This window comes from Pseudophryne corroboree, chromosome 4 (genome assembly GCF_028390025.1).
Source record: "Pseudophryne corroboree isolate aPseCor3 chromosome 4, aPseCor3.hap2, whole genome shotgun sequence".
In the NCBI taxonomy this organism is placed as follows: domain Eukaryota; kingdom Metazoa; phylum Chordata; class Amphibia; order Anura; family Myobatrachidae; genus Pseudophryne; species Pseudophryne corroboree.
In genome coordinates, this window is record NC_086447.1 from 449700026 (window position 1) to 449844204 (window position 144179).

General features: G+C 46.6%; 1 protein-coding gene across 3 annotated transcripts; it reads right to left on the reverse strand.

The window, feature by feature from the left end:
• Positions 1–15270: 15270 nt before the first annotated feature.
• On the reverse strand, positions 15271–61167 carry SRSF12 (serine and arginine rich splicing factor 12). Of its 3 annotated transcripts, none has more exons than XM_063916969.1 (6): positions 60919–61167; positions 60408–60446; positions 57376–57480; positions 45676–45779; positions 24075–24198; positions 15271–16282 (listed from the first exon to the last, which is right to left on the reverse strand). In XM_063916969.1, exons 1-6 carry the CDS (start codon positions 60981–60983, stop codon positions 15958–15960), a joined length of 762 nt encoding a protein of 253 aa, XP_063773039.1. In that variant the 5' UTR covers positions 60984–61167; the 3' UTR covers positions 15271–15957. The 3 variants fall into 3 exon arrangements, with proteins under 3 accessions (XP_063773039.1, XP_063773038.1, XP_063773040.1); XM_063916968.1 differs by having other exon boundaries at positions 24057–24198; positions 60919–61165; XM_063916970.1 differs by lacking the exon at positions 60919–61167 and adding an exon at positions 60846–60886 and having other exon boundaries at positions 24057–24198.
• Positions 61168–144179: the final 83012 nt, after the last annotated feature.

The window sequence follows — 144179 nt, forward strand, 5'->3', positions numbered from 1 at the left end:
GCGAGCCCACTGATTGCTGAAAATCTTGAGTCGACCCCCCACCGCTCCTGAGTCCGCTTGTAAAGCCCCAACGTCATGCTGATGGCTTTGTAGAACCCGGGGCGGGCTTCTGGTCCTGGGCAGGGGCTGCTTGCTGCCCTCTCTTACCTTTTCCTCTGCCTCGCGGCAGATAAGACTGTCCTTTTGGTCGCTTGTTTTTATAAGAGCGAAAGGACTGCGGCTGAAAAGACGGTGTCTTTTTCTGTTGGGAGGGGGTCTGAGGTAAAAAAGTGGATTTGCCGGCAGTTGCCGTGGCCACCAGGTCCGAAAGACCGACCCCAAATAATTCCTCTCCTTTATATGGCAATACTTCCATATGCCTTTTGGAATCCGCATCACCTGACCACTGTCGCGTCCATAAACTTCTTCTGGCAGATATGGACATCGCGCTTACTCTTGATGCTAGAGTACAAATATCCCTCTGAGCATCTCGCATATAAAGAAAAGCATCCTTTAATTGCTCTAGAGTCAATAAAATACTGTCCCTATCCAGGGTATCAATATTTTCAGTCAGAGAATCCAACCACACTACCCCAGCACTGCACATCCAGGCTGAGGCTATTGCCGGTCGCAGTATAACACCAGTATGTGTGTATATACTCTTCAGTGTAGTTTCCAGCCTTCTATCTGCTGGATCCTTGAGGGCGGCCGTATCAGGAGACGGCAACGCCACTTGCTTTGATAAACGTGTGAGCGCCTTATCCACCCTAGGGGGTGTTTCCCAGCGCGCCCTAACCTCTGGTGGGAAAGGGTATAATGCCAATAACTTCTTGGAAATTAGCAGTTTTCTATCTGGGTTAACCCATGCTTCGTCACACACGTTATTCAATTCCTCTGATTCTGGAAAAGCTACAGGTAGTTTTTTCACCCCCCACATAATACCCCTTTTTGAGGTACCAGCAGTATCAGAGATCTGCAAAGCCTCCTTCATTGCCGTGATCATATAACGTGTGGCCCTATTGGAAAATACGTTTGTTTCTTCACCGTCGACACTAGATTCATCTGTGTCGGTACCCGTGTCGACTGACTGAGGTAAGGGACGTTTTACAGCCCCTGACGGTGTCTGAGACGCCTGAGCCGGTACTAACTGGTTTTCCGGCCGTCTCATTTCGTCAACTGACTTTTGTAATGTGCTAACATTATCACGTAATTCCATAACTAAAGCCATCCATTCCGGTGTCGACTCCCTAGGGGGTGACATCACCATTACCGGCAATTGCTCTGCCTCCACACCAACATCGTCCTCATACATGTCGACACACACGTACCGACACACAGCAGCCACACAGGGAATGCTCTAATCGAAGACAGGACCCTCTTAGCCCTTTGGGGAGACAGAGGGAGAGTTTGCCAGCACACACCAAAAACGCTATAAATGTATATAAACAACCCTAGAAGGTGTTGTTTTTGATATAAGCGCTTTTAATATATCAATATCGCCAAATTATGCCCCCCTTCTCTTTGTTACCCTGTTTCTGTAGTGCAGTGCAGGGGAGAGTCCTGGGAGCCTTCCTCACCAGCGGAGCTGAGCAGGAAAATGGCGCTGAGTGCTGAGGAGAATAAGCTCCGCCCCTTTTTCGGCGGGCTTTTCTCCCGGGTTTTAAGAAAACTGGCCTGGGTTAAATACATACATATAGCCTTAATGGCTATATGTGATGTATTTATTTTGCCACTAAAGGTATTTAATATTGCTGCCCAGGGCGCCCCCAGCAGCGCCCTGCACCCTCCGTGACTGAATCAGTGAGACGTGTAGCAACAATGGCGCACAGCTGCAGTGCTGTGCGCTACCTTCATGAAGACTGAGGAGTCTTCTGCCGCCTGCTTTCCGGACCTCCGTCTTCAGCGTCTGTAAGGGGGATCGGCGGCGCGGCTCCGGGACGAACCCCAGGAGGACCTGTGTTCCGACTCCCTCTGGAGCTAAGTGTCCAGTAGCCTAAGACTCCAATCCATCCTGCACGCAGGTGAGTTGGAAATCTCTCCCCTAAGTCCCTCGATGCAGTGATCCTGTTGCCAGCAGGATTCACTGAGATTTAAACCTAAAAAAACTTTTTCTAAGCAGCTCTTTAGGAGAGCCACCTAGATTGCACCCTTCTCGGACGGGCACAAAAACCTAACTGAGGCTTGGAGGAGGGTCATAGGGGGAGGAGCCAGTACGCACCATGTGATCCTAAAAGCTTTATTTAGATGTGCCCTGTCTCCTGCGGAGCCCGCTATTCCCATGGTCCTGACGGAGTCCCAGCATCCACTAGGACGTTAGAGAAATGGGAATATACAGGTAAGCATCTTTTATGTCTGCAGACACCATGTAGTCCTCCCTCCTCCAGACTGGAAATCACTGCCCTCAGTGATTCCATTTTGAACTTGAATCATTTCAAGTAGAGATACAGATTTTTCAGGTTTAGGATCAGTCTGACTGAGCCGTCCGGCTTCGGAACTACAAAGGCCAGAACAAAACCCCTCCTCTTGATGTGACAAAGGTACCAGGACTATGACCTGATCCGGACAATTTTTGGATTGCCGCTGTTACTGCTTCTCTTTCTGGAAGAGAAGCTGGCAAGGTCGATTTGAAAAATTGGCACGTAGGAACGTCTTGAAACTCCAGCTTGTATCCCTGGGACACTATTTGCAACATCCAGGGATCCAGGCCAGACAGAATCCAACCTTGGCTGAACAGTGAGACGTTCCCCCACCCGAGCGGCCTCCAGCAAAAGGAGCCCCAGCGTCATGCTGAAGATTTGGCAGAAGTAGGGATAGACTTTTGCTCCTGGGAACCTGAAGCTGCTGTGGACTTCTTTCCCTTTCCCCTACCTGCAAAGAAGGGGGAACCTCTCACTTTTTTGTATTTATTGGGCCGAAAGGACTGCATGTGCGGGTGATATGTCTTTTTTGCGGGTGCAGGCGCAGAGGGCAAAAATGTCGACTTACCTGCGGTAGCCGCCGAGACTAACGCATCCAGTCCATCGCCAAATAAGGACTCACCTTTATACGGGAGAGCCTCCATATTTCTTTTGGAATCTGCATCCGCGTTCCACTGGCGAATCCACAACGCCCGCCGAGCCGATACTGCCATGCTAGCGACTTGTGAACTCAAGAGTCCAATATCTTTTATCGCTTCTAGCATGTATGCGGCAGCGTCTTTGATATTCCCTAACTTAAGGAGTATCTCATCTTTATCAATCGTGTCAATTTCTGATGACACACTTTCTGACCATTTTTCAATAGCGCGACTCACCCACGCGCAAGCAATTGTGGGCCTGAGCAGCGTACCACCGGCAACATAAATGGATTTCAATGTAGTTTCAATCTTTCGGTGTGTCGGCTCTTTTAGTGAAGCCGTGCCAGGTGCAGGGAGAATTACCTTCTTTGTCAACCTGGACAGTGCACTGTCTAACACAGGGGGTGACTCCCATTTTTTCCTGTCCTCCACCAGGAAAGGATAAGCTATCTGAATTCTCTTGGGAATACAAAATTTTCGGGATTCACCCACATCCCTTGAAAGAGTGTATTAAGCTCGTGGGAAGGAGGGAAAGTGATCTTAAGATTTATTTTCTTTATAGAAATAAGCCTTCTCCTGAGGTACAGGAGTGGCTTCCGTGACTTCCAGAACTTTCCTTATAGCCACAATCATATATTGTATATTTTTTGCCAATTTATGATCTATCGTCGACACAAGAATCAGTGTCCGTGTTGGTATATGTATTCACAATATTCGCAAATGGTCTCTTATGTGACCCAGAGGGGTCGCCTGCGGATGGAAGAACAGAGCCCTGAAAAATCACATCCTCCACAGATTTTCTCCAGCACTCAGCATGAGATTCAGACTTATCTAATCCCCTATTGATATGATGCATACTATCATGTATTTTTCACCCATGCAGGCTCTTGGTGTGCCGGCAGCGCCACCACATTACACTTGTGTGTCCCTAAAATGTTTTCCTCCGGGGAGGAACTCCCTGCCTCTGACATGTCTTACACACGTCTACAACACACACACTGGGACTTATAGGGGACAGACCCACAGTAAAATCTGTCAGAGGGACACAGTTTAGGAGTAGCCAGTTCACAACCCCAGCGCCAGTATCTAATGCATGTGAACACAGAATGCCCACTGACATGCAGCGCTTTTTACACAGTAAAAACACACTTTTAAAGCACCAAATTTGCTTGTCGCCCCGTTTTGCGCCCTGATACTTGTAGTCAGAAGTGAAGGAAGACCAGCGATGTCTCTGCAGCCTGAGGAGAAAATGGCACTGAGCAGTGTGCTGGCTGCCTGAGGAAGAAGCTCCGCCCTTTTTACCTCAGAAACTTTTCATAATATTTATACTGGCGGGGGTAGCGCTGTGCCTGGGCACCTTATGCCCCCTTTTTGCCAGTTTATAGAGGTGTTTTTGCTGCCCAGGACACCCCCCCCCCCCACACCCTGCAGCGCCTGTGTATGGGCAGCAATGGCGCGCTGCGCTCCCGCCAGCCGCGCTGTACCTCAGCTGTCACTTTTCTTGATAGAAGATCTGTCTTCCACTCACCTGTCTACTGACTTCTGGCTCTGTGAGGGGGGTGACGGGGTGCTGTGGGAGTGAGCATCTAGACACGGCTCGCGTTCAGTACCCTTCAGGAGCTAATGGTGTCCTGTCAGCCAGAAGCAGAGCCATGAAACTCTTCAGGAAGTTGGTTCCTACTTCTGCCCCCTCAGTCCCACAAAGCAGGGAGTCTGTTGCCAGCAGTTCTCCCTGAAAACAAAAAACCTAACATAAGTCTTTTCAGATAAACTCCGTAGAGCTCCTCAGAGTGCATCCAGTCTGCCTGGGCCAATTTCTAAAACTGAGATCTGGAGGAGGGGCATAGAGGGAGGCGCCAGTTCACCACCATTGAAAAGTCTTGAGTGCCCATGGCTCCTGCGGAACCATCTATACCCCATGGTCATGAAGTGGACCCCAGCATCCTCTAGGACGTATGAGAAAAATCAGGTGCTGGTTAATCAACATTTTGGGGTACAAGCCCCCATCTCCAGAGTGCCGCCATCTGCTGTAGGTACGTACGTACATACATGCTAGCTATATAATATATCCATCTATATCTATCACACGCACACACATACCACACACAGATATAACAATGCACAGTAAACACTGGATGCATATCACAATACTTGTACTATACATTCATATAGTAATGCACTTGTTCTTAACCAACGCACAGCGCTGATGAGGCAGGCGGCCTTACAGAGAAGACAACGCCCAGCAGTCCCAGGAGAGAGAGCTCCAGGGTCCCCGCACGGCCACAGTGTCCGCGCCAGCAGCGCGGTCCCAGGTGACTCCTGGGACCGCGATCTACCAGTGGGTCCCTCTTACCTCCTCCCTGAAGTGCAGCCATGCGATCCAGGAGAGCAGCAGCAATGTGTGCCTCATGACCGGAACGCCTCCACCGCGGGAGTATACAGCGCCGCTGACGTGGTGATGGAGCCGCTGCACAGAATGTCAATAGGACATATACTGCATCTAATGCTTGTGCTGCAGCCCTTGAAGTCCTCGAAAAAAAAAGCTCTTTTCAGGGCTGCCTAGCACAGCCCCCCCCGTTAGGGACCTGCACCAGGCACCAACTGTGCTCCAGTGCCTGGAGGCGGGGCTATAGAGGAGGTGGTGCATTCAAAGCTTTAGCCTGTTGGCACATCGGATCAAGATCCAACTCTACACCCCAATGTTATTTCCTGTGGAATACCAGTGTACCCCGCTGCAGAAATCAGTAGTAAGTTTACCCCTAAATATTCTTCTATGCTAAAGGAGAGTACTCTGCTTTTTTTGACCATTTACCCAATAGATCAGTCTGCCAGGTATTAGATATTACAATGTGGGTCGGAGAGGGTAGCGTTCTGTTCAGAGGAGAGGCTGTGATGTCCACATCACTGCCTGTAAGAGCTGTAATATGATGGAGGGGACAGAACCTCCTTCCAGCACTACTGTGCAGCGGTTAGACACATGATTAAGGGGTCTATGGACTAAGGGGTCTATTTACTAATACTTGGATGGAGATAAAGTACCAGCCAATCAACCCCTAACTGTCATGTTACAGGCTGGGTTTGAAAAGGACAGTTAGGAGCTGGTCGATTGGTACTTTATCTCAGTCCACACCATCTCTCTCCAAGGCTTAAGGTTTGTGTACACACGGTGCGATATTACGTTGCGATTTGGACTATAAAGTCAAAATAGCAAGGACAGTTAGTGCATATTCCAAGGAGTTAGCCAGCTTGCAATACAGATTCGATCCCGATGCGCACTCCCGCGGGGTCGGTATCGCAATGCTAAATAGTCAAAATGGACTTGCCTGCACAGTCTATCTAGTACAAAGTATACTCAAATTCGGCCATAGCCAAAATCGCAAGCAGTGTAGCCATTATCTCACTGTGTATGCACCTTATGTATATAGACCCCCTAAGCTCTTATTGTAAGAGATAAGTATTGACCTTGCTTTCTAAGGGAATAACTATCACACCACGCCAGGAAAGGGTCTCCAATATTACCAAACCAGCACTCAATGTTGTTAAACCTGCCACGCATCCAGTGGTAAGCAGTCCACTTCTGGTACATTGCATGCAAATATGTTGAGCAGTTCTCTGTGGCAGCCGATGTCACCACAGGAATAAGGTTGAAGTCAATGAATCTGTATTTGCTCACCTGTTTTATCTTGCACTTTGAAACCATGCATGGATATCACAATAAATGTCTACACACTGTTTAACTTTGTGATGGTTTTCTTTTGGAAATACATGCTGACAGCACCTTAGATATAAGATGTATAGCAGTCATGGGTACAGAAGATTTTGCCAGAAAGCCACTTCAAGTCACCAAAAGGTCTTTTTTTTTTTTTTTTTTTTTTTTTTTTAGAAAAGTGTAGCATTACAAATAGGACATCTGTGAAAGAGGGGCAAAACTATAGCCAAGGGCCTAATTCAGACCTGATCACAGCAGCAAAATTTTTCTCTAATGGGAAAAACCATGTGCAGTGCAGGGAGGGGCAGATATAACATGTGCAGAGATAAATTTGGGTGTGGAGTGTTCAAACTGAAATCTAAAAAATTGCACTGTAAAAATAAAGCAACCAGTGTCTACCCTGCACAGAAAATGTAACCCACCCAAATCTAATGGGCCCTACACACTTACCGATCCGCCGCCAAGCTGCTGGGGGGAGGGGTGAAGTTTCTACTCCCCCTGTCACCCGGCTCCATAGCACTGCATGCTAATATGGACATATTGGCATGCAAGCATAAGCGACGGGGCATCAACAATTAACGAGCGCGGGGCCGCGCATCGTTAGTGCCTACACACTGCACAATATGAACGAGTTCTCGTTCATTAATGAACGAGAATGTTCACATCGTGCATTTTATCTGCCAGTGTGTAGGGCAGGCCTGGCCAACCTGTGGCTCTCCAGCTGTTGTGAAACTACAAGTCCCATCATGCCTTGCCACAGTTTTGCTATTAGGGAATGATGAAACTGTGGCAGGGCATGCTGGGATGTGTAGTTTCACTACATCTGGAGAGCCACAGGTTGGCCAGGCCTGGTGTAGGGCCCTTAACTCTCTGCACATGTTATATCTGCCCAACCTGCAGTGCACATGGTTTTGCCCTATAGAGAAACATTTGCTATTGCGAACAGTTCTAAATTAGGCACCAAGGTACATAACTGATGCTTGGGACTGCTTGAAACTTCCCAAAAAAATTATTCCCAATTTAAATTATTGCATGAATACTCATAGCGATGGAGACTAAGGTCAATGGTTTTAAACCATAGGAAGAAAACCATTGATGGCTTAGCCATCAAGAGTGCTGCACATGCACACATTGACCTGAAACAGATATTTGCTCTACTATGCCAATTGTCTACAGCAGTGCCTTTCCATCAGCCATAGACCATTTATTGTTGACTGCCATCCCTAAATCAATTGTGCATCAATTGCTCCTACCGTCTCTCAATTCAGCCTCATTTTGGGATGTAAGCGCTCACAAGCAGGGTTCACTCTGCCTATGTCTTGTGTCCACCACTCTACTTTCTATTTGTCCAATTACTTTTTAAGATTAGTTGTGGCAATAAAAAATTACGCAGATAAATGTTTCACATGTTTTATAATCCTTTTGATATACAGGGTGATTCAAAAGACGCAGTACACCCTTTTGTTTACAAAAACTGCAGGAAACGGGAAAACTGAAAACTCCAGTAAGGTATGGGTGAGGTGGGCTATATTTTAGGTATGCTCCGAACATGGGCACCATCTTGAAAATCGGCCATCTTGAATCTAAGTCAGATTTTTTCAAATGGAAAGGGGGTCGTATAACATGTCAAACATCAGAATTTGCTGAAAAAGAGGATTTTGGTACTTACCGATAAATCCATTTCTCTGAAACCTCTAGGGGACACTGGAGTTCCATCTTAAACATTAGGGGTGTGAAGTCTGTGAACCGGAGGTGTGGCACAATCTTAAAAATTTGCATTGACTGCACAGCCGGCTCCTCCCCCTTCACGCCCCTCATGCCTCAGTTTTGGAAATTGGACCGAGAGATGAGGACACGTACGAGAGCCTATGGCGAAGAAACCGAACCGTGCAACATGCCAAACAGCATTCAAGAACATCTTTAACAGACAACCAACGCTGTTTGTACGAACTGTATAAACAAGAACTATTTACACCGCAGGACTGACAGCACAGAGGCGGGCGTCCAGTGTCCCCTAGAGGATTCAGAGAAATGGATTTATCGGTAAGTACCAAAATCCTCTTCTCTTTCATCCACTAGGGGACACTGGAGTTCCATCTTAAACATTAGGGGACGTCCCAAAGTTATCCCCCAGGGAGGGAGTGCTGTCTGTTGCCTGCAAAACCAAACGTCCAAGGTTAGCATCCTCAGACGCAAAGGTATCGAACTTATAAAATTTAGCGAACGTGTGGGCTGAGGACCACGTCGCCGCTCTGCAAAGTTGAGTAGTGGAGACCCTTCTGGCAGCTACCCAGGAGGCACCCACTGATCTAGTGGTATGCGCACTTGTCCGCAATGGAACCTGTTTACCACTGGAAATATACGCTTGCCTGATAGCCAGTCTAATCCATCTAGACAGGGACTGCTTAGAAGCCGGCCAACCCTTCTTTGGCCCATCATAAAGTACGAATAAATGATCTGACTTCCGAAAGGACGATGTAACCTGTACGTACACCTTTAAAGCTCGTACTACATCCAATGACACATCCCCATCTGCTATACTCTGGAAAGATGGGACCACAATAGGTTGGTTTACATGAAAACCCGAAACAACCTTAGGAAGGACATCTGCTCTTGTACGGAGTTCCACTCTATCCTCATGAAAAATCAAAAAGGGACTTTTACATGACAAGGCTCCCAACTCCGAGACCCGTCTAGCCGAAGCCAATGCTAGCAACAACGTTACCTTACAAGAAAGATATTTTAAATCTGTTCGTAATAATGGTTCAAACAAAGGTGATCTTAAAAAATCTAACACCAAATTCAGGTCCCAAGGTGCCGTGGGGGTACGAAAAGGTGGTTGTATCCGTAGCACCCCTTTCAAAAAAAAGTTTGAACCTCTGGCAAGGATGCCAACCGTTGTTGAAAAAGAATGGAAAGAGCAGACACCTGAACCTTCAGAGATCCCAGTCGCAGGCCTAATGTCAGGCCTGCTTGAAGGAACAGTAAAAGTCTAGATAAGTGGAATTTCGAATCCCATCCACGTTCCCGACACCAGTCTATCTATTTCTTCCGAAGTCTATAATAATGTCCCGCTGTAACCGGCTTTCTAGCTGCAATCATCGTAGGAATAGCCAATCTTGGCATTCCTCTGTTTCTTAAGATCCGGGTTTCAACAGCCACGCCGTCAAACGCAGTCTATTCAGATCTGGGTGAAGAAACGGTCCTTGAGATAGTAGGTCCTCTCTTTGAGGTAACCTCCACGGGTCTTCTGACAGTAATCCCTGCAGGTCCGAGTACCAACTCCTGCGTGGCCAATCTGGTGCGATTAGAATCGCCCACACTCGTTCTCGTTTTAACCGTTTCAGTATCCTTGGTATGAGAGGGAAAGGTGGAAATATGTACACCCTTTCGTATTCCCAAGGAAGTGTCAACGCATCTACTCCTTCTGCTGCAGTATCCCTTGTCCTGGACACATCTGGGCAGCTGATGATTCTGCCTCGATGCCATGAGGTCTATTTGTGGAAGACCCCATCTCCTCACTATCATCTTGAAAATCCGCAGATGAAGGCACCACTCTCCTGGATGCATGTCTTGTCGACTGAGATAGTCTGCTTCCCAGTTATCTACTCCTGGAATGAATATCGCCGAGAGTATGATGTTTCGCCTTTCCGCCCACAACAGGATCTTTGTTGATTCCTTCAACGCCATCTTGCTCTTCGTTCCCCCTTGACGGTTTATGTAAGCCGTCGTCGTGACATTGTCCGACTGTATCCGTACATACTGACCTATGACCAGCTTCTCGGCCAATAGGAGTGCGTTGTAAACAGCTCTTAGTTCGAGAATATTTATGGGTAAACTGCTCTCTTGAGGCGTCCACCTTCCTTGAAATTGATGGTCCTCCAGGACGGCTCCCCAACCTCTGAGACTGGCATCTGTTGTCAGAATCCTCCAGTCCCAAATGCCGAATCTCTTTCCTGTTGCGAGATTCTTGTGTATCAACCACAATGTCAGGGAGATACGTACCCGTGGATGAAGTTTTGATTTTCCGATGAAGTAGCCAATGTGAACCTGCTCCTTGAGCAATGAGATTCATTTGAAAGGGTCGGGAATGAAGTCTTCTGTACTGGATAGCTTTGAACGACGCTACCATCTTTCCTAGAAGTTGTACACAGAGATGTAGAGACACAGTCTGTGCCTCTAGTACCTGAGTCACCACTTCCGTATGTCCTGAATCTTGGATTGTGGCAGAAAAATCTTCAATTTCACCGTGTCCAATATAAGACCTAGGAACTGAATCCGTTGTGATGGAATGAGGTCGGATTTCTTGAAGTTCACAATCCAACAGTGTTGAATCAGAAATTGGTGAGATGTGTGAGCATCCTGTATCAGCTTCTCCTGAGAAGAGGCTTTGATTAGGAGATTGTCTAGATAAGGTATTATAGTGACTCCCCTTATTCTCAATTCTGCCACCATGATCTTCGTGAAGATCCTCGGGGCTGAAGATAGACCGAACGGTAGGGCTCTGAATTGATGATCTTTCACCAATGCGAACCGTAGGTAAGCTTGGTGGGGGAGACCAAATTGGGATATGCAGGTACGCATCCCTTATGTCCATGGATATCATGAACTCCCTGTGTTCTAGACCTGCAATGACCGACTGTATTGATTCCATCTTGAATTTGTAAATTCTTATAAATTGGTTTAAAACTTCTAAATTGAGAATCGGTCTGACTGTTCCATCTGGTTTTGGAACGACAAAAAGACTGGAATAAAACCCCGTTCCCTTCTGAGGGGTAGGAACTGGAACAATAACCTCAGACTGTAGCAATTTCTGAATTGCGGAAAGTAACGCCTTTGCTTTCTGAGGGCACTGAGGTAAGCCTGTTGTAAAAAATTGACTGAGGTCTCTCCTGAAAATCCATCTTGTACCCTTGAGAGATTATGCTGTTTATCCAGTTCTCTGGAGAGGTGTTGGCCCATGTGTCCTGAAACCCCTCCAGTCGTGCGCCCACCAGGGGAGACCCCAGGTGAGCTGGGAGACAGTCATGCCACGGTTTTTTCAGCAGGTTTATCCTGCTTTCTGTTCGTTGCCTGTGAGCGGCCTCTACCTCTGCCCCCACGTGCCTGTCCACCAAAACCTCTTCCTTGGCCTCGAAAGGACTGAGATCTGAAGAAATTAAACGTTGGTCCCGAATAACCCCTCTTAACCTGTGGAGTGGTTCTTGTATAAGGAGTGGGCAGGAATGTGGACTTCCCAGCAGTAGTTTGGGAAATCCACTTATCCAATTCTGGGCCGAAAAGCGTGTCACCTGCAAAGGGAATAGCTTCCACTGCCTATTTAGTGTCAGAATCTCCCTGCCATTCTCTAAGCCATAATATTCTCCTTGCTGAAATGGCCGATGCGGATATGCGTGATGCAATCCTACTGGCATCCTTAGATTGTTGACATAAATCTGATGCTGATTCTTGAATGTGTTCTGCCAGATGAGTAATCTCTTCCAAGCTATTTTCCTCTTCAAGAACTTGTATAATACGGCTGGCACATGCTCCCATGGCCATGTTGACCCAAGCACAGATGAGGGTAGGCCTCTGTGCTGCACCTGCTGCTACAAAAATCGACTTTAAAGCTGTGTCAACCTTACGATCTGCAACATCCTTTAAAGTCGTTACATTAGGTATCGGCAAGATTGTCTTTTTTTGATAATCTACCTAGGGAAACATCCACTACCGGTGGGTTTTCCCATCTATCCATCACTCCCTTAGGTAAAGGATACGTTACTTGAAACCGTTTTGGGAATTGGAAGCGTTTATCAGGTTGTTTCCAGGCTTCCTCCATTTGATTCTGGAGGGACTTAGGAATGGGAAACACTGCTGAACATGGTTTCTGGGATTCGAATAAGTCGAATTCCTAAGGTTCCTTAACCTCCTCACCTTTAAAATCCAGTATTTCCTTAACTGCATTAATTAAAGAATCAATACCTGAGATCGCTGAATCCTCTTCTGTGGAATCAGCATCCGGGTTAGGTTCAATTAACTCACCTTCCTCCGTATCCATAAGGAGGCCCTCCTCGTCATCCGTTACCCGAACAACAGGAAGGGGTCTTTTAACTGCCTTGCGCACAATCGTATCTGGTTGTGCGGGCGGCGTTAATCTAATGAGGAACTCTACCATTGTCTTTGAGAACCCCACAGCCCACTCTGATTGTTGTTTGCGTGATTCGGCCATTTCCCTGGATATTCTGTCCGTAAGAACATCCTCCCATCACCGTGATGGAGCACTGCTCCCCGGCTGTGTGCCCTTGTCTACACAGGATTCGCACACCCCCGAATTGCCAATCCTCGTGCTTTGGTTGCTGCCTTAGACATGATGAGCCCTTTAGTTGACAATTTAAACAAACCTTTCACCCTTTATTCAGGAAAAGAAAGTTTGTAGTATATGACGGGAGTGCCGTGTTTAGAACCAGCTGTATCAAGTCTTGTTTAAGATATGTAAATGGAAAAACTTACTTTACAAATCAAAAAATAAAATAAAAAATTAATCAAATATATAAAACACCAGCCGGTTAGTAGCCCTCACAGCCCCAGCTGTCAATCAGCTACAGTGATCAGGTTGTCCACGTACTCCCAGTATTTTCCTCAGGATCTTTGATCAGAAGTCCCTTGAAAATATAAACAATATAATTATTCCACAGGAGATCCTCATTTTAACTTATATAACTTTTCACCAGCAGGGGGAGTTTATATAACCTTATTATCATCTATACGTGGGGGAGGGATTACCGTTTCCCTCAGGATGGCGCCTAAATGTAAAAATAAAATGGCCACCACTGCATTCTTTAGTAAAGATCATTACTGTGTAATGTATTTCCTTCCCCCTCCTCTCCGACAACGCAGAGGTTACATATACATAATTGCTTCCTCCATACCTAACTGCTTCTAATGTATTTCCTTCCCGCTCCCCACTACCGGTGTGTCTGAGGGACACACGCGCCGCACCGGGAGCCCTGTCTCTTTCCCCGCGCGGCGTGTGCTTACCAGCCGTGCGGCTTCCGTTCAGCGCTAGTGTTTCCTTCTCTGTATATGCGCGCAGCCCAGCGGCGCCCGCCGTAGCCTTGGAGACCGGCTCTCCCTGCTGCTCGGCGCGTGTTACCAACAGTGGAGACCGGGGAATTACCTCGGTCTCCTGGGGGGGGGGGGGGGGGGGGGGAAGGAGAGGAAAATTATTTCCACCAGTACTCACTCAGTTTGTAGAGGATCTCCTGAGGAGAGATGCAGATCCCTTCAGAAGGGATCTTTGTCTCTCAGGTATCTTCAGGCCTTTTGTCCCCCTTTTATTAGGTTGACGCAGCCTGGCAGTATAATTGACCTTTTTTTTTTTAGTCAGGAGCTATCTGCTCCTACGTGCTTACACCTCAAGCACAATTTTCAAAACTGAGGCATGAGGGGCGTGAAGGGGGAGGAGCCGGCTGTGCAGTCAATGCAAATTTTTAAGATTGTGCCACACCTCCGGTTCACAGACTTCACACCCCTAATGTTTAAGATGGAACTCCAGTGTCCCCTAGTGGATGAAAGAGAAAGTTTATTGCTGCAAACAGATTTGAAATAGTTATGGTTCAAACGTTACAACACTTTATTGAAGTTTGACAAAAGGAGAAAAAAAAATAAAAATTGATGTCATTTTGATGTCTGGAGAACAAAGTTTCCGTGTCTTAGCTGCAGATTTTAACAACCGGCACCCAGAAAGACCTCCAATTACACCTAACACTGTCAGGTGCCTAATTTCCAAATTCTGAGAAATGGGGACTGTGGCTAACAAGTCACGGAGTGGTTGTCCAAAAAGTGCTACTGATGAGACAACCTCAATGGTTTTGGCATCCTTCATGGAGAGACAACGCAGCACAACTCTAACATATTAAATGACTGTCCTTTATGGAGAACAGTTCAGCCTGTAATTCCAACAAAACAAAAGTATTTTAACTTTAGAACCATAACTGCTATTTCAAATGTTTGCAGCAATAAACTTTCCAGCAAATTCTGATGTTTGACATGTTACACGACTCCCTTTTCCCCATTTGAAAAAAACTGACAGACTCAAGATGGCGCCCATGTTCGTAAAAGATAGCCCATCTCACCCATACTTTACTGGAGTATTCAGTTTTCCCATTTCCAGCAGCTTTTGAAACAAAAGGGCATACTGCGACTTTTGAATCACTGTAGTATTTGTATTATCATACTTTATTACACTTAATTGTTTTCATGCAATATTCTTCTGTTAATGTTAACGTTATATTGATTTTAACCTCAAGCTTATGTACTATTGGCTACACTATTTTACATTGGTGGCACTATAAAAAAAGATGATCAAATAAGCTATGCTATATAATTAACATGTGTGATCAACAACTGAATGGTAATACTGCAACAATAGAGAACTCAATTATCGCATCTACCATCAAGAATGATGGTAATCAAGTATTCACCAATTTCCAAATCTTAGATTTCATAGCAGATAGCCCAATTAAGTCTTCAAATTACAAGAGAAACATGTTGTGCAATTTTGATTTATTAAAACTGCTAGACAAAAATATGCAACTATGTCTAACAATACCATTTCAAAAAAACGTTCCAGAGGACAAAAACCAAAAATGAAGTACTATGAGAACCATACTACTGCTTTTAAAATACAACTAGAGAAATCACAATATAATGGTTTCTCCAACATAGCAAGCATAAAAACGAAAAGTCATGCACATCTTTAGTCAAACTTAGAATTTACCATAAATGTGGGAACAAATAGTTTACAGAACATTTAAAGACAAATTTGTTAAAGTTACCTTGTAGTTCTTAATTTATCAAAAGGGGGGTCTGTTACAAAATTATGGAGATAATAGAACTAGCCATAGATAAATTGGCCTAAGAAAAACATTGCATTACACACATTCATTAGCCTTTCAAATGCTCCATACATGAAAACAAAGCAAACTCCAATAGACCCAACCCCCCCCCCCCCCCAAAAAAAAACAGGCTTTTGGAATACTGCTTTTTTTAATATTTTTTTTAAAGGCAGAATATTGCCTTCACATCTTCTAGATCTACAGTATAGAGTTTTTATTTTCTCCACAGGAAGCCTAAGTGATATGAGCAACTCTTAAAAACTGATGAGGAAATTGCAAAGCATTGTGATTATATGAGCTGTATGTTCCTATGGCCTGTAATTGGTTATGAGAAGACACTAGTCTTCATCAGAACCAGATTGTCGGCTGTTTTTACCCCTGTAGCCCCCCCGTGATCTAGATCTGGATCGGGAGCTAGTGTGCCAGGCTATATCCTTTTGAGAAGTAGAGTTGGTATGTTTAGGACGTGGAGACTTTGAATGGGATCTAGCAGATCCAGAATGCCTCGGACCAGATCGTGATTTTGATCCAGAATGCCTTGGTGGTGGTGAACCCGATGGTGATTTTCCCACTGATCTAGATTTTCCTCTTGAGAAAGAATGTCTTTGCGGTGACTTTGAATGCGATTTTGAATGGCTATAAGAATGCCTCCTGTGTTTTGACCTGGAAGATTAAAGTAAAGAAAAAAAAATAAATATATAAGATTTGAAGTAGATTTTTCTTCTTAAACTGCATTATGAACATGCAATGGCTCTATTCCCATGAGCATCAGTGATCTCTTGTAGAGACTTTGGCTGGGTACACACTGGAGTGACAGGTATTCATTCAGATATTTGCAAAAATGTCCTTGAGCAGGGATTGCCCCTAAAACATTCGAACAAGTCTAATGAAGAATGGAACAATCAAGGTCTTCCTTTATTAGCATAAACAATGTCGCTAGGTTTGATGTGCAATTGTCACTCTGAGCGATGTAGGTGATTTGTCGAAATGGCAAATTGGCCCGACATCGCTCCTGTGTGTACCCTCCTTTTATATAGCTTTCAACCTCCTTGTACATTTGCATGTACTGTGAATTAAACGCATCAGACGAATTGCACAAATAAAAAAAATACATTACATATGCCATTTTTGTTATTGAGTTCCTTTTAAATAGAATACCCTAGACAACATTTTAGTATCTGTTTGGATGGTCGACCATGTTAAGGTCGACAGTCATCAGGTCGACCACCATTGGTCGACATTGCCATGGTCGACATGGCTTTTAAAAATATTTTTTTCTTAAGAGGTTTCACTTTTATACTTCACCATCCACGTGGACTACGATTGGGAATGGTAAGCTGTGCAGAGTGCAGCACCTTGCCCGCAGCATGGCGACGTGGTACACTAATTTGGGTACCCGGCCATGTTACGGAAAATGACACCAAAAACCGTTAAATCCACGTCGACCGTATGTGTCGACTATTAGTCCATGTCAACCAATAGTGGTCGACCTTTCATACCAGAACCCAACGTTTCAGATGGCTAACCACATTGAATAAATGTATATCACTGTAAAAATAAGAATTTACTTACCGATAATTCTATTTCTCATAGTCCGTAGTGGATGCTGGGGACTCCGTAAGGACCATGGGGGATAGCGGCTCCGCAGGAGACTGGGCACATCTAAAGAAAGCTTTAGGACTATCTGGTGTGCACTGGCTCCTCCCCCTATGACCCTCCTCCAAGCCTCAGTTAGGATACTGTGCCCGGACGAGCGTACACAATAAGGAAGGATTTTAAATCCCGGGTAAGACTCATACCAGCCACACCAATCACACCGTACAACTTGTGATCTGAACCCAGTTAACAGCATGATAACAGAGGAGCCTCTAGAAAAGATGGCTCACTACAGCAATAACCCGATTTTTTGGTAACAATAACTATGTACCAGTATTGCAGACAATCCGCACTTGGGATGGGCGCCCAGCATCCACTACGGACTATGAGAAATAGAATTATCGGTAAGTAAATTCTTATTTTCTCTAACGTCCTAAGTGGATGCTGGGGACTCCGTAAGGACCATGGGGATTATACCAAAGCTCCCAAACGGGCGGGAGAGTGCGGATGACTCTGCAGCACCAAATGAGAGAACTCCAGGTCCTCCTCAGCCAGGATATCAATTTTGTAGAATTTTACAAACGTATTTGCTCCTGACCAAGTAGCTGCTCGGCAAAGTTGTAAAGCCGAGACCCCTCGGGCAGCCGCCCAAGATGAGCCCACCTTCCTTGTGGAGTGGGCATTTACAGATTTTTGGCTGTGGCAGGCCTGCCACAGAATGTGCAAGCTGAATTGTACTACAAATCCAACGAGCAATAGTCTGCTTAGAAGCAGGAGCACCCAGCTTGTTGGGTGCATACAGGATAAACAGCGAGTCAGATTTCCTGACTCCAGCCGTCCTGGAAACATATATTTTCAGGGCCCTGACAACGTCTAGCAACTTGGAGTCCTCCAAGTCCCTAGTAGCCGCAGGCACCACAAATAGGTTGGTTCAGGTGAAACGCTGAAAACACCTTAGGGAGAAAATGAGGATGAGTCCTCAATTCCGCCCTGTCCGAATGGAAAATCAGATAAGGGCTTTTTCAGGATAAAGCCGCCAACACTGACACGCGCCTGGCCCAGGCCAGGGCCAACAGCATGACCACTTTCCATGTGAGATATTTTAACTCCACAGATTTAAGTGGTTCAAACCAATGTGACTTTTGGAACCCAAAACTACAGTGAGATCCCAAAGTGCCACTGGAGGCACAAAAGGAGGCTGTATATGCAGTACCCCTTTTACAAACGTCTGAACTTCAGGGACTGAAGCTAGTTCTTTTTGGAAGAAAATTGACAGGGCCGAAATTTGAACCTTAATGGACCCCAATTTCAGGCCCATAGACACTCCTGTTTGCAGGAAATGTAGGAATCGACCCAGTTGAATTTCCTCCGTCGGGCCTACTGGCCTCGCACCACGCAACATATTTTCGCCAAATGCGGTGATAATGTTTTTCGGTTACATTCTTCCTGGCTTTGATCAGGATAGGGATGACTTCATCCGGAATGCCGTTTTTCCTTCAGGATCCGGCGTTCAACCGTCATGCCGTCAAACGCAGCCGCGGTAAGTCTTGTAACAGACAGGGTCCTTGCTGGAGCAGGTCCCTTCTTAGAGGTAGAGGCCACGGATCCTCCGTGAGCATCTCTTGAAGTTCCGGTTACCAAGTCCTTTTTGGCCAATCCGGAGCCACGAATATAGTGCTTACTCCTCTCCATCTTATCAATCTCAGTACCTTGGGTATGAGAGGCAGAGGAGGGAACACATACACTGACTGGTACACCCACGGTGTTACCAGAGCGTCTACAGCTATTGCCTGAGGGTCCTTGACCTGGCGCAATACCTGTCGAGTTTTTCCCAACGGTTTATAAACAAGTGGAAGACTTCTGGGTGAAGTCCCCACTCTCCCGGGTGGAGGTCGTGCTGAGGAAGTCTGCTTCCCAGTTGTCCACTCCCGGAATGAATACTGCTGACAGTGCTATCACATGATTTTCCGCCCAGCGAAGAATCCTTGCAGCTTCTGCCATTGCCCTCCTGCTTCTTGTGCCACCCTGTCTGTTTACGTGGGTGACCGCCGTGATGTTGTCCGACTTGATCAACACCGGCTGACCTTGAAGCAGAGGTCTTGCTAAGCTTAGAGCATTGTAAATGTCCCTTAGCTTCAGGATATTTTTGTGAAGTGATGTCTCCAGGCTTGACCATAAGCACTGGATATTCCTTCCCTGTGTGACTGCTCCCCAGCCTCGCAGGCTGGCATCCGTGGTCACCAGGACCCAGTCCTGAATGCCGAATCTGCGGCCCTCTAGAAGATGAGCACTCTGCAACCACCACAGGAGGGACACCCTTGTCCTTGGTGACAGGGTTATCCGCTGATGCATCTGAAGATGCGACCCGGACCATTTGTCCAGCAGGTCCCACTGGAAAGTTCTTGCGTGGAATCTGCCGAATGGGATTGCTTCGTAGGAAGCCACCATTTTACCCAGAACCCTTGTGCATTGATGCACTGAGACTTGGCTCGGTTTTAGGAGGTTCCTGACTAGCTCGGATAACTCCCTGGCTTTCTCCTCCGGGAGAAACACCTTTTTCTGGACTGTGTCCAGGATCATCCCTAGGAACAGAAGACAAGTCGTCGGAACCAGCTGCGATTTTGGAATATTGAGAATCCAACCGTGCTGCCGCAACACTACCTGAGATAGTGCTACACCGACCTCCAACTGTTCCCTAGATCTTAGCCTTATCAGGGAATTGTCCAAGTAAGGGATAACTAAAATTCCCTTCCTTCGAAGGAATATCATTATTTCGGCCATTACCTTGGTAAAGACCCGGGGTGCCGTGGACCATCCATACGGCAGCGTCTGAACTGATAGTGACAGTTCTGTACCATTAACCTGAGGTACCCTTGGTGAGAAGGGTAAATTTTGACATGAAGGTAAGCATCCCTGATGTCCCGAGACATCATGTAGTCCCCTTCTTCCAGGTTCGCAATCACTGCTCTGAGTGACTCAATCTTGAATTTGAACCTCTGTATGTAAGTGTTCAAAGATTTTAGATTTAGAATCGGTCTCACCGAGCCGTCCGGCTTCGGTACCACAACAGTGTGGAATAATACCCCGTTCCCTGTTGCAGGAGGGGTATCTTGATTATCACCTGCTGGGAATACAGCTTGTGAATGGCTTCCAAAACTGTCTCCCTGTCAGAAGGAGACATCGGTAAAGCCGCCAGAAGGATCCAGGGGTCTACTTGCGAGTGAGCCCACTGCGCGCTGAAATTCATTGAGACGGGCCCCCCACCGTGCCTGATTCTGCTTGTAAAGCCCCAGCGTATACTGAGGGCTTGGCAGAGGCGGGAGAGGGTTTCTGTTCCTGGGAACTGGCTGATTTCTGCAGCCTTTTTCCTCTCCCTCTGTCACGGGGCAGAAATGAGGAACCTTTTGCCCGCTTGTCCATGAAAAGACTGCGCCTGATAATACGGCGTCTTCTCATGTTGAGAGGCGACCTGGGGTACAAACGTGGATTACCCAGCTGTTGCCGTGGCCACCAGGTCTGAAAGAGCGACCCCAAATAACTCCTCCCCTTAATAAGGCAATACTTCCAAATGCCGTTTGGAATACGCATCACCTGACCACTGACGTGTCCATAACCCTCTACTGGTAGAAATGGACAACGCACTTAGACTTGATGCCAGACGGCAAATATTCCGCTGTGCATCACGCATGTATAGAAATGCATCTTTTAAATGCTCTATAGGCAAAAATATACTGTCCCTATCTAGGGTATCAATATTTTCAGTCAGGGAATCCGACCACACCAACCCAGCACTGCACATCCAGGCTGAGGCGATTGCTGGTCGCAGTATAACACCAGTATGTGTGTAAATACATTTTAGGATACCCTCCTGCTTTCTATCAGCAGGATCCTTAAGGGCGGCCATCTCAGGAGAGGGTAGAGCCCTTACAAGCGTGTGAGCGCTTTATCCACCCTAGGGGGTGTTTCCCCAACGCACCCTAACCTCTGGCGGGAAAGGATATAATGCCAATAACATTATAGAAATTATCAGTTGTTATCGGGGGAAACCCACGCATCATCACACACCTCATTTAATTTCTCAGATTCAGGAAAACTACAGGTAGTTTTTCCTCACCGAACATAATACCCCTTTTTGGTGGTACTCGTATTATCAGAAATGTGTAAAACATTTTTCATTGCCTCAATCATGTAACGTGTGGCCCTACTGGAAGTCACATTGGTCTCTTCACCGTCGACACTGGAGTCAGTATCTGTGTCGGCGTCTATATCTGCCATCTGAGGTAACGGGCGCTTTAGAGCCCCTGACGGCCTATGAGACGTCTGGACAGGCACAAGCTGAGTAGCCGGCTGTCTCATGTCAACCACTGTCTTTTATACAGAGCTGACACTGTCACGTAATTTCCAACAGTTCATCCACTCAGGTGTCGACCCCCTAGGGGGTGACATCACTATTACAGGCAATCTGCTCCGTCTCCACATCATTTTTCTCCTCATACATGTCGACACAAAAGTACCGACATACAGCACACACACAGGGAATGCTCTGATAGAGGACAGGACCCCACTAGCCCTTTGGGGAGACAGAGGGAGAGTTTGCCAGCACACACCAGAGCGCTATATATATATACATACACAGGGATAACCTTATATAAGTGTTTTTCCCCTTATAGCTGCTGTATAGTTAATACTGCGCCTAATTAGTGCCCCCCCTCTCTTTTTTAACCCTTTCTGTAGTGTAGTGACTGCAGGAGAGAGCCAGGGAGCTTCCCTCCAACGGAGCTGTGAGGGAAAATGGCGCCAGTGTGCTGAGGAGATAGGCTCCGCCCCTTTTTCGCGGACTTTTCTCCTGCTTTTTTATGGATTCTGGCAGGGGTTAAATGCATCCATATAGCCCAGGAGCTATATGTGATTCATTTTTTGCCATCCAAGGTGTTTTTATTGCGTCTCAGGGCGCCCCCCCCAGCGCCCTGCACCCTCAGTGACCGGAGTGTGAAGTGTGCTGAGAGCAATGGCGCACAGCTGCAGTGCTGTGCGCTACCTTGTTGAAGACAGGACGTCTTCTGCCTTCTGGCTCTGTAAGGGGGCCGGCGGCGCGGCTCTGGGACCCATCCAAGCTGGGCCTGTGATCGTCCCTCTGGAGCTAATGTCCAGTAGCCTAAGAAGCCCAATCCACTCTGCACGCAGGTGAGTTCGCTTCTTCTCCCCTTAGTCCCTCGATGCAGTGAGCCTGTTGCCAGCAGGTCTCACTGAAAATAAAAAACCTAAACTAAAACTTTCACTAAGAAGCTCAGGAGAGCCCCTAGTGTGCACCCTTCTCATTCGGGCACAGAGATCTAACTGAGGCTTGGAGGAGGGTCATAGGGGGAGGAGCCAGTGCACACCAGATAGTCCTAAAGCTTTCTTTAGATGTGCCCAGTCTCCTGCGGAGCCGCTATCCCCCATGGTCCTTACGGAGTCCCCAGCATCCACTTAGGACGTTAGAGAAATGCCAATATTTCACACTGTTCAGATAGAAAGATTGGGTGGTGGCTGAAAGCAAAGCTGCATAAAAAGAAAAGAAGTGTGACCTTGGTGGTTATCAACAAAAATAAACCATAAATATTTAACCGTCAGGTCATTGCAACACATAGGTGTATATGCAATTGCGGTCGAATTGCTGCAAATGTCAAAAAACGGGGCATTTTTAACACAACAATAATTCGACCATGCAATACAGTACTTTGACATAAAAACGGCCGTTTCAGATTCGACTTTTTGAAATTCGACAGTTGTCAAATTCGACATTTCTGCAATGGTAAAAATGCGGCTTTTCGACAAAAGTATATTCAATTGAAGAATGTCGATTCGACAACAGTGCTTTTCGACAGTCATTTCGCACGGTGTGCGTGTACTGTTTTTATTTGGGTATATTTTTTGCAGTAGAACTACAGGTACCAGCGGGCCCGTTTCCCCCCCACATGCTGGTACTTGTGGTTCTCCAAGTACCAGCTTGCGGGGGAGGCTTGCTGGGACTTGTAGTTCTGCTACAAAAAACAATATTCTTTTATTTGACACAAGGCTATCAGCCCCCCATCCGCAGCCCTTGGATGGGGGGGGCGGGCGGGACACAGCCTCGGTCTGATTTAAGGGTCCCCACTCCTCCAGGGTATCCCGGCCAGAGGTGACTAGTTAGTGCTTTAATGCCAGGGCCACAGGGACCGATGTAAGAGTGTCCCCCGGCTGTGGCATTCTCTCTCTGACTAGTGGAGCCAGATGCTGGTGTTAAAAATACGGGGGACCCCTACGCTTTTTGTCCCCCGTATTTTTCGCACCGGGACCGAACGCAGAGCCCGGTGCTGGTTGTAAAAATACGGGGGATCCCCTGTCAATTTTTTATCCGTTTTTTTCCAACCAGGACCGGCTCAAAGAGCCCGAGGCTGGTTATGCTTAGGAGTGGGGACCCCAGGCAATTTTTTTCTGGGGTTTTTTTTATACACTTTTGTGCCATCCAAAAAGTTGAATTCAGGACGCACACTATCCGTCAATTGGTCCGTTTTTCGACAGCGGGACTGTCGAATCCAGTTTTTATTGAATGTGTCGAATTCGGGTCCCGGCGGCATGGTGTCTGTCGAACTGTGTCGAATTAAAAATTGCAATTGCATATACCCCATTCTGTTCAATAGCACACAAAACACAATTTGGCTAATGTTATGTGGTTACTTACAAGTGTATTTTAGCATAGGGAACATTGCACTTATGTGCTGTTCTCAAGCACATAGTGTTCCACTTACAGGAGGAGCACATGATCTTTATAAACATACCCTATTCTAAAATATATGGGCACATGTCTAAGTGACCTTACACTTTATTGTTGCCTGACCTCCTTCTACCACGGTTCCACGAGGAGCTTCGACTCCGTGTTCGCCTTCTGCTGCGGCTTCTAGACCTTCTGCGATCATCCGGGGAGCCGTCATGTCTCTCCTTGGACTTCATTTGTCCAGGTGCTGGAATTGAGAGAGTGTAAAAGCAGATAACAAACAGCAATAAGAACATTTAACAAACTGAAAGGAGCAGTTCAGAATTATTTAAAGTATTTGAATCCCCCAGTATGTGATTAATATATTCTTAAAGGAAAAATAAGATTTTACTTACCGGTAAATCTATTACTCGTAGTCCGTAGAGGATGCTGGGGACTCCGTAAGGACCATGGGGAATAGATGGGCTCCGCAGGAGATAGGGCACTTTTAGAAAGCTTTGGATTCTGGGTGTGCACTGGCTCCTCCCTCTATGTCCCTCCTCCAGACCTCAGTTAGAGAAACTGTGCCCAGAGGAGATGAACAGTACGAGGAAAGGATTTTTGTAAATCTAAGGGCAAGATGCATACCAGCCACACCAATCACACCGTACAACTTGAGATAAACTACCCAGTTAACAGTACAGGTTGAGTATCCCTTATCCAAAATGCTTGGGACCAGAAGTATTTTGGATATCGGATTTTTCCGTATTTTGGAATAATTGCATATCATAATGAGATATCATGGCGATGGGACCCAAGTCTAATCACAGAATAGATTAATGTTTTATATACACCTTATACACACAGTCTGAATGTAATTTTAGCCAATATTTTTAATAACTTTGCGCATTAAACAAAGTGTGTACACATTCAGAGAGTTCATTTATGTTTCATATACACCTTAAACACACAGTCTGAAGGTCATTTAATACAATATTTTTAATAACTTTGTGTATTAAACAAAGTTTGTGTGCATTGAGCCATCAGAAAACAAAGGTTTCACTATTTCACTCTCAATCCAAAAATTCCGTATTTCGGAATATTTGGATATGGGATACTCAACCTGTATGAATAATAACATAGCCTCGGTTCAAACCCGATCAACTATAACATAACCCTTATGTAAACAATAACTATATACAAGTCTTGCAGAAGAAGTCCGCACTTGGGACGGGCGCCCAGCATCCTCTACGGCAGTGATTTTCAACCTTTTTAAACCCGTGGCACACTGAATAAGATTTTAAAATTGCCAAGGCACACCATCAGTTTTTTTTTTTTTTAAATCAAATATAATAACAAATCTCAGCATATATTGGCCCACACTGTAATAAAACTAATGCTTGCACCCTCACTAATAAAAAAAAAATTGGTCCCTACATTAATAAAGAACTTTGGCCACCAGAAGTAAAAAAGCACATCAGTCCCTGCAGTAATAAAACACCTTGACCCCCACAGTAATGCCACACACTGCTCCCCATAGTAATTCCACTCATTGGCCTCACCCCCCCCCCAGTAATCCTGCAAACTGTCCCCCCATATTATTCCACATATATCCTCCTCCCCAGCAATTTCACACACAGCCTGCCCCCCCCCCCACTAGTAATTCCACACATACTGTAGCCTGCCTCCAACCCCCTCCCCCCATGTAATACCACACACAGCCTGCACCCCCCAGTAATAACACACACAGCCCCCACCCCCAGTAATAACACACACAGCCTGCCTCCCCTCTCTCCTTCCCAGTAATTGCACACATTTTCATTTAACCTGCTGCTGTACACAAAAATCTCTACCTCGTCTGTTGTGCGGGCAGCGAATAACGCTGAGCAGGGACTGAGACTCCGGCAGCAGCAGGCGGGCGGCAGGACTACGTGACGTGCGTGACCTATGAGTCACGCACGTCACCATAGGTCTGCCTGCGGAAGAGGACAGCCCTGCCCGAGACAGCAAGTGATGGCAGCGGCTGCCGGGCAGGTTCCTCTGACAGGCGGCGGGCATTTCCGGCGGGTGATGGCAGCGGTATCTCTGGTGGGCAGCGGCACACCTGGCAACCGCTCGCGGCACACTAGTGTGCCGCGGCACAGCGGTTGAAAAACGCTGCTCTACGGACTACGAGAAATAAATTTACCGGTAAGTAAAATCTTATTTTCTCTAACGTCCTAGAGGATGCTGGGGACTCCGTAAGGACCATGGGGATTATACCAAAGATCCCAAACGGGCGGGAGAGTGCGGATGACTGCAGCACCGATTGAGCAAACAGGAGGTCCTCCTCAGCCAGGGTATCAAACTTATAGAACTTTGCAAAGGTGTTCGACACCGACCAAGTAGCAGCTCGGCACAGTTGTAGTGTCGAGACCCCTCGGGCAGCCGCCCAAGAAGAGCCCACCTTCCTAGTGGAATGGACCTTAACCGATTTAGGCAATGGCAATCCTGCCGAAGAATGTGCCTGCTGAATCGTGTTACAGATCCAGCGAGCAATAGTCTGCTTTGAAGCAGGAGCGCCAACTTTGTTGGCCGCATACAGAATAAACATAGCTTCGGTCTTCCTGATCCTAGCCGTTCTGGTCACATAAATCTTCAAAGCCCTGACCACATCCAGGGATTCGGAATCCTCCAAGTCCCGTATAGCCACAGGCACGACAATAGGTTGGTTCATATGAAAAGATGAGACCACCTTGGGCAGAAATTGAGGACGAGTCCTCAACTCTGCCCTATCCACGTGAAAAATCAGGTATGGGCTTTTATATGATAAAGCCGCCAATTACGAAACCTGCCTTGCATAAGCTAAAGCCAACAACATGACCATATTCCAAGTGAGGTATTTCAACTCTACTGTTTTGAGTGGTTCAAACCAAGGTGACTTGAGGAAACTTAATACCACGTTAAGGTCCCAAGGCGCCACCGGAGGCACAAAGGGAGGCTGAATATGCAGCACGCCCTTCACAAAAGTCTGTACTTCAGGAAGAGAAGCCAATTCTCTTTGAAAGAAAATGGATAAAGCCGAAATTTGAACCTTTATGGACCCTAATTTTAGGCCCAAATTCACTCCCGTTTGAAGGAAGTGAAGCAGACGGCCCAACTGGAACTCCTCCGTAGGAGCAGTTCTGGCCTCACACCAAGAAACATTTTCGCCATATACGGTGACGTTTCGACGTCACGCCCTTCCTAGCCTTGATCAGGGTAGGAATGACCTCCTCCGGAATCCCTTTTTCCGCTAGGATCCGGCGTTCAACCGCCATGCCGTCAAACGCAGCCGAGGTAAGTCTTGGAACAGACAGGGCCCCTGCTGCAGCAGGTCCTGCCTTAGAGGAAGAGGCCACGGATCTTCTGTGAGCAACTCTTGCAGATCCGGATACCAAGTCCTCCTTGGCCAATCCGGAACAATGAGGATTGTTCTGACCCTTCTTATTCTTATTATCCTCAACCCCTTGGGTATGCGAGGTAGAGGAGGAAACACAGACCGATCTGAACACCCAAGGTGTCACCAGAGCATCTACCGCAACCGCCTGAGGGTCTCTTGACCTGGCGCAATACCTCTTTAGCTTTTTGTTGAGGCGGGACGCCATCATGTCTATCTGAGGCAGTCCCCACCGATCCGTGATCTGTGTGAAGACTTCTTGATGAAGTCCCCACTCTCCCGGATGAGGGTCGTGCCTGCTGAGAGCCCGCCTCCAGTTGTCCACCCCCGGGATGAACACTGCTGATAGTGCGTTTACATGGCCTTCCGCCCAGCGTAGAATCCTGGTCGCCTCTGCCATGGCCACTCGGCTCCTTGTGCCGCCTTGGCGGTTTACATGAGCCACTGCCGTGACATTGTCTGACTGAATCAGAACCGGTTTGCTCCGAAGCCATTCCTCCGCTTGGCGGAGGGCGTTATATATGGCCCTCAACTCCAGGACATTGATGTGGAGACCAGTCTCTAGGCTTGACCAGAGGCCCTGTAAATTTCTTCCTAGTGAGACAGCTCCCCAACCTCGGAGGCTCGCGCCCGTGGTCACCAGGACCCAGTCCTGAATGCCGAACCTGCGACCCTCCAGGAGGTGAGCACTGCGCAGCCACCACAGGAGAGACACCCTGGCCCTGGAAGACAGGGTGATCCGTTTTTGCATGTGTAGATGGGACCCGGACCATTTGTCCAATAGGTCCCATTGAAAGGTCCTTGCAAGGAACCTGCCGAAGGGGATGGCCTCGTATGAAGCCACCATCTTCCCCTGAACCCTCGTGCAATGATGCACTGAAACCTTTTTTGGCTTCAATAGGTTCCTGACCAGAGCTACGAGCTCCTGAGCCTTCTCCACCGGAAGAAAAACTATTTTTTGGTCTGTGTCTAGAATCAGGCCCAAAAAGGTCAGACGCGTTGCAGGGACTAGCTGGGATTTCAGTAAATTGAGAATCCAGCCGTGCCTCTGCAACGTCTTCACGGACAGACACGCTGTCCAGCAACTTCTCCCGAGATCTCGCCTTTATGAGGAGATCCTCCAAGTACAGGATAATTGTGACGCCCTGCCTGCGCAGGAGCACCATAATTTCCGCCATTACCTTGGTGAAAATTCTCGGGGCCGTGGAAAGACCAAACAGCAACGTCTGAAATTGGTAGTGACAGTCCTGTACTGCAAATCTCAGGAACGCCTGGTGAGGAGGGAAAATCGGAACATGAAGGTACGCATCCTTTATGTCCAGGGACACCATCCAATCCCCTCCCTCCAGGCTGGCGATGACCGCTCTGAGCGATTTCATTTTGAACTTTAACATCTTCAAGTACAGGTTCAGGGATTTCAGATTTAAAATGGGTCTGACCGAACCGTCCGGTTTCGGTACCACAAACAGGGATGAATAATAACCCTCTCCTTGCTAGAGATGAGGAACTTCGACTATCACCTGTTGAATGTACAATTTGTGAATTGCAGCTAACACCAGATCCCTCTCCGACGGGGAAGCCGGCAGAGCAGATTTGAAAAACCGTCGAGGAGGCATGTCTTCGAATTCCAGTCTGTATCCCTGGGAAACAATCTCTATTGCCCAGGGATCCACCTGTGAGAGAACCCAGACGTGGCTGAAAAGACGAAGACTTGCCCCCACTTGATCTGACCCCCCCCCTGGAAAGCCCCAGCATCATGCGGTGGACTTTGCGGAAGTAGGGGAGGACTTCTGCTCTTGGGAACTAGCAGAGTGCAGCTTTTTTCCCTTGCCTTTACCTCTGGCAACAAAGGACGATCCTCGTACCTTCTTGCTTTTATTGGAACGAAAGGACTGCATTTGATAATGCGGTACCTTCTTAGCATGCTGTGGGGGAACATAAGGTAAAAAAATAAGAATTTACTTACCGATAATTCTATTTCTCGGAGTCCGTAGTGGATGCTGGGGTTCCTGAAAGGACCATGGGGAATAGCGGCTCCGCAGGAGACAGGGCACAAAAGTAAAGCTTTCCGATCAGGTGGTGTGCACTGGCTCCTCCCCCTATGACCCTCCTCCAAGCCAGTTAGGTACTGTGCCCGGACGAGCGTACACAATAAGGGAGGAATTTTGAATCCCGGGTAAGACTCATACCAGCCACACCAATCACACCGTACAACTTGTGATCTAAACCCAGTTAACAGTATGATAACAGCGGAGCCTCTGAAAAGATGGCTCACAACAATAATAACCCGATTTTTGTAACTATGTACAAGTATTGCAGATAATCCGCACTTGGGATGGGCGCCCAGCATCCACTACGGACTCCGAGAAATAGAATTATCGGTAAGTAAATTCTTATTTTCTCTATCGTCCTAGTGGATGCTGGGGTTCCTGAAAGGACCATGGGGATTATACCAAAGCTCCCAAACGGGCGGGAGAGTGCGGATGACTCTGCAGCACCGAATGAGAGAACTCCAGGTCCTCCTTAGCCAGGGTATCAAATTTGTAGAATTTAGCAAACGTGTTTGCCCCTGACCAAGTAGCTGCTCGGCAAGGTTGTAAAGCCGAGACCCCTCGGGCAGCCGCCCAAGATGAGCCCACCTTCCTTGTGGAATGGGCATTTACATATTTTGGCTGTGGCAGGCCTGCCACAGAATGTGCAAACTAAATTGTATTACACATCCAACTAGCAATAGTCTGCTTAGAAGCAAGAGCACCCAGTTTGTTGGGTGCATACAGGATAACAGCAAGTCAGTTTTCCTGACTCCAGCCGTCCTGGAACATATTTTCAGGGCCCTGACAACATCTAGCAACTTGGAGTCCTCCAAGTCCCTAGTAGGTGCAAGGCACCACAATAAGCTGGTTCAGGTGAAACACTGACACCACCTTAGGGAGAGAACTGGGGACGAGTCCGCAGCTCTGCCCTGTCCGAATGGACAAACAGATATGGGCTTTTTTGAGAAAAAACCACCAATTTGACACTCGCCTGGTCCAGGCCAGGGCCAAGAGCATGGTCACTTTTCATGTGAGATGCTTCAAATCCACAGATTTGACTGGTTTTAAACCAATGTGATTTGAGGAATCCCAGAACTACGTTGAGATCCCACAGTGCTACTGGAGGCACAAAAGGGGGTTGTATATGCAATACTCCCTTGACAAACTTCTGGACTTCAGGAACTGAAGCCAATTCTTTCTGGAAGAAAATCGACAGGGCCGAAATTTGAACCTTAATGGACCCCAATTTGAGGCCCATAGACACTCCTGTTTGCAGGAAATGACCGAGTTGAAATTTCTTTGTGGGGCCTTCCTGGCCTCACACCACGCAACATATTTTCGCCACATGTGGTGATAATGTTGTGCGGTCACCTCCTTTCTGGCTTTGACCAGGGTAGGAATGACCTCTTCCGGAATGCCTTTTTCCCTTAGGATCCGGCTTTCCATCGCCATGCCGACAAACGCAGCTGCGGTAAGTCTTGGAATAGACATGGTACTTGCTGAAGCAAGTCCCTTCTTAGCGGCAGAGGCCATAAGACCTCTGTAAGCATCTCTTGAAGTTCCGGGTACCAAGTCCTTCTTGGCCAATCCGGAGCCATGAGTATAGTTCTTACTCCTCTACGTCTTATAATTCTCAGCACCTTAGGTATGAGAAGCAGAGGAGGGAACACATACACCGACTGGTACACCCACGGTGTTACCAGAACGTCCACAGCTATTGCCTGAGGGTCTCTTGACCTGGCGCAATACCTGTCCCGTTTTTTGTTCAGACGGGACGCCATCATGTCCACCTTTGGTATTTCCCAACGGTTTACAATCATGTGGAAAAAACTTCCCGATGAAGTTTCCACTCTCCCGGGTGGAGGTCGTGCCTGCTGAGGAAGTCTGCTTCCCAGTTTCCATTCCCGGGATGAAACACTGCTGACAGTGCTATCACATGATTTTCCGCCCAGCGAAAAGTCCTTGCAGTTTTTGCCATTGCCCTCCTGCTTCTTGTGTCGCCCTGTCTGTTTACGTGGGCGACTGCCGTGATGTTTTTCCCACTGGATCAATACCGGCTGACCTTGAAGCAGAGGTCTTGCTAAGCTTAGAGCATTATAAATTTACCCTTAGCTCCAGTATATTTATGTGGAGAAAAGTCTCCAGACTTGATCACACTCCCTGGAAATGTTTTCCTTGTGTGACTGCTCCCCAGCCTCTCGGGCTGGGCTCCGTGGTCACCAGCATCCAATCCTGAATGCCGAATCTGCGGCCCTCTAGAAGATGAGCACTCTATAACCACCACAGGAGAGACACCCTTGTCCTTGGATATAGGGTTATCCGCTGATGCATCTGAAGATGCGATCCGGACCATTTGTCCAGCAGATCCCACTGAAAAGTTCTTGCGTGAAATCTGCCGAATGGAATTGCTTCGTAGGAAGCCACCATTTTTACCAGGACCCTTGTGCAATGATGCACTGTTTTTAGGAGGTTCCTGACTAGCTCGGATAACTCCCTGGCTTTCTCTTCCGGGAGAAACACCTTTTTCTGGACTGTGTCCAGAATCATCCCTAGGCACAGCAGACGTGTCGTCGGGATCAGCTGCGATTTTGGAATATTTAGAATCCACCCGTGCTGTTGTAGCAGTATCCGAGATAGTGCTACTCCGACCTCCAACTGTTCCCTGGACTATGCCCTTATCAGGAGATCGTCCAAGTAAGGGATAATTAAGACGCCTTTTCTTCGAAGAAGAATCATCATTTCGGCCATTACCTTGGTAAAGACCCGGGGTGCCGTGGACAATCCAAACGGCAGCGTCTGAAACTGATAGTGACAGTTCTGCACCACGAACCTGAGGTACCCTTAGTGAGAAGGGCAAATTTGGGACATAGAGGTAAGCATCCCTGATGTCCCGGGACACTATATAGTCCCCTTCTTCCTGGTTCGTTATCACTGCTCTGAGTGACTCCATCTTGATTTGAACCTTTGTAAGTGTTCAAAAAAAAAATTTTTTTTTAGAATAAGTCTCACCTAGCCTTCTGGGTTCAGTACCACAATATAGTGTGGAATAATACCCCTTTTCTTGTAGTAGGAGGGGTAATTTAATTATCACCTGCTGGGAATACAGCTTGTGAATTTTTTCCCATACTGCCTCCTTGTCGGAGGGAGACCTTGGTAAAACAGACTTCAGGAGCCTGCGAAGGGGAAACGTCTCGACATTCCAATCTGTACCCCTGGGATACTACTTGTAGGATCCAGGGGTCCTGTACGGTCTCAGCGCCATGCTGAGAACTTGTCAGAAGCGGTGGAACGCTTCTGTTCCTGGGAATGGGCTGCCTGCTGCAGTCTTCTTCCCTTTCCTCTATCCCTGGGCAGATATGATCTTATAGGGACGAAAGGACTGAGGCTGAAAAGACGGTGTCTTTTTCTGCAGAGATGTGACTTAGGGTAAAAACGGCGGATTTTCCAGCAGTTGCCGTGGCCACCAGGTCCGATGGACCGACCCCAAATAACTCCTCTTCCTTTATACGGCAATACACCTTTGTGCCGTTTGGAATCTGCATCACCTGACCACTGTCGTGTCCATAACATCTTCTGGCAGATATGGACATCGCATTTACTCTTGATGCCAGAGTGCAAATATCCCTCTGTGCATCTCGCATATATAGAAATGCATCCTTTAAATGCTCTATAGTCAATAAAATACTGTCCCTGTCAAGGGTATCAATATTTTTAGTCAGGGAATCCGACCAAGCCACCCCAGCTCTGCACATCCAGGCTGAGGCGATCGCTGGTCGCAGTATAACACCAGTATGTGTGTATATACTTTTTATGATATTTTCCAGCCTCCTGTCAGCTGGTCCTTGAGGACGGCCCTATCTATAGACGGTACCGCCACTTGTTTTGATAAGCGTGTGAGCGCCTTATCCACCCTAAGGGGTGTTTCCCAACGCGCCCTAACTTCTGGCGGGAAAGGGTATACCGCCCATAATTTTCTATCGGGGGGAACCCACGCATCATCACACACTTTATTTAATTTATCTGATTCAGGAAAAACTACGGTAGTTTTTTCACATCCCACATAATACCCTCTTTTGTGGTACTTGTAGTATCAGAAATATGTAACACCTCCTTCATTGCCTTTAACGTGTGGCCCTAAGGAATACGTTTGTTTATTCACCGTCGACACTGGATTCAGTGTCCCTGTCTGTGTCTGTGTCGACCGACTAAAGTAAACGGGCGTTTTAAAACCCCTGACGGTGTTTTTGAGACGTCTGGACCGGTACTAATTGTTTGTCGGCCGTCTCATGTCGTCAACCGACCTTGCAGCGTGTTGACATTATCACGTAATTCCCTAAATAAGCCATCCATTCCGGTGTCGACTCCCTAGAGAGTGACATCACCATTACAGGCAATTGCTCCGCCTCCTCACCAACATCGTCCTCATACATGTCGACACACACGTACCGACACACAGCACACACACAGGGAATGCTCTGATAGAGGACAGGACCCACTAGCCCTTTGGAGAGACAGAGGGAGAGTTTACCAGCACACACCAAAAACGCTATAATTATATAGGGACAACCTTATATAAGTGTTTTCCCTTATAGCATCTTTTTTATATATTTCTAACGCCAAATTAGTGCCCCCCCTCTCTGTTTTAACCCTGTTTCTGTAGTGCAGTGCAGGGGAGAGCCTGGGAGCCTTCCCTCCAGCCTTTCTGTGAGGGAAAATGGCGCTGTGTGCTGAGGAGATAGGCCCCGCCCCTGTCTCCCGCTCTTAACGGATTCTGGCAGGGGTTAAATATCTCCATATAGCCTCCGGAGGCTATATGTGAGGTATTTTTAGCCAAAATAGGTATTCATTTGCCTCCCAGGGCGCCCCCCTCCCAGCGCCCTGCACCCTCAGTGACTGCCGTGTGAAGTGTGCTGAGAGGAAAATGGCGCACAGCTGCAGTGCTGTGCGCTACCTTTAGAAGACTGAGGAGTCTTCTGCCGCCGATTCTGGACCTCTTCTTACTTCAGCATCTGCAAGGGGGCCGGCGGCAAGGCTCCGGTGACCATCCAGGCTGTACCTGTGATCGTCCCTCTGGAGCTGATGTCCAGTAGCCAAGAAGCCAATCCATTCTGCACGCAGGTGAGTTCACTTCTTCTCCCCTAAGTCCCTCGTTGCAGTGATCCTGTTGCCAGCAGGACTCACTGTAAAATAAAAAACCTAAGCTAAACTTTTCTAAGCAGCTCTTTAGGAGAGCCACCTAGATTGCACCCTTCTCGGCCGGGCACAAAAATCTAACTGGCTTGGAGGAGGGTCATAGGGGGAGGAGCCAGTGCACACCACCTGATCGGAAAGCTTTACTTTTGTGCCCTGTCTCCTGCGGAGCCGCTATTCCCCATGGTCCTTTCAGGAACCCCAGCATCCACTAGGACGATAGAGAAATTTGATTTACCGGCCGTAGCAGTAGAGACTAGGTCCGAGAGGCCTTCTCCAAACAACTCCTCCCCCTGGTAAGGCAATGACTCCATATGCCGCTTTGAGTCGGCGTCTCCCGTCCACTGTCGGGTCCACAAGAGTCGCCTAGCAGAAATAGACAGCGTTTATTCTGGATCTTTGTAAACAAATGTCTCTCTGAGCATCCCTCATATACAAGGCAGCATCTCTGATATGCTCAATGGTCATTAGAATGGTATCCCTATCTAAGGTGTCAATCTCCGTAGATAAGGAGTCTGCCCATGCCACGACAGCACTACAAACCCAGGCAGACGCCATGGCCGGTCCAACGATAGTTCCTGAATGTGTGTAAATGTGCTTCATGGTAATTTCCTGCTTGCGATCAGCAGGATCCTTGAGGGAAGCAGTATCCAGAGAAGGCAGTGCCACCTTCTTGGATAAGCGTGTGTCAGTGCCTTGTCTACTTTAGGCGAAGATTCCCATCGTATCCCAGCCTTCTGTGGAAAAGGATACGCCATAAGAATCCTTTTGGGAACATGTAGTCTCCTACCCGGAGACTCCCAAGCCTTTTCGCACAATTCGCTTAGCTCAAATGAGGACGGAAACGTGACCTCAGGCCTTTTCCCTTTATACATGTGAACCCTCGTGTCAGGGACAGGGGGTTCCTCAGTGATATGCAAAACCTCTTTTATGGCAATAATCATGTGTCGAATACCCTTTGCCACCTTCGGCTGTAATATTGCATCCTCAGTCGACACTAGAGTCAGTATCTGTGTCAGCGACCTGGGATATGGGGCGCTTTTGAGACCCTGAAGGTCCTGGCGCCCCAGGGACAGGCACGGTCTGGCTATCTGACTGATCCCTAGCCTCAGCCTTGTCTAACCTTTTATGCAGGAGATTCACATTTGCATTTAAGACATTCAGCTTATCTACACAGTCCGGTGTCGGCGTTGCCGACGGCGACCTGACATTCAAACACTCCCCCTCCACATTAAGCGAGCCTTCCTCGTCAAACATGTCGACACACACGTACCGACACTTCGCACACACAGGGAAACTCCTTTCTGAAGACAGTATCCCCTTTAAGGCCCTTTGGAGAGACAGAGTATGCTAGCACACACCCCAGCGCAATGACCCTGGAGACCAACACAAAATTTTTCCCCCAGCAGCGCTGTATAATATCTTATCCGCCAATTATGTTCCCCCCCCCCCCCCCTCTCTTTTAAACACCCCTTCACAGTGTGTAAGCAGGGGAGAGTCCAGGGAGCTTCCTCTCAGCGTTCTGTGGAGAGAAAAATGGCGCTGGTGAGTGCTGAGGGAGAAGTCCCGCCGCCGGTCCCGCTCAAATGTGTGTAAAAATGGCGGGGGCTCTTTTATATACATGTACAGTGCCCAGCTGTACATGTATATATCTTTTTTGCCATGTTTTGAGGTGTTATTATTGCTGCCCAGGGCGCCCCCCCTGCGCCCTGCACCCATACAGTGACCGGAGTGTGTGAGGTGTGTGGAGCAATGACGCACAGCTGCGGTGCCGTGCATTACCTCAGTGAAGCCGCTGAAAGCTTCTGCCACCTGAGACGTCTTCTTGCTTCTGTTCTTCTCCTCACAGAGCCAGAACGGCGGCGTGGCTCCGGGGGTGGATGCCCAGGACGAACCTGTGTTCACCCCCTCTGGAGCTAATGGTGTCCAGTAGCCGAGGAAGCAGATCCTCTCTCCCCAGTCCCTCGATGCAGGGAGCCTGTTGCCAGCAGTGCTCCCTGTAAAAATAGAAAAATCCTAACAAAAATGCTTTCTAATGCAAAGAACTCAGGAGAGCTCCCTGCAGTGCACCCATCTTCCTCTGGGCATAGTGTAAAACTGAGGTCTGGAGGAGGGACAGAGGGAGGAGCCAGTGCACACCCAGAATCCAAAGCTTTCTAAAAGTGCCCTCTCATGCGGAGCCCGTCTATTCCCCATGGTCCTTACGGAATCCCCAGCATCCTCTAGGACGTTAGAGAAATATGCTTTCTGCATAAAGTGTATACAGCATTACTGATCAGAAAACATGGCAAGTCAGTCAAAAGCACCCTAAGCTTTTCTACGTTTCATCTTATAGGTCTGTGCCTTACACTGGGACATAGAGGAGACGGACAATGAGGTTTACACCTGATAGCATTTAGTGAAATAAGATACTAATGCATTCAGCATTTCTGCGGCTTGGAGACATTTTGTGCATTTTGCTTTGAGCTATAAAAAGGCAGATGAGTCATCACTTGGAGTTTGATAAAATGGACAGGAAAAGTAACAGCCAATCAGCTCCTAAATGTCATTTTTCAAACACAGCCTGTAACATTGCAGTTAGGAGTTGATTGGCTGGTACTTTTTCTCTCTCCAAGCAATGATGCATATAGCCCACAGTGTAAAGTTCCATATCGTTATGTAGTGAATTTCGTCCATTATTTTTTAGTTACAGACAGAAAATGGCAGTGAAACAGATGTACAATTTTATTGTGCTGGGCCTGCAATATCAGTCAAGTGTCACCATCAGTTGACCAGAGTGTCAGCAGACATATCTACTCTATGCAGACTGATATATTTGACATGCGTCCTCTCCACAAGTCGTAAGCAATGACTGACCTGCATCAGTAAAGAGCAGTGTTTGGGCGATTATGCTCGCTGCATAGGGGATTTTCTGGAAGACATATTGCCAGTCTTTCAAATCAAGTGTACAGGATCTAGTACTGATCTGTCAAGATCTGGGAGGCCAAGTAAGCTTTCCACCCAACAAGATTTCATTTTGAGGCACATTAGCCTAAACAAGTCACTTGAGTCTGTTTGCTGTTCAAATGGTTAGGCAAATTTTTTTTTTTATATTTTCAGTATGTTAACAGAGACAGTCCATCGAAGATTTCAGAAGCTTAGCCTCAAATGACAGAGCGTGATAAGAAAGCTGCTGCTGACCGTTTCAAAGGGGGTGCCGACTGGCCTGGACAAAAGCATAGATCCTTGGTAGGTGAACAATGGCAGATAGCGGAAAAGACTATGAAAGTTACTTTCACCTTGACAGCAAGCAAGACAATGATTTTCACACTAATAGCCATATCGTATTACCCACGGTAAAACAGAGTGCAAAATGTTTTTTTTTTTTCTTACAGGGTATCCTATTAGATCACCTGTAAAAAAAAAATAAAAAAAAAAATGCTTCAGTGAAACTTGTTTACGTGAGAAGTAGCCCCATTTTGGCTTGAATGCGGAGCGGTTTTCGGGGATTTAGTTTCGCCTGCATGAGGCAGGCGAAAAAAAATCCCAGAGAAGCCATGGCGACCTGCAGTGTCCCATGACCGCCACAGCAGCAGGCTAGGTCTGCAGTTAGGGTGCTGCGCCGCGGGAGCAGGCACTCAGTACCAAGACCCCTGGTGGGGAAACCCGAGCAGCCCCCTCTTTCACCGACTCCGGCAGCAGCCACATGATGGGGGAGCAGTCATGTGACCGGGGAGCTGGAGGTCAGTGCTGCACCGGGAGCAGCATCTGAAGCCCAGATAAGCAGCCGCTCGTGCCGGATTATCGGTGCTAATAAGATAGCCCCTGGCGGGACAGTTAGCCCCAGTTAATTACTGGGGCAAATTGGGTATCCCCCTAAGAATTTTGCCCTGAGTGCAAGTATGACTGAAGCATCTGGTAAAAGTGATGGTCTGGGGATGCATGTCAGCCGCTGGTGGTGGAGGTCTTCAAACTGTGGACAAAATAAAGAACACTGCGAAACAGCACAAATTGCTGGCGACTAAATAACATTAAGTTGCTGAATTGGCCTAGACAATCCCCTGATCTTAACCCAATGAAAAATTTGTGGCACAAGGTTTTGCATGTGATCTCACAGAAGCACACAAGAAAAAAAAAAAAAAGAAAAAAAAAAATTGATCCATTTGGAGATCTTGTAGCTGCCTGGAACAGAGTTCTCTTCAGCTCCTCTAGAGACATGGGGTTCACAGGTTGGCCAACTAAATATTAGTCACAATTGAGAAATCGCTTAGCCCTTCTTACATAAATTTGGTGAGAAAATAAATTCCATGCAGACAACCACATGTATTTCTGGGAATAGAGACATGAACAAATCCGTTTGTCCCCTTACAGCTCATTGAAACATTGCTTTATTCATCCTGAAAAGTGATGACTGTAAAGCTATTGTCTCATGTATACCTGCATGCCTTCTTTTGTGCTACAGTATGACATACCAAGGAAATTGGAGAAATTACAGCTTATTCAATATTTTAAAGTGGTCTGAACAGATTTGTTTGTACCCCTTAGAAAAGATAACTGGATTACAGTAATATTGCAAACTAACTGCTTCATGAATTAGCATTATATAGGTCTTCAACCTTAACAGTAATGCAGCATATGGTCTCTCTGCAGTTTAGGATCATATATGGAAAAAGCTAAAATATGCAGTCTGAAGAAGGCACAGCTGGAAGAGTTTGCTCAGGATTGGGCGAGGTACAGAAGTCTCACAAAGGCAGAGTCAATTCCGCAGGAGTGTAAAAAAGTGTGAATTAAATAAATGGTAGACTTTTACATATTTTAAAAATGGTAGAGAAATTATAGCCAGCAAGTGTTTGCCTGCAAATGAAAGTCTTAACAGTATTTTGGGTACAATAAAAATAGGATTTTGGTACTTACCAGGCAAATCCTTTTCTTTGAATCCATAGGGGGCACTGGAGTACTCTTGGGATATGGACGTCTTAGCAGAAACAAAGGCACTGAATATTTAAATTTAGAACTCTCCACCCCTCCATATCCCAGAGTACCTCAGTGTACGACCTCAGTGTTTTTTTACTGAGCGAACAGGAACTATAGAGAGGTTGACAATGGAGAATTCCTATAACATAACGGACAACAACAAAGTTGACACATAACGTTACTGTCAACTAAACAGCTGACACCATAACCGATAGAACTTTATAATTTGAACCAATCGGTGAAAATGTGGTACCATAAGCTCCTCTGAGCTTAATACAACCCAGGTAAAACTGCTCTGGGTGGGCGTCCAGTGCCCCCTATGGATTCAAAGAAAAGGATTTACCTGGTAAGTACCAAAATCCTATTTTCTTTTTCATCCACTAGGGGTCACTGGAGTACTCTTGGGACGTACCAAAGTTTCCCTTGTGGGCGGGAGAGCTGTTTGACACCTGTAACACTAGGCGGCCAAAGCTAGATGCTGATGCCGCAAACGTATCCAACTTGTAACAGCGCACAAACGTGTGCACCGATGACCATGTAGCCGCACGGCAAAGCTGCGTCGTAGAAGCTCCACGACCAGATGCCCATGAAGCTCCCACAGAACATGTGGAATGAGCTGTTACAGATGTAGGCGGCTGTAACCTTGAAGGTATAGTCAGTTTTATCCATCTGCATAAGGTCTGCTTAGAAGCTGGCCAACCTATCTTGGCAGCATCATAGAGAACAAACAACGTATCTGTTTTACGAACTGTAGACGTTCGGGATACATAAACGCGGAATGCGCGTACCACATCCAGAGTTCCAGAATGTCCGGTTAACACAGGAACTACTAATGGTTGATTGATGTGAAAAGATGACACTACCCTTTGGTAAGAAAGCGGGATTCGGTCAAAGTTCCGCTCTGTCATGAAACACCAAACACGGTGGCTTGTATGACAAGACACCCAAATCTGAAACACGCCTTGCCGAAGCTGAGGCTAGAAGAAAAATCATTTTCCAAGTAATATCCACTTTCAAAATGTGAAGACTGTAATAAATCTAAAACCCGATTCAAGTCCAATGGCGCTGTAGGTGGAATGAATGGAGGCTGTACTCTGAGGACACCTTGCAGAAAAGTGTGCCCCGACGGCAATAGAGCCAATAGTCTTTGAAAATAAATGGACAGCGCAGATACCTGCACCTTTAGTGTAGATAAACGCAGTCCTCCATCTAACCCGGCTGTAGACATAACAAAAGACGGGATAACCTGAAAGATGTCGGAAACTTCCGAGTTTCACACCAACCTATATAGGCACACCAAATTCTGTAATAATGAGCTGCCGTAACTGGCTTCCTAGCTCGTAACATGGTTGGTATAACAGATTCTGGAATGCCCGCTCTCCTCAAGAGTGCGTTCTCAATAGCCACCCCGTAAAACGCAGCCGCGCTAAATCGGGGTAAAGGAACGGGCCCTGTTGTAACAAGTCCGGACGTAGTGGCAGCGGCCAAGGATCGTCTGCGAGTAGTCCGCGGAGATCTGAGAACCAAGCTCTCCGAGGCCAATGAGGCGCCACTAGTATGACTGTGACGGACTCTCTTTTGATCCGTTTTAGCAACAGAAGGAGCAGCGGAAACGGTGGAAACCGATACACAAGGCTGTACGGCCACGCGACTGTGAGAGCATCCACCGCCACTGCCTTTGGATCTCTCATTCTGGACACATACTGGGGGCGTTTGGTGATTGTGGCGAGATGCCATCAGGTCCACTTGAGGGTAACCCCACCTCTGGACCAACATGTGAAACACTTCTGGATTTAATGCCCATTCTCCTGGATGAAAATCCCGACGGCTGAGATAATCCGCCTCCCAGTTGTCCACTCCCGGCATGAACACTGCCGACAATATCACCTGGTGGTATTCTGGCCAATTGAGGATTCGAGCTACTTCCCGCATTGCCATGCGGCTTCTCGTTCCTCCTTGTTTGTTGATGTATGCGACTGCCGTTGCGTTGTCTGACTGCACTTGGGACAGTCTGAGAGCGAAGCATGTGTACTGCTTGTCGTAGTGCATTGTAAATTGCGCGGAGTTCCAGGACATTAATAGACAGCAATCTTTCGTGATCCGCCCAGAGACCCTGGAGCTGACAATTTTGAACTACAGCTCCCCAACCTCAGAGACTTGCGTCCGTCGTTAGAATTATCCAATTCCAGCCGCCGCCTGCGGTTAAATTGTGAACCTTGAGCCACCAGACAGAGTAGAGACACCCTTGCCGACAACCTCACCCTGTGGTGAATCTGCAGATGCTAGGCCGACCACTGTGCGAGCACATCCAGTTGAAATGGACGTGAGTGAAATCTTCCGAACTGAAGCGCTTCGAAAGCCGCCACCATTGTTCCTAATAGGCGAATACACAAATGTACAGAGACTGTGCGTGGCTTGAGCACCAATTGTACCAGATGGCGAATAATCTGTACTTTGTTGTGGTATGTAAATTCTTTGATTTACCGTATCGAGAATCATACCTAGGAATTGAAGTAGTTGAGACGGAATTAGATAGGATTTCTTGAAATTGACACTCAAACCGTGGTGAACCAGTACATTGTACGTTAGCAGCGCATGTTGGAGGAGCATCTGTTGAGATGGAGCTTTTGAGCAGATCGTCTAAGTACGGAACGATTGTCACTCCCAGGGATCTGAGATGAGCTATCATCACAGACATCACTTTGGTGAATACCCGAGGCGCTGACGAGAGGCCAAACGGTAGAGCCTGAAACTGTTAATGGTTGTGGCGTATTGCAAAACGCAAGAACCTCTGATGAGGTGACCAAATCGGAATGTGTAAGTACGCATCCTTGAGATCTAGCGCATTCATGCAATCTTGTGGCTCTAAATCTGCAATTACTGACCGCAGAAATTCCATCTTTAATCTGTAGTAAGTGACTTACTGAGTGAGACTCTGACGGAGCCATCGGGTTTCGGTACCACAAACAGACTGGAATAATAACTCCGACTTTGTTGGTGTACCAGGCCTGGAATTAAAACTGCTGAATCCAGCAGAGACTGAATGGCAATTTGCCGAAGCACCTTCTTGTCGTCCGACAGAGGCAGTCCTGTCTTGAAAAAGCGCAGTGGCGGGAGACAGCTTTCTTTTAACACTAAATTGCAGATACATCCATCAGTGGATGTCTGGAATCCCGGCAAATGTAACGTCTGAAGGCGCGCACCCACAATAGGAAATCCGAGATGGCCCGGGAGCCCGTCAAGCCACTGGCTTGTCGGTGACCTTAGCGCCCTGACGTTACAAGGCGTGGCTGTCTCTCTACCACAGCCTTGAAAGGACTGAAGTCTAAAGGATTTGAACGCCGGGCCAGAGTATTTCCGTCTCAGTACCGGTGGAGGCAATGGCAGGAAACTAGACTCACAACCCCCCCCCCCCCCCCCCACCCCCCCGGCCTGAGAAATGCATTTGTCCAATTTAGGACCAAACAACTTCTGGCCACCGTATTCTTTTGACCTCTGACTCCGCTTGCCAAGAACGCAGCCAGAGTACTTGTCGTGCTGTAACTAGCGACGATGAAAAGCGAGAAGCGAGCTGACAGCAGAAGCTGTACATAGATACTCAGCAGCTTCTCAGATTTGATTAGCGATAAGTATAACATGATCGTCATGTAGAGCAGACTTGAGTTCTGTTATCCATACAAATAGCGCCTTAGTGACCCAAATGCCCTTCTATCTTACGTCTGAAGGGTCTTTATAAAGGTTTGACACAGACGAATCCACCAATGGCGGAATCTCCAATGTAGATGTCACTGTGTGGAAACGGGTAAGTAGACTTAAATCTGTGAGGTATAGAACCGGTTATTCGGTTCTTTCGTGTTTCTACTAACATCTTATTAAGATATTCCTAAATAAGAACCCCATTGGAGATCTGTCGTTTAGTAAATACGACTATTATATGTCAGAGGCTCCTTAGTCTCTGTAAACTTCAGAGACTGACGCACTGGCCTGATGAGATTATTAATGTCTGGGCTGTCAAAAGCTGCACTGACTGACTGCTGGTCTAATTTGCCCTCCTCACCCTTATTTAGCGCCGTGGAGGTCTGGCATAGAATTGTCAGACTGCAACATAGCAGAAACGGGTAAATTAAAAAACAAATTAAATTAATCCCTTGTACCCAAAGTGAAGTTGGACCTTTGCAAAGGCTGAGACTCCTCCGTTAGATCTGGCAGTCTCACCAGAGACTCCAATCTTGCCGCTCGTGTCGAGCGGCGGCCAATTCTAATTGCAACCCAGCCATTACATTTGCGTAACATAGGATCTGGGAATGAAACCGGGTTTCGGAGTGGAAACCTACAAAACATACTGAACATGTGGTAGATCCATGTACAGACATTGCAGTAAAACTTTTTTAGTCTTTGCTGGTGCCGTACTCATTATGCAGACAGACAACACAATAGAGAAAGACAGACACTTGCACGACTCAGTAAAAATTGTTACTTAAGAGAGAGGGGTGTATGTATATATATATATATATATATATATATATATATATATATATATATATATATATATATATATATATATATATATATATCTATCTATATCTATCTCCGAAGTGCAGTTCACATGGCCAGCCTATATAAAACCTGAACCAAAAATTCCCACTAACACCACTGCGCCTCCGGTTGAGTAGATATGTAGGACAGGAACTTTCTGGAATTACAAACAGGAAGAAACAGGAAGCATGGTTAAAATGGCCCCCATGCCATGCTTACAGTGATAATCACAGGTCAGGTTATAATACATGCCTCCTGTGTTTAATATAGGCTCAATAGGCTATTAATACAACCTATGGTGCATATGAAATCTGGCAGCCTGTCATGCAGCCTATTATAAGTTTTTCTCCCTTGCAGCAGCGCAGCCTGTGATCAAACTTGTGTCCCCCCCCCCCCCCCCGTGCTCTGTGTAGCACTGTGTCTCAGCGGGGAGCGGGTGCCGGGAAGCTGACCTTGGTGTCATTGCAGGGAGGCGGGGGACGCTTGTGAGGAGAGCGGCCGAGTGAACTGGTTTCTGCTGGCTGGAGCGGCGCATAGCAGCTTCCGGCGGCGCTAGTGTGAGCGCTGAGCTGCGGCGGTTCTCCCCCTCGTAGCGCTGGAGCAAACTTTGAGATCCTTCCAGCGCGGACGGAGCGGCTGTATTAGCGGCGGCTGTTAAACACGGACCCCACAGAGCGGGGCGGCAGCGTGCGCTGACCGCCCCATCCCCCCCAGCATACCTTGTCTCCTTGTAGGGAGGGCTGCGACGGGGCTTCTTTCTGTAAGCTCCGTCCAGCTCTTGCAGCAGGCAGTGAGCTGCGTGTGGCTGTGAGGGTGCTCTTTGTGAGGACCGACACGCCATGCGCTGCTCCGTGCAGCGGCACTATCCCGGACCCATGTTTTTAGTAGAAACTGGGAAGGGATGTGCTGAAGTAGTATAAAAAAAGTAAAAATTAAAATAAAAAAAATATTCAAAGAAAAGCGTGGGAACCCCACACAAGCCTTGTTAGTGCATGAGCACAGAAAAAACACTGAGGTACTCTGGGATATGGAGGGGTGGAGAGTTCTAAACTTATATATTCAGTGCCCTGTTTCCTGCGGAAGCCGTCCATATCCCAAGAGTACTCCAGTGACCCCTAGTGGATGAAAAGAAATAACTAATGTTGACCTTGTATACCAAAAACGCTTTTGTATTCTCACATTTTAGGTAAAAATCAAGAAACCCAAACATTAAGTCACCCAAATATAATCTGATAAATTCCCTAAACTAGTGGTTCTCAACCACAGTCTTCAAGTAGCCCCCAACAGGTCAAGTTTTCTGTAATTCTTTAATCATGCACAGATTCGTTCATCTTTTAACTGGGCCAATTATCCCACCTGTTTGCAGATAGAAATCCTGAAAACATGACCTGTGCTAGTGATACAAAACCAATGGCAGCCACTGTAAACAGTACTGTCATTTATATACACTTTAAGGTGGCAGCATAAGGACTACATAAGGCTTCAATGTTCTACAAGATGTCAAACATAAGTGGGTTTGATGCACCTTAAACACTGCAGTTAATATTGTGACTTTAGATTTTGTAGTAATCATTGGCCAATGTTTAACGTATGCTTAGAAATCCTAAGTACTTACTTTTTCGATCACCTTGAGCAAATTGAATCTCAATTTGACGTCCACAAACCCATTTTCTGTTGAGATTATAAAGGGCATCTTCAGCATCTCTGACATCTTCAAACCTGACCATCAGTTAAGGAGACTTTGTGGTATACTGTGTGTGGCACTATCTAAACCAGAGCTTTCTAGAGGAAACCAAAACTAAGTCTACAACATTTTAAAGCTAAGACATTTTACCAATTAGTAAAGCTTATTTAAAGCAGCAGTGACCACAAGCACACTTTGAAACACTGAAAATATCTAAAGGACTTAATAGACATGTACTTTTAGCTACATTTTGGTGCACATTAACAAAAAACACTGCTTGCAAGAATGTCAAAAGCCAGAATTGCTTACCACGTATAACAGGATGTAGATTTGTAAAAACAGGTTGGTATAGAACAAAAAAAAGATTTTACTTACCAGTAAATCTATTTCTCGTAGTCCGTAGAGGATGCTGGGGACTCCGTAAGGACCATGGGGAATAGACGGGCTCTGCAGGAGATAGGGCACTTTAAGACTTTGGATTCTGGGTGTGCACTGGATTCTGGGTGTGCACTGGCTCCTCCCTCTATGCCCCTCCTCCAGACCTCAGTTAGGGAAACTGTGCCCAGAGGAGACGGACAGTACGAGGAAAGGATTTTAGTTAATCTAAGGGCAAGATTCATACCAGCCACACCAATCACACCGTATAACTTGTGATACACTACCCAGTTAACAGTATGAAAATGACATAGCATCAGTCCCAGACCGATGAAACTATAACATAACCCTTATTTAAGCAATAACTATATACAAGTCTTGCAGAAGTCGTCCGCACTTGGGACGGGCGCCCAGCATCCTCTACGGACTACGAGAAATAGATTTACCGGTAAGTAAAATCTTATTTTCTCTAACGTCCTAGAGGATGCTGGGGACTCCGTAAGGACCATGGGGATTATACCAAAGCTCCCAAACGGGCGGGAGAGTGCGGATGACTGCAGCACCGATTGAGCAAACAGGAGGTCCTCCTCAGCCAGGGTAACAAACTTCTAGAACTTTGCAAAAGTGTTTGACCCCGACCAAGTAGCTGCTCGGCACAACTGTAATGCAGAGACCCCTTGGGCAGCCGCCCAAGACGAGCCCACCTTCCTAGTGAAATGGGCCTTAACCGATTTAGGCAACGGCTGGTAGAATACGCTTGCTGAATCATATTACAGATCCAGCGAGCAATAGTCTGCTTTGAAGCAGGAGCACCAACTTTGTTGTCCGCATACAGAACAAACAGAGCTTCAGTCTTCCTGATCCTAGCTGTTCTGGAGACATAATCTTCAAAGCCCTGACCACATCCAGGCACTCTGAATCCCCCAAGTCCCGTGTAGCCACAGGCACGACAATAGGTTGGTTTATATGAAAAGAGGAGACCACCTTTGGCAGAAATTGAGGACGAGTCCTCAATTCTGCCCTATCCACATGAAAAACCAGATAGGGGCTTTTATGTGATAAAGCCGCCAATTCCGAAACACGCCTTGCAGAAGCCAAGGCCAATAACATAACCACTTTCCAAGTGAGATATTTCAATTCCACCATCTTAAGTGGTTCAAACCAAGGTGACTTGAGGAAACTTAATATCACGTTAAGATCCCAAGGCGCCACCGGAGGTACAAAGGGAGGCTGAATATGCAGTACCCCCTTCACAAATGTCTGTACTTCAGGCAGAGAAGCAAATTCTTTTTGGAAGAAATTGGATAAGGCCGAAATTTGGACCTTTATGGACCCTAATTTCAAGCCCCAGCATCATGCGGTGGACTTTGCAGAGGTAGGGGAGGACTTCTGCTCCTGGTAACTAGCTGTATGCAGCTTTTTTCCCCTGCCTCTCCCTCTGGCAATGAAGGACGATCCCCGTACCTTCTTGTTTTTATTGTAACGAAAGGACTGCATCTGATAATGATTTGCCTTTTTTTGTATGCTGCTGGGGGACATAAGGTAAGAAATTCGATTTACCTGCCGTAGCAGTAGAGACCAGGTCCGAGAGGCCGTCTCCAAACAACTCCTCCCCCTTGTAAGGCAACGACTCCATATGCCGCTTTGAGTCGGCGTCCCCCGTCCACTGTCGGATCCACAGGAGTCGCCTAGCAGAAATAGACATAGCATTTATTCTGGAGCTTAGTAAACAAATGTCTCTTTGAACATCCCTCATATATAAGGCAGCATCTTTGATACGCTCTACGGACATTTGAATGGAATCCTTATCTAGGGTTTCAAGTTCCGTAGATAAGGAATCTGTCCATGCCGCGATAGCATTATCCACCCAGGCCGATGCCATAGCTGGCCTAACGATAGTACCGGAATATGTGTACATGTGCTTCATGGTAACCTCCTGCTTACGATCAGCAGGATCCTTGAGGGAAGCCGTATCCTGAGAAGGCAGTGCCACCTTCTTGGATAAGCGTGTCAGCGCCTTGTCTACCTTCGGCGACGATTCCCATCGTATCCTATCCTTTTGCCGAAAGGGATACGCCACAAGAATCCTTTTGGGAACTTGTAGTCTCCTATCTGGAGTCTCCCAAGCCTTCTCACATAATTCGCTTAGTTCAAATGACGGGAAAGTGACCTCAGGCTTCTTCCCTTTATACATATGTACCCTCGTGTCAGTGACAGGGGGTTCTTCAATGATATGCAAAACCTCTTTTATGGCCACAATCATGTAACGAATACCTTTTGCCACCTTCGGCTGTAATTTTGCATCCTCATAGTCGACACTAGAGTCAGTCTGTGTCGGTATCTGTCAGTGATCTGGGATATGGTGCGTTTTTGAGACCCCGGAGGTCCTGGTGCCACAGGGACAGGCATGGTCTGACTACCTGACTGATCCCTAGCTTCAGCCTTGTCTAATCGTTTATGCAGTAAATTCACATTATTATTCAAGACATTCCACATATCCATCCAGTCCGGTGTTGCCGACGGCGACCTGACCATCATGCCCTCCTCGTCAAACATGTCGACACACACGTACCGACACACTGCGCACACACACACACAGGGAATCTCTTTTCTGAAGACAGGTTCCCCAGAGGCCCTTTGGAGAGACAGAGAGAGAGAGTATGCCAGCACACCCCCCAGCGCTATATTACCCTGGAAAAAAAACAATGTTTTCCCCAGTAGCGCTGTTTGTAGTGTATAACGCCAATAATGTGCCCCCCCCCTCTATTTTAAAACCCCCTTTCACCGTGTGTCAAGCAGGGGAGAGTCCGGGGAGCTTCCTCTCAGCGGTGCTGTGTAGAGAAAATGGCGCTGGTGAGTGCTGTGGGAGAAGCCCTGCCCCCTCGGTGGCGGGCTTCTATCCCGCACAAACTTACTAAAAAATGGCAGGGGCTTTTATATACATGTACAGTGCCCACTCTTGCCATAGAAGAGGTTTTATATTGCTGCCCAGGGCGCCCCCCCCTGCGCCCATACTGTGACCGGAGTGTGTGAGGTGTAGTGGAGCAATGACGCACAGCTGCAGTGCTGTGCGTTACCTCTGTGAAGCACCGAAGGCTTCTGCCGCCTGAGACGTCTTCTGCCTTCGTTTCTTCTGGCTCTGTGAGGTGAACGCCCAGGACGAACCTGTGTTCAGTCCCTCTGGAGCTAATGGTGTCCAGTAGCCGAGGATGCAGAGCCTAACATTTAAGTAGGTCTGCTCCTCTCTCCTCAGTCCCTCGATGCAGGGAGCCTGTTGCCAGCAGTGCTCCCTGAAAAAAACCCTAACAAAAATGCTTTCTAAACAGGAAACTCAGGGGAGCTCCCTGCAGTGCACCCATTCTCCTCTGGGCACAGTCTAAAACTGAGGTCTGGAGGAGGGACATAGAGGGAGGAGCCAGTGCACACCCAGAATCCAAAGCTTTCTTAAAGTGCCCTATCTCCTGCGGAGCCCGTCTATTCCCCATGGTCCTTACGGAGTCCCCAGCATCCTCTAGGACGTTAGAGAAATAAAAATAAAGTTGAATCATCAAGTTAAGGCTTTAAAATACTAAGAACATGTAGTGTGCAAGTTAGGATGGCCGACCAGTGTGTTTTATAGCTCAGACAAATTACACATTAAAGCTACAGAAGTTCAGCTACACGCTTTTAACTTCTGCCTTGAACCCAAAGCTGGGATTTAATTGTTGTTGTTTTTTTTGTTTTTTGGGGGTGCGGGGAGTTTCTGGGCACCTGCCACCAGACCAAACAATTCAACTGTTCTGCTGTTTAGCTCCAAAACGAACACTTCTGCTCACAGCCTCCTGAGATGGCAAGCAGAAGTGTGAGAAAAGGGTCCCAAAAACTTTTTGCATTGCAGGCACTATTTGTTGTCTTTAGATGCTTTGCATAGCTAAACACAGTGCTTTGGGGTGCCTGATTAGAGCAACAATTGAATTGCTCCAACGTGTATCCAAAACATCTTTTGAATTGCCCCCTAATAGTTGTTCCCTCACTCCAGTTTGGACATCTGTATGGGAGTAGGGAATTAGAAGACAGCCACAACACTTAGTAATGACTGCAGGTTTGCACTAACTATGCTAGGAATTTAAGATTGACACTGTACAGCTTTTTTCTCATATCTATGCAATAGTATGAAAACACTGCAATTAAAGACTGATGACTTATGGGCCCTACACACTGGGCGATAATACTGAAAGATATGAACGATCTCGTTCATTAATGAATGATACCGTTCATATCTTTCAATGTGGAGGCACCAGCGAAGAGCGATGCGCGGCCCCGCGCTCATTCATCACTGGTGCCCCGTCGGCTGTGCATGCAGGTCAATATGGACGATCTCGTCCATATTTGCCTGCACTGCACTGCTATGGAGCCAGGTGACACCCCCGTCAATCTGTCAGTGTATAGACAGCAACAATCCCCCATGTCATCTGGCTACAATGAAGTTCATGTATGGAATGGTTGGCTCGGTCTAGTTTCTTTTGAACATTTTGCTCTGTACTTCTGCCAAGTGGCCAGTATGTAAAAAATGTATACCAATTTACTAAATTTAGCTATATTTCTCCAAGGAATTATTTATTATTAACCACCATTTAAAGCTAACCTGCAAAACAAGTTACTGAAGGAAAGCAGTTAAAATAAGAATTTACTTACCAATAATTCTATTTCTCGTAGTCCGTAGTGGATGCTGGGGACTCCGTCAGGACCATGGGGAATAGCGGCTCCGCAGGAGACAGGGCACAAAAGTAAAAGCTTTAGGACTAGGTGGTGTGCACTGGCTCCTCCCCCTATGACCCTCCTCCAAGCCTCAGTTAGGATACTGTGCCCGGACGAGCGTACACAATAAGGAAGGATTTTGAATCCCGGGTAAGACTCATACCAGCCACACCAATCACACTGTACAACCTGTGATCTGAACCCAGTTAACAGCATGATAACAGCAGAGCCTCTGAAAAGATGGCTCACAACAATAATAACCCGATTTTTGTAACAATAACTATGTACAAGTATTGCAGACAATCCGCACTTGGGATGGGCGCCCAGCATCCACTACGGACTACGAGAAATAGAATTATCGGTAAGTAAATTCTTATTTTCTCTGACGTCCTAAGTGGATGCTGGGAACTCCGTAAGGACCATGGGGATTATACCAAAGCTCCCAAACGGGCGGGAGAGTGCGGATGACTCTGCAGCACCAAATGTGAGAACTCCAGGTCCTCCTCAGCCAGGGTATCAAATTTGTAGAATTTAGCAAACGTGTTTGCCCCTGACCAAGTAGCTGCTCGGCAAACTTGTAAAGCCGAGACCCCTCGGGCAGCCGCCCAAGATGAGCCCACCTTCCTTGTGGAATGGGCATTTACAGATTTTGGCTGTGGCAGGCCTGCCACAGAATGTGCAAGCTGAATTGTACTACAAATCCAACGAGCAATCGTCTGCTTAGAAGCAGGAGCACCCAGCTTGTTGGGTGCAAACAGGATAAACAGCGAGTCAGTTTTCCTGACTCCAGCCGTCCTGGAAACCTATATTTTCAGGGCCCTGACAACATCTAGCAACCTGGAGTCCTCCAAGTCCCTAGTAGCCGCAAGTACCACAATAAGCTGGTTCAGGTGAAACGCTGACACCACCTTAGGGAGAAACTGGGGACGAGTCCGCAGCTCTGCCCTGTCCGAATGGACAATCAGATATGGGCTTTTGTGAGAAAGCCGCCAATTCTGACACTCGCCTGGCCGAGGCCAGGGCCAACATCATGGTCACTTTCCATGTGAGATATTTCAAATCCACAGATTTGAGCGGTTTAAACCAATGTGATTTGAGGAATCCCAGAACTACGTTGGAGATCCCACAGTGCCACTGGAGGCACAAAAGGGGGTTGTATATGCAGTACTCCCTTGACAAACTTCTGGACTTCAGGAACTGAAGCCAATTCTTTCTGGAAGAAAATCGACAGGGCCGAAATTTGAACCTTAATGGATCCCAATTTGAGGCCCATAGACACTCCTGTTTGCAGGAAATGCAGGAATCGACCGAGTTGAAATTTCTTCGTGGGGCCTTCCTGGCCTCACACCACGCAACATATTTTCGCCACATGTGGTGATAATGTTGTGCGGTCACCTCCTTCCTGGCTTTGACCAGGGTAGGAGTGACCTCTTCCGGAATGCCTTTTTCCCTTAGGATCCGGCGTTCAACCGCCATGCCGTCAAACGCAGCCGCGGTAAGTCTTGGAACAGACATGGTACTTGCTGAAGCAAGTCCCTTCTTAGCGGCAGAGGCCACGAGTCCTCTGTGAGCATCTCTTGAAGTTCCGGGTACCAAGTCCTTCTTGGCCAATCCGGAGCCACGAGTATAGTTCTTACTCCTCTACGTCTTATAATTCTCAGTACCTTAGGTATGAGAAGCAGAGGAGGGAACACATACACCGACTGGTACACCCACGGTGTTACCAGAACGTCCACAGCTATTGCCTGAGGGTCTCTTGACCTGGCGCAATACCTGTCCAGTTTTTTGTTCAGGCGGGACGCCATCATGTCCACCTTTGGTTTTTCCCAATGGTTCACAATCATGTGGAAGACTTCCGTGTGAAGTCCCCACTCTCCCGGGTGGAGGTCGTGCCTGCTGAGGAAGTCTGCTTCCCAGTTGTCCACTCCCGGAATGAACACTGCTGACAGTGCCATCACATGATTTTCCACCCAGCGAAGAATCCTTGCAGCTTCTGCCATTGCCCTCCTGCTTCTTGTGTCGCCCTGTCTGTTTACGTGGGCGACTGCCGTGATGTTGTCCGACTGGATCAGCACCGGTTGACTTTGAAGCAGAGGTCTTCCTAGGCTCAGAGCATTGTAAATTGCCCTTAGCTCCAGTATATTTATGTGGAGAGAAGTCTCCAGACTTGACCACACTCCTTGGAAATTTCTTCCCTGTGTGACTGCTCCCCAGCCTCTCAGGCTGGCATCCGTGGTCACCAGGACCCAGTCCTGAATGCCGAATCTGCTGCCCTCTAGTAGATGAGCACTCTGCAGCCACCACAGAAGAGACACCCTTGTCCTTGGAGACAGGATTATCCGCTGATGCATCTGAAGATGCGATCCGGACCATTCGTCCAGCAGATCCCACTGAAAAATTCTTTCGTGAAATCTGCCGAATGGAATCGCTTCGTAAGAAGCCACCATTTTTTCCAGGACTCTTGTGCATTGATGCACTGACACTTGGCCTGGTTCTAGGAGGTTCCTAACTAGCTCGGATAACTCCCAGGCTCTCTCCTCCGGGAGAAACACCTTTTTCTGGACTGTGTCCAGAATCATCCCTAGTAACAGCAGACGTGTCGTCGGAATCAGCTGCGATTTTGGAATATTTAGAATCCACCCGTGCTGTCGTAGAACTACTTGAGATAGTGCTACTCCGACCTCCAACTGTTCTCTGGACCTTGCCCTTATCAGGAGATCGTCCAAGTAAGGGATAATTAAGACGCCTTTTCTTTGAAGAAGAATCATCATTTCGGCCATTACCTTGGTAAAGACCCGGGGTGCCGTGGACAATCCAAACGGCAGCGTCTGAAACTGATAGTGACAGTTCTGTACCACGAACCTGAGGTACCCTTGGTGAGAAGGGCAATTTGGGACATGGAGGTAAGCATCCTTGATGTCCAGGGACACCATATAGTCCCCTTCTTCCTGGTTCGCTATCACTGCTCTGAGTGACTCCATCTTGATTTGAACCTTTGTATGTAAGTGTTCAAAGATTTCAGATTTAGAATAAATCTCACCGAGCCGTCTGGCTTCAGTACCACAAATAGTGTGGAATAATACCCCTTTCCTTGTTGTAGGAGGGGTACTTTGATTATCACCTGCTGGGAATACAGCTTGTGAATTGTTTCCAATACTGCCTCCCTGTCGGAGGGAGACGTTGGTAAAGCAGATTTCAGGAACCTGCGAGGGGGAGACGTCTCGAATTTCCAATCTGTACCCCTGGGATACTACTTGTAGGATCCAGGGGTCCACTTGCGAGTGAGCCCACTGCGCGCTGAAACTCTTGAGACGACCCCCCCCCACCGCACCTGAGTCCGCTTGTACGGCCCCAGCGTCATGCTGAGGACTTGGCAGAAGCGGTGGAGGGCTTCTGTTCCTGGGAAGGGGCTGCCTGCTGCAGTCTTCTTCCGTTCCTCTACCCCTGGGCAGATATGACTGGCCTTTTGCCCGCTTGCCCTTATGGGGACGAAAGGACTGAGGCTGAAAAGACGGTGTCTTTTTCTGCTGAGATGTGACTTGGGGTAAAAAGGTGGATTTTCCGGCTGTTGCCGTGGCCACCAGGTCCGATGGACCGACCCCAAATAACTCCTCCCCTTTATACGGCAATACTGCCGTTTGGAATCTGCATCACCTGACCACTGTCGTGTCCATAAACATCTTCTGGCAGACATGGACATCGCACTTACTCTTGATGCCAGAGTGCAAATATCCCTCTGTGCATCTCGCATATATAGAAATGCATCCTTTAAATGCTCTATAGTCAATAAAATACTGTCCCTGTCAAGGGCATCAATATTTTCAGTCAGGGAATCCGACCAAGCCACCCCAGCGCTGCACATCCAGGCTGAGGCGATCGCTGGTCGCAGTATAACACCAGTATGTGTGTGTATATACTTTTTAGGATATATTCCAGCCTCCTACTAGCTGGCTCCTTGAAGGCGGCCGTATCTGGAGACGGTAACGCCACTTGTTTTGATAAGCGTGTGAGCGCCTTTAATCATCACACACTTCATTTAATTTATCTGATTCAGGAAAAACTACAGGTAGTTTTTTCACACCCCACATAATACCCTTTTTTGTGGTACTTGTAGTATCAGAAATATGTAACACCTCCTTCATTGCCCTTAACATGTAACGTGTGGCCCTAATGGAAAATACGTTTGTTTCTTCACCGTCGACACTGGAGTCAGTGTCCGTGTCTGTGTCGACCGACTGAGGTAATGGGCGTTTTAAAGCCCCTGACGGTGTTTGAGACGCCTGGACAGGTACTAATTGGTTTGCCGGCCGTCTCATGTCGTCAACCGACCTTGCAGCTTGTTGACATTATCACGTAATTCCCTAAATAAGCCATCCATTCCGGTGTCGACTCCCTAGAGAGTGACATCACCATTACAGGCAATTGCTCCGCCTCCTCACCAACATCGTCCTCATACATGTCGACACACACACACACAGCACACACACAGGGAATGCTCTGATAGAGGACAGGACCCCACTAGCCCTTTGGGGAGACAGAGGGAGAGTTTGCCAGCACACACCAAAACGCTATAATTTTACAGGGACAACCTTATATAAGTGTTTTCCCTTATAGCATCTTAATATGTAATAATATCGCCACAAAAATGCCCCCCCTCTCTGTTTTAACCCTGTTTCTGTAGTGCAGTGCAGGGGAGAGCCTGGGAGCCTTCCCACCAGCAGTTCTGTGAGGGAAAATGGCGCTGTGTGCTGAGGAGAATAGGCCCCGCCCCCTTTTCGGCGGGCTTCTTCTCCCGTTTTTCTGACAACCTGGCAGGGGTTAAATACATCCATATAGCCCCAGGGGCTATATGTGATGTATTTTTAGCCAGCATAGGTACTTTCATTGCTGCTCAGGGCGCCCCCCCCAGCGCCCTGCACCCTCAGTGACCGTTGGTGTGAAGTGTGCTGAGAGCAATGGCGCACAGCTGCAGTGCGCTACCTTAAGAAGACTGGGAAGTCTTCAGCCGCCGATTTCTGGACCTCTTCTCTCTTCAGCATCTGCAAGGGGGTCGGCGGCGCGGCTCCGGTGACCCATCCAGGCTGTACCTGTGATCGTCCCTCTGGAGCTAGTGTCCAGTAGCCTAAGAAGCCAATCCATCCTGCACGCAGGTGAGTTCACTTCTTCTCCCCTAAGTCCCTCGATGCAGTGAGCCTGTTGCCAGCAGGACTCACTGAAAATAAAAAAACCTAACAAAACTTTTACTCTAAGCAGCTCTTTAGGAGAGCCACCTAGATTGCACCCTTCTCGGCCGGGCACAAAGATCTAACTGAGGCTTGGAGGAGGGTCATAGGGGGAGGAGCCAGTGCACACCACCTGATCCTAAAGCTTTTACTTTTGTGCCCTGTCTCCTGCGGAGCCGCTATTCCCCATGGTCCTGACGGAGTCCCCAGCATCCACTTAGGACGTCAGAGAAAGGATATTTCCCACTATAAACTTCTTACAGTACTTAGCAGCCTACAGAAGATGTTTAATTGCCTCATTCAGGGTTACCTCTTACATCACAGACACGTCTGCTTTTGCTTGGCTTTGCAATAGCTGAAGGGGGGGGGGGGAAATTGAGTTCCTGGAAGCTTCCTCTCCACATATTTAATTTTATATTGATTTCAGTTACAGTCACCTTTACTCAGATGGGTAATTCCAAAAATTCCATTCCAGGCAGTCACGTGACATGAATACTTATGCCTGTACTGCCACTGTGGTGGTCCCAATAATAATTATATCAGTCCCAATGTAGGCAGCTGGAGAGGACTACTAAGGCAGACTCCTTCATTTAAACGCAAAAAAGTAGTCTTTTGGAAATGCACTTTGAAAACTCAGTTCCACGAATACAAAGCATATGCTTGGTAGTATGCAAGCACACTAAGCACTGCAAGAGACTAGCACTTTATTTTTAAAGATGCTGAAGATTAAGGCAAATGTGATCAATGCAATGCCAACCCTAAAAACTTGTCATGACTGCTGCTTTAACTAGAACTTCCACAAATATTTCCATTAAGTGACATTTTGAAACAGCTTTTTAGTGATCAGACATATTTGAGAAGTAGGATACACAAAAGAATACTTTTTCGATTACCTCATATGACTTGATCTTGAACCTTGACCTTTACTCTTTGGGGCTTGCAAGGTGAACTTTGACAAAGACCAACCAAATCGAACTTGGCTTTGGATTTAAAGGTAGGAAATTTGAACCCTCAGCTTGGTGCAGGCTGTGTCTTTAGGGCTTGGCAAGAACTTTCCCTCTTCAAGCTTTCTTATCTGTTTCCACCCTCCCTCTTTATTCCTTGAAGCTGCAACTTCAAAGGTGTCTGTGGGCTTTATGCTTGGTTCTATCTAACCAGGCTCATTCAAACCTTGGGGTGCTTGCCAGCTACTGTGGACTGCTTTACATTTTCTGAGACAGAGAAATAAACACACATACAGTTAGGATGCAGGCATGTCCATGCTTCCTGAACATCAACACAAGCAAATAAAGGATATTGGATATATGCAAATCCTCTGGGCCGACGATTGTAGTAGTCAAGAGGAATGTAAACGTCTACTATTGGCCCGTACCGACCAAACTCACGCCGCAAATCCTCCGGCCTGAAGTGTGTAAGGCAGAGAGACAAGTTTCACGGTGTAATTTCATTGCTTTTGCAGATCAACATTTTCTACTACTTTGTACTCTGATATGTATCAGAAAGAGGTATTTAGGAACAAACAAGTCACATTTTTAGATATCGGAAACAGAGTCAGGAACATTAAGCTCTACACCACAGACTTACTGGGGGCGATTCAAATGTTTCTGGGCACCCATTGCTTTATATGCGCCCACGTAGACAGGATTTAGCAGTGAACAGCGGCTAATCCAGTATAAAGTCCGGTTGGGTCACCTAAACCACAGACATTTCTTCTCGCACCCGAGGAGGCAGCAAGAAAAAAATAATAATATGTCAACCCCCAAAGCTATAGGGAGGGAGAGCTAAATGTGGCAACAGTTGAATTGCTCCATTCCGCACTCCCTAGTGGTAGCAACGAGTGAAAAACTATTGAATCGTCCCCAAATGATTTATACCATTTCCCCAAAAACAATTTTCTTAGAACTCATTACAGCCATAAAGTAATTGTAAACCATACAACAAAGCAGAGCAATTGCTGGTGCTGCTGTAATCACTAATTTGTCTGGTAGTCTCCATCTTGGGTAGCAGCACATATTGCCACACTGGTAGTTTAAACAGAGTCCCTTAAGAAGCCACTGATAAGAGGACAGTACATTGTATACTGGCGTAACCTTGGGCTCAGAAAATGAATGGTTACTCATTGCTTAAAGAGGGGGTCGTCATCACTTATGGCTGATTTAATGTGCCTAGAGCAGGCCTGGCCAACCTGTGGCTCTCCAGCTGTTGTGAAACAAATTCCAAAATCCCCTGCCAGTTTTAGCATTCCCTAATAGCAAAATGGTAGAAGGGCATGCTGGGACTTGTAGTTTCACAACAGCTGGAGTAGCACAGGTGGGCCAAGCCTGGAATAGAGAATGTTGAGCAGCTCTCAAAAAATTAAATCAACAGAACATTCAAGACTTGTGGTATGGCACTTGCTATTCAATATAATATTCATCGAAAACAGCTGCTAACATGTCTAACATAGCACTTGCACAAGAGGACACCAATATGGTACCACCTGCTTACATTATAACATACAGTGGAGTTAAAAAAAAAAAAAAAAAAAAAAAAAAGGAACATAATTTGTAGTGATCTTCCCATGTGTGTTGCTTTGAAATATGAGACCCTTTTCTTATGTGAATGAATAAATATATATTAAGATGCAGACGAATAGGCACTCCCATACAAATGCAAAACGGGCACTGGTGCCTTCTCTAAACGAAGTGTTCACATAGGCAGGGAAGGAGGAGCGGCACGCGGCGACTTAGTCAAAAAATTGTATTTAAACAACACATGGACCTCTTGATGTGTTTAAATACAATTTTTTAACTTACCGAGTGCCGCTCCTTCATCCCTGCTAGCTATAGAATATATATATATATATATATATATATATATATATATATATATATATATATATATATATATATATATATTTTTTTTTTTTTTTTTTTTTTTTTTTATTTATGCGCACTCCCTGCTGGCTGTCTAAACAAATGGGCGTCTATAGGAGCTATTCAATTGGCTCTCCGATCAGAAATCCATTAGCATTTTACGAGTCTGATAGGTTCAGTCACACAAAGCGGCTGAGCCTGTCTAAAGTTCCTGTTTGGGCATCAAAGTCCAAGACTGTACACACTATAAAATGTGCACAATATTGTGACCAAATTTTTCCCACCTTTCAGGCATGCTTATTTATTGCAGACATATTTATCTGCAATAAATTGAGATACAAATTATACAATTTTATGATATACCAGATAATTGTGGTTCCAAAACTGGGAGCTTGAGGGAAATTCAATTGTATCTCCCGTCTAAAATGTCCTAAAGCTGTTCAATTGACTTGTATGAGCACCCCTGAGTCCACGCATATTGCAGATATCTGATCACAATCTAATGAGGTGCAAGCAAAAATCTGCATCAAGTAGGACTTTGGGACTTAATGCAATTGCGCTGCAACCACAGTGCTCCCAGCACTTAGAATGGGCGAAGCTGCGCAACACTGATAATGCCGTGCATTTGAACACGAAAAAGTGCCCATCATGGGAATTGAATAGCTACATTCAATTGAATCACCCCAAATACTTGTCTGCTGTGGATTAAACAATGCTGCAGCCAGCTAACCAGCTATAATTTCAATTGCTGGCTACACATAAAAGTTACATATGTAGCTGACAGAAAAAGTTAAACATGTGCTTACCCGAAATAAGGCAAATTAATGCTTACTGATACATACACAGTTATATTTAAAAAAAACGTGAGATTGCTCCTCCCACTTGGCACTAGACCAATGCTACAATGTAAAATGTACTTCAGTTTTCACTATGGATATGAAATACCAGTGTAATAGATAAAAGTAAACATAGGTTTAATACTGTACAAATTTAAAAAACAGGACAGAGAATGACCCCAAATGGGAAACAAATCCTACCAGGATGACAATAGGAGCAACAGGTGTGATATGCAAGGCAGCCTTGAAAAAGGGACCTTGACGTCCCGAAACGCGTCTGCTTTTGCCTTCTGGACTTTCAGGACATTCGGACTGGGGAAAGGACCAGTGGGAAACACCTGAAGGAGCCACATGCAGGGTATTTTTCCCGGGAATGCCTTGCATATCACACCTGATACTTGTCTATCATCCTCATTAGTTGGACCACTAGAAAGAATATGCTAATAGCAGCGCTCATTAGGGCTGTATATTTAGTCCAATAAAAAAAAGCTCATTCATTAAAAAACAAAAAACATAACTGGTGAACATCACATGAATTCAAACAGCAAGACAAGGCCAATGAGTAACTTTAACAGCAGTGATTACTACTTTCAATAACACTGCTTCCAAGACAAATTTACAATAGGAAATATAAACACCTTAGTTGTAGCTCTGGGTCAAACTGATCATCAGAAAGTCTGTGAAAAAGAAAGAAATGCAATGCACTTGGTTGTGTTACTAAAGACATTTCTATGCAGGTAACATTAATACAAACTGTACTTCTCACCACAAACTGCAATATATACCCATTATACATATATATATATCCTGACTGGATGTACTCGGGTCCAATAATCACACAGGACTGATCACCTTACATAAAGCAGCATGTGCTGCAGGCACAGGCCGGGGCCAGGACCCGTATATAGTACAGGGGCACATCATGTTATATGCACATATGGCGCAGACACCCATGTCACGCACATCACGCACTGCTAGCATGGCGGCGGCTGCTCCCGTCCGGGCGTGCGCGGCTGGTTGGGGCCCTGGGTGCCGGGGCTGCCCTTCCCAGCGTTATTACACTACCCCGCTCTCACCCAATATTAGCTCCCGCCCGGGCCATTGCACCGACATAATGGCGTAGTGTCTACAATGGCGGCTGCTCCATACCTGGTGCCATCTGCCACGTTCCGGACGAAGAGGGAGGTGTTGGGAGGCCTGGAGTAGCGGGACATGGTGGCTGTGGTGGCGTTGCTGCTGTAGGCCGGGAGGAGCGCACCGGCGTCACACACCGACAGGGGCAACGAAGTCGAACAGTGAGGAGACAGTACTTCCTAGCACTGGATGGGCGCGCGAATACGCAGAGTAGACCGTTGAGTAACTCGCGCTAACGTAGTTGCCAAGGAGGGAGGGATCGGTGTCTTCATCCTGGGCTGTGATAGGCGGGTATTCCTCAGGGGGCGGTGCCGGAAATAACTTTGGTTCCATTTTTGATTCAGGAAATTTTCGTTTACTCAACCTATGTGTACTAGTAGTGTCTGACTTGTGCCTTGATAACCATTGCAGCGTTCCCTTTTCAGTGTTACTGCCCTGCAATGAGGTGATCGTGTCATGGATCCAAAATACATTTTTGCTTAGTCTGGGTAACCTTGTAAAACCTCGTAGATCTCACTAAAAAAGACTCACTGGGCGAGAATCAAATGTGTGTCCCCCCTCGTTTCATCGTTTCAGCTCACTACCCCCGGGGTTGGTGGCAACAGGAAATGCGCGTAAAGAGAGTCACTTGGGCGCCCAAACTACTTTTCACACTTGTGCCCATTAGTTTAGTTTGGTTTTAGGTGCTTTGCATGCATAAACCTGACTAAGAGGGGATATGATCAACATCTACAAATATAAGGGGACAATACACAGAGCTTGCGCTGGACCTGTTTTTGGCCAGATCAACACATAGGACTCGTGGACATTCGCTCAGGTTAGGGGAGAGGAGATTCCGCACTGATAATGCCGATTTATAACCTTCACTATATACTGGTAAGAGATTCAGTACGCAATTGGCGTATGGGGTACCGTAAGGGTACGCACTTAGCGTAGCAGACGCTTATCCGTGGTCGAGACGCACATGCGGCACGCTCGCTCACAGCTTAACGCTTTGGTGTCGAGCACGCTATAGGCAGCCGACTACCGTAATGCTACGCTACTAGCGTAGCATATGCTCGTGACCACGAGGGGAACACGAGCGGCGCAGACGCTCACGGGATGACACTCAGTAAACCTTGTATGCAACACAGTGAAAGATTGAGTTTGTACTGTAAACCTTACTACTGAAATACTGTAGCGATATAACGCTGCTTAACCCTGTTAATGTGAAAGCTGTTTGAGCGATTGAGACGCTCCGATTACCCTCTGCAATGTAATAAACACACGATACCTTGCTAAGGTTCCAACACCTTTACTAACAATGTCTAGCTATGTAAAAAGGGGAAAACAGTTAACAATTCATACACTACAGTCTAACATCAATATCTAAGCAGAATAACTACACATAAATATACAATAGCGTCACAATCTTATACAATAACAGAGAGAGAGAATATGGCAAATACAAACAGGGAATAAGTTGGTTACAGAGAATAACTTACACACACTGGGGAATGATCGCAGCGCAGTCCTGGTACCAGCTCCGAGTTAGTCAATGGTGAAAACCGTTTGTGGAGAGAAGACTGAGCTGGCCAGGCTGGCTGTCCTTATATACACTGCGTATAGTATACTACAAAGGGACCTATAATCTCATTGTTCATTGGACACAGGAATGTCTCCTCGCATCATAACAAAAGGTCATAGGTTAGTTTGAACAGGTGGGCTGTGACTATATCAAACTGCTCAGGTGGGAGGGAATCTCAGAATTCCCGCCGCATGGATAATGAACCGCAAATATAGTAAATGTCCAGAAACTACTAATAGACATAACTATACGCAGGAGCGATTAATCTTTACCTAACCAGCACCGGATTGTTTCTAATAAAATGTTCTTTAGTTAGGTACCAAACACAACTGTTCAAACCCTGTCTGACCCTTCGTACCATGCAAAGAGGAATTCCTCTGTCCAGCGACCAGTTACATTAAACAAACTTACTGTTATTATTAAGGGGAACATTACCTATAAAACATACTATTTGAATTTATTATGTAACAATTGAGGCGCCCGCTAGACGCACACAAACTCTACCGTAAATGCACATACCACGCGCTCGAGCGCATGGCCGAGGAAGTGCCATCACGCAGCTGCGAGTATCCGCACGCACGGGAGAGAATGTGCACGTGCAGCGGGCAAGCGCATGGGGTGAATATATGGCAACGTGTAGCGTGATATTTTTCCGACTTTGACAGTCCACCCTTTGGCAGTCATCAATAACTGCCACTTCCTAAAACAGTTCAAAAAAGAAAAATATATGTCATCATGTAAATACCATTTTATGATTGGGTAAAGGGAGGAGAGGAGCAGGTGGGAAAAAGTATGACCTAGTGAGATAGTAGAAGCATGTATGTATGAATCCATGTTTGAGGGGTCATGTATCATCGTGCCGTACGTGTTTTAAATCAAGCTTCGAGGTATTGCGAAGTATACATTTGAATCCTTCTTATCCCGTATTACGGGTCTGTGGATGGGCTGTCAAACTTTACCGAGCTCTTTTCGGCTTTTGGTTGCAACAAATGGGGAGCACATTTTAGTTGATGATACATGAATGGGGGGAACATGTGAATGCTGATATATATGTGTCTATATTCCCTATCGACTATGTGGGTCATTACCTGAAGGTTGTAGAGATGAAGATAAGAAACAATCGTTATAAATGCAGTCGTAAACTATGTGAGTTTAAATAAACAGTCGCCGATTGAGGTCTTGTCTGATGTCTTGTCTTGATGTACATGTTGTCTGATGTCTCTCGGTGCTTTTGCTATAAATAGCGAGCAAAAGTTGTTCCATTGTCCATAAAATTACAGTCTCTAAAGTATTGGGCTATCGTAAAAGTTAAAGTCACTAGGGATATTGGGGGTCTGTGGCATAGTCCATCAATGGTCTGTATAAAAGAGGTTGTCAAATTCTTCTTCCAAGCGGATGTCTTTGTACCTTGGAGGAAAACAAAGGAGAAACGGGTGAAAGAAACGGACCGTGGAATCACATTTTCATCACAACATTGTCTCTATCGTTGGGTCATAAATCAAATTAGTTGTTGTTATTACAGTGTCCTCGCTCCTCAGGCTCATCACTCTAGTACTACCTTTACACTTCGTTAAAGCCCGAACGCATCTAAATATCAGTCCAACCAATATGACGACTCCTAGAATACACAAAAGAAATTTCCCTACATCCATAATAATACCTTGGGCCCATTCTCCTAAACCAGAGAACCAATTTCGTGGATTCAACCATGACACCCAACTGGTCAGCTCATTACCCACAGCGGTGAGAGTGAGATTATGTCTCCTTCGGAACTCCCATTTTAATTGTAAAATGTCATCCATCTTTTGGTCTATGACCTTGGTCGGGTCCTCCGTGCTGTTTGTGATATACGTGCAGCATTTTATTCCATATTGAGTCGCTAGGGTAACACAATACCCGCCTGTCACAGCTGTGAGGTAATTAAGAATCATTCTATGCTGAACCAGTTCTGTTTTGTAGGCTTGTAACTCTTTCCCAGTGTACCTGAATGTGTCGTCATACATTTCTCTATCGTCCTAGTGGATGCTGGGGTTCCTGAAAGGACCATGGGGAATAGCGGCTCCGCAGGAGACAGGGCACAAAAGTAAAGCTTTCCGATCAGGTGGTGTGCACTGGCTCCTCCCCCTATGACCCTCCTCCAAGCCAGTTAGATTTTTGTGCCCGGCCGAGAAGGGTGCAATCTAGGTGGCTCTCCTAAAGAGCTGCTTAGAAATGCTCATCTTCTAGAGGGCCGCAGATTCGGCATTCAGGATTGGATGCTGGTGACCACGGAGCCCAGCCCGAGAGGCTGGGGAGCAGTCACACAAGGAAAAAATTTCCAGGGAGTGTGATCAAGTCTGGAGACTTTTCTCCACATAAATATACTGGAGCTAAGGGTAAATTTATAATGCTCTAAGCTTAGCAAGACCTCTGCTTCAAGGTCAGCCGGTATTGATCCAGTGGGAAAAACATCACGGCAGTCGCCCACGTAAACAGACAGGGCGACACAAGAAGCAGGAGGGCAATGGCAAAAACTGCAAGGACTTTTCGCTGGGCGGAAATTCATGTGATAGCACTGTCAGCAGTGTTTCATCCCGGGAATGGAAACTGGGAAGCAGACTTCCTCAGCAGGCACGACCTCCACCCGGGAGAGTGGAAACTTCATCGGGAAGTTTTTTCCACATGATTGTAAACCGTTGGGAAATACCAAAGGTGGACATGATGGCGTCCCGTCTGAACAAAAAACGGGACAGGTATTGCGCCAGGTCAAGAGACCCTCAGGCAATAGCTGTGGACGTTCTGGTAACACCGTGGGTGTACCAGTCGGTGTATGTTCCCTCCTCTGCTTCTCATACCTAAGGTGCTGAGAATTATAAGACGTAGAGGAGTAAGAACTATACTCATGGCTCCGGATTGGCCAAGAAGGACTTGGTACCCGGAACTTCAAGAGATGCTTACAGAGGTCTTATGGCCTCTGCCGCTAAGAAGGGACTTGCTTCAGCAAGTACCATGTCTGTTCCAAGACTTACCGCAGCTGCGTTTGTCGGCATGGCGGTGGAAAGCCGGATCCTAAGGGAAAAAGGCATTCCGGAAGAGGTCATTCCTACCCTGGTCAAAGCCAGAAAGGAGGTGACCGCACAACATTATCACCACATGTGGCGAAAATATGTTGCGTGGTGTGAGGCCAGGAAGGCCCCACAAAGAAATTTCAACTCGGTCGTTTCCTGCATTTCCTGCAAACAGGAGTGTCTATGGGCCTCAAATTGGGGTCCATTAAGGTTCAAATTTCGGCCCTGTCGATTTTCTTCCAGAAAGAATTGGCTTCAGTTCCTGAAGTCCAGAAGTTTGTCAAGGGAGTATTGCATATACAACCCCCTTTTGTGCCTCCAGTGGCACTGTGGGATCTCAACGTAGTTCTGGGATTCCTCAAATCACATTGGTTTAAAACCAGTCAAATCTGTGGATTTGAAGCATCTCACATGAAAAGTGACCATGCTCTTGGCCCTGGCCTGGACCAGGCGAGTGTCAAATTGGTGGTTTTTTCTCAAAAAAGCCCATATCTGTTTGTCCATTCGGACAGGGCAGAGCTGCGGACTCGTCCCCAGTTCTCTCCCTAAGGTGGTGTCAGTGTTTCACCTGAACCAGCTTATTGTGGTGCCTTGCACCTACTAGGGACTTGGAGGACTCCAAGTTGCTAGATGTTGTCGGGGCCCTGAAAATATGTTCCAGGACGGCTGGAGTCAGGAAAACTGACTTGCTGTTATCCTGTATGCACCCAACAAACTGGGTGCTCTTGCTTCTAAGCAGACTATTGCTAGTTGGATGTGTAATACAATTCAGCTTGCACATTCTGTGGCAGGCCTGCCACAGCCAAAATATGTAAATGCCCATTCCACAAGGAAGGTGGGCTCATCTTGGGCGGCTGCCCGAGGGGTCTCGGCTTTACAACTTTGCCGAGCAGCTACTTGGTCAGGGGCAAACACGTTTGCTAAATTCTACAAATTTGATACCCTGGCTAAGGAGGACCTGGAGTTCTCTCATTCGGTGCTGCAGAGTCATCCGCACTCTCCCGCCCGTTTGGGAGCTTTGGTATAATCCCCATGGTCCTTTCAGGAACCCCAGCATCCACTAGGACGATAGAGAAAATAAGAATTTACTTACCGATAATTCTATTTCTCGGAGTCCGTAGTGGATGCTGGGCGCCCATCCCAAGTGCGGATTATCTGCAATACTTGTACATAGTTACAAAAATCGGGTTATTATTGTTGTGAGCCATCTTTTCAGAGGCTCCGCTGTTATCATACTGTTAACTGGGTTTAGATCACAAGTTGTACGGTGTGATTGGTGTGGCTGGTATGAGTCTTACCCGGGATTCAAAATTCCTCCCTTATTGTGTACGCTCGTCCGGGCACAGTACCTAACTGGCTTGGAGGAGGGTCATAGGGGGAGGAGCCAGTGCACACCACCTGATCGGAAAGCTTTACTTTTGTGCCCTGTCTCCTGCGGAGTCGCTATTCCCCATGGTCCTTTCAGGAACCCCAGCATCCACTACGGACTCCGAGAAATAGAATTATCGGTAAGTAAATTCTTATTTTCGGTGATATTGTCTAATAAATTTGCAAGCGCAGATATATATCTATAATTTATCACTCCTCTGGCGGTACGAGTGATATCTAACGCGAGTAGGAATTGAATCCCGGTGGATTCATGGATCAGATCAGAGGCTGGATGCTCTGTCCTCTCTATCAGGTGCCGTTTAACGACGTGCTCGTAATGAGTGTGAGTATAAGGAGCTTGGGCACTGCGGTGAATATCTTTCATTTTGTTATGGGATACAGTCATTACTTCAGGCAGTACTTTTCCAATATAACACAATCCCTCTGAGTTTGGGGCAAGCCACTTATACGCCTTCCTCCCGCATATGAAATATGCATCATCGGGGAGAACATATGGGACAGAGTATGACATAACCATGTTACAAATTTTCCATGTGAAGTCTCCTACCCCTAACTCTCCCATCTGTCTTGTACACGTATCAGGTTGTACGATATGTGCACAGTATCCTGGTGATACTTCTCCAACTCGCATGGTCCTACTTCCTAGAGTGTACCTATACCGGAAAAATCTTCCATGGTCGGCTATCTGGCGTATAAATTCTGTGTCTATGGGCATTCTGTCGGCTCTGTATGAAAAGGTCATAGTTTGATTACTCCATGACACTTCCCAATTTCCCGGCTTTCGGGGATTGGAAATGTTAAAGCACACTAAGGACCTATCCACATGATATTGGTGGAGCTTCAAACTAGGAGGACTAGAGATATTAAACCTCTTGTCCACCGGCCTCCCACCACTTAGCTCAAGTACCTCTCCTACAGTTAAAGGGAATGGTACTAGTCCTGATTTGCTATGACCTTGAGGTACTTGAGAGCATACCCAACAGTCTGTCTGATTTAACACTTTACCCACTAAGGAGTGATAGTCACTCAATGGATGCCGGTCCATGTGGATATTAAAACTGGACTGACATTTCTTGATGCACCAATCCTCAACTATGTTATCACAATGCCTACAGATGCAGTTTTCTTCAGCTAACAATCCTTCACAATTCCTTCTATTGTCAATGCTACCAGATCGTTTTCTGATACTCGCCTTTACTCGGTGATTGTGCTGTTCTTGGGAAACTACGCCTCTATCCTGGTCATCAGAACCCATTCCAGATCCTTCCTTGACCTCCATGGTACTCTCACCGAAACAGACTGCTCTGGTCAACAACAGGGTCAACAGGAAAATCCGGATCACAGTCTCTTGGGGCAAGTCCATCTTAGAGGAGTAAAAGGAGAAAAATAAGAAAGGGGAAAGGAAATAGGAGGGAGGTGGGAACTGGAGAAAATAACAAATGTGAAAAAGAAATCTGGCTCGACAAGCTTCCGGTCTTATTATTCTCAGCGCTCAGGTGCCGTCTCAATCCTCCCTGAACAGACACTCTAGTGATACAACCTCTACCGTCTGTTCTTTATCACGGGACCTCTCTGGGTCAGTGACCTTTTTACAATGAGACGAATGGACCCAAGTCTCCCTTTCGGCAACCTTCAACGCTGTTGTGCTGGTCAATAAGACTTGATATGGTCCTTCCCATCTGTCAATAAGGCAACCTGAGCGTAGAAAATTCCGTATCATTACATAATCCCCAGGTTCAATGTCATGACAATTACTGTCTGGCAGATCAGGAATCACCAACTTTAGATTATCATTCTGATTCCTCAATTGCTTACTCATCTTAACCAAGTACTTTACGGTTACTTCATTGTTACATTTCAAATCATCCTGGGGGTTAATCATAACATGGGGTTGTCGACCAAACAGAATTTCAAAAGGAGACAGATTAAGAGGGGACCTGGGAGTGGTTCTGATGCTGTATAATACAATTGGCAAAGCTTTGGGCCATAACAGTCCTGTTTCAGTCATTACCTTGCTCAATTTATTTTTAATAGTGCTGTTTACTCTTTCCACCTTCGCACTCGCCTGAGGGCGGTACGGAGTGTGCAGCTTACTATTAATTCCCATCAACTTACACATTGTTTGAAAGACTTCACCTGTAAAATGGGTACCCCTATCACTTTCAATGATTCTAGGGATACCATACCTACACACAAATTCCTGCACAATTTTCTTTGCAGTAAATACAGCGGTATTTGTGGCCGCGGGAAATGCTTCAACCCAATTTGAGAACACATCAATACAGACCAATACATATTTTAAATTTCTACAAGGTGGCAATTGTATGAAATCAATTTGTATTACCTGAAAAGGGCCATCTGTCGGAGGGATATGGGATGGCTCTGTCGGTATTGCCTTTCCGATATTCTTCCTCAAGCAGATGAGACATGTCATCGCTCTTTTACCCGCATGGGAAGAAAATCCTGGGGCGCACCAATAAGCTCTTACCAATTTACACATTCCTTCTTTGCCTAGATGGGTCAGCCCATGTGCCGCTTCCGCTAGACTTGGAAGGTATGCTCTGGGTGCCACTGGCTTACCCTGTCCGTCTGTCCAGAGTCCCGAGGACTCCTGGCCATATCCTTTTGACCTCCAGACTGCCTTTTCTTGTGGGGAACACAAATTTTGCATTTCATATAATTTCTGTGTATTTACAGTATTAAATACCATCAGTTGTGTGCTGTCTGTCTGTATGGGGGTACTGGCTGCTGATTTAGCAGCTTCGTCTGCTCGGCTGTTACCAAGTGATACCGGGTCTTGGCTGTACGTGGAAGCTTTACACTTGATAACAGCCACTCTGTCGGGTTCCTGTATCGCTGTTAGAAGTCTTTTGATGTGGGCTGCATGCGCTACGGGTGTGCCAGCTGCCGTCATGAAATTTCTGAGGCGCCATAGGGCCCCGAAATCATGGACTACTCCGAAGGCGTACCTAGAATCTGTGTAAATATTGGCTGACTTGCCCTTAGCCAATTTGCATGCTCTGGTTAGGGCAACCAGTTCAGCAACTTGTGCTGAGTGTGGTGGGCCTAGCGGTTCCGCTTCTATGGTACCTTGGTCATCTACGACTGCATATCCAGTACACAAGTCTCCCGAGTCCGTCTGTCTGTGACAACTACCGTCAGTGTAGAAAGTAAAATCTACATCTTCCAGTGGGTTGTCACTGATGTCAAACCTTGCCGTGAAATTTTGGGTCAAATATTCCATACAATCATGCGTGTCATTTTCCCTACTAAATCCTCCTTCACCATCACTCTCATCCTCCACCCTTTGTGCCTGTCCAGGCACACCTGGGAGATATGTTGCAGGGTTTAATGCACTGCATCTCCTTATGGTGATGTTTACGGGGGCCATTAATGCCAATTCCCATCTTGTAAACCGCGCTGATGAGACGTGTCTGGTTTGGGCCGAATTCAGTAAGGCTGACACTGCATGGGGTGTATGAATTGTGAGATTGTGTCCTAGCACTACATCTTCGCTTTTACTTACTAGCAATGCTATTGCTGCAACACTTCGCAAGCATGTGGGGAGGGATCGCGCTACCGTATCTAGCTGAGCGCTATAGTAGGCTACCGGCCTGCTGGCATCACCATGCTTCTGGGTTAAGACACCTGCTGCGCACCCAGCACTCTCTGTTCCGTACAGTTCAAAGGGTTTTCCATAATCTGGCATACCTAATGCTGGTGCCTGTGTTAGGTACTGTTTAAGTCTTTCAAATGCCATCTCAGACTTGTCTGTGTGCGAAATCCGATCAGGTTTGCTTGATGAGACCATCTCCTGTAAAGGTAGGGCTAGTATGGAAAAACCTGGGATCCAGTTACGGCAATACCCACACATTCCTAAAAATGTTCTAATCTGTTGCTGGGTTTGTGGCAGGGTCATGTCACGAATTGCTTGAATTCTATCAGCGGTAAGGTGTCTCAGTCCTTGTGTCAGACAGTGTCCCAAATACTTCACACGGGTCTGGCATAATTGTAACTTGTCCTTGGAAACCTTGTGTCCTGTGTCTGAAAGATGAAACAGGAGTTGTTTCGTATCTCTCAGGGACGCTTCCAGTGAATCTGAACACAGCAGTAAATCATCCACATACTGTATCAATATTGATCCACTCTCTGGTTGGAAAGACTGTAAACAATCATGCAGGGCCTGTGAGAAAATACTTGGACTGTCTATGAAACCTTGTGGTAATCGAGTCCAGGTGTACTGAACTCCTCTGTATGTAAATGCGAATAAGTATTGACTGTCAGGGTGCAGAGGTACCGAGAAGAAAGCGGAGCAGAGGTCAATCACAGTGAAAAATTTGGCAGTGGGAGGGATTTGCATAAGGATGACAGCTGTATTTGGCACTACGGGGAATTGACTCTCAACTATTTTGTTGATCCCTCTTAGATCCTGCACTAATCTGTAACCCCTCCCCCCACTCTTTTTAACAGGGAAGATGGGACTATTGGCAGTGCTGGACGTCCTTACCAGAATGCCCTGTTGTAGCAAATGCTCTATTACAGGGTAAACTCCTAGCTCCACCTCTGGCTTCAGAGGGTATTGTGGGATTTTTGGAGCTATCCTACCATCTTTTACTTGCACAACTACTGGGGCTACGTTTGCCATTAATCCAGTGTCTTGTTCTTCCTTGGTCCAAAGTGATTCCGGTATCTGGGAAATCATTTCCTCTACCTTGGACGGACACCTATTTACAACAACAGTGTGGGACATTAATCTTGTTGGGGAGTCTAGCATATCCTGCACTTCCTGAGCGTGGTTTTCGGGTATGTCCAAGAACACACCTTCAGGAGTACAATATATGACACATCCCATTTTGCACAGTAAATCTCTCCCTAGGAGATTAGTCGGAGCCGATGCAGCCAGCAGAAAAGAATGCTTGGTATGCAAAGGCCCTATCGTAATCTCTGCAGGTTTGCTTAAAGGGTAGTGCTGTACTACTCCTGTTACTCCCATGGCTGGAATTGTTTTACCAGTGGTTCTCATGCCCACGGTCGAATTTATCACTGACTTGGCCGCCCCCGTATCTACAAGGAAATTTAGAGATTTACCAGCTACATCAATTGTGACCTCGGGTTCACTTCCAAGGCTCGCAATTAGTTTCACTGGCTGCAGACTACAGGTGTGGCCCCACCCCTATTGTATGTGGTGACCTCCCTGCATTGCGCTGGCAGCTATTACCTGTGAAGGGGGTAAATGGGAACTATCAGAGACTTGCCAGTCTCTTTTTGGGGGATACCTTTTTGTTTCCCCTGCGTGTGGTTCATAACTCCGTTTCTGCGGTCCTTGATCCCAATTTCGTGTGTCATGTCATTGTCTAGGGGGTTGATATGATTTTTGTGCATTTTTCAATCTACAGTCTCATGCAAAATGTCCCTCTTTATGACAGTAATAACAAGTTACCACATTTGACTTACCCACAGGGGTCGGAGATTTATACTGAGGTGGCCTTGTGGTCAGGGCCTGTATACTTACGGCCATTAACTTATCACTTTGTGACTCCCTGTGTCTGGTGATATTCCTATCATGATCAATAGCGGCCTCTCTCAAAGTAGCCACCGACAGACCTCGCCAACATGGTTGGGTGGTCTGTACCCTCGTCCTCAATACTTCCTTTAAACCATCCATTAACACAGATACTGCTACTTCTCTATGATTCACATTTGTCTTAATGTCTTCTATGCCTGTATACTTAGCCATTTCCTGTAGTGCCCGATGAAAATAATCAGCTGCTGTTTCTCCCTCATTTTGTTCCATTTAGCAACAGCTGGAAAATATACTCCCAGCTGCAAATTAATTCTTTTCACATTATCTTGATTGTACTCCTCAGTAAGGGGTACTTCTTCATCTAGTCTACAGTCAGTTATAAAACTCGCTGAGTCGACATTGGAGGGTAAACATGCCCTCAGCAATGTCCGCCAATCTTTGTTATTGGGCTCTACCGTATGTCCTAGCTCTCTAATGTACTTCTGGCTTGCAACTAGATCTTTCCTAGGATCAGGGAATTCAGACACCATTGATCTTAATTCCGTTCGGGAAAAGGGGCAGTGCATGGCGATGTTTCTGACAGGAGTGACTCCTGAAGTGTCAGTTTTCCCATTTGGTACTGTAATTACCCTAACGGGATTAAGTTCAATAACATCATTCTGAGTAGATTCTACAACATGTGGTGTAATGGTTTCAGCATAGTGTATAGTGCCGTACTTACCAGTTGATACGACCTCACCTGTCCCTCCACTAGGGGCCTTTGATACTGCTCTTACTGGTTGGGCCGTGCCCACTGTTGTTTCTGCTATGGTGGCTGCTAGAGAGAGTGCCGATATTGTTGTTGGCTCATCCTCTTGGTCACAATCCTGGGGAAAGTTTAAAACAGGGTACAGCTTGCACGGGTTAATATTAGCATCAACAATCTTGGTTACATTATTCTTAACATTTATACAGTTACTAAGTGCATGTTTATCATACACCAGTGTGTCATTCTCTGTAACCACTTTCTCTCCCGTTATGTATGGTGGTGGTGGCGCGGTGGCTATCAGTTTCCTGATAGGGTTAGATCCAGCCGCTTGAGCCAATCCTCTTTGTATTTCACCTTCCTGTTGCCATAACTGTAAATAATCATAATGTTTGATCCGTCTCTTTGCAGATTTAATGAGACATATCCTTCTCCTTAGATTTTGTAACACCTCGGGACTAAAACTGCCTACCCTTGGGAACTTTTCCCCGTCATGCACAGTCATTCTTTCCCATTCATTGCACAAAACCTCTGTGTGTGAACCGTATTTCTCACACATGACATACCTTGCCGACCCGATTGGTCGGTTTACTGAATCAACTTGGACCAGGGTTGATCGCCCCCTACCTGAACAACTGGCCCCCATCTTTGCAGGTGTTGCTTTCACTACCTCTGACCTTCAAATCAGGGTCTTCAGCGAACCCTTACAAAAACCAAGATGTCCGGGGTAGACTGACGGTGAAAGTTTACCGAGTACCTCCACTCACTCCGCCCACGTCGACCAATACGCCCACACACTGCCTTAGCGCTGGCGTACTCAACCTAGGGCCCCTGCGACCTGAACCTCTATTTACTGGAACATGTGGGTGTGATCCGAAGAGCACTTAACCCTTCCCAGTAACTATTGGTTGTTAGAGAATTCCCGAGTGACCAGCGAACCTCCCTTAAAATAAAAAAAATTACACAAATCACGTTAGAATGTACAAATAGCGTTTATGACCCCTTTAGCGTACGCAAATGGTACTGGGTCAAGTTACTAACTAATGCACACAATTACATGCGGTACAATCGTTCTGCACATAAGCAACTAATCTTATGTGCGGAGCGACCAGTGGAATCGAAAATTGTGGCTGCGAATTCCTTCAGCCGGAGCTTAATGGCCTATTTGGGTTCCGCACCAACCCTTCCTGGTGTTGTGCTTCTTGACTCTTATATAGCGGACTTCCTAGTCTGCTGTACCTGGACCTCCTGGTCCGTGACCTCCTGGTCTGTACTACAGTAGACCTCTTGGTCTGCTATACTCTAATGCTCTTCTTTTAATATGTTTAACAAGGGATGCCTCCCAAGCCACTTACACGTATGTACCTCACGAGAACTCGATGATTTCCTGTGGTTCCACCCAAAATTAGAAACTTATATATATGTATACACACACTTTCACCTCATATACTCTTTACTTTCGTTTCTGCGCAGAAATCCCTTTCATTCAGTATCGCAGGCTAATCCCGAGGAGTTGCAACTAGAGAAGGATCTATTAGCTTAAAATTTAGGACACTGAGATTTGACTTGCGCTATTATCGCGTTGCCTCCTTATCGCCTAACTAAAACAATACTATTGTGTGATTTGTATCACGTGGGCATACCCAGACGCTCCGTTGCGTAATATACGCTTCGTGCGTCGGCCCTTGCATCGCGTACACTAGTCCCGCCCTTTGTTAGAGACACGTGTACGCAAGCCAGGTATATCCACAGAAATACAACTAACACGTTTATATCAATGTAGATGATCTTTAACTGTAATCATCTACCGAGCACCACACAGATCTTTCCTTGTATCTTTAGGCAAAGCCGTGTGCGTGTTTTACAAATTACTCCTTAACGTATTAATATTACTTTTAACTACCAATAGCAACAAATCTTTCTCAGCACGTTATCAATTGTGAAATGGCAAACAGGAAAGTGAGGTGTGAAAATACACAAATGAAAAGAAATGCAGGTGTGTGCGTGTGTTGCGTACGCAATGTGTACCAAACAGAAATGAAACAGTTTTAAAAGACAATAGCGTACTGTTCTTACCTTCCGGTTCCGGATTCCACCAGCACTCCTACAGCGTAGCGAAACAGACGCTTATCTAGCCAGCACTACTGTATCCCTCACCACCAATACGGATACGAAGGGATACTGCCTTCCCGCCCTTGCTGACAGATAAAGTCTGTGTTCGCTAGTGCGGATATGTGGAGGACGGACGAGGCCCCAATTGATAATGCCGATTTATTACCTTATAACCTTCACTATATACTGGTAAGAGATTCAGTACGCAATTGGCGTATGGGGTACCGTAAGGGTACGCCCTTAGCGTAGCAGACGCTTATCCGTGGTCGAGACGCACATGCGGCACGCTCGCTCACAGCTTAACGCTTTGGTGTCGAGCACGCTATAGGCAGCCGACTACCGTAATGCTACGCTACTAGCGTAGCGTACGCTCGTGACCATGAGGGGAACACGAGCGGCGCAGATGCTCACGGGATGACACTCAGTAAACCTTGTATGCAACACAGTAAAAGATTGAGTTTGTACTGTAAACCTTACTACTGAAATACTGTAGCGATATAACGCTGCTTAACCTTGTTAATGTGAAAGCTGTTTGAGCGATTGAGACGCTCCGATTACCCTCTGCAATGTAATAAACACACGATACCTTGCTAAGGTTCCAACACCTTTACTAACAATGTCTAGCTACGTAAGAAGGGGAAAACAGTTAACAATTCATACACTACAGTCTAACATCAATATCTAAGCAGAATAACTACACATAAATATACAATAGCGTCACAATCTTATACAATAACAGAGAGAGAGAATATGGCAAATACAAACAGGGAATAAGTTGGTTACAGAGAATAACTTACACACACTGGGGAATGATCGCAGCGCAGTCCTGGTACCAGCTCCGAGTTAGTCAATGGTGAAAACCGTTTGTGGAGAGAAGACTGAGCTGGCCAGGCTGGCTGTCCTTATATACACTGCGTATAGTATACTACAAAGGGACCTATAATCTCATTGTTCATTGGACACAGGAATGTCTCCTCGCATCATAACAAAAGGTCATAGGTTAGTTTGAACAGGTGGGCTGTGACTATATCAAACTGCTCAGGTGGGAGGGAATCTCAGAATTCCCGCCGCATGGATAATGAACCGCAAATATAGTAAATGTCCAGAAACTACTAATAGACATAACTATACGCAGGAGCGATTAATCTTTACCTAACCAGCACCGGATTGTTTCTAATAAAATGTTCTTTAGTTAGGTACCAAACACAACTGCTCAAACCCTGTCTGACCCTTCGTACCATGCAAAGAGGAATTCCTCTGTCCAGCGACCAGTTACATTAAACAAACTTACTGTTATTATTAAGGGGAACATTACCTATAAAACATACTATTTGAATTTATTATGTAACAATTGAGGCGCCCGCTAGACGCACACAAACTCTACCGTAAATGCACATACCACGCGCTCGAGCGCATGGGCGAGGAAGTGCCATCACGCAACTGCGAGTATCCGCACGCACGGGAGAGAATGTGCACGTGCAGCGGGCAAGCGCATGGGGTGAATATATGGCAACGTGTAGCGTGATATTTTTCCGACTTTGACAGCACAATACGTCGTCATACCCTCCAACATTTTACACCAGAGGTTCTCAAACTCGGTCCTCGGGAGCCCACACAGTGCATGTTTTGCAGGTAACCCAGCAGGTGCACAGTTGTATTAATTACTCACTGACACATTTTAAAAGGTCCACAGGTGGAGCTAATTTTCTCTGACATCCTAAGTGGATGCTGGGACTCCATAAGGACCATGGGGAATAGCGGCTCCGCAGGAGACTGGGCACAACTAAAGAAAGCTTTAGGACTACCTGGTGTGTACTGGCTCCTCCCACTATGACCCTCCTCCAGACCTCAGTTAGAATCTTGTGCCCGGCTGAGCTGGATGCACACTAGGGGCTCTCCTGAGCTCCTAGAAAAGAAAGTATACTTTTAGGTTTTTTATTTTCAGTGAGATCTGCTTGCAACAGACTCACTGCTACGAGGGACTAAGGGGAGAAGAAGCGAACCTACCTGCTTGCAGCTAGCTTGGGCTTCTTAGGCTACTGGACACCATTAGCTCCAGAGGGATCGAACACAGGCCCAGCCTCGGTCGTCCGGTCCCGGAGCCGCGCCGCCGTCCCCCTTACAGAGCCAGAAGCAAAAAGATGGTCCTGGAAATCGGCGGCAGAAGACTTCGGTCTTCAACAAGGTAGCGCACAGCACTGCAGCTGTGCGCCATTGCTCCTCATGCACACCTCACACTCCGGTCACTGATGGGTGCAGGGCGCTGGGGGGGGGGGGGGGGGCGCCCTGAGCAGCAATATTAAACACCTTGCTGGCATAAAACTCACATAATATAGTCTTAGAGGCTATATATGTGAAAAATACCCCTGCCAGATATCCATAAAAAAGCGGGAGAAGTCCGCCGAAAAAGGGGCGGAGCTATCTCCCTCAGCACACTGGCGCCATTTTTCCCTCACAGCTCCGCTGGAAGGATCGCTCCCAGGCTCTCCCCTGCAGTTTCAAGACTACAAAGGGTAAAAAAGAGAGGGGGGGCACTAAATTTAGGCGCAGTAGTATACATATAAGCAGCTATAAGGGAAAATCACTCAGTTATAGTGTTAATCCCCGTGTTATATAGCGCTCTGGTGTGTGCTGGCATACTCTCTCTCTGTCACCCCGAAGGGCTTTGTGGGGTCCTGTCCTCAGTCAGAGCATTCCCTGTGTGTGTGCGGTGTGTCGGTACGGCTGTGTCGACATGTTTGATGAGGAGGCTTATGTGGAGGCGGAGCAGATGCCGATAAATGTGATGTCACCCCCTGCGGGGCCGACACCTGAGTGGATGGACTTGTGGAAGGAATTACGTGAAAGTGTCAACTCCTTACATAAAAGGTTTGACGACATAGCAGATGTGGGACAGCCGGCTTCTCAGCTCGTTCCTGCCCAACTGTCTCAAAAGCCATCAGGGGCTCTAAAATGCCCGCTACCTCAGATGGCAGACACAGATGTCGACACGGATACTGAATCCAGTGTCGACGACGATGAGACTAATGTAACTTCCAATAGGGCCACACGTTACATGATTGAGGCAATGAAAAATGTGTTGCACATTTCTGATGTTACCCCAGGTACCACAAAAAAGGGTATTATGTTTGGGGAGAAAAAACTACCAGTGGTTTTTCCCCCATCTGATGAATTAAATGAGGTGTGTGAAGAAGCGTGGGCTTCCCCCGATAAGAAACTGGTAATTTCTAAAAAGTTACTAATGGCGTACCCTTTCCCGCCAGAGGATAGGTCACGTTGGGAAACATCCCCTAGGGTGGATAAAGCGCTCACACGCCTGTCAAAGAAGGTGGCACTACCGTCTCCGGATACGGCCGCCCTGAAGGAGCCTGCTGATAGGAAGCAGGAGGCTATCCTGAAGTCTGTATATACACACTCAGGTATTATTTTAAGACTGCTATTGCTTCAGCATGGATGTGCAGTGCTGCAGCTGCGTGGTCAGATTCCCTGTCGGAAAATATTGATACCCTTGACAGGGACACTGTATTGCTAACCATAGAGCATATAAAAGACGCAGTCTTATACATGAGAGATGCACAGAGGGATATTTGCCGGCTGGCATCTAAAATAAGTGCAATGTCCATTTCTGCCAGGAGAGGGTTATGGACTCGGCAGTGGACAGGGGATGCAGATTCTAAAAGGCATATGGAAGTTTTGCCTTATAAAGGTGAGGAGTTGTTTGGGGATGGTCTCTCGGACCTCGTTTCCACAGCTACAGCTGGGAAGTCAGCTTTTCTACCCCATGTTCCCTCACAACCAAAGAAAGCACCGTATTATCAGGTACAGTCCTTTCGGCCCCAAAAAGGCAAGCAGGTTAAAGGCGCGTCCTTTCTGCCCAGAGGCAGAGGTAGAGGGAAAAAGCTGCAGCATACAGCCAGTTCCCAGGAACAAAAGTCCTCCCCCGTTTCCTCTAAGTCCACCGCATGACGCTGGGGCTCCACAGGCGGAGCCAGGTACGGTGGGGGCCCGTATCAAGAACTTCAGCAATCAGTGGGCTCGCTCACGGGTAGATCCCTGGATTCTTCAAGTGGTATCTCAGGGGTACAAGCTGGAATTCGAGACGTCTCCCCCTCGCCGTTTCCTCAAATCTGCCTTGCCAACAACTCCCTCAGACAGGGAGGCTGTGCTAGAGGCAATTCACAAGCTGTATTCCCAGCAGGTGATAGTCAAGGTGCCCCTCCTTCAACAAGGACAGGGTTACTATTCCACAATGTTTGTGGTACCGAAACCGGACGGTTCGGTGAGACCCATTTTAATCTCCTGATAAAGGCGAGGTCCAGGGAGCAGTTGTTGGTCGGGGTAGCACTATCTCGGGAGGTGCTACAACAGCACGGTTGGATTCTAAATATTCCAAAGTCACAGCTGGTCCCTACGACACGTCTACTGTTCCTGGGGATGGTTCTGGACACAGAACAGAAAAAAGTGTTTCTCCCGGAGGAGAAAGCCAAGGAGCTGTCATCTCTAGTCAGAGGCCTCCTGAAACCAAAACAGGTGTCGGTGCATCACTGCACGCGAGTCCTGGGAAAAATAGTAGCTTCCTACGAAGCAATTCCATTCGGCAGGTTCCATGCAAGGACCTTTCAGTGGGACCTGTTGGACAAGTGGTCCGGATAGCATCTTCAGATGCATCGGCCGATAACCCTGTCTCCAAGGACCAGGGTGTCTCTGCTGTGGTGGCTGCAGAGTGCTCATCTTCAAGAGGGCCGCAGATTCGGCATACAGGACTGGGTCCTGGTGACCACGGATGCCAGCCTTCGAGGCTGGGGGGCAGTCACACAGGGAAGAAACTTCCAGGGACTATGGTCAAGTCAGGAGACTTCCCTACACATAAATATTCTGGAACTGAGGGCCATTTACAATGCCCTAAGTCAGGCAAGACCCCTGCTTCAAAACCAGCCGGTACTGATTCAGTCAGACAACATCACGGCAGTCGCCCATGTAAACCGACAGGGCGGCACAAGAAGCAGGATGGCAATGGCAGAAGCCACAAGGATTCTCCGATGGGCGGAAAATCACGTGTTAGCACTGTCAGCAGTGTTCATTCCGGGAGTGGACAACTGGGAAGCAGACTTCCTCAGCAGGCACAACCTCCACCCGGGAGAGTGGGGACTTCATCCAGAAGTCTTCCAGCTGATTGTAAACCATTGGGAACGGCCACAGGTGGACATGATGGCGTCCCTCCTAAACAAAAGCTAGAAAGATATTGCGCCAGGTCGAGAGACCCTCAGGCAATAGCTGTGGACGCTCTAGTGACACCGTGGGTGTACCAGTCGGTTTATGTGTTCCCTCCTCTTCCTCTCATACCCAAGGTACTGAGGATAATAAGAAAAAGAGGAGTAAGAACTATACTCATTGTTCCGGATTGGCCAAGAAGAGCTTGGTACCCGGAACTTCAAGAACTGATCTCAGAGGACCCATGGCCTCTGCCGCTCAGACAGGACCTGCTGCAGCAGGGGCCCTGTCTGTTCCAAGACTTACCGCGGCTGCGTTTGACGGCATGGCGGTTGAACGCCGGATCCTGAAGGAAAAGGGCATTCCGGAGGAAGTCATCCCTACGCTGATTAAAGCTAGGAAAGAAGTGACCGCAAACCACTATCACCGCATATGGCGAAAATATGTTGCGTGGTGTGAGGCCAGGAAGGCCCCAACGGAGGAATTTCAGCTGGGCCGTTTTCTGCACTTCCTACAGTCAGGGGTGACTATGGGCCTAAAATTGGGTTCCATTAAGGTCCAGATTTCGGCTCTGTCGATTTTCTTCCAGAAAGAACTGGCTTCACTGCCTGAAGTTCAGACATTTGTTAAGGGAGTGCTGCATATTCAGCCCCCTTTTGTGCCTCCAGTGGCACCTTGGGATCTCAACGTGGTGTTGGATTTCCTAAAGTCGCATTGGTTTGAGCCACTTAAAACCGTGGATTTGAAATATCTCACGTGGAAAGTGGTCATGCTGTTGGCCTTGGCTTCGGCCAGGCGTGTGTCAGAATTGGCGGCTTTGTCTTGTAAAAGCCCTTATCTGATTTTCCATATGGATAGGGCAGAATTGAGGACTCGTCCCCAGTTTCTCCCTAAGGTGGTATCAGCTTTTCATTTGAACCAACCTATTGTAGTGCCTGCGGCTACTAAAGACTTGGAGGATTCCAAGTTGTTGGACGTAGTCAGGGCCCTGAAAATTTATGTTTCCAGGACAGCTAGTGTCAGGAAAACTGACTCGCTATTTATCCTGTATGCACCCAACAAGCTGGGTGCTCCTGCTTCAAAGCAGACTATTGCTCGCTGGATCTGTGTTACGATTCAGCTTGCACATTCTGCGGCTGGACTGCCGCATCCTAGATCAGTGAAAGCCCATTCCACGAGGAAGGTGGGCTCTTCTTGGGCGGCTGTCCGAGGGGTCTCGGCTTTACAACTTTGCCGAGCAGCTACTTGGTCGGGGTCAAACACATTTGCAAAATTCTACAAGTTTGATACCCTGGCTGAGGAGGACCTAGAGCAGTGATTTTCAACCTTTTTTAACTTGCGGCACACCGACAAGACTTTCAAATTGCCAAGGCACACCATCAGTGCCCCACGGGGCAAAACAAACACATGCAGTGGCCCCCACAATAATTAAACAAACAGTTGCCCCCACAGTAATGAAACAAGCACATTGGCCCCCACAATAGTACAAGCACATTGGCCCTCACAGTAGTACAAATACATTGGACCTAAAATTATTAAAAGTAGTAAATCAAACAAACTGCCCCCCACATTAATACAAATACAATGACCTATCCAGTATTAAAACAATTGCTCTGTAACGTAAGAGAGTGTCCCTCCACAGAAAAACAAAACACACTGGCTCTTACTGTACCTATCTGTTGGTGAGAAAGAAGGAGCTCAGTTGTCACTGCCATTCAGTGAAGGGGAGCTTCAGCAGCCTTAAACACGTATGACAGGAGAAGGGAGCAGCAGCACTAAGCAGACGCGGACAGGCAGGTGGGCGTGCGGGGACGCGGACAGGCAGGTGGGCGTGCGGGGACGCGGACAGGCAGGTGGGCGTGCGGGGACGGGGTGCAATGACGCGCTGTGTGTGAATGACCTATGATGTGTATAGGTCATGGTCCGTACCGCATCTGAGCTGCCCGGGTCCGAAATGTTATGTTAATTAAAGGTGGCAGATCCGCACCTAGTCAGCAGCTCAGGCGGCACACTTAGTAACTGCTCACGGCACACTAGTGTGCCGCGGCACAGCGGTTGAAAACCGCTGACCTAGAGTTTGCTCATTCGGTCCCAGCATCCACTTAGGACGTCAGAAAAAATAAGATTTTACTCACCGGTAAATCTATTTCTCGTAGTCCGTAGTGGATGCTGTGCGCCCATCCCAAGTGCGGATTGTCTGCAATACTTGTATATAGTTATTGTTTAACTAATGGGTTATTGTTGAGCCATCTGTTGAGAGGCTCAGTTATATTTCATACTGTTAACTGGGTATAGTATCACGAGTTATACGGTGTGATTGGTGTGGCTGGTATGAGTCTTACCCGGGATTCAAAATCCTTCCTTATTGTGTCAGCTCTTCCGGGCACAGTATCCTAACTGAGGTCTGGAGGAGGGTCATAGTGGGAGGAGCCAGTGCACACCAGGTAGTCCTAAAGCTTTCTTTAGTTGTGCCCAGTCTCCTGCGGAGCCGCTATTCCCCATGGTCCTTACGGAGTCCCAGCATCCACTACGGACTACGAGAAATAGATTAACCGGTGAGTAAAATCTTATTATTTCACTTGCGATTCTGTGAGGAGACCTGCAAAACATGCACTGTGTGGGCCCCCGAGGACCGAGTTTGAGAACCTCTGTTTTACACATAAAGGCCCTCAATCCGAGTTGTTCGCTCGTTAGTGGTTTTCGCAACGGAGCGATTTGTCGCAAACTGCGCATGCGCAATGTTCGCAGTGCGTCAGCGCCAAGTAAATTTGCCAAAAAGTTAGGTATTTTACTCACGGCTTAACGAAGAAATTTCTTCGTTCTGGTGATCGGAGTGTGATTGACAGGAAGTGGGTGTTTCTGGGCGGAAACTGTCCGTTTTATGGGTGTGTGCGAAAAACGCGGGAGTGGCTGGAGAAACGGGAGAGTGTCTGGGCGAACGCTGGGTGTGTTTGTGACGTCAAACCAGGAACGAAACTGACTGAACTGATCGCAGTGGCAGAGTAAGTCCCGAGCTACTCAGAAACTGCAAAGAAATTTCTATTCGCAATTATGCTAATCTTTCGTTCGCAATTCTGCAAAGCTAAGATTCACTCCCAGTAGGCGGCGGCTTAGCGTGTGCAAAGCTGCTAAAAGCAGCTAGCGAGCGAACAACTCGGAATGAGGGCCAAAAATTGGTACAAATCCGAAAAGGGGGCGTGGCCATGGGTAAAAGGTCAGTGGCCACGCCCCTTTTCCTATACTTTCAATGGAAGTTTGCTGAGCCAAAAATCGGTACAGACCATTAAAAAAAGGTACTGTACCTATTAAAAAGGTACAGCTGGAGGGTATGCGTCGTAAAGGCTTTTTCACAGTAAGGACAATACGTGTTTGGAATTCCCTGCCGGAGGGAGTTGTAATGGTGGACTCTGTCAACACCTTTAAGAATGGGTTAGATAAATTCCTAATGGATAAGGATATCCAGGGTTATGGTGCATAGTCACGCATTATAGTTACTACAAAAAGGGATAAAATGCAACGGCTGAAATCAGCATCAGTCAAAATTTTAGACAAATCATCGTGCATAGGAGACCACAAATAGGTTAAACTCGATGGACAATTGTCTTTTTTCAACCTCAGATACTATGTTACTATGTTAATGGGTGCGATAAAATTGAATATCACCACGGGATCTACCATCACTGTAGACGGGAGATTAGGCGCGATAATACAATTGAATACGCATATTATGATTTTAAATTAGTAACAAGCAGGGCCAGATTAAGGAAGTGGCTACAGGAGTGGCTACAGGGGCAGCCGTCCTGGGGTCCCCCACACATTAGGAGGAGCTCATCCGTGTAGTGAAGGGAAACCCCATGAGACACTGACTGTGAGCCGCCCACATCTGCTGCTCCCAGACGTCCAGGAGGTATGTGTCAGTGCAGGGCCGGTTCTACACCTTGTGGCGCCCAGTGCAAAAGTTTCCACCGGCGCCCCTCTGCGGCAATACAGTAGGGGCGTGGTTTAATGGGGATAAGCGTGGCCACAGTTATGCCCCCAGTAGCTGTACCCCCAGATTTGCCCCAAGTAGTTGTAGTAGTTGTGCCCCAAGTAGATTTGCCCCCTGCAGCTGTGCCCCCCAGTAGATTTCCCCAGTAGTTGTGCCCCCAGTAGATTTTCCCCAGTAGTTGTGCCCCGTCGCTGTGCCCCCTGTTGCTTTACCCCCAGTACTTGTACCCCCAGTAGTTGTACCCCCTGTCGCAGTGCCCCCAGTAGTTATGCTGCCAGTAGATTTGCCCCAGTAGTTGTGCCCCCTGTTGCTTTGGCCCCAGTAGTTGTGCCCCCTGTAGCTATGCCCCCAGTAGATTTGCCCCAGTAGTTCTGCCCCCTGTTGCTTTGCCCCGAGTAGTTGTGCTCTCTGTTGCTGTACCCCCTGTTGCTTTGCCCCCAGTAGTTGTGCCCCCTGTCTCTGTGCCCCTTAGTAGCCGCTTACAAACACACACAAAAATAAAAAAACAATACTTACCACTGCCCCGCTCCTGCTTCCCGACCGCTGCTGCTCCGTCTGGCCTCCCACGGCTCCTCTCTATGGGAGAGACGTCATGACGTCTCTCCCATAGCAGCGCCGCACAGACACTAGAGGTCAATAATGACCTCTAGTGTCTGTTACTGGAGCCAGCTGCAGCGGACGCCCACACAGCCCACGGCGTCTGCTGCAGCCGGGGTGCGGGTAGGCGGCAGTGACTGCGGCCGCACCAAGAACCGCTCCTGCGTCAGTGCCGTAACTAGACATTTTAGTGCTGTGTGCAAAAAACAGCATCAAGGCCCCCCCTTCCTTATGTAAAATAAGGGCAGTGCACGCCTCCAGCGCGTGGAAAAATATAGGGACGTGGCCACAATACCAATTCATATTACAGTGCACAGTAGTCTCCATTATTCAAATTACACCACACAGTAGCGCCACTACACCATGTAGAGCCCCTTTTACACATTACGGCAGCCAGTCCGCCTTTTACACATTAGGTAGACAGGATAGATAGAGAGAGTGAGATAGATCGATAGACAGAATAGATGATACTAACCATCTCTCTGCTAGCTCAGGCAGTCAGGCTCCTTGGTGCTGGCATCTCCGGAGTCAGGGGAGAAAGAGGAGGAGGGAGAGGGACTCAGGAGCCGCAGCACCGCATTGTAATTGGTAGCAGAGCCGCTGCAGCTGTCCCTCTCCTTCTGCAATGGCTAGCCGCCGCCGCTGTGCTGGGATGAGGGAAGCGCATCCCAGCATTCACAGCAGCGGCGGCAAGCCTATGTGGAAGGAGAGGGACAGCTGCAGCGGTGCTGCCACCAATTACATAGTGCTGCTGCGGCTCCCTCCTCCTCCTCCCCTGCCCCCAGAGCTGCTCCTCTCCGGCGGCAGCACACGCACACAGGTGGCTTGTAATGAGTCAGTTTGTACAATGCCGCTGATGACTTTAGGGAATGAGGGCAGTTGCGCCCTCAGGGTGACTGCGCTGTGTGCCAGGCACACCTGGCACACACATAGTTATGGCTCTGGTGTGTGTGTTTGTGTGTGTGTCGCACCCCCACACCATCATTGCCCTGGGCCCCCACCAGCCTTAATACAGCACTGATAACAAGATATGAACAATTATATAATTTCCTTGATGATTTTCGGGTAAATTATACATATTATACCATGTACTGTAAATGTTAAAGAAAAACCGCGCTGAGCCTGGGATTTGAAATGCTTGAGCTGCTCTGTATATGAAAATACCTCTAAATGAATAAACCAAAGCGCTTGAAAGTTATGTAAATGTAACAATGCGGTGAATGGCTATATTGTAGCCAAATAAACAATGTAACTCAGTGCAATACCTGTGAATGAAAACGTTGGTTAAAATCAAACAAAAAGATACTGATGTTTACAGCCCTTTTGTGTATTTTGCTGGGATCTCCAAGCGATGCTTAATAATTGCAGGGGTTCCGTAATTTGCCGTGTAGGCAGGTCTGTGTGTGGATTGTCCCGAACACCTGACTCTCCCTATACTACCAACCTTGTTGCTGGTGATGTCCGTCTTCCTCCGGCTGGTTCCCCCGCTCCAAAGAACCAAGCATTTTCACTTCATTTGCTTCTCCTCGTCAGCACGCAGCTGACCCTCTGGAAGCCGTTGTTACAGCCGCCTGACAGACCGGGACTGTGGTGACTCACTGAGCGCCGCACAGCGCAAGTGAGCGGCGGCCGGAGAAGAGGACAAGTCGGAGCGGGGGAACCAGCCGGAGGAAGACGGACATCACCAGCAACAAGGTTGGTAGTATAGGGAGAGTCAGGTGTTCGGGACAATCCACATACAGACCTGCCTACACGGCAAATTACGGAACCCCTGCAATTATTAAGCATCGCTTGGAGATCCCAGCAAAATACACAAAAGGGCTGTAAACATCAGTATCTTTTTGTTTGATTTTAACCAACGTTTTTATTCACAGGTATTGCACTGAGTTACAGTACATTGTTTATTTGGCTACAATATAGCCATTCACCGCACTCATTGTTACATTTACATAACTTTCAAGCGCTTTGGTTTATACCATGTACGCCTTAGCTTGGTGCTGTTGATTCATCCTTGAGAACTGAAAAAGCAATGAAAGTAAATTAATTTTCTCATAAAATTTTGGAATTTCATGTATTGTTTCCCGAGATCCCCAAAACTATCAAAATATATTTTACACTTTTTTCTCATACGTCCTAGAGGATGCTGGGGACTCCGTAAGGACCATGGGGTATAGACGGGATCCGCAGAAGACATGGGCACACTATAAGACTTTGAATGGGTGTGAACTGGCTCCTCCCTTTATGCCCCTCCTCCATACCTCAGTTAGACTTTGTGCCCAGAGGTGACTGGACACACACTAGGGGAGCTCTACAGAGTTTCACTAAAAGACTTTATGTTAGGTTTTTTATTTTCAGGGAGACCTGCTGGCTACAGGCTCCGTGCATCGTGGGACTGAGGGGAGAGAAGTCAGACCTACTTCTTCTTAGTTCAAGGGCTCTGCTTCTTAGGCTACTGGACACCATTAGCTCCAGAGGGTTTGATCACTTGGTTCGCCTAGCTGCTTGTTCCCGGAGCCGGGCCGTCACCCTCCTCACAGAAGCCAGAAGAAAGAAGCCGGGTGAGTATGTGAAGAACAGAAGACTTAAGTGATGGCAGAAGACTTCAGTAACGTAGGTAACTCGCAGCGGTCGCGCTGCGCTCCATGCTCCCACACACCAACGGCACTCACAGGGTGCAGGGCGCTGGGGGGGGAGCGCCCTGGGCAGCAAGTTACTAGAAGTTTGATAATACCGCTGGCTGGGCACTTACGATACCCCCGCCAGACATCGCAGCGGTCATGCTGCGTGCCATGGCTCCCGCACGCCGACGGTTGTTGTGAGGGTGCAGGGTGCTAGGGAGAGAGCACCCTGGCCGGCAGTATATATTTATATAACTTTGGTGGTGACAGTACATCTGTACAGTGTCTTAACACTGTATAGAGACCCCCTCTTGCCATATATGAATGTATTTTTTTCTGCGAGCTGGAGCGCGCCGGGAGGTGGCGGAGCTTAGCCCTCATTGCAGAATACAGCGCCATTTTCTGCTTGTCCCCGCCAAAAGCATGAGGGGGCACAATGTTAGTGCTGTTTAGAGGAAAATAGCACTATGTTGACACAAATGGCCTTGTATACTGTGGGTTATAAATATATGCTTGTATCTGTGTGTTCCCTGTTGGATACCCACTATAGTTTAGTCGACATAGGTTGATAGGTGAGTGCTCTGTCATTTATGCGGATCACAGTCGACTTCACCGACTTTTCTGTGAGTTCCCTGTCAGATATACCCTCCATAATTCACTTGTCTCGACACAATTACCTAGGAGGTTCACTGTCAGCATCGCCGAAACCTGTTTGGTAATTGATACAGTAGATGCTGAGTCAACAGGTCGGTAGTGGTATGCTTGTTAAAAGAAAACAAGGTATGGGAGGCACAGTAGTTTGTGGGGGACCCTGTCGGCACCAATTGTTATTACCGGGTGTAAATGGATACTTCCCTCGGACCCCTCGGGGTCGCAAGAATGTTATTTTGCCTGGTTACTACTCCCTGTTGTCGACGAATACTAGCTTTTCTGTCGACTATAATGTTTCCTGGTAGATCCTCAAACTGGGGCATTCAGTACATGATCATACACATTCAGAACACATTAATGTCACTAGGGACAAGAAGGCTCCGGACAATTCGCTTATATGTATGAATGTATGATATATATATATATATATATATATATATATATTTCTCTTACGTCCTAGAGGATGCTGGGGACTCCAAAAGGACCATGTGGTATAGACGGATCCGCAGGAGCTTGGGCACACTATAAAGACTTAAAGTGGGTGTGAACTGGCTCCTCCCTCTATGCCCTTCCTCCAGACCTCAGTTAGACTTTGTGCCCAGGAGTGATGGGTCACACACTAGGGGAGCTCTACTGAGTTTCTCTAAAAGACTTTATGTTAGGTTTTTTATTTTCAGGTAGATCTGCTGGCTGCAGCGTGGGAGTGAGGGGAGAGATGTCAGACCTACTTCTTCTTAGTTCAAGGGCTCTGCTTCTCGGCTACTGGACACCCTTAGCTCCAGAGGGTTCGATCACTTGGTGCGCCTACCTGCTTGTTCCCGGAGCCGCGCCGTCAACCCCCTCACAGAGCCAGAAGAAAGAAGCCGGGTGAGTATGAGAAGATCAGAAGACTTCAGTGACGGCAGAAGACTTCAGTAACGGAGGTAACATGCAGTGGTCACGCTGCGCTCCATGCTCTCACACACCAACGCACTCACAGGGTGCAGGGCGCTGGGGGGGAGCGCCCTGGGCGGCATGTTGCTGAGGTCATATTTAGGTGCCTGGGCACCGGGTATGTTCACCCCGCCAGTGTGCTGCAAAACGGAGGGAGTAGCAGCGGTAGCGCTGCCCTCCCTGCTCCCATTTACCGGCGCCTATTGCAGGGTGCAGGGCGCTGGGGGGGAGCGCCCTGGGCGGCATATTTCTAAGTGCTTCGCTGGCGGGGGGACATACTTAGGGGCTCGGCCGCTGGGTATGTTCACCCCGCCAGTGTCCCGCAAGACGGAGGGAGTAGCAGCGGTAGCGCTGCCCTCCCTGCTCCCTTTACCGGCGCCTATTGCAGGGTGCAGGGCGCTGGGGGAAAGCGCCCTGGGCGGCATATTTAGGAGTGCTTAGCTGGCGGGGGGACATACTTAGAGGTTCGGACGCCGGGTATGTTCCCCCGCCAGTGTACCGCGGCGCGCCACTGCTCCCACACACCAACAGCTTCCGAGGGTGCAGGGCGCAGGGGGGGGGCCCTGGGCAGCGATTGCTATATTGCTCATTAGAGGCAATATATACATTCCCCCCGTTCAATATATACATGTTAGTTTGAGCGGGCTTTAGCGCGCCGATTAGGGGCGGAGCTTAGCCCTCACAACGGAGTCAGCTCCATTTTCTGCAGCTCCCCGCCAAGCCTTGCTTTATAGTATGGAGGAGGGGCACAGTGATTTGTAGTGCTATATGGCAGATATATAGCATTCTGTTTATAATGGACGCATAATCTTTGTTGTGTTATGATTTTCAGTGTTTTCCTATCTATTACCCACTATCGGTTAGTCGACATATGTCGACATGTGTGAGAGCTTTGTTACAAGCTGCTGTGGGGACATTGAGTATTAGCAGGTTGGTGTTTGTGTGCTTATAAAAGTAGACACGCCATGGGAGACACAGTTGTTGGTGGGTGCCCTGTCGGCATCAACGGTATTACTGGGTAAAAAGATTGACAGGCTGTTATGGCCGGGTACCTGTATATGTAATTATAGGTATATATAGTGGGAGTGTTATTGAATTTATATACGCTTCCTTCAGACCCCTCGGGGTTCCAAGATTGTTATTTTTTGCCCGCTTACTATTCCCTGCGGTCGACATCTACTAAGTTTCTGTCGGCCATAACGTTCCTGGTAGATCCACATCTGGGGCATGTCAGCACATTCAGAACACTTTACTGTCACTGGGGACCTAACGGGTCTGGACAATCCAATTCTGTATATGTATATATATATATATATATATAGACGATACAGAAACTGCGGCACTCAGGGTCTTGAGTTCAAACTTTGTATTGGCACTCAGTTACATCGCGCACCCGCGCCCCACCGGTGGGGCGAGTGCCAATACAAACTTTTGAACTCAAGACCCTGAGTGCCGCAGTTTCTGTATCGTCTATCCAGTATCCATTCTGAGGGCACCGGGGCACGGAATTTGCTGAGGGAGTGCCGGGCTTTAGGACATTCTATATATATATATATATATATATATATATATATATATATATTTTTTTTTTTTTATATATGCATAGTTAGGATATGTGTGTCATATGGTGTATTACATTATGTATATCCATGAATGCTGATATAATAGTATTTCTTCTCATGTGCTGGTCGCTCTGTTGATTAGGCTCCAGTTCAGCTGTGACGAGTTGGTATTCAAGTCTCTCAAAGAGTCCGAAGGCTTATTCTCTTCCTGACGTGGAGAGAACATTGTGGCAGTCACCTCCTGGTCGACGCGGAGCCCGGTCGTAAAGGATCATACACGGGAAGCTAAGTGATATTTTATTTCTATACCTTTTTGCACTGCATGTATATGGGGGAGTGTTCTGTTCGAAAAGACATCCGATGGAATTACCTTACAGAGAAGTGGGTAAGGTTGCCTATGTTGTTTATATTCTGTAACATTGTGGCTGGTTGCCGAGTGACGGCAGGATGTGTAACCGGGAAAATGCTGAGGTTGCCTATGAGAGATACTAGAGGGTCGGTATAAAGTGGTTTGCGATACCTCAGTTCAGTCAAGCTCGGCGAATACCACCGGTGAGTCTATCTTTGTGAGTTAGTCTCCTTCCTAACGGTTGGGGACGCATTCCTTTGTGGGATGCAGTAGTTTAATCGTTCGATACCGTTCCTTTTTTCCTTTTCTGTGCAGACAGTTGAAGCTGAAAAGGTAAGAATTCTGCAGCCTTGTTTGGTTCGCAGAAGCGGATCTTGTTTCCTGTTTCTAGCACATCCGCCACAGGTCGCTGAGTCTATCTGGCTGGATCCCACTCCGGTGGGGTCTCGTCGACTAATTTTCGGTTAGTCCAGGAATTGTTTAGGACCTATGAGTTGATTATAGAATCCAAAGGGGGACATTCTGAGTTACAAATGTTCCCGTCAATATTTTTCTAATAGATCTTACCAATTCCCCTCTGGTCGGGGAGGTAGTAAGCGACGCCATATCAGAGTTGCGTCAGGTTCAGGACGTTATCCTGCCATCCCCGTTAAAAAAATAAAATAAAATCATTTCTGCTTACGAAGTGGAACTATAGGATGGAATCTTTCAGGCCAAGGAGTTCCAGCATGTAAAGGTAGAAAAAGGGGTTAAATCCTTTTTCTTAAAGTTCAGCCTACCTGGGTTGATATCCAGGATTATCTTTACCATTTCACCGAAGTGTTGGCGGTATGATGGTTTTCCTTTTATAGTATTGGCCATTGTCATTCTGCTCTGAGACATTCGCCTGATTGAGGCGAGGTCAAGTAACAAAGGGTGCAAATAGTGGTTTCTCTCTGACTGTTCTTCAACACAGGGAATGACTGTTGTTCACAGCGACGCAGAGTCTACAAGTGGGTGTCAGAGTAGATACTGACTGGTTGAGGTTCTGCGGTTTTTCCTGTGGAAGGAGGTCTGAGGATCCGGAGTCGGATCAGTTTGATTATGACAATCCATCATTAGATTCTGTTTATGAAGCAGGTGGGTGCGGCCTACGGGGCCTTGTGGTTGAACAGGTCGTATGCCAGAGTGCTTTTCGAGGGTCCAGTTGGTAATGGGGTCCGGGTCTCACCGACACTTGCACCGGAATTTAGTCCTACTGCCTGGGGCTTCGCTCCTGTGGTGTCTACTCAGTTCTCACCTTCTAGAGGGAGCTGTCCTGACATGGGACGTATTTCCAGAAGAAACGGTCAGGCTGGGAAGTTTGTCTGCGATAAACTTTTTTGATTTCAGTACACGCTTTATTAGCAGGCTTCGTTCTGGAGTTAAACGATGGAGAAACGACTTTCCCCTGCAGGCGCAATCGCTCCGTCCGGGATATGTACACCCGTCATCGAGAAGTTTTCTTGGATGTGACAAGTCTTGGAGGAGTGCCTCAATTGGATATGTTGGCGCCTTACATCGACGGGAGGCCTCGGGGATATTGTTCCAGGTCAAGGGACACGCAAGCTATGGCAGGCGATGCCCTCGTGACACCTTGGGTGTTTTCAGTCGGTCTTTGCGTCCTCTACGTTTTCACTCTTTCGGAAGGTGCTAAACGTAAGAAGAACAAAGGTTCAGTCGATTCTCTTTGCTTCGGTCTAGCCAAGGAGGGCTTGGTTTCCAGTTTTTCGGGGTTTGCTCATAGTAGTTCTGTGGCCTCCTCCTCTACCGGAGGAACTGTTACAGCAAATTTCGGACGTGTATCAAGACTTGCCGAGGCTACGTTTGATGGTGTGGCGGTTTATTGCCATGTTCTAACAGACGGGGTATGCCCAGTGAGGTCATTTCCGCACTTCTTCGGGCTAGAAAGGAAGTAAAGGCAAAGGTTTACCACTGTAGTTGGCTTATCTATATATGTGTCTTGGTATGCATCCTAGAAGACTCCTATGGAAGTTTTTCAGCTGGGTCGTTTTGCTCCACTCTTTGCAAGCAGGGGTGGATACGGGCCTAGGGTTAGGCTCTTTTTCAGGGAAGTTTGGCCTTATAGATATTCTTTATAAGAGCATTAGCCACCTCTCTGGAAGTTCAGGCTTTAGGGACAGGTGTACTGCACATCCAACTTTCATTTGTGTACCATTGACACAGTGGACTTTGGACTTGGTGTTGCGTTTCTAGGGTATCACACTGATTGGAACCTTTATAAAAGGTTGTGTTAAAGTTTCTCTCTTGGAGAGTGGTCATGTTTTTGTTTTTTGGACGACCGCAAGGCGGTTGTCGGAAGTAGCGGCTTTGTCTTACAAGAGCCCCTGTTTGATCTTCCAAGTGGATAGAATTGAGAACTCGGATAGTAGTTCTGCCGAAAAGGGTTTTGGGGGTTTATCAAAAGCCTGCCTAGTTTGATGCCTGTGGTAACTTCGGTATTGGCTGATTCAATGTCTCTCGATGTAGTCAGGGCTTTGAAGTTTTATGTCGCCAATTGGGCTCAGTTTGGGGAAACAGAGACTCTGTTTGTCCGGTATGCTCCCAGCGTGTTTGAGGCGCCTGCGTCTCTGCAGTCTGTTACACGCTGGATCTGTGATACGTTTCGGTGTGCTAGTTCTACGGCTGGATTGCCGTTACCGAAGTCGGGGGAGACCCATTCTACTAGGAAGATGGGCTCTTCTTGGGCGGATGCCTGAGGTGTCTCGGCGGGTTAACTTTGCCGATCGGTTACTTGGTCGGGTTTCAAACACCTTTGCTAAGCTCTACAAGTTTGATACCCTGGATGATGGGGACCTCATGTTTGCTCAATCGGTGCTGCAGAGTCGTCCGCACTCTCCCGCCCGTTCTGGAGCTTTGGTATAGACCCCATGGTCCTTTTGGAGTCCCCAGCATCCTCTAGGACGTAAGAGAAAATAGGATTTTAGTACCTACCGGTAAATCCTTTTCTCCTAGTCCGTAGAGGATGCTGGGCGCCCGTCCCAGTGCGTACTGTGTCTGCAGTTATTGATTTGGTTGCACTTTGTGGTGTTTCTTCTCTGTCAGGTTATTGCTGACGTTGTTCATGCCATGGCATGTGGTTTCTTATTATTGGTTAGGTTGACACAGGTTGTGTTACATATTCTCTCAGCATATGGCTGTAAGTTTTTTCATACCGTGGGCTGGTATTCTATTGAAGGCCATGTCTTGCGGTATGTTTGTGGTGTGAGCCTGTATAACACTCACTGTGGTAAAATTATAAATTCTTTCCTCGAAATGTCCATCTCTCCTGGGCACAGTTGTCTAACTGAAGTCTGGAGGAGGGGCATAGAGGGAGGAGCCAGTTCACACCCAGTTTAAGTCTTTATAGTGTGCCCAAGCTCCTGCGGATCCGTCTATACCCCATGGTCCTTTTGGAGTCCCCAGCATCCTCTATGGACTAGGAGAAAAGGATTTACCGGTAGGTACTAAAATCTTATTTTAAATATATATATATATATATATATATAAATATATATATATATATATATAGATATATATTGATATATATATATATAGATATATATATATATATATTGATATGTGGGATATGTGTGTAATTGTGTATTATATTTTATAGATTCATATTCTGATTTATAATGAATGCTGAAGTAATAGTATTCCTTCTCATGTGCTGGTCACTCTGTTGATAAAGCTCTAGGTTGGCCGTAACGAGTTGGTCTCAGATCCTCGCAAGGAGTCCGATTGTTTATTCTTTTCCCGATGAGGATAGAATACTGTGAAAGTCAACTCCTGGTCGACGCGGAGCCCTGCCACATAGGATCATATACAGGAAGCTAAGTGATATTTTATTTCTATACTTTGGACTTATTTGCATTGCATGCACATGAGGGAGTGTTATATTCGGATAGGCATCCGATAGAATTGCCCTAAAGAGAGTGGGTAAGGTCTCTTATGTGGATTCTACTCTATAACATTGCAGCAGGCTGCCGTGTGACGGCAGGAGGTGTGGCCGGCGGAAATGCTGAGGATGTCTCCGGAAGATACCGGAGGGACGGTATAATGCTGTTTGGGGATGCCTCAGTTCAGTCAATCTCGGCGGATACCACTGGTAAATCTAGCTTAGTAAGTTAGACTCCTTCACGACAGTTGGTGACGCATTCTTTTGTGGGATGCAGTCGTTTTAACCGATTCGATACCGCTCTTTTTTCCTTTTCTGTGCAGACAGTGGAAGGTGAAAAGGTAAGAGTTCTGCAGCCTTGTTAGGTTCGCAGAAGCGGATGTGGTTTTCTGTTTCTACCACATCCGCCACATGTCGCTGAGTCTATCTGGCTGGAGCCCACTCCGGTGGGAACTTTTCAGTCAGTCTGGGAATAGACTAGGACCTGTGAGTTAAGTATAGAACCCTATGGGGGACATTCTGGTGTTACAGATGTTTCCCCTAACTGATTTTTCTAATAGATCTTGCCGTTCTCCTCTGGACGGGGAGGTAGTACGCGACGCCATACTAGAGGTGCGTCAGGTTCAGGGCATTGTCCTGCTGTCCCTGGTATAAAAAAAAAAAAAAAAAAAAAAAGACTATAGAGGTTAAATGCGTTGTTTTACGCATTCAGATTACCTGGGTGGATATCCAGGATTGTCTTTGCTATTTCACCAGAGTGATGGCAGTAGGATGGTATTCTTCAATAGTAAGACCATTGTTAGTCTGTACTGGGACACTCTCCTGATTAAGGTGAGGTCAAGACACAAGTGGTGCAAATCGTTCTTTTCTCTCTGACTGTTCTTCAACACAGGGGAAGACGGTTACTCCCAACGTCGCAGACGTCGGAGGTGGGTATCAGAGTAGATACGAAACGGTTGAAGTTCTCTGTGTTCCTGTGGAAAGAGGTCTGAGGATCCGGGGTCGGATCAGATTTGCAGTGACAATCCATCAATATGTTCCATCGATGAAGAAGATGAGTGCGGCCTAAGAGGTTTTTTTTCGGTGAGCAGGTCAAATGCCAGAGTGGTTTTCACGGGGTCACTTGGAAGGTGGTCCGGGTCGCACCTGCACATGCGCTGGAATATATTCCTAATGGCCAGGACATCGCTCCTCTGGTGTCTGCTCAGTTCTCACCTCCTAGAGGGACGAAGGTTCGGAATCCAGAATGAGTTCCTGGTGTCCATGCATGCAGATCTCCGAGACTGGGGAGCAGTCCTTGCGAGGGAAATATTTCCAGAGGAAAAGGTCAAGCTGGGAAGCTTGTCTGCAATACGCTTTCTTGAATTAAGAGCTATTTTCAATGACCATATGCTTCGTGATCTGCTCGTGTTAATTCTGTCGGACGTCTTGACAGCAGTGGTGTACGTAAGCCGCTAGGGCGGAACAAGGAGCAAAGTGGCAATGGCAGAAGCCGAAAAGGATTTCCGCCAGGTGGAAAGACTGGTAAACGCTATGTTAGCAGTCTTCGTTCCGGATGTGAACGAAGGAGAAATAGATTCTTCTGCAGACGCGGTCTCCATCCGGGAGAAATACAGTCGTCATCGAGAAGTTTTCACTGAAGTGACAAGTCGTTGAGGAGTGCCTCAATTGGACAGGTTGGCGTCTCGCCTCGACGAGAGACCTCGGGGATATTTTTCCAGGTCAGGGGACACTCAAGCTATAGCAGGGGACGTCCTCGGGACACCTTGGGTGTTTTCAGTCGGTCTATGTGTCCCCTCTGTTATCACTCTTCGGAAGGTGATAAACGTAAGAAGAATAAAAGGTTCAGGCGATCCTCATTGTTCCGGTCTAACCAAGGAGGGCTTGGTTTCCAGTTCTTCAAGATTTACTCATAAAAGATCCATGGCCTCTTCCTCTACGTGAGGAACTGTTACAGCAAGATCCAGGCGTGTATCAAGATCTACTGTGGCTGCGTTGGACGGTGTGGCGGTTAAACGCCATATCTTATTCCCAGTGAAGTCCATTTCCACACTTCTTAAGGCTAGATAAGAAGTAACGGCAAAGCCTTTCCACCATGTTTGGAGACAATGGCCAGTATTTACTAATATTCGTGTTTGAGTCGGTTTGTGTAGTGTTTAAACTCGTTTTGTATCGGGTGCATTTTCATACAACTTTTTGAATCCATATACGCAAAGTTACGAAGCAGTCGACTTTATGGTTGTCGTGTTTTCCGATGTCGATGCCAGTCGTGTTTTTTGGCCACATTTACGTCCGTCATTGTCGTTTGCGTACGTGCTTTTGTTGTATTTGATGTTTTTTTTCCTAAGTTAAACGCGGCAGGGTTTTTTTTTCCCCGCGGCCGCATTTTCACTTTCAGTTTCGATTTTCATCCCCGTTCGGGATTGGTTGTGTTTCAGACGGTAGGAGTGTCTGTGCGCAACCATATAAATACGCCCCAACCGTCCGCACCTCGTGGGTTTAGTTAGTGGTGAGGAGGAGGGAGGTTGTGCTGTGGAGGTAGGTGAATTTGTGGTTTGGTGAGGAGTGTTGGTAGCGATTTCTGAGTGTGGTATTGTGTTTGAAAGTTGTCTTGTCATTCTTGTTGTCTTGTATTTTGTGGTTTTGTCTCATTTTTAGTCCAAGTTATTTTTCTTTATAGTCCCGTGTGTGTGTGTGTGTGTGTGTGTGTGTGTGTGTGTGTGTGTGTGTGTGTGTGTGTGTGTGTGAGTTGTGTAGTGGTAGTGGAGGAGTGTGTTGTCTTTTTTTTCCCTGTGTTAACTGTTTACACACACAATTATGTGTGACTCAGAGGTGGGTGATGTGGAGGGTGTGAGTGAGGGGGAGGAGGTCGGTCAGGTGGAGGAGGTGAGTGTTAGTGAGGTTAGTGAGGTGGAGGAGGTGGGTGAGGTTGCTGCAGCAGCCTCAAGTGATAGTGACAGTCAGAGTGCTCCGCAGCCACGCACCACTACTAAGACTGGGCGGAATGTAAAGTTTAGTTTTGCTGAAAATGTGGCACTGGTGCGTGAGCTGATGAAGTATCAGAGGCAGCTATTTGGCCCTGAGTCCGCCAAGGTGCCAACACGGAGGAAGACAGTGTTGTGGGCGAAAGTTGTTGCTGCTGTCAATAGTGAGGGGGTGGTCAAGCGGACGGAGGACACGTGCCGCAAACGGTACTATGACATAAAGCGACGTGTCAAGTCCAAAATGGCCAAGGAGGCCAAGTCGGCACGGAAAACCGGTGGTGGGCAGCCCTATATTGCAAGATGTCTGGAGTATGAGGAGCCCATGCGGAGTCTAATCCCTCCAGAAGTTGTCTCTGCAACCCATGTCCGGGATTCAGATAGGCCCAGGAAGAATGGTGAGCATGTGTATTTGCATTTACATTCTATGTTTTTTTTTTTAAATGTGTGTCATGTGACGTTGCATATTACTCCCATCTTCAAGTGTGTGTCAGAAAATACATTGTTTTGTGTAATGTTTTATACAATAGCCAATGTAACATCTTACTTTATTGTATGTCATGTGTTTTTCTGACAGATATTTTGCATGTGTAGTTTGGACTTGGTGTGTCTCTGAATTGTCCTGCAATAATGTTTTCCTTTTGGCCGTTTTAAAAAAAAAAATTGTGACTTTGTTTTATATTTAAGTAATCCATGTGCAATGTTTAAAAAACAGTGGTTGTCATGTTAGAGGCTGGAGTACTGGAAAGTGGTTTTGAAACCACTTACATGTGTAGTGTCATTATTAGATAATGTTAATTTTTTATGAAATTAACATTTTTTTTTGTTTTTTTTGCTTGTATTTGTACCGTGACACTACACTGCAGTGTAATTTGTGGGAAAAATTGCTACATTTTGTTTTGGCTCATATAGTGGTAATGTGTCTTTGGAGTGCCACATCACAGAGCAATTTATTTATTGCATCTGTAATATTTATCCTTTCAATACAAAATGAAGTTGTGTTTTTTTTTTTCCTCTAACTTGTGGCCTATGTCAGTGTCCTGGACATGTTTTCCTGTGTTGATGTTGCCATAGTGCATATGTGTGTTGGTCAATGTTTTTTTTGTTTTTGTTTTTTGTATTTCCGGTCCTTATGTTTTTTATAAATAAAAACCAAGAATTTCTTAAAGAATAAATGTTTATAAGCATAATGGGTGGATGGATACACAATAGCATGCTAAAAAAAAAGTATTTCTTTTATACAGTGTTAGAAAAAAGCAGTACTACTCGTCGGCTAGTAACTCCTATCACATCTGATGATGATGACGCTGCGAAAGCAGGTAAAGTGTCCATTGTAGTATAGGGTATGCTTGTAAAGGAATGGCCATAACAAAATTGCACTTTCATTAAAAGGTACATCAAAAGAAGTATGGAGCAGCAGAAGTGGCACTTCTGAAAGACATCACCACAAAAAACCTGTGGCCGAAAAGAAAGCAAGGTCGTATGTCCCGGTCCAAACACAGCAGGCTACCCCGCTACGAAGATTATCGTCCGTATGTTCTGTACCCCCACTCCAAATTTTGGACACACCTCCAAGACGTCATTCACACTCCCCTCATCTTGATTGTGAGTATCAAACTGAAAAAAATGTGAAACAAATCAGAACGTAATCCTAAAATTTCATAACCGCATTAAGTCAAAACACATCAAAAACTTAAATACTTACCGCAGTAAGTAAAAGCAGAAATGGAACCCAAGCTAAATGGCCTTGTCCACATTCAGTAAAGATATGTATGTCCACTTGAGCCATACAGTATGACATTGTGTGTAAGATGCTGCAACATAAAAGCATGTTGGTTTTTATGCAAAAAGTAAGGTTGTTTTTCAAAATTTAACATGTGTGTTTGAGGTAACATTGCAAAATACATCTAAAAACATTACTATGTTTTGATAATGTCAATTATTACCTATAAACATTAAGCTATATTCTATTACGGACTAAGTACGCTATTGGCGCACTGAGTACCGTAAGGGTACGCACTTAGCGTAGCAGACACTAGGCCGTGGGTGCGACGCACGAGCGACACGTACGCTCACGGAATGATACACAGTAAACCTTAGTAATAACACACAGTAAGGGTATGCTTATACTTTAAACCTTGGCAATGTAATACTATAATGATGTAACGCTTATTAACCTTGATAATATGTAAGCTGTTTGAGCGATTGAGACGCTCAGAAAACCCTTTACAGTAACTAGTGAAAACACAAGACCTGGTTTGGATTTAAAAACCACTCCGGCTCTAACACCTTCGTGGATGATTCTTTAGAGTAAAAAGGGAAAAACAGTACAGCTTATACACTACAAAACTAACATCAAAAATCTAAACAGAATAACAAGGAATAATATGAACAATAGCGAACGATCGCAAACACGAGCAAACAGAATGGGAATAAATGGCAAACACTAAGGATAACAAAATGGCTACAGAGAACAATACATACGTGGGAATGATTCGCAAGCGCGTCCTGGATCCAGTCCTCAGCATTCAATGAGAAAGCCTTTCAGAGAGAGTGAGTGACTGGCCCAGCAATGGTGGTCCTTATATACACAGCATACAGTAACAATACAATGGTCCCTATAATCTCATGGTTCATTGGACACAGGAATGTGTCTCTGCATTATAACAAAAGGTCATAGGTGGGTTCGAACAGGTGGGCTGTGTCTTTCTCCAACTGCTCAGGTTGGAGGTATCCTCAGGATTCCCGCCGCATGGATAATGAACAGCAAATACAGTAAATGTCTATAAACTACTTTTGTACATAACTATACGCAGGAGCGAGCAATCTCTTCCTAACCAACACCGAAATGTTACCATTAAAATACTCTACAGCTGGATACTAGACACCACCGTTCAACCTTTATCTGACCCTTCCTATCATGCAAAGAGGAATCTCTCAGTCCAAGAACCGTTTAAACTAAACATACTTGCTGACATTGTTAAGGGGAATATTATCTATAAAACACACTATATGGGTTAAATATGCTATGATCGAGTCGCCCGCTACACGCTCACAAACCCTACCGTAAATGCGCATACCACGCGCCAAAGCGCACGGCCGTAGAAGCTCTTTTACGCAAAATGCGAATATGCGCACGCACGGCAGGGCGTGTGCACGCGCAGTGGGCATGTGCATGGGGTTAGTACAAGGCATGTGATTCATTATATTTTTCGACTTTGACAGTCCACCCTTTGGCAGTCAACAATAACTGCCACTATCTAAACAATTTAAGCAGAAAAATATATATTACCATGAAATACCTTATTATGATTGGGAGTAGGGAGGAGAGGAGAAGGTGGGAAATGTATGACCTAGTGAGATAGTAAAAAGCTTGTATGTATGAAATCCATGTCTGAGGGGTCATGTATCATCGTGCCGTACATGTTCTAAAAATAAGCTTCGAGGTATTGCGAAGTATACATTGAATCCTTCTTATCCCGTATTAAGGGTCTGTAAGTGGGATAACAAACTCTACCGAGCTCTTTTCGGCTTTTTAGTTCCAACAAATGGGGTGCACATTAGTTGATGATACATGAAGGGGGAAAATATGTGAGTGCTAATATATGTGCCTTTATTACCTGTCGACTATGTGTGTCACTACCTGAAGATCGTAGAGATGAAGATAAGAAACATGCGTTATAAATGCATTCATATGATTATGTATGTGATTGTCCTTTGGGCGTCTGTTGAAGTCTTGTTGATGTCTTGTCCGGGTTGCTGTATCTTTGCTGTAAATGGCAAGCAAAGTTTTTCAAGTGTCCATAAAGTTAAAGTCTCTAAAAGTTCATCAAAATGTCTGTATAAAAGTTCATCAGTGGTTTGTATAAAGGGTCATCAAAATCTTCTTCCGTGTCTTTTTACCTTGGAGAAAAACAAAGGAGAAACAGGTGAAAGAAACGGACCGTGGAATCACATTTTATCACAGCATTGTCTCGATTGATGGGTCATAAATTAAACCAGTTGTTGTTACCATGCCCTCGCTCCTCAAACTCATCAATTTGGTACTGCACTTGCAATTCATTAAAATCCGAACACATCTGAATATCAAACCAATCATTATGACAACTCCTAGGATACATAAGAGAAATTTCCCTACAGTAACAATAACATTTTGAGCCCATTCTCCTAAATCTGAGAACCAATTGCGTGGGTTCAACCATGAAACCCAGCCGGTCAGTTCATTACCCACAGAAGCAAGGGTAAGGTTGTGTCTCCTTCGGAACTCCCACTTCAATTGCAAGATATCGTCCATCTTTTGATCTATGACCTCGGTTGGGTCCTCAGTGCTGTTTGTGATATACGTACAACACTTTACACCATACTGAGTTGCTAGGGTGACACAATACCCTCCTGTCACTGCTGTGATGTAATTGAGAACCATCCTGTGCTGGATCAGTTCCGTTTTGTAAGCTTGCAATTCTCTCCCAGTATACCTGAAGGTGTCATCATACATCTCGGTGATATTGTCTATCAGGTTCGCTAGCGCGGTAATATACCTAAAATTTATAACTCCTCTGGCGGTACGGGTGATATCTAGCGCGAGCAGGAGTTGAATCCCGGTGGATTCGTGGATCAAATCAGAGGCTGCATGCTCTGTCCTATCTATAAGGTGTCTCTTTACAATGTGTTCGTAATGGGTGTGAGTGTAAGGAGCTTGAGCATTGCGGTGAACGTCTTTCATTCTATCATGGGTAATGGTCATTACTTCCGGTAACACTCTTCCAATGTAACACAATCCCTCTGAGTTTGGGGCAAGCCACTTATACGCCTTCCTCCCACATATGAAATATGCATCATCGGGGGAGGACATATGGGACAGAATATGACATCACCATATTACAAACCTTCCAGGTGAAAAATCCTATCCCTAACTCTCTCATCTGACTAGTACACGTATCAGGTTGTATGATATGCGCACAGTATCCTGGTGATACTTCTCCAACTCGCATGGGCCTACTTCCTAGAGTGTACCTATATTGGAAATATCTCCCACTGTTGGCTATTTGGCGTATAAGCTCTGAGTCTACGGGCATTCTATCGGCTCTGTGTGAGAATGTCATGGTTCGGTTGTTCCATGTCACTTCCCAATGTCCCGGCTTTCGGGGATTGGAAATGTTAAAACATATTAAGGACCTATCCACATGATATTGGTGGAGCTTCAAACTAGGAGGCCTAGAAATATTAAATTTCTTGTCCACCGGTCTCCCACCCCTTAATTCAAGTACCTCATCTATCGTTAAAGAGTATGGTACTAGTCCTGACTTTCTATGACCTTGAGGTACTTGTGAGCACACCCAGCATTCCGTTTGGTTTAAAACCTTACCCACTAATGAGTGATAGTCACTCAATGGATGACGGTCCATATTGATATTAATGCTGGACTGACATCTCTGGATGCACCCGTACTCAACTATGTTGTCACAATTCCTACAGATACAATTCTCTTCAGCTAACAATCCTTCACAATGTCTGTTAGTGTCATGGCTACCAGATCGTTTTCTGATACTCGCCTTTACTCGGTGATTGTGTTGCTCTTGGAATTCTACGAATCCATCCTGATCATCAGAACCCATTCCAGATCCTCTCTCGACCTCACTGGTACTCTCACCGAAACAGACTGCTCTGGTCAACAACAGGGTCAACAGGAAAACACGGACTGCAGTCTCTTGGGGCGAGTCCATCTTACAGGAGGAGAAAGAAAGAGTTGTAATGGGGGAAAGAAAACAACTAGAAGGGAAAGAAAACTTGGCGCGACACCGCCTCTGATCTTGTAGTTCTCTGTGCTCAGGTGCCGTGACAACAGTCCTGCCTCTCAGCCTTCCCGGAACAGACACTCCAGTGATATGGTTTCCTCCACACTCTGCTCTTTGTCACGGGCTCTCTCTGGGTCAGCGACCTTCTTACAGTGGGACCCAAGTCTCTCTTTCGGCAACCTTCAATGCGGTCGTGCTGGTCAGTAAGACTTGGTACGGTCCTTCCCAACGGTCAATCAGGCAACCTGAGCGTAGAAAATTCCGAATCATTACATAATCCCCAGGTTCAATGTCATGACAGTTATTGTCTGGCAGATCAGGAATCACCAGCTTTAGATTGCTATTCTGATTCCTCAACTGCTTGCTCATCTTAACCAAATACTTTACAGTGACTTCATTGTTACATTTCAAATCATCCTGGGGGTCAATCATTACATGGGGTTGTCGACCAAAAAGAATTTCAAAGGGGGACAGATTAAGAGGGGACCTTGGAGTGGTTCTGATGCTGTATAATACAAGTGGCAAAGCTTCTGGCCACAACAATCCAGTTTCAGCCATTACTTTGCTCAACTTGTTCTTAATAGTGCTGTTTACTCTTTCCACTTTCGCACTCGCCTGTGGGCGGTACGGAGTATGCAGCTTACTATTAATTCCCATTAATTGGCACATTACCTGAAAGACTTCACCTGTAAAATGGGTACCCCTATCACTTTCAATTATCCTAGGGATACCATACCTGCACACAAATTCCTGCACAATTTTCTTTGCAGTAAACGTAGCGGTATTTGTGGCAGCGGGGAACGCTTCAACCCAATTTGAAAATACATCAATACAAACCAATACATACTTTACATTTCTACAAGGTGGCAATTGTATGAAATCAATTTGTATTACCTGAAAAGGGCCGTCCGTTGGCGTAATATGGGATGGTTCTGTTGGTATCGCCTTTCCAATGTTCTTCCTCAAGCAGGTGAGGCATGTCATTGCCCTCTTACCCGCATGGGAAGAAAATCCTGGTGCGCACCAGTAGGCTCTTACCAACTTGCACATACCTTCTTTACCTAGATGAGTTTGCCCATGTGCCGCCTCCGCTAAACTCGGAAGGTATCCTCTGGGTGCCACTGTCTTACCCTGTCCATCTGTCCAGAGTCCTGAGGACTCCTGGCCATATCCTTTTGACCTCCAGACTGCCTTTTCCTGTGGAGAACACAAATTTTGCATTTCACTCAAATTCTGTGTGTTGACGGTATTGAATACCATCAGTTGTGTGATGTCTGTCTGTATGGGGGTACTGGCTGCTGATTTAGCAGCTTCGTCTGCCCGGCTGTTACCAAGTGACAGCGGGTCTTGGCTGTATGTGTGGGCTTTACACTTGATAACAGCCACTCTGTCAGGTTCCTGTATCGCTGCAAGAAGTCTTTTGATGTTGGTCGCATGCGCCACGGGTGTGCCAGCTGCCGTCATGAAATTTCTGAGGCGCCATAGGGCCCCGAAATCATGCACTACTCCAAAGGCATACCTAGAATCCGTGTAGATATTGGCTGACTTACCTTTAGCCAATTCACACGCTCTGGTTAGGGCAACCAGCTGAGCAACTTGTGCTGAGTGAGGTGGGCCCAGGGGTTCCGCTTCTATGGTACCTTTGTCATCTACGACTGCGTATCCAGTACACAAGTCTCCCGAGTCCGTCTGTCTGTGGCAACTACCGTCAGTGTAGAAAGTAAAATCTACACCTTCCAGTGGGTTGTCACTGATGTCAGGCCTTGCAGTGAAATTTTGGGTCAAATATTCCATACAATCATGTGTGTCAGTGTCTGTACTAAATCCTCCTTCACCATTACTCTCATCGCCCACCCTTTGTGCCTGTCCAGGCACACCTGGGAGATATGTTGCAGGATTTAGTGCGTTGCATCTCCTTATGGTGATGTTTACAGGGGCCATTAGTGCTAATTCCCACCTTGTAAACCGTGCGGATGAGACGTGTCTGGTTTGGGCAGAATTCAGTAAGGCTGACACTGCATGAGGTGTATGGATGGTCAGGTTGTGTCCTAGCACTACATCTTCGCTTTTACTCACTAGCAATGCTATCGCTGCAACACTTCGCAAGCATGTGGGGAGGGATCGTGCTACCATGTCTAGCTGAGCGCTGTAGTAGGCTACCGGCCTGCTGGCATCACCATGCTTCTGGGTTAAAACACCTGCCGCACACCCAGCACTTTCCGTACCGTACAGTTCAAAGGGTTTCCCATAATCTGGCATACCTAATGCTGGTGCCTGCGTTAGGCACTGTTTGAGTCTCTCAAATGCCAGTTCGGACTCATCTGTGTGCGAAATCCGATCTGGTTTGTTTGATGAGACCATCTCTTGTAAAGGTAAGGCTAGTATGGAAAACCCTGGGATCCAGTTACGGCAGTACCCACACATTCCTAGGAAAGTGCGAATCTGTTGCTGGGTTTGTGGCAGAGTCATGTCGCAAATCGCCTGTACTCTATCAGCGGTGAGGTGTCTCAGTCCTTGCGTCAAGCAATGTCCCAAATATTTTACCTTGGTCTGGCATAATTGCAACTTATCCTTTGAAACCTTGTGTCCCGTATCTGAAAGATGAAACAGAAGCTGTTTCGTGTCTCTCAAGTACGATTCGAGTGAATCAGAACACAGCAGTAAGTCATCTACATACTGTATTAATATCTGATCCGCTCTCAGGTTGAAAGGATTGTAGACAATCATGCAAAGCCTGTGAGAAAATACTTGGGCTGTCAATGAAACCTTGTGGTAAGCGAGTCCAGGTGTACTGTACTCCTCTGTATGTGAATGCAAACAAATATTGGCTGTCAGGGTGCAGAGGTACCGAAAAGAAAGCGGAGCAGAGGTCAATCACAGTGAAAAATTTCGCAGTGGGAGGGATTTGCATAAGGATGACAGCTGGATTTGGCACTACGGGGAATTGGCTCTCAACTATTTTGTTGATCCCCCTTAGATCCTGCACTAGCCTGTAATCCCTCCCCCCGCTCTTTTTCACAGGGAAGATGGGACTATTGGCAGTGCTGGACGTCCTAACCAGAATGCCCTGTTGTAGCAAGCGCTCTATTACTGGGTAAACTCCTAACTCCACCTCTGGCTTCAGAGGATACTGTGGGATTTTTGGAGCTATCCTACCATCTTTTACTTGAACTACTACAGGAGCTACATTTGCCATTAATCCAGCGTCTTGTCCATCCTTGGTCCAAAGTGACTCCGGTATCTGGGAAATCATTTCCTCTACCTTGGATGGACACCTATCTGTAACAGCAGTGTGTGACATTAACCTTTGTGGGGAGTCTAGCATATCCTGTACTTCCTGAGCGTGATTTTCGGGTATATCTAAGAACACACATCCAGGAGTACAATATATGACACACCCCATCTTGTACAGTAAATCTCTCCCAAGTAGATTAGTTGGAGCCGATGCAGCTAGCAAAAAGGAGTGCTTGGTCTGCAAAGGCCCTATCGTAATCTCTGCTGGTTTGCTTAAAGGGTAGTGTTGTACTACTCCTGTTACTCCCATAGCTGGAATTGTTTTACCAGTGGTCTTCATACCCACTGTTGAATTTAACACTGACTTTGCCGCCACCGTATCTACAAGGAAAGGTAGAGATCTACCAGCTACATAAATTGTGACCTCGGGTTCACTTCCAAGGCTCGCAATTAATTTCACTGGCTGCAGACTACAGGTGTGGCCCCACCCCTATTGTATGTGGTGACCTCCCCGCAGCGCGCTGACAGCTACAACATGTGAAGGGGGTAACTGGGAATTTTCAGAGACTTGCCAGTCTCTTTTTGGTGGGTACCTTCTTGTTTCCCCTGCATGTGGCTCATAACTCCGTCTCTGCGGTCCCTGATCCCAATTACGTGTGTCATGTCGTTGTCTAGGGGGTTGATATACCTTATATGTGTCTTTAAACATACAACCTCGTGCAATATGTCCTTCTCTCTGACAGTTATAACATGTTATCACATTTGACTTACCCACAGGGGTCTGGGGCTTAGGCTGAGGTGGCTTTGTTGTAAGGGCTTGTATACTTACTGCCATCAGCTTATCGCCCTGTGACTCCCTGTGTCTCATGATGTTCCGATCATGCTCAATAGCGGTCTCTCTCAAAGCAGCCACCGACATACCTCTCCAGTTTGGTTGAGTGGTCTGTACTCTTGTCCTCAACACTTCATTTAAGCCATCCATTAATACAGAAACTGCTACTTCCCTATGGTGCACATTTGTCTTAATGTCTTCTATTTCAGTGTACCTAGCCATTTCCTGCAGTGCCCGATGGAAATAATCAAAAGCAATTTCACCTTCTTTTTGTCTTATGGAGAAGATTTTGTTCCACTTGACAACAGCTGGGAAATATACTCCTAACTGCAGGTTGATCCGTTTTACATTGTCCTGATTGTACTCATCAGTGAGAGGTACCTCTTTATCTAACCTACAATCAGTGATAAATCTCGCAGAGTCGATATTGGGGGGCAAACATGCCCTCAGCAATGTCCGCCAATCTTTGTTATTGGGTTCTGCGGAGTTACCTAGTTCTCTAATGAACCTTTGGCTTGCAACTAGATCTTTCCTAGGATCAGGGAATTCAGACATCATTGTTCTTAATTCTGTCCGGGAAAAGGGACAATGCATTGCAATGTTCCTGACGGGAGTGATTCCCGAAGCGTCAGTTTTTCCATTTGGGACTGCAATTACCCTGACAGGATTAAGTTCAATCACATCACTCTGGGTTGATTCTACAATGTGTGGTGTAATTGTTTCTGCATAATGTACAGTACCGTACTTACCTGCGGACACGACCTCACCTGTCCCTCCACTAGGGGCCTTTGCTACTCCTCTTACTGGTTGGGCCGTGCCCACTGTAGTCTCTCTTATGGTGGCTGCTAGAGAGAGTGCCGATATTGTGGTAGGCTCATATTCCTGGTCGCAGTCCTGAGGGAAGTTTAAGACCGGATACAACTTGCACGGGTTAGCATTAGCATCAATACACTTATCTACTTTACTCTTATCATTAATACATTTATTAAGTGCACTTTTATCATATACCAGTATGCCATTCTCTGTAGACACTTTCTCTCCTGTTATGTATGGTGGTGGTGGTGGTGTGGTAGCTATCAGTTTCCTGATAGGGTTGGAACCAGCTGCTTGAGCTAATCCTCATTGTATCTCACCTTCCTGTTGCCATAATTGTAAATAATCATAATGTCTAATCCGTTGCTTCCCGGATTTTATCAGACATATCCTTCTCCTTAAATTTTGCAAAACCTCAGGATTAAAATTGCCTACCCTAGGGAACTTCTCCTCATCGTTCACAGTCATACGTTCCCACTCATTGCATAAAACCTCGGCGTGTGATCCATATTTTTCACACATTATATACCTCGCCGACCCTACTGGCCGCGGAATTATATCAACCTGAACCTTGGTTGATCGTCCCTTACTTGAGCCACTGGCCCCATCTTTGCAGGTATTGCCTTCTCAGCGAATTCCTACAAAAACCACGTTCTCAGAGGTAAGGCAACGGTGAAAGTCCAACGAGTGCTCTCACCCACTCTCGCCCACGTCGACCAATATGCCCACACACTGCCTCAGCGCTGGCGTACTCAACCCAGGGCCCCTATGTAACCTCTATTTACTGGGGCGTGTGGGAGTATGCTACCCTTCCCAGTAAATATCAGTTGCTGGAGAATTCCTGAGTGATCAGCGAACCTCCCTTAAAATAAAAAAACCTACACAAATCACGTCAAAGTGTACAAATAGCGTTTATGATCCCGCAAAGCGTACGCAAATTGCGTAATGGGTATCAAGGTAACCAGCTAATGCACACAATTACATGCGGTACAGTCGCACTGCGTATAAGTAACTATTACTTATCCGCTGAACGACCAGCGGAATCGGTTGTTTAGGCTGCGAAACCTTCAGCCGGAGCGTCTTCTCAAAACGGGCCTATATGGGTACTGCGCCAACCCTCGGGGCTGCGCTCACTACCTCTGACCTTTCTTAAGTCAGGGTTTTCAGAACTTCATTACTTACTTTTAACGGATTTCTGACTCTCGCGGACCTTTTGGTCTGCTGTACTACTAATTGCTCCTTTTACCTTATACACTGTTAACGTGAGATGGCCTTCTCCCACGCCACCACGTGTTCACTTCACGGGTGTCCTTCTACGAGATCTCGAATTCCGGGGTTCACACAAAAAAACTTTATTTGCATACACACACTCTTTCACTTCATATATACTTTGATTTTTCTGTACAGAAAATTTCTTTCATTCAGGTAACACAGGTTAATCCCAGAGGTAATGCAACGAGAGGATATTTTTAAACTGAAATTTTGGAAACTGAACAAATTTGTGCTATTATCGCGTGGCTCCCGTATCGCCTACTAAAACAATGCTATCGTGTGATTTGTATTTAGTGGGCGTATCTGTACGCACGTTGCGTAATTTACGCCACGTGTGTAGGCGTTTGCGTTGCGCACGCTGTCTCGCACTCGGTCAGAGACACGTGTACACAGGCCGGATACTCCCGCAGTAACACAAATAACACGCTTCTATAAATGCAAACGATATTTAACTATAATCGTTTACCAAGCACCACACAGTATCTCCTGTATAACCTTTATAACTGGGTCAGGCTGCGTGCGTGTTTTACAATTACTCCCTTAAGTATTAATCTTACTTTTAACTAAATAGCAACAAATTTTCTCAGCACGTGATCAATGCTAATGGCAAACAGAAAGGTAGATATGTGAAAATACGCAAATGAAAATACAGGTGTGTGCGTGTGTTGCGTGCGCAATTTTCACCAATACAGAAATTTAAACAGATTTAAAAGACAATAGCTTAACGTTCTTACCTTTCGGTTCCGGATCCCACCAGCATCCCTACAAACCAAACGGAGCAGACGCTTATCTAATTAGCACTACCGTATCCCCGACCACCGAACGGCTAACAGGGGATACTACCTTCCCGCCCTTTGCTGATGGATAAAGTCTGCCTGGTTCCGCTAGGTTGAGGATATGAGGAGGACGGACGAGCCCTCAATTGATAATGTCAATTATTACCTATAAACATTAAGCTATATTCTATTACGGACTAAGTACGCTATTGGCGCACTGAGTACCGTAAGGGTACGCACTTAGCGTAGCAGACACTAGGCCGTGGGCGCGACGCACGAGCGACACGTACGCTCACGGAATGATACACAGTAAACCTTAGTAATAACACACAGTAAGGGTATGCTTATACTCTAAACCTTGGCAATGTAATACTATAATGATGTAACGCTTATTAACCTTGATAATATGTAAGCTGTTTGAGCGATTGAGACGCTCAGAAAACCCTTTACAGTAACTAGTGAAAACACAAGACCTGGTTTGGATTTAAAAACCACTCCGGCTCTAACACCTTCGTGGATGATTATTTAGAGTAAAAAGGGAAAAACAGTACAGCTTATACACTACAAAACTAACATCAAAAATCTAAACAGAATAACAAGGAATAATATGAACAATAGCGAACGATCGCAAACACGAGCAAACAGAATGAGAATAAATGGCAAACACTAAGGATAACAAAATGGCTACAGAGAACAATACATACGTGGGAATGATTCGCAAGCGTGTCCTGGATCCAGCCCTCAGCATTCAATGAGAAAGCCTTTCAGAGAGAGTGAGTGACTGGCCCAGCAATGGTGGTCCTTATATACACAGCATACAGTAACAATACAATGGTCCCTATAATCTCATGGTTCATTGGACACAGGAATGTGTCTCTGCATTATAACAAAAGGTCATAGGTGGGTTCGAACAGGTGGGCTGTGTCTTTCTCCAACTGCTCAGGTTGGAGGTATCCTCAGGATTCCCGCCGCATGGATAATGAACAGCAAATACAGTAAATGTCTATAAACTACTTTTGTACATAACTATACGCAGGAGCGAGCAATCTCTTCCTAACCAACACCGAAATGACACCATTAAAATACTCTACAGCTGGATACTAGACACCACCGTTCAACCTTTATCTGACCCTTCCTATCATGCAAAGAGGAATCTCTCTGTCCAAGAACCGTTTAAACTAAACATACTTGCTGACATTGTTAAGGGGAATATTATCTATAAAACACACTATATGGGTTAAATATGCTATGATCGAGTCGCCTGCTACACGCTCACAAACCCTACCATAAATGCGCATACCACGCGTCAAAGCGCACGGCCGTAGAAGCTCTTTTACGCAAAGTGCGAATATGCGCACGCACGGCAGGGCGTGTGCACGCGCAGCGGGCATGTGCATGGGGTTAGTACAAGGCATGTGATTCATGATATTTTTCGACTTTGACAGTTTTTTTTAACAAAGCTATAAGGTAACACATTATGTATTCCAATGTGTTTTTATGGAGGAGTATGTCTGAGCTACAATAAAACTTAAGTGTTTGCTTTCACAATTAAGTAACCAGACACATTTGCCACAAACAGGCATATGTATGTATTTAAGCTATGAGTGATGATGTTGCTAGGCAGAATAGTTGTAAGCAACAGTGAATGACATGTGTTCCATGTGTAGCGATTTGTTTACATTTATAAAACATATGGATAGCTAACGGAGATTTGTTTAACATTTCAGCTTCGAGTCCTGGGAACAGCATCCCTCCGCAACAACAGCAACACAGTGACATGGAGGAGATAAACATCTTAGAAATGCAGCCATTAATGCAAGGAATGAGCCCCCCAGCACCTGTGAGTATACCACCACAGCAAAGCACACCACCACCACAACACAGCCCAACAACACCAGGAACACAAGGCCCTGATCAGGTGTTTTGGTCTCTTTGGGCTAAACAGCAGGCCACTAATGAAGATTGTCTGCGTAAGCAGACACAAATGTTTGCAAGCCTACCATCTCACCTCAGAAGAATATCAAGAAATCTGAGTAGACAAAATGAACAAACAACCAGAATAGGCAATACGATGGAACTCATGCGTACAGACATTACACAGGTCATGGGCAACTTACAGCGCATAATGGAAGAACAGCACAGACAACAGCAAAGTTATATGAGCATTTTTCAAAACAATCAAAAGATTAATGAAAGTTTATTCCGAATAGTAGACAATCAAAATGCTGCTACACGTGAACTCAATGCCACCCTCACTAACCTGAATGAAACACTCAGATGCATGCACCAACAGCAAACAAGCAGCAGTTCTGGTACGACTACTCCAAATATCACGCCAGCCTCATCACCACCAAAACGCTCCACCAGAGCACGACAACATGACAGTGCTAAAGGCAAAGGGCAGGACAAGCAGCCACACAAAAAAACGTGAAAAAATAACAAGTTAGACATTTGTGATAAGTAACTCAAAATAGTTAGTAAGTGTATTTTTTGGCAAAAATATAGAACACTTAGCTCCTTGACACTTTTTTCAACATCAATAATTATAAGTGGTACAAAAAAAAATGTACGCACATTTATTCTTTACCATTTTTTTTTCGGTATTGGAGGAGGGAAATGTTGATGGAGCCACACATACATGTTAGCAGGAAGTAAACTGACCACTTGATTTTTTTCTAATCATTACTCTTTCTAGATTCCAATCATTCTCTTTTCCTGCAGACAATCCAAATTACAATGTTATTGATGCATATTTTAGCTTTCTTCTCTCTACAACATTACAAGAAAAACACAATTGAGTTGCGAAAAAAGCTTGTAATATGTTGGCTTTGTTTTTTTGTAAAAACATTGACAAAATGAATGTCAGTATTATATTGGGACATGTTTGTGTGTGTAAAAAATTAGTAAGAATGTTTTTACACATGATGCTGAAACAAACAAATATGTACTTTTACTACAAAAATCAAAGAATGTGTTTAATAATGTATATGTGTGGCAAACTGGGTATTTACTTACACATCATCAAGTTTACAGCATCAAACATTAGGAAATAAATTATTCCTGATTACAGTAAGTTTGTGTGTCTTAAATATGATGCTGCATCACACACAGGGACACATGTATTCCTCAAGGATCACATATTATATGTTGAGGAGTGTTTTTTGGGAACACAGGTTCTCAAACTCGGCCCTCAGAAACACACACAGTGCATGTTTTGCAGGTCTCACAGAATCACAAGTGACATAATTAGCTCCACCTGTGAACCTTTTAACATATGTGTGTGAGAAATTCATACACCTGTGCTTCTACTGGGTTACGTGAAAAACATGCACTGTGTGTGGTCCTACGGGCCGATTTTGTGAACCTGTGTATTAGGACGTTACACACAATGATAAAGTAAAATACTAAATGGATTATGTGGGCTTGTAAGAAATTAGCACTGCAAGTTTACGATCACTTCTCCAGACTTAATGCATGCCACTCATAATCTGTTGTTTTGAGTTTAAAAATAACCACAAGACACATGCAACATTTGTTTTTCATAAAGCAAGGGTATGTTTGTATGTGTCAAGGAGACAGACACATTCTGAGTAATGGTTTTGGTGAAAACAAACAAAACATCTATTTATGATTACACAACAAATGAAATAAGCAAACCAAACTTACCTTAGAAATAGCGATTGATGATCTCTTGCCTAACCTGCCTCCCTACATCTGTACTCCAAGTATCACCAGATGTCTCTAATTCCTCTGCTTGCTGGCTGCTTTCTTCCTCCTCCTCCTCCTCCTCAACATGTGGCAGATGTTGTTGCAAACACATGTTATGAAGAAAGCAGCAGCAGAACACAATTTGAGTCACCTTGGAGGGACTATACAACAAAAGGCCACCAGACTTATCCAGACACCGAAAACCTAGATTTCAGCACACCAAAACATCTTTCTATCACATTCCGCGTGGACTTATGTGCATGATTGTAATTGTGTTCAGCAGGGGTATCAGGTCGGGACAATGGAGTTAGAAGCCAAGAGAAACAGCCATATCCTCAATCACCTAAAAGACAGATATAGTAAGGTGATTCATGTTAAGATACACCAACACATAAGTAACACACTGTGGAGCAGATGTTTTAACCTGAAGAAGGCATAAGAAAGTGAAAAACCAGTGATATGTGCAAGGTAATAAAGGCAGCAGACAATCTGTTCCTAAATGTTCATTTACATATTGGAGCTGATTGGCTGGTGCCTTTATCACCTTGCACATATCACTGGTTTCTCACTTCCTTATGCCTTCTACAGGTTAATACATCTGCACCTGTCTTTGGACAAAGTATACGCAGGCCTACACATATCAAATTACATACCCAGCAGCCATCCATCTGGCATTTGTCCGTCCTCAAACTTATCAAAGAGGGATGACTGACTGAGGATGAAGGGGCATGGCAGCCCTCAGGGTAACCAACAACAACACTCATTATTTTGAGATTTGCATCACAAACCACCTGCACATTTGTGGAGTGTTCGAAATGGCGGTTTGTATATATGTGCTGCCTGCCCCTAGGCGGTCTCAGCTGAATGTGTGTGCAATCTATGGCTCCAAGCACATTGGGCATGCCAGCCAGCTCATAGAAATCTACCCTGACGGCATGCCACTGAGACTCCTGGGTAGGGAAACAGGTTGAAGCCTCGATGTGGGGCTGCAAAACAGCCAACACCTGTGTGTATATTTAAAAGAACAATAAACATGAGATTTTAGGACAGAACTCGCCACCGAGAAATTAAAACAAACACAAAACAGAAGAGGTAGTTAGGTATACATCACCTGGGTTAAGATTCCGGAAAATGAGGGCTGTGAGATGCCTATGACATCCCCAGACACAGCCTGAAAGCTGCCAGTAGCCAGAAAGTGCAACACAGCCAGGAGTTTGTGCAGGCCTGAGACAGAGCGAGAGCGTGCTGTCTCAGGGTCTAGGCCCAGTTTGACAAGGTCATACAGACGGAAAATGTTGTTACGATTTAGACGGAACATTTGTATGACCTTATCATCGGACAATGCTTTCAAGTTTAAACGCCCCCTAAAAAAACGAGGCCTGCGCAGCCTCCGCGGAACCTGTACAACCTGCTGACCATGTTCAGTTTCTTGGCCCTGGTTACTTACAGGCTGATGTCTGAGTCTGAGGAATCCCACAGCACACAAAAGATCACTGGCCCACAGTCCTGCTGCCATTTCTGAGTGTAGGTGTATTGAAATGGGCCTAACATCCTTTTATAGGCATCCTAATTCAGGTGTGAGTGATTTTTTATTTGCAACACATGTAAACATGACTGAAAAAAGCAGGTCTATTTTTTTGCCGGTTTTTTTAACGATTCGCAAAAAAATACGACCGCATTTGAGCACTCAGAGACTAACACCCAAATACGAATGAATAGTGAATTCCCGTATTCTATGTAAAAACAGCCGCGTTTGACCGATGGTCTATTCATTCGTATTTGTGAACGTTGTCATTCAAACCATTACGAATAGTCCAAACACTGCCGAGATTGGTGCTTAGTGAATTCCCGGATTGGGACTTAAAAAAAAAAACACAAATCGGACAAACTCGATTTTTTTGTAAATACTGGCCAATATGTGTCTTGGTGTGCATCCAAGAAGGCTACTATGGAACACTTTCAGATGGGTCGTTCCTCTCCAGGCTTTGCAAGCAGGTGTGGGTGCAGGCCTAAAGTTAGGCTCCATTTAAGTGCGGTTTTGCCCTATGAATTTTCTTTCAAGAAAGAATTGGCAACCTTTCCGGAAGTTCAGACCTTCGTGAAAGGAGTACGGCACATCCAACCTCCATTTGTGCCCCTGTTGGCACCGTGGGACCTTGACGTGGTGTTGCGGTTTCTTGTGTCACACTGATTGGAACCTTTGTGAAAGGTTGTGTTAAAGTTTCTCTCTTGGAAAGTGGTCATGTTATTGGCTTTGGCGTCCGCAAGGCGGGTGTCGGAAGTAGCGGCCTTGTCTCACAAGAGCCCTGTTTGATCTTCCATGTGGATAGAGAGGAGTTGAGAACTCGGATAATAGTTCTGCCAAAAGTGGTTTCTGGGTTTCGCGGAACTCAGCCTATTTTGCTGCCGGTGGTTACTTAGGCATTAGCCGAGTCAAAGTCTCTCGATGTAGTCAGGGCTTTGAATATTTAGGTCGCCAATTTGGCTCAGATTGGGGGAAACAGAGGCTCTGTTTGTCCGGTATGCTCCCAGCATGATTGGGGCGCCTGCGTCTATGCAGTCTGTTACACGCTGCATCTGTGATACGATTCGGCGTGCTCGTTCTACGGTTGGATTGCCGTTACCGAAGTCGGTGGAGTCCCATTCTACTAGGAAGATGGGCTCTTCTTGGGCGGATGCCCGAGGAGTCTCGGCGTATCGACTTTGCCGAGCGGCTACTTGGTCGGGTTCAAACACTTTTGCTATGCTCTACAAGTTTGATATCCTGGCGGATGGGGACCTTTTGTTTGCTCAATCGGTGCTGCAGAGTCGTCCGCACTCTCCCGCACGGTCTGGAGCTTTGGTATAAACCCCATGGTCCTTACGGAGTCCCCAGCATCCTCTAGGACGTGTAAGAAAATAGGATTTAATACCTACCGGTAAATCCTTTTCTCTTAGTCCGTAAAGGATGCTGGGCGCCCGTCCCAGTGCGTACTGTGTCTGCAGTTATTGGTTATGGTTACACTCTTGTGGTGTTTCTTTTCTGTCAGGCTGTTGCTGACGTTGTTCATGCCATGGCATGCGGTGTCTTATTATTGGTTGTGTTGACACACAGGTTGTGTTACATATTCTCTCAGCTTGTGGCTGTGTATTTTTTCATGCCATTGGCGGGTATTCTATTGAATGCCACGTTTTGAGGTGTGTTTGTGGTGTGAGCTGGTATGACACTCACTGTGTTTAAACAATAAATTCTTTCCTCAAAATGTCCGTCTCCTCATTCACTCCTATGGGCAAACAGCGATTGGCTGTGCCCTGGGAAAGTAAAGCCAATCAGGAAGCTGCTGCTATGGCGGGTTCCTCTAGTGACAGTAGTCACATGGAGGGACCGCATTCACGTAGTGGGAGTGTATGTGTAAACATACACTCCTACATGTCCAGTGGTTCGGGTTAATGCAGTTTATTTTTTATTAACTCCTTGGAATGATGAGGACCGATCTACACCGGATTGGGTGAGTATATATATATATATATATTTATTTTCTCTTACGTCCTAGAGGATGCTGGGGTCCACATTAGTACCATGGGGTATAGATGGGTCCACCAGGAGCCATTGGCACTTTAATAAGAGTTTGAGAGTGTGGGCTGGCTCCTCCCTCTATGCCCCTCGTACCAGACTCAGTTTAGAAAATGTGCCCGGAAAAGTCGGTCACAGCTAGGGGAGCTCTACTGAGCTTTTCTAGTTAGAGTTAGTTTATATTTTATTTTTTTACAGGAGGCTGTTGGCAACAGCCTGCCTGCAGCGTGGGACTAAGGGGGGAGCAGTGTCCGCCCTGCGGGGTCTGAGCCACTGACTCCACTGACTGGACACTGAGCTTCAGAGGGGTCGGATCGTTCTCCGCCACAGGGGACCGCTCGCCCCGGCAGCATGCCGCCAACCCCTTACAGAGCTGAAGAGTGGTGAGTGAGACACCGCCCCCCAGAGTAAGCGGGGGGCCGGTGTGAACATGGCGGCACAGGGGAAGGAACGCAATATTAACTGCGCTCCTATGAAGGTCCAGAGGCACATGGTGCGGCGCTGTGAGGGGCGCCCTGGGCCAACGCTTACCCCCACATGGGTCAGCAAGTCTGTTGGGGCCCGCGGATCTCAGCCAGCACATTTCTCCTCAGGCCAGTAAAATCTGTGAAGAGCGGGAAGACAGCGCCATTAAGGGGAAGGAGCTTCTCCTCAGAGCGGTCCCAGCAGCGTTCCAGCGCCATTTTCCTGCCTGAACAGTGCTGGATGGAAGAACAGGTCCCTCCACAGCAACTCCAGCTATCAGTACACAGTACCAGGGGGTTGTAGAAGGGAGGGGAGGCTGTAAAACTATTGTGTCTCCTATTAAGGGACACAGGGTAATTCAGAGTTGATTTCAGCAGCGAATTTGTTAGCATTTGGGCAAAACCATGAGCACTGCAGGTGTGGCAGATGTAACATGTGCAGAGAGAGTTAGATTTGGGTGGGGTGTGTTCAAACTGAAATCTAAACTGCAGTGTAAAAATAAAGCAGCCAGTATTTACCAGCCAGGAGATATCATTGCAAATCCTGTAATATCCGGTACCAGCCCATATCCTTTAGTTGCGTATCCAGTCATATCCAGTACCAGCCCGGATCTATAGTTGCTAATTCCGTACCAGCTCTGTTCTTAGCCTACAGACTCTACTAGATTACAGCTACCACAGGGAATCCAGTTCCACCGTTGTACAAGAGAAGCTGTATGAGGAAGCCCTACATCCGGCCTTCTCTAATCCAACACTGGGGGTAATTCCGAGTTGATCGCAGCAGGAACTTTGTTAGCAGTTGGGCAAAACCATGTGCACTGCAGGGGAGGCAGATTTAACATGTGCAGAGAGAGTTTGATTTGGGTGTGGTGTGTTCAATCTTTGTATTTACACAACATACATGATTCTGCAGGTTTTATGGTAGAATCCATGAAAGACCTGGGTTCCATGGCTGCGGGAATTTCTTCCATGTCTGTTTCAGCTCGTCGGGGACTGTGGATGCGCCAGTGGTCGGCCGACGCGGAATCCAGAAGGAGTGTGGAATCCCTACCCTATACAGGTCAGGCTCTCTTTGCGGAAGCTCTAGACGCGTGGATATCCACCGCTACAGCGGGTAAGTCTCCGTTTCTTCCCTCAGCAGCACCTGCTCCGAAGAAATCTTTCTCTTCATCTGCACTGCAGTTCTTTCAGCCTAACAAGGCCAGAACATCCAATACCTTCTTTCGGGGAGGTCGGGTTAAGTCCAAGAAACCTGCCGCTGCATGTTTCCAGGAACAAAAGCCTACTTCGGGCACGCCAAAGTCCTCCGCATTCGGTGGACTGCACGCCCCGATTGTTGGGCCAGTGGGAGCGAGACTCAGACACTTCAGTCATGTCTGGGTATCGTCCGGCCTGGATCCCTGGGTGATAGATATTGTGTCTCAGGGATACAGGCTGGAATTTCAAAGTCTCCCTCCTCATCGCTTTTTCAAGTCAGGCTTACCAACTCTGTTGGAGGACAGCACTGTGCTACAAGACGCTGTTGAAAAGCTGGTGGAGGCACAGGTCATTGTGCTAGTGCCACCTAATATGCTGACCAAAGGTTACTATTCGAAATTTTCGTGGTACCGAAACTGGATGGTTCGGTCAGTTTCATTCTGAACCTAAAATCATTGAACCCCTTTCTAAGGGAGTTCAAGTTCAAGATGGAGTCTCTCAGGGCGGTGATATCAGGTCTGGAAGAGGGGGAATTCCTGGTATCACTGGATATCAAAGATGCGTACCTCCACATTCCGATCTGGCTGCCGCATCAGGCTTATCTCCGCTTCGCATTGCTGGACTGTCATTTCCAGTTCCAGGCCCTGCCATTCGGCCTCTCCACAGCACCGAGGGTGTTTACCAAGGTGATGGCGGAAATGATGATTCTCCTCCGCAAGCAAGGGGTGAACATCATTCCATATCTGGACGATCTGCTGATAAAGGCATCATCCACGGAGAAGATACTGCAGTCCATTGTTCTCACAACATGACTGCTCCAGAGTCACGGTTGGATTCTGAACCTTCCAAAGTCACATTTGGAACCAACCCAGAGGTTATTATTTCTGGGAATGATCCTGGATACGGAAGTGCAGCGGGTGTTTCTTCCGCAGGAAAAGGCGTTGGTGATACAAGCTATGGTCCGGGATGTCCTGAAGCCACCCCGGGTGTCGGTTCATCAATGCATTCGCCTATTGGAAAAAATGGTGGCCTCTTACGAGGCTCTCCAGTACGGGAGGTTCCATGCTCGGACCTTCCAACTGGATCTCCTGGACAAGTGGTCGGGATCTCACCTCCACATGCACCAGAGAATTCGTCTGTCGCCAAGAGCAAGGATTTCACTCCTCTGGTGGCTCCAATTGCATCACCTTCTGGAGGGCCGCAGGTTCGGGATTCAGGACTGGGTCCTTCTAACCACGGATGCGAGCCTCCGGGGCTGGGGAGCAGTCACTCAAGGAGTAACCTTCCAAGGACGGTGGTCAAGCCTGGAAGCCGCAGTAAGAAAATATATACTGGCGCCGGCTGTTAACACCAATGAGGAACGATGATTATAATAAAAAATACAGTATTTTTAATAAACATATAAATACAGTTAAAATATCTCAAGAATCGTCATAGTTTCTTTATCTGTTCCTAAATCAAGAACAAAAAGATGTTGATTAAGACCACTTGGATCCCACTTATGGAATATGTCAAATATGCAGTCTCCGGTTAGGACTCACTCCTCATTAAATGTGGTTCACTTGAAAAGTTGGTAATTACCCGGTGCTTATAGATGTTATCCCCAGGATCTCAATTTAGCCGGTGAGAATCCAAATAGCAGCAGGGGAATGGGTCCGGGTTCCAAAAGGATTTTGTTTGTGTCCCATAGACGTATAAAGTCCAATTATTACCGGGAATACCAGGTGGATCCAGAAGCTGGTGGTCAGTGTCCTTTAGCTCAACGCGTTTCGCTGGTCTGGTAGCTAGCTGCCAGCTTCCTCAGGAGCATATGTTACACAGGCAACCTTATAGGGTTTATATACTCCCTTCATTATGCTGGGAGTAGTGGCACCTGGTTCATTCATAATACAATAAATAAAACGTCCCAGAAAATGTCCCAGAATAACACTAAAAATCCTATCTAGAAGGCAATCCCATTAAATAACATAAACTATAATAGTTCTGTATCCAAAAAACAAGTATTATAAATACCTGTTTGATGATATAAACAGCAAAGTGCACAGTGACATTTCCTGGTCACATGGCCATCCCCGATCACGTGACTCAGGCAGCCTATAGGATTTTGCTTACTATTCCTTATTTGGTCCATCTTGAGGACTCAATGGTGTGGGGTAGCAGCTGGGAGGGGAATCTGGTCTTCTATGGCCGTTATATTGATGATCTATTTATTATTTGGGATGGGGATATTTCTTCTATTCTTTCCTTTGTCACCCATCTTAATTCCAACACATTTAATTTAACCTTCACTCACACCCATAACAGTGAACGGATAGACTTCCTGGATGTGACCCTCGAAATATCTGATGACAAAATTGTTACTTCAAATTTCATTAAACAAGTTAACACAAATTCATATCTGCATTATGATAGTGCGCACTATGCACCTTGGAAGCACAATATACCGAAAGGTCAATTAATGCGATTGAGACACAACTGTTCCGACTTTGAGACATTTACTATACAGGCGAATGAATTAATGGATTCTTAGACAACGTAAATACCCTGATAAACTCTTGAAAGAAGCATTCAAAGATGTATGTTGTATGGATAGGGCCAAACTATTATCTACTAAAAGTAAGACCAATGAGAGCCAAAAAGATAGAAAAGACAATGAGAGACAGTTTGCATTTGTATGCAAATATAATAAGTGTGCTAGAGAAATAAAAACTATAATCTCCAAAAATTATAGAATCCTTAAACAAGATCGAATTCTAAGCGAGATCTTACCGTCACAGCCACAGATTATATATAAAAAGAATAGATCTTTAAAATCTATATTAGCGCCTAGTCATCTGGGGGACGGAAATAATAAAAATAATAAAAAATCTGTAACTATAGGTCTTGAATGGTTACCCACTAAACCAGTGGGATGTTTTAGGTGTGGAAAGCCACGATGCATAACTTGCACACATATGCTTAAAAAGATCACTATATTAACATTATCAGATACTAAAGAACAATACTGTCTCAGATCATTCATGAACTGTGATACTAAATTTGTGATATATTTACTCTCATGTGGCTGTGGCCTTAATTATGTAGGAAGGACTACAAGACCGATACATGTTAGGTTTATGGAACATCGTCGGAACATCTTAAAACAATATAATCAGCATAGTGTTTCCTGTCATTTCAGTCAGGTCCATGCAGGTGATCCAAGTAGTCTATCAATAATCTGTATTGAACATATTACATTGACACAGAGGGGAGGAGATAGATTTAATAGACTGTGCTGTAGAGAGATATATTGGATACGGAAATTCAATTCCCTCTATCCCGATGGATTGAATGAAAATATGGAATTTAACACCATTCCCTAAGATACGATATATAAATATGTGGTCTAATATAATTCAGGACACATATGTATATGCATGTATATATGGATATATTTTCTCTTCTAGTAGATGTCCAACGCAGGTATTATACACTGGTTTGGAGGACTTTGAACCTTATTACATCATTGGTATACCTTTTCTTAGGTGAATTCACTTCTTAATTTCCATCAGATCCCCCTCCTCCTTCCCCCTTTCTTGTCCCCTCTCTCATCCTGCCTTTTTAAATGTTAGAGAGCTAGTAGAAATATGTACAGAATATTAAATGTGTTGCCCGATAAATTAGAATGAAGTGCACAGTATCGTCTGGTGTGCTATATGTATACATGTGTGGAGTGAATATAAAATATGCATTTTATGATGGGACGCACACTGAATGCATACTTGCCTACCTGACCCTCTCCATGAGGGAGAAAATGCTCTGTTCCTGGACTTTCCTGGTAATGTATGATTGCCATCACCTGTGGTGAGCTAGTTAATTGATAAGAAAGGTGTTTCACCACAGGTGATGGCAATCATACATTACCAGGAAAGTCCAGGAACAGAGCATTTTCTCCCTCATGGAGAGGGTCAGGTAGGCAAGTATGACTGAATGACAATAACAATCTATATGCATAATACTAAATCTATAGAATGTGACTATGTACTGTTTCATACCCTCCAACTGTACCTTTTTAATAGGTACAGTACCTTTTTTTCATGGTCTGTACCGATTTTTGGCTCTCCAAACTTCCATTGAAAGTATAGGAAATGGGGCGTGACCACGCCCCCTTTACCCTTGACCACGCCCCTTTTTCGGGTTTGTACCGATTTTCCTGTGTAAAATGTTGGAGGGTATGCTGTTTGTGCAGGGCCGGTTCAAGGGCGCTCTGCGCCCCGGGCAGGAAACGGGGCGTGGCCTAATACAGGGGGCGTTGTCAATTACGCCCCCTGTACATTAAAAGCGCCGCTTGAATGCTGAGCGGTGCGCGATGACGTCATCGCGCACCGCACAGCAAAAGGTCCTCTCCACGAAGGGAAACTAGACGCTATGAGTCTAGTTCCCTTCGTAGAGAGGACCTTTGCTGTGCGGTGCGCGATGACGTCATCGCGCACCGCTCAGCAAAGTTACTCTTCAGGAAGGGAAACTAGACGCATAGCATCTAGTTCCCTTCAGGAGGCGGACGGGGACGGGGATCGGGACGGCAGCGGAGGCGGACAGGGACACAGCGGGCAGCAGTGGCGGATCTTGCCACGGTGCGGCGCCCTCCGGAAGGCGCCAGCGCCCTCCGGAAGGCGGCGCCCCGGGCAAAAGTCCTGCTTGCCCGTGGCAAGATCCGCCACTGTGTTTGTGTATAGCTTGGTTTTACTCCTATTAACCTCATTATTTTTATATATATATATATATATATATATATATGCATATATATTTTTTCTGGGTAATTTAATGAGATCTTAAATATTATTCAGATGTATTTCGTTTGATTCTTTATATTAATGGATTCTATCTGATTATATAATTTATGACGTTCTTTGACCATGATTTTAACCATTAACTATGTCTCCACATTTATCTTCATCTATCTATCTATATAAACTTTAATGCCATGTGGAAACTATGGAGTCTATTGTATTAAGATGTACCTTTGATATCTATATATGCGGGGTGACATTTCCTGGTGTCAGGGCTGGTTTGGAACGCAAACTTCGCCAGTGGAACGCAGCGCCATTATTGCTAAAAGAGGGAGATAAGATAGGTCTGTTCCGGACCATGTGATTAGAACACATGATACTGTACCCTGAGATACGGCACAATATGAGAGGAGCATGCCGATCATGTGACCGGGAGCGATCATGTGATCGGACTAAGGGGTCTATTCATGTAGCAGAGAAAAGCCCTGTTTTGCGTTAAACAGGGCTTTTCTCTGCTTACCGCAATTCACAGAGCGGGTTACCGTGGAGAAGTCCCTGACTTCTCCAGCGGTACCCCCGCTCTGTGCCTGAATCGCATCACCATACCTTTGTATGGTGAGTGCGATTCATGAAGGTGCGGAAAGCTCTGCTTTCCGCTTCTCCATGGAGTTCAGGTTCGCCATCTCAGGACGGCGTAACCTGAGCTGTGGTGCGGAGACATCAGGGAAGCTCAATGCTTCCCTGATCGCTGCTCTGCACCTCGCGCTGGCTCCGCCCCCCGACCTCCCAGCAACCACTGCGGCCGGCCGGGAGGTCAACACCATGCGCATGCGCAAAGGGACCCGCCGCTGGACCCCGCGCATTGCTGGGAAGGACCGCTGGAGAAGACCTCACCGCGGGAGCCCCAGACACCGCAGCGCATCGTCGGAAGGGTAAGTATACATGAATTGCTACTTATCACGGCTATAGATCGCATCGAAGCGATGCGATGTATAGTGATAAGTAGCAATTCTGATTTCGTTTTCTACATGAATAGACCCCTAAGTAAAGAACCTCCTCTCTACTTCAATGAAAGACTGTGCCGATCACGTGACCGGAAGCGATCACGTGATCGGACCAAATACGGAATAGTAAGCAAAATCCTATAGGCTGCCAGAGTCACGTGATCGGGGACGGCCATGTGACCAGGAAATGTCACTGTGCACTTTGCTGTTTATATCATCAAACAGGTATTTATAATACTCGTTTTTTGGATACAGAACTATTATAGTTTATGTTATTTAATGGGATTGCCTTCTAGATAGGATTTTTAGTGTTATTCTGGGACGTTTTATTTATTATATTATGAATGAACCAGGTGCCACTACTCCCAGCATAATGGAGTATATAAACCCTATAAGGTTGCCTGTGTGACATATGCTCCTGAGGAAGCTGGCAGCTACCAGACCAGCGAAACGCGTTGAGCTAAAGGACACTGACCACCAGCTTCTGGATCCACCTGGTATTCCCGGTAATAATTGGACTTTATACGTCTATGGGACACAAACAAAATCCTATTGGAACCCGGACCCATTCCCCTGCTGCTAATTGGATTCTCACCGGCTAAATTGAGATCCTGGGGATAACATCTATAAGCACCGGGTAATTACCAACTTTTCAAGTGAACCATATTTAATGAGGAGTGAGTCCTAACCGGAGACTGCATATTTGACATATACCATAAGTAGGATCAAAGTGGTCTTAATCAACATCTTTTTGTTCTTGATTTAGGAACAGATAAAGAAACTATGACGATTCTTGAGATATTTTAACTGTATTTCTATGTTTATTAAAAATACTGTATTTTTTATTATAATCATCGTCCCTCATTGGTGTTAACAGCTGGCGCCAGTATATATTTTCTTACTGTTGTTTATTATTTCTAGGGGCTGACCCCCCTCTACTGGCTGCCGTTGACAGCGCACTCATACTCCCTCTTGTTAAGCCTGGAAGCCGGCCTGCCCATCAACATCCTGGAACTAAGAGCCGTCTACAACGGTCTTCTTCAGGCGGCCCCTCTTCTAAGAAATCGGGCCATTCAAGTGCAGTCGGACAACGTAACGACAGTGGCTTACATAAACCGACAAGGCGGAACGAAGAGCAGAGTGGCAATGTCAGAGGTGACAAGAATACTCCTCTGGACAGCAAAGCATGCGTTGGCGCTGTCAGCCATCTTCATTCCGGAAGCAGACTTCCTCAGCAGACACGATCTCCATCCAGGGGAGTGGGGTCTCCATCTGAAGGTATTCACGGAAATAACAGACCTTTGGGGTTTGCCCCAAATAGACATGATGGCCTCTCATCTCAACAAGAAGCTTCTGCGTCATTGTTCCAGGTCGAGGGACCCACAGGCAGTGGCAGTGGACGCCCTGGTGTCTCCGTGGGTGTTCCAGTCAGTGTATGTGTTTCCACCACTCCCACTCATCCCAAGAATCCTAAAGCTCATAAGGAGAACAAGGATTCAAGCGATCCTCATTGCCCCAGACTGGTCAAGAAGGGCTTGGTACGCGGACCTTCTGAATTTACTGCAAGAAGAGCCGAGGCCTCTTCCTCTTCCGGAGGACCTGCTGCGGCAGGGGCCGTTCGCCTATCAAGACTTACCACGGCTACGTTTGACGGCATGGAAGTTGAGCGCCTGATACTTGCTCGGAAGGGTATTCCGAAGACGGTTATTCCTACCCTCATACAGGCTAGGAAAGGGGTAACGTCTAAACATTACCATCGTATTTGGAAGAAATATGTCTCTTGGTGTGAATTCAAGAATTTTCCTACGGTGGAGTTTCAGCTGGGACGTTTACTCCTATTCCTGCAAGCAGGAGTGGATATGGGCCTGAGGTTGGGTTCTGTAAAGGTCCAGATTTCGGCCCTATCCATTTTCTTTCTGAAACAATTGGCTGCCCTCCCTGAGGTTCAGATGTTTTTGAAGGGAGTTCTGCATATCCAACCTCCCTTTGTACCGCCTACGGCGCCCTGGGACCTTAACGTGGTGTTGCAGTTCCTCCAGTCAGATTGGTTTGAGCCTCTACAAGAGGTAGAGGTCAAGTTTCTTACACGGAAGGCGGTCACGTTGCTGGCCTTAACTTCTGTTATTTGGTTCAGTACCACTTAGTTTAGTTGAGTACTGCATTGTTACTTGGTAAGTAATGTTTCAGCCGTTGCTGAGTGTTCAAGCTTAGTTGGCTTGACGTGCCTTGTATGTGTGAGCTGGTATGAATCTCACCACTATCTGTGTATAATCCTTCTCTCGAAGTATGTCGTCTCCTCGGGCACAGTTTCTAGACTAAGTCTGGCAGGAGGGGCATAGAGGGAGGAGCCAGCCCACACTCCCAAACTCTTAAAGTGCCAATGACTCCTGGTAGACCCGTCTATACCCCATGGTACTAATGTGGTCCCCAGTATCCTCTACGGACTACGAGAAAAGGATTTACCGGCAGGTACCAAAATTTTGTTACAAGTACCCCGTCGTTTCTACTAGACAAGGGGCCCGAGGGGCTCCATGGGACACTAGGTAAGTATATTTAAGTGTGTGTTTGTGAGTGTGAGTGTGAGTGTGCATGGATGTTTTATTAAAGTTCTACTATGTATGTTGTGTGAGTCCTGCAGTTATTGTAATATTTCTTTTGTTGTGGAACTACAGGTACCAGCAGGCACTTTAATGCTCCACATGCTGGTACTTGAGGCTCTCCAAGTACCAGCATACGAGGAGACTTGCTGGGACCGATAGTTCCCAACAACAGACAATATTATTACTTCTTTTTAACTTAATGGCTATTAGCCATTGATGGCTCGTGCTTCATCCCTGGCCCTTTGGTGCCTTGAGGGGGGGACCCCTTTAATGGGGGGTTCCCACTTCCCCAGGGAACACTGGCAAGTGGTGACTAGTTGGAGGGTAATGCCACGTCCGCAGGGACCTATCTAAATGTATCACCCAGCTGTGGTATTATCTTCTTGACTAGTGGAGCCTGTTGCTGGTTTAAAAAATGTGGGGGACCCCTACGTCCTTTCCCCCCTGTATTTTTTGAACCAGGACCGGTACAAGGGCCCAGTGCTGGTTTTTAAAATACCGGGAACCCCTATTTTTTCCTGGTATTTTAACAACCAGGACCAGCTCATAGGACCCAGGCCTAGTTATATTCAGGAGGGGAAACTCCACGCTGGTTTTTTTTAATAGTTTTTTTTTAACTATTCTACATATTTTGATACAGAGAAGTATGCATGGATCTCAGTAAACCATGCATGATTCTCCAAACACGCCACCCAAAAGCAGTTCTATTTGAAAGTTCTATTTCTATACGAATTCTATGCTTTTGCAGCAATGTTTGACGATTGTCGGCAGAGATTGAAGAATACGAATCCTTTGTAAATAACTATGTTGTTGTATGAGGTACATATAACAAACCAACCATGTTTGATTGATGGTCTGTTGATTCGCATTTGTGTTGTCAGCTGTGTAAGTAAATACAAATTGGTAAAACTCTGCAGTGAATTGTGTTTAGTAAATTACAGAGATGCATTTTTGGCCGAAAATGCCATCTCAAATCAAATAGGGAGCTTAGTAAATTTCCACCATAGATTTGGGGGGGGTTATATTGTTTCTGTGCAGGGTAAATACTGGATGTATGTAGCCCACAAATGTAAGCTTTATTTTTACACTGCAATTTTTATTTCAGTTTGTATACACCCCACCCATATCTAATCTTTCTGCACATGTTCCATCTGCCCCATCTGCAGTCCAACATGATTTTGCCCATTTGTGTGCTTTTTAGCTTAGCTAGCAAACATGAATCAGGCCCAAAGTGCGATGGTAGGTCACAATTCTCCTATCTGTTCCCCTGTCCTAGCGCCTGGCGACCCTGGTACTCTGGTGGCCCAGAGCTGCCTACTGGTATCTGCGGGAGAGACTGCAGTGGGGAGTTTCTCAGTGCTCTTATGCTTCCCTCAGCTGCAGATCTTTCTGGTCCTCAGATACTGGCTTGATTCTCACTGACAGACACTGTCCTCAATGCTCTGCAGCTGCTGCCGGATATACAACTGCAGCTGTCGCCAGGGGTGTATCTAGGGTTCCGGGCGCCCCTGGCAAAGTAAGGGACTGGCGCCCTCCATTTTTTAAATAGGGAAGGTGCATGTGCAAAAAATGAACATGATCTTGTGGGAAAGGAGCATGACCATACAATAGTTCCCCCAATTCAAATTACGCTACACAGTAGTAACCCTTATACACATCATGCCCACACAGTAGCAGTTCCCTTTACACATTATGCCCACACAGTCATTCTTATAACACTGAGAAGACATCAGTAGTGCCTGGCCTGGCTGAGAAGGCAATGCCACCCAAGGCCAAGTAGTATAATCAAATAGTAGTGCAAAGAAGTGCAGTGCAGCACACTACCAAGTGGTGCAAGTAGAAAAAAATGTCTTAGTGGTACTGTATGCGCATGCCTGGGCCAAAAAAATGGGTGTGGCCACATGGGGCGTGACCAATGAAAATGGGGGAATGAAACACATATGACCCCAATAGTGTAGTGCCAGATACACATATGCCCCCAATAGTGCCAGATACACATATGCCCCCACAGTGCCAAATACACACATGCCCCCACAGTGCCAGATATGCCCCCCACGTTGCTAGATATGTCCCCATGGTGCCAGATACACATATGCCCCCACAGTGCCAGATATGTCCCCATGGTGCCAGATACACATATGCCCCCACAGTGCCAGATATGCCCCCACATTGCCAGATACACATGCCCCCATTGTGACAGATATGCCCCCACAGTGCCAGATGTGCCCCCAGCAGCGCAACTCACCATTGTTGATGCTGCTGCCTGGGGCCGGCTCTGTCTGCTGCTGCTGTCGGGGAGAGGAGAGCAAAGCACGCACCTCTCCTCCCTCAGTCCGGTCTCCTCCTGAGGCGGCGGCATCCTGAAGCTCAGATTCTGGCACCGGTCCGCGAGCCAATCAGAGCTCGTGGTCCGGCAGCGGCGGCTCCTGATGGGCTCACGAACCAGCATTTTAGTACATGCCGCCGCCGGACTCAAATGGGGGAGAAACCGCTGGTCTACGGACTGAAGGGGGCAGGAGAGGCGCATGCTGCGCTCTCCTCTCTCCACAGTGTCTGCAAGGTGGCGTACCGGCTGGGAATTTCTTACCAGGAATGCAGTACCGCCATACTTGCAGTACTGGCACTACCTAACTCTCCTATTCAAATGTACATAGCTGTATTCCCCCCTCAGCACATAGCCATAACCCCCACCAGAACACAGCACATAGTTATTTCCCACCTCCCAGCACAGTTAAAGTCCCCATCACCCTCCCAGCACATAGCCATAGTCAACTCCCAGTAAATAGCGATAGCCTCTCCACCTCTCCAAGCAATAGCACATAGATGTAGTCTCCACCTCTCCCAACACAGTCATACAGTAGTCCCCACCCTCCTCCCATCACATAACAGTAGTTCCCTGCCAGCATAGCTAGCCATAGTCCCTCTCCCTGCATATAGCCCCTCACCTCCCCAAGCACATAGCTGTAGTCCACCCTTAGTACATACTGTAGCAGTAGCCTCCCCCACTCCCAACACATACATAGCCTCCCCACATAGCCCTAGTCCCAACCCCACTACATCCGAGTAGATAGCCATAGTTTCTGGCAATACCTGCTGTGCTGAGATGCCTGGGATGGAGGGCGGAGGATCGCTCTTCAGGCAGGAACTGGTGCCGGTGTCCGGCACCGCACCAAACTATGTGAAGAAACTGAAAATAAACTACAGCTCCTAGCAGCCATTTCCGCCAGGAGCTCCCGACAGCAAGGGTTGCTGAGAGTTGTAGTTTATTTTCAAGTTTTTCCCTGTAGTACATTGCGGTGCCGGACACCGGCGCCAGCTCCTGCCTGCTGAGCGATCCTCCGCCTTCCATCCCATGCAGCTTGGCACAGCAGGTATTGCCAGACACTGTGACTTAAGGGGTTCCACCCATTGGCCGAGTGTGGCACTGTCGGGCAGCGCCCCCTGCTCGGCTGGCGCCCCTGGCAAGTGCCATCCTGGCCAATGGGTAGATACGCCCCTGGCTGTCGCTGTCTTCTGGCTTGTTCCCGCCATCTTCTGGTCTCTTCTGCGGCCACGGGAACTCTTTTCTGTAGGAACCCTTCACCGCCCCCTCTTCGCCGATGGACTAAGAGCTCTAGTATAAGACGTCATGAGTGGGTGGAGCACTGAAGCTGCAATTGGCTCACCGCGGCTGCTTCTGATGGGCTGCTGGCCCATGAGCGGTGAATAACTCATGGCAGGCATCAGCTTGAAACTGCCACAGCCCCATTGGACACACTTGAATCCTTGCAGATGAAAGCTCATCCATGGCAGCACAACATCACTGCGCTGCCGCTGGGAACACCGGCACAGCAGACACCAGGTGCAGGTAAGGGACCCTTATCTCTGCTTTCGCTGCCAGTCTCACACAGCCACCAGCCCTCCATCTGCTACAGCAGCTGTCATCATTATTGTCACTATTTACATCTGCCCCATACTAAGCGCAAAAGATACAGTATAACTGAAATATGGTCCCCCTCAGCATTCACACATCTCAGAATATGCAGTATCACGCAGCACACCCACAACACAATCCCAGATGACACCCAGTAATACCCGTTTGATGGATGGAGAGCAACAACCATGACTCAGAATCACTCAGAGATAGGCAAAGATGTGCATGTGCTGCTGCTGCACATGTGCAATGTGCTAACCATCCCTAGTTACACATGCATTTGAACTTGAATCAGGTCCTTTATCCATTACTCTCTATGGGTTAATAATTATCATATTACAGTTTCAACAACAAGTTTAGTCTGAAGACACTAAAGACAATGGTACAGTAAAATGGAAAAATATTTTAATTCAAAGAACTCTGTAACACACCACATAGATGGAGTACAGTCCAACTCACTTTATTTCCACCTCAGGCAGGTAACACAGTAAAGGCAGATTATGCAGGTCAGGTTTTACAGGTCTTTAAAACAACAGCACAACATTCCAAGTTCTTGTAATCACAACTAGTACAGATTCAAATGGCTCCTAACGTAATCCCAGACCCCCAACCTATCGCCTGGCTACTTGCTGGTATCAGAAACAAATACCTACTGAACAAACACATTTTTAAAGGTAGCGGACAAGTTGTAGTGATAAACCCAGCTGTGGCTTACAACAGACTCAGCTAACACCCAGACTGGATTCCATCAGAGCTATAGCTGCAGCTTTAGTCCTGAAAATCCTGTCATTCCACATTAACCTCATGTTGAATCATGCTGTCTTTGCCATACTCCTTCCCCTTAGCTTCAACCACTCTGGTGAAGCTATGAATTTACACAGCTAGTTCTCTGCCTCTCCCATACCTATTTGTACCATCCATCCGGGAACACACCCTTCAACTAGCTTCCACAGATCCATTTCTTCATTCTCCTCCCGTAGCTTCACCACAGGGTTGCTAGGAGGATCAGGAGTCAGGACCCATAAACGTTCTAGAAAGGGTACCTGCATTGAGGTGCTGTTTACCTGGACAATGCTGCGAGTCAAATTTAAATGGCTGTAAGGCCAGAAACCAGTGAGTCACATGAGCATTCACCTCCTTGTTTGTGTGCATTCATTGTAAGGGTGCATGGTCAGTGATTAGCCAGAATACTTGCCCCCAACAAATAGTATCTCAGTGACTCTACGGCCCATTTAATCGCCAAACACTCCTGCCCCACAGTTGAGTACTTGCGTTCTCTGGGCAGAAATTTCTAGCTATGGTAGAGAAGGGATTTCTTTTCCCCTTCTACCTCTTGGGAAAGGTCTGCCCCTAACCCTGTACCAGAGGCATCAGTCTGCAGCACAAAAGGGTTTATGAAGTCAGGAACTTGCAAAACAGGCTCTTCACATAAAACTTGCCTTAAATCCTGCCAAGCAGTCTCTGCAGGCCTAGACCATACTATCTTGTCTGAGGACTGTTTCCGCAAACATTCAGTTAAGGGTGCAACCCTAGTGGCAAAATTGCATATAAACCTACGATAATATCCCACCAGACCAAGGAATGTCCTGAGTTACGACTTACATTTTGACTTAGACTTTGTGAGGACAGCTTCCACCTTGTTGGGTTGAGGCTTTATCTTGCCCCCGGCCTACAATATACCCTAAACACATTGCCTCCACCATTTCTATGGCACACTTCTCCAGGTTAGCTGTGAACCCATGTGCTTGTAGAGACTATAACACTGCCTTCCTCTTTGGAAGGTGCGACTCCCAGTCAGAGCTAAAAATGACAATGTCATCTGAATACACTGCTGCATATTCCCTGTGCGGCTGGAGCAATTTAGTCATACCTCTCTGGAAAATTCAGGAGCGCCATGCAAACCTGGAACAAACCTCCGGGTAGAAAAAGATGTCTTTGTTTTGTCAGCATCCCTCAAAGGAATTTGCCAGTACCCTAGCATGGTGAGATACTGGCTTGTTGCTAAATTTTCTACCAGTTCGCAAACTGGGGCATAGGATAGGGGCATAGGATAGGAATCAAACTGAGAAACTTTATTTGACTTTCTAAAGTCATTAGAGAATCTCTAATCTCCTGAAGGCTTGAGCACTAAAACAATGGGATTATTCCATTCACTGTTTGACTACTCTATGACCCCTAGGCACAGTATCTTTTCCACTTCCCATTTTACTGCTGCCCATTTTGCCTCAAGTATACAATATGACCTTTGTTTTGTCACCACACTGGGTGGCGTAGCATTATCATGATTTGTGCTTTCCCCAGGAGGGCAGAGAACACATCCTGGTACCATGCTACTAAGTTTAACACTTCTTGTTTCTGGCTAAGACTCAAGGTGACTTCAATGGGCACCTGACATTCTGGGGTTTTCACTGAAGAAGGTTGGCTGGCACTTTTTTTTCAAGGCATCAACAAATTCACATGGTAGACTTGTACCTCTTACTTCTACCCTCCTGCCATACTTTATAGTTCACAGGTCCCACCACAAGTTTTCTCCTCCCCAAAATGGCCACGCCATAAATGCGTGTGAGCCAACCTTAATACCAGCTACTCGTGTTTCTGGGGTAACCAGCAACTGGTCTACCCTTTTACCCTGCAAATAAGTTACATGTTACAACAAATCATTTTTCACCACAAAGTAAGGTACACCTTCAGGTGGTAAGGCAGAGTTTACCTTACTATTTACCTCCCCCTCCATCCCTGCAGAAACGGTTGCCAAGCACAGCGCCCCGGAGGGTCACATGAGCCGGGTGTCCAATAGCAGCAGGGCGAGAGGTTAAAAGGGAAACGCAGGACAGGATATCTCGATGGACTTTGTCTCAGAGTTACTGGTCTCAAAGGGACGTAATACTATTTGGGTGATTGTTGACCATTTTTCAAAGATGGCGCATTTTATTCCTCTGACTGGCCTTCCTTCTGCTCCAAAACTATGTCAGGCTCCGGAGCCTTACCTCCGGCAGGTGCTCCCACGGGTTACCGTCCCGCTGGTTGGAAGCGGCTGCGGCGGCAGGGAGCTGCTGGCGGTGGGTCCTTCTGGACGGATGTGCGGCTGCCGCGGGCCGAGGGTCTGGAGAGCTAGGCGCTGCGGCGGGGATCGCTGCGGTAAGGTCTTCTAGTGGACACAGTATAGTGTGTCAGAGACAGAAGCTGGCTAAAGCTGTGTGCTAACAGCTATGTATGTCTCCTGTGCTGGGGGCAGCCATGTTGGAGACCAGAGTATTACCAATGCAGTTCCCAATCTGTGTCCAGCCAATCCTGCGTGTTCTCCCCTTACAAAAGGGGGCTGGCTCAGAGGGAGAATGCCAGTGCTTCAAGTTACCTCCTTGTGAAAGGTTCTCCTGCTCTGTGCTCCCAGGTTACTTCTGGTTCCCTGGTCCTGGTTGCTCTCATCCATCGGTTACCTAAACACTGCTGCAGTCCTGCTGTCTAAGTCCGTTGTCACTCGTTGAAGCGCTCACGGGGTCCCAGGTCGTAGAGGAGCTCCAGGTGCTAACGACGGTTCCCGCAGACGTCTTCATTTCTTCAAAGTCCAAGTTCTTCAGCCTCGTCTTTAAATCACAAACCACAGTCTTCATTTCTTCAAAGTCCATGTTCTTCAGCCTCGTCTTTCAATCACAAACCACGTCTTCATTTCTTCAAAGTCCAAGTACTACAGCCTCATCTTTTAATCATAAAACACAGTCTTCAGATCTTCTTTACCGGAGTTCTTCAGCTTCACTCTTCAAGTAATTTAACCATAGACTCTAATTCTTCCAGTTTCTTCAATTTCTCCAATATTCGTGTACAGCCTGATTATTCATTAAAACTACAGTTATCTTCCTACGAAGTCCTCCTTTTCTTTACGCCCTCTGGTCAACGTTAACACTTAGTTTGGCTTCCACCCCATGAGGAGGAATTACATTCAGCCACCTTGTTTACTCTCCTCACAGGTAGTTGTCCCTTCAGCCAAAACTCGGTTGTCAGAACCCCAACTTATGCCGAGCGTGACAAACTAGTTCAAATATTCATCCGTGAACATTTCAGACTACATGGTCCTCCTCAAGATATACTCTCGGATCGAGGAGTTCAGTTCACCGTAAAGTGTTGGAGGGCACTCTGCACTGCTTTACAGATCAAACAAAAAATGTATTCGGCATACCATCCGCAGACAAATGGTCAGACAGAAAGGATCAACCGGGATCTTGAGACTTTCTTTCAAATTTATCTAACTCCCTCGCAAGATAACTGGGTAGAGTTATTGCCCTGGGCGGAATTCGCCCACAATTTGTTAATTATGGATTTCACCCATGCGTTCCTGAGTTACAATCAGGACCCATGGTTGAGGTTCCAGCTGTCTCCTCAACACTTCAGTATTTCCATCAAATCTGGCATCGAGTGCAATTGAACTTAAAGAAAGTCTCTGCAAGGTATAAGCTTCAGGCAGACAAGAAGTGTCGGGCAGTGACCCAATTCAAAGTCGGTGAAAGAATGTGGTTATCTATTCGCAATCTCAGACTGAAAGTACCCACCATGTAATTTGCAACTAGGTTCATTGGACCTTTTCCTGTATAACGAGCCTTGAATCCAGTTGTCTACAAGTTAAAGCTTCCATCTCAATTTCGGATTCTAAATTCCTCTCACGTGTCACTTCTTCATCCTCTCATTCTAAATCGTTTCCGTCCAGACTCTCCAGTAATCACTCCAGTTCAAACTGAGTCTGAGATGGAGTTTGAAATTAAAGGGTGTCGAAGTCGAAAATATTAGACCCACACGCATCACGTGCAAACACCACACAGAGTGGCCTCCTTGCATGTGCTTGTTCTGCCATGCATGTGCATACTCTCACGTTGCGTATATTGGCTCACGAAGTTCTGCGTATTAGCGCATGGTATGAGTAAATACGGTAGCATATGCATTTGCATGGAAAAGCCACAAAGACATGTTTGATATTTTATCCAGATAGTGCATCATTTACACATAGCCTACAGGCACCACACCAGCAAGTTACATTTGCTTCAGAGGTATAGCAACAGAGGGATTCAACTTTGCAGGATATGAGGGGACAGAATTAGGTTAGGAGGTGGTGTTTGATATCCAGCTGTACAGTATTTCAAGGGCAATGTTCCGATGGCAGTTTGCAGAATGTAGCAAGCTGCTGCACATAGATATGCGCAGGAGTACAATATTAATATTACACTGTATTTACTGTACTCTTGATATTCGGCGGGAACCCAGTGGAGGACATCTGCAAGTGCACCTGGACCAGGCATCGCCCACCTATTCAAACCGACCTATGACCCCTCATGTACTGTAAATGACCAGCCCTTTGACCTATAGATGAAGAGATTACAGTTTCCTTTGTTTCATGCTTTGGACTATTGTATAAAAGCCAAGCCTCCTGGCTGGCCTCAGTCTCATTCTCTGAAGGTCATCTTGTTAGACTGACTGAGGACCGGAACCGGGTGGAGTAGGCGAACAAACGTATGTATCCATTGGTTGTAGCTTTTCTCTTGTGTTATTGTATTTCTGTTGTACCCCCTTTTAAGTGAATATTTGTTGCTGCGTTGGACCACAACATTACATATACAATTGGTGTCGCATTCCTTTCCTGTTAGGGGTTATAAAGTGTATTCCGCCGCATGTGTAGCTACTTTGTGCTTACAGCGTGACGGCGTGCTTACGCAACGTGTACGCATTTCATAGGGGTTTCACACACACGCTTAGCGGTAGCAGCGGCCTGAACATTTGTGTATTTAAGGTATTGCTTTTCTTCCTGTAAGTTAATCGAACTTAACAAGGGATTCTGGACTCTCGCTTGTACCGTAAGAAACTACAGTATCTAGTAGAGTGGAAGGGTTTCGGACCAGAGGACAGAAGTTGGATTAATGCTACAGATGTTTCTGCCCCACGATTGATCCGGAACTTTCATTCCAAATATCCACGGAAGCCCTGAGGGTATCCTGGGGCCACCCCAAAAAGGAGCGAGTACTGTCACTGTGTGGAAGCGGCAGTCTGCCTCCTCACCCCTCCGCTGGTCCTGCTGGCGATGTTGTGGACCCGGAGCCGCCATCGGCCGCACGGCAGGTCCCGCCGCTTGCGTCCTGTGGGTGCTGTCACCTCCCTCTCCATCCCTACAGAAACGGTTGCCAACCACAGCGCCCCAGAGGGTCACGTGAGCCGGGTGTCCAATAGCAGCAGGGTGGGAGGTTTAAAGGGAGACGCAGGACAGTAATCTGGTGCCTGAGTATCATCGCTTGCTGGCGTTATTCCCTAGGCTCCCGCTGACTCTCTAACCAGTGTCACACTGCCCCTTGCCACAGAACTATTATTGGTCTAGATCACTGACTCACTAACTGGACCAGCTTGAATTACTGTGGCAGTACCAGTACGGATCTCTGTTGAACGCTCTGTTTCAGTACCACTATGCATCCAGTTATCCAGTACCAGCCCAGTGATATTATTACAAATCCAGTTATCCGGTACCAGCCAGGAGATATCGTTGCAAATCCAGTTATCCGGTACCAGCCTGGAGATATTGTTGCGAATCCAGTTACCCGGTACCAGCCCGGAGTTATTGTTGTGCATCCAGTTATCCAATACCAGCCCGGAGATATACTTGCGAATCCAGTTATCTGGTTCCAGCCCAGAGATATTGCTGCGAATCCACTTATTCCAGTACCAGCCCGGAGATATCATTACAAATCCAGTAATATCCGGTACCAGCCTGGATCCTTTAGTTGCGTATCCAGTCATATCCAGTACCAGCCCGGATCTATAGTTGCTAATTCCGTACCGTTCTTACCCTACAGACTCTACTAGACTACAGCTACCACCGGGAATCCAGTTCCACCATTGTACCAGAGAAGCTGTATGAGGAAGTCCCACATCCGGCCTTCTCTATTCTGACACTTCCCCAGTTCCAGAAGCATCTTCGGGTACCCAAACTACAAGGCCTGTGACAGAATTCATGTGTCTCAATCTAACCTTCCCCCTGCTGCTCACTGGCAAGAAAGGTCTTTACAGTCATACAACCTTGGCCTCCAGTGGATCTTAGCTCCTGAGTCAGCTCAGCCTCTGTCTGTCTGTCAATATTATGCTAGGTAACCACCTCCTGTAACAGCCGGAAGTCTCGGCCCAGGATCAGTGGATAAGGAGGCTTGGATTCTACTGCTACTACCATTTTTACTGGTCGTTCTTTAATCACCACCAGCAGGTGCACTCGTCGGCATTCTTCTATGTCCCCATGTATACACAGCACCTTTACTGGGGGTAAAACCTGGTCAGACCTGTGAGGAACAGGTTAGCAGAAATAATAGACAATCCACTACCAGTGTCAACAAAGGCCTGGATATCCTGGCCTTCAATATGTACCATCAGACGAAACAGGTTGTTTTCAGCTGGGGAAATACTTTCAGCTACCATTTTTGAAGGGCCCCTGTCCCAATGCTTCTAGTGCAGGGGTGGGGAACCTTTGGCCCTCCAGCTATTGTTGACCTACACATACCAGCATGTCCTGCAACAGTTTTGCTATTTGGCCTTGCTAAACTGTTGCAGGGCATGCTGGGATCTGTAGTTCAAGAACAGCTGGAGAGCCGCAAGTTCCCCACCCCTGTTCTAGAGAGACACCTCTCTGCAGCAGTTGTTCATTGTATGCCCCACAATAGTTCCCTAGATTACTTACTGAACTATAGTAGTGTCTTAGTTAACGTTATCCCCCTGCCCTTGTTTATTTTATAGACCATAGTATGTCACATTGTAGGATTGCCAGTACACATTATGCAATACAGTACCCCTAATTCACATTACTATATATAGTGTCTACAGTTCATATTATGCAACGTTAAAGGGCCCCCAGTTCATATTATTCTACACTATGGTACCATCACTTCATATAGTGCCCCAGTTCATATTAATACATGTAACATTATAATGCCCTCCAGTTCATTTTATACCACAGCAGAATGAGCAGGTCCAGAGGTGTAACTAGATATATTGTAGGACGAAATGCAAAAGTTTGTAAGGGTCCCTATGTACCACCCAATGGTTGAAAATTTATACAACACATGTAACTTTGATAGGGAAGGTGGGCTCCTCTCAACTCTGGGCCCCATAGCAGCTGCATTCCCTGCACCTATGGTAGCTACGCCCTTGACTACAGGTCATGCTGTTTTCCCTGCGCTGCAATTCATCGGCTCATCTTGCTTTGGGCAGTTTCGCTGTACATGACCAGGTTCACCGCACTCAAAACATATGGCTGGAGGCGGGTTGTTTAGTTTAATAATGGGGACCCGGGTTGTGGGCTTACTGTAGGTACTGGCTGTATCCTTTGCTTGGCTTTATTCAATTTTCCCAGGGTCAGGTACCTCTCAATCATCACTGCTAACTCCTCATATGTCTGGTGATCAGCCTGCAGTGTTGTACACCCACCGGTCTAATACCTATCTAAAGCAATTATCTCTACTGTACGTTAAGCCGAATGTTTTTCCAGCTGTATCCATGCTTTACTCAGTCTGGCTAGCTTGGCCAGCTGAACTCTTGGAGGCTCAGACGGGTTCAGCCAACAATCATGGAACTCCTGGGCTTTACTTGGGCCCATCATCCTCAACCTTGCTGAGTATGGCCTTCTTCAAACGAGGGTGACTCTCCAGTGAGACAGGGAGATAACCTGGCAGCCCATTCCTATTCTGGCTACTTTAACTGTGCAGCAGTGCGTTCAAAAGTGCACACAAAATGCCTCAATATTCTCTGAGGGTGTAAGCTTTTGTAACACCTCACGCTCCTTCCCACCTTTTCTCATTTCTGTTAACTCAGCATACAATAACTGTATTTGGGTTTTGGCCTTTAGCCAGCTCAGAAATCACTCTCATTAATTCCTCTATGTCTCCCGACTTTTCATATACAAATTTAGCAGGCTTAATGAACTGGCTAGGGTAAGCCAGCTTCCCAGCACACTATCTCAGCTGGTTTTCCTTAGCACTGCACACCATTATCTGAGCCACTGGCCCTATACACAGAAATTAGCAAACAATTTGTATTGTGCACAGCCTAAAAAAATACATATATAGTAGTATCTACTGCCGTTTAATTATTCAAAAACTCACCAAGCTACTATGCAGTAAATAGCGTACTGTAATGTGTCTCACTGTCGCTGTGGGTAGATCCAGCTACAGTTTCAGGGCTTTACTGCAGATATCATCCAGCAATTGTGGTCCCTGTTCGGGCTCCAAATGTGACAGAACCACATCGACGGAGTACTGTCCAACTCACTTTATTTCCACCTCAGGCAGGTAACACATTACATGCAGGTTTTGCAGGTCAGATTTTACAGGCAGTCTTTAAACAGCAGCACAACATTCCAAGTTCTGGTAATCACAAGTAGTACAGATTCCAACTGGCTCCTAATGTAACCCCAGACCCCAAACCTATTGCCTGGGCACTTGCTGGTATCAGAAGCAATGACCTACAGAACAAACACATTTTTAAAGGTAGCAGACAAGTTGTAGTGATTAGCCAAGCTAATCACTACAACTCAGCTAAAACCTGGACTGGATTCCATCAGATCTATTGCTGCTGCTCTAATCCTACGAAATCCTGCTGTTTGACATTAACCTTATGTGGAATCATACTGTCCCTATCACAGCTCTATATTTTATTTATGTATTTTTGCTATTTGTTTCATGTAAATATATTTTTCCTTTGGACAATTATTTGTATTTGGAATTTCATGTATTGAAAATGTATGTTAGCCAAATTTTTTTTGTGTCCCAATACATATAGGGGCAGATATACTAAGCCTGGGACAGTGATTAAGTGGAGAGAGATGAAATACCAACCAATCAGCTCCTAATCAGTGGCGTATCTATAACAGGTGCAATGTGTGTAGTGCAGGGGGCCCACACCACACTTCCTGAACCCATTTTTTAAAAACCTCTCTGGAGTCAGTACAGTCTGTGCCCCTAGTGCTGACTTTACTGCGCTGCTGGCTAGAGAGGTAGGGGTCCGGACAGAGGAGGCTGCACACATGCCTCCTTTTACAGTATGTTAATACGTCCCTTCTCCTGTAATTTTTCAAACACAGCATGTAACATGTCAGTTAGGAGCTGATTGGCTAGTACTTTATCTCCGTCTACTTTATGTCTCTCCAAGGCTTAGTACATCTAAACTAATGAACAGAATATTACACAAAAAAGTCAAGATAATAACAGGTATTCGCCAGTAGGTGGCAGCAAAACTTCAGGAAAAAATAATAATGCAGTAATACATAGGGTGTAGTATGTTTTGCCGGCGGCCGGGATCCCTGTGCTCAGCATACCGGTGCCGGGATCCCAACCGCCGGCATGCCGGCAGCTGGGTGAGCGCAAATGAGCCCCTTGCAAGCTCTCTGTGCTCGCCATGCTGCGGCATGGTGGCGCACGTTCTCCCTCCAGGGGGAAATTGTGGACCCCAAGAGGGAGAATAGTTGTCGGTATACCGGTGTCGGGATTCCGGCGCCGGTATACTGAGCGCCGGGATCCCAACAGCCGGCATACTGAATACCACCCACATAGGATTGTGCAAATTATAAAACAAGGGTGGTCATTCCGAGTTGATCGCAGCCAGCAACTTTTTGCTGCTGCTGCAATCAACTAGTACATGCCTATGGGGCAGTGTATTTTAGCTTAGCAGGGCTGCGATCTCTTGTGCAGCCCTGCTAAGCTTAAAAATTTTCAAGCAGAAAAAGACCAGCCCTATACCTACTTACCCTGTGCGACGATCTCTGCGATGCTGGAGCCGGCTTTGACGTCATACATCCGCCCTCCATTCTCCTGGACACGACTGCATTTTCCTTACCACTCCCCGAAAACGACAGCCAACGGTCCGGATCCGCCCAGGAACGCCTTCTTCTTGTCAATCTTCTTGCGGTCGGCTCTGCGTCCGCTTTCTTCGCAGGACGCAATGTAACCCGGCGACCCCTGACGCCAGGCAACGCTGCGCATGCGCATTGCAGACGCCGCGCATGCGCATCATGGACCCGTTCGCACCGCATCGATAAACCGCTGCGTGCGAACGGGTCAGAATGACCCCCAATGAACTATGGTAGATAAATGATGAAAACATTTATTTAAAAATTGGCAAAAGAGATAATTAAAACAATACTGATGGAAAAGCTAAAACAGTAAAGCACCACCACAACTACAGCAGGACACCTTAGCTGCAGTGCAGGCAGGCATAGGAAGGAAGCTCCATACAAATAGTTTCCATGGAGGACAGGCAGGTAAGTAGCAGAAAATGTTGCCAGGATGGGAAGCAGCAGTTTACGGTGCCACTTGTGTATCAGATACACAGATGGGAAAGGCAAGCAAGTAGCAGTGATAACCAAAGAGTGGGATCTCTACTAGAGATGAGCGGGGTCAGTTTGTAGGAAACTGAACATACCTGAAGTTACTAATAATGAGTGGATCTGAGCCGGGACTCGGATCTCCGTGCCATTTTCGGATTCCAAGACGTCATCCTCCCAACATCAGATTTTATATGAGGGTGCTGTGGGCAGGACTCTGTGCCATTTCACTCTCAGGCATGCTGCTGTATGCTGCACTGTACTCTGCTGTAAATTGGCTGTGCAGAGACACCAGACTTCATTGCTTTGTGTTAGTCAGTGATTCTAGGGGCATGCTGCTGTATGCTACGCTGTACTCTGCTGTAAATTGGCTGTGCTGAGACTCCAGATTCCAGTGATCTGTATTAGTCAGTGATGCATAGGGGCATGCTGCTGTATGCTGCACTGTACTTTGCTGTGATGATGTTGCGGATGTTGTTTGTGAATCCAGACTAGCACTGCACACTGGGTTTGGTCTTGAGCACTGTGAACAGAATTGGGCTGGCTTGATGAATGATCTGCTCATGCAGACGTGGCAGTTAGGCTGAAGGCTCTATGATGAAAGGTGACCAGCTATGGGTACTGGAACACTAGTGGTGGGAGCCACCGGTGCAATGAGTAGCTGGGTTGTCACCTAACTGATAATCTAGTCACATGAGGACTGGCGAGTTGACGGAAAACTGGGAGGGACCAGCAATGCAGGTGTCACGATCCGGGTATCTGGACGCCATTACTTGCCTTTCAGATGCCTTCTGAGGCTGGCTCAGCGTTCCAGGGCTGGA

What these genes read in the sequence shown, in the direction of transcription:
- SRSF12 (XM_063916968.1), bottom strand. Translation starts at nt 60,983, where the DNA reads ATGTCCCGCTACTCCAGGCCTCCCAACACCTCCCTCTTCGTCCGGAAC. An exon ending in GACCCAGAGCTACAACTAAG is followed by an intron (nt 57,481 to 60,407) that starts GTGTTTATATTT and finishes TACACACTTCAG; the next exon opens with GCCGGAGGATTTGCGGCGTG. An exon ending in AGGTCAGGCAACAATAAAGT is followed by an intron (nt 16,283 to 24,056) that starts GTAAGGTCACTT and finishes TTAATCTTCCAG; the next exon opens with GTCAAAACACAGGAGGCATT.